This window comes from Triticum dicoccoides, chromosome 7B, assembly GCF_002162155.2.
Source record: "Triticum dicoccoides isolate Atlit2015 ecotype Zavitan chromosome 7B, WEW_v2.0, whole genome shotgun sequence".
NCBI classification, from domain to species: Eukaryota; Viridiplantae; Streptophyta; class Magnoliopsida; order Poales; family Poaceae; genus Triticum; species Triticum dicoccoides.
The window spans coordinates 322677034-322821212 of NC_041393.1; positions in this window are offsets into that span (position 1 = coordinate 322677034).

A 144179-nucleotide genomic window follows, 5' to 3' on the forward strand; every position below is an offset into this window, starting at 1 on the left:
ACGCAATACCGCACTACGCCTACCTTAAACTCAAGATGCCTGGTCCACGTGGCGTCATCACTGTCAACGGAAATACAGAGCATTCCTTATGCACGGAAGAGTATGAGACGGCTCCAACAGCCGGATTCTAAGCGGCCTCTAATACCAGAAAGCATGATTGGTCGTTAAGACCGCGAACACGGTTAGACGAGTCCGTTAGCCCAGATAAACCGAATTTGGGCGCCACACATGTAACCCCATAGAGGACACCAGGGGCTATTGATATTTAATAAAGCCCAATTGTTGGCTTGGCCTTATTAACAGGCCGATGTCTTACACCTTTACTATCCATTGGTGATAGCCAATTCTTCACACGCTTACGTCATACTCTTCTACACGAGTTTTCCTTTTTTTGTAGGCACCATTCGTGCGACACCCTCCTAGGACATGACACAACAAAGACAAAGGCGCAAACGTGCAGCAGGGCCCCGCTCAAAGGTTTCTCTTTAGATTAAGCCCCTGTGTAAACCTTCTTTATTGTCTCTTGTTGCTTACACATCCCATGGGTACTACACCCACAGAGGATACTGCCTTTATTGGCATTTCGCCATGACAGACTAATGCACGTACCTGGAAATACAGGGTTCATAATAAAGGGCGTTACTCAGCCCACTATATGTTATAAAGTCCGAATACCATCAGGAGTGTTCGGCGTCGCGAGTTTGGCCTTATATGCATCAGCTCCGAATCATGTCTTTGGTCAAATGTTGGGTTTGCCCGACTCCTGGGTTTGCTGCCTTATGTTCCATGCTTATCGTCTAGGGCGGCCAAAGGAGAACTACTGCGATTGTGCCCTGGTTATTCCGGATGAGCACCTCAGTAGAGAAAGCCGAAAACTGACTGTCATGATATAGCGAGAGACTGTTCAACCACTCGAAGACTCAGCGGAATCTTTAGGATTCCTCCGCATTAACGAAGGACCATTCCCCGGTCATGTACATATGCACCCATATTCGGATGCACGCAAAAGTACCAGGGGCTACATAGTAGCCCCACCGTCAAACTCCTATGGCTAAGTGAAAGTGTTAAAGCTATATAGTCCGGTTGCCTAGTTCGACGTGCGATCACCTCCTTAATGGACCAAGACGTTGGATCAAGTGTGATTACGCCTATTTTCGCGAACACCCCCGCATTATATGCGTGGGGGCTGAAGCCAACGACTGCTAACTTTCAAAATTGCATATATACATAAAACGGTCGCACATGAGGCACAATAACACTTTCAGGCGAAAAGTATAAACATAGCCTCCATAATCCAAATAACATTGTTTTTACAATGAAATGATTTGTCACTCGAACATGACATTCTTCAAGCACTGAGCCTCTATTAAGCGAGCTCCTTCGACTACCTGCTCAAGGTAGTGCTCGGCCGGATCCTGGCCTCCCGCCGGATTCTGGGTCGCAATGATGGTGGCCTGCATATCGGTCCAATATGCTTTAATGCGGGCAAGAGCCATCCGTGCACCCTCTATGCACGCCGACCTCTTCATGGCATCGATCCGTGATACGGCACCAAGGAATTGTTGCACTAAACCAAAATAACTGTCCGGCTTAGGCCCCTTCGGCCACAGATGGTCTATTACAGACCTCATTGCAAGACCGGACAGCCTATGGAGCTCGGCCACAGCAGCCATCCTCTCACTCAACAGCAATGTGCGCGTTGGAGCACTGAATTGTGACCAAAACAACTTTTCCACTTCATTATCTTTTTGATCCCCGAAAAACATGGCCGCATCAGCCGTACTCTTCGCCAGATCCGCATAGGCGTCTGCAGGACTCCAGCATCGATCCAGAGGAGTGTACTTCGGATCTAAAAACTTCATCCGCAACAAATAAGGGTTTCCAGCCGCGATTTCTCCGGCCTATCGAAGCTCCTCCCGTGCATCCCTAATTCCAGAACGCGTCTCCTTGGCTACATCAAGAGCCTTTTCAGGTCAGCCGAATTAGCCTTATTATCTTTTTCAAGGAGCTCATACCGGTCGGCGGCATTTTTCAGCTCCACAGCCATCTCGGCTATTTTGTCTTTGCTTCGGCGACGAGCACCCTGTTCGGCTCTCAACTCTTCGGCTGCCTTTAGGGAAGCCGCATTGCTAGCCCGGGCTTGTTCCTTGGCCAGGGAAAGTTCCACCCTCAGGGCTTCCACGGCAGCAGCTCCGTCTACAGTCCAAGCATATAACATTACCATTATGCTCCTCTTGGTTTTTCCTCTAACAAATAAGGAAAGTAGAGCACATACCTTGTGACTTATTAAGCCGCTCATTCACAAGTGTGATATCGACATCAATAACTCCAATCTGTCGCCTCAGTTCGGCGACTTCAATGGACCGGTCGGCTGCCGGACCCTTAGCCACCTGTGCATAAACACAGTATGATCATTACTCAATGAGGTGATCCTCCGTTTGCCGCCTTGGGCTGGCAACCAGAGTCTCAGGGGCTACTATCCATATGGAGCACACCTAGCGCGTGTGCCATAATCAAGAATTATGTATTTCGTTACATACCTCAAAGCCTTTGAGCAGGCTCGTAAAAGCTTCATTCAACCTGCTTGTGGCGGATGAAATCTTGTCAAGCACCATACACATTAGTGAACGGTGATCCTCCGAGAGAGCAGCTCGCTCCAGAAGGCCCGACAGCGTATCCGGCCGGTTGCCAAACTTTGTCGGACCTTCCTTATCGCCCCCCATGGGAGCCGAACACTCTGGGCTCAGGGCGGCCAAAGTACTAGCTTATGCCCTCGGCAAATCTAGACTCCTCCGTGATGACACGTCGGGGTCGCCCGCCCCATGAGGCGTAGATGTTGGTGAGGTTTCACTCTCCATCATCTCCGGAAAGAGATCCCCCGAAGACGAACTCTGTCGAGAAGAGCTGCTAGCCGGACTGCAAAGAATGGATCCTGGTTACTATTATTGGAGGAGGAAGCACTAGCTTTGTATCTACGATTAACTTACAACTCGGTTGAGGGCTGGCCCGTTTGCGGGCCTGGCGCGGTGAAGATGCCCTTCGGGGTAGGTCCCCCTGGTGAAGTTTTCTTCCCTTGTCTGGGCACCTCCATCTCCAAGTCTTCGGAGGCGGCCCTCTTCTTCCCGCGAGGGGAGGAGACCTTAGATTCCCCTTCCTGACTACCTTCCTTTGGGGAGGTAGCAATTCCTCCGGTTTGGATGTGCAATGTGTGAAGTTCTGCTTCTCTGTTCTTCCCTTCGCCTTTCCCCGAGGGCACTTTACTTAGCACATGACCAAGCATCTTGGCTATGGCAGGACTAGGCGAGCCTTCGGGAAGTGGCGCCAGACACCTCATTCTCTCCGCCTTGCTGAGCCATTCCTGGCCACGGAGGATTTTCAGAATAATGTGATGATAAATATAAATGAAGTGTTCGGTTCCTGGGTTACTTACTTGGGTATCTGGGCGATTGTAGCTCAGGCCCGCATCCTCGGTGGTGTCCGGACAGTCTACTTGTGGTCCGAAGAATAACTTACACATCCCTTCGAGCGTCAGGCCGAAGAAGTGCAGAATAGTCCGTGGACCTTGAAGATTGAACTCCCACATCCGGAGAGGCCGGTGTTTGCACGGCAACATCCGTCGGACTAGAATTACCGGAATTATGCTGACAAGACTAGTGTCCCTCTCAAGAAGCTCTCGGATACGGCTCTGCAGTGTTGCTACATCATTAGTAGGCCCCCAATCCTGTTCTACATTGGTCCATGACGCCAGTTGAGGAGGAGGGCCCGAACGGAAGTCGGGGGCAGCTACCCACATTGTCCCTCTGGGAGCCGTGACGTAAAACCACCTCCGTTGCCATAGATCGGACACCTCTGGGAAGGAGCCCTCTGGCCATGGGGCGTCGGCGTTCCTGCGTATTACATCACCTCCGCACTCCGCGTGTCGCCCCTCAATCATCTTCGGTTTCACATTGAAGGTCTTGAGCCATAAGCCAAAGTGTGGGGTGACGTGGAGAAAAGCCTTGCACACAACGATGAACGACGAGATGTGGAGGATGGCGTCCGGAGCTAGATCATGAAAATCTAGCCCGTAATAGAACATGATCCCTCTCACAAAGGGATCAAGGGTGAAGCCTAAGCCGCGGAGGAAGTGAGAAACAAATATGATGCTCTCGTTGGGCTCGAGAGTAGGGATGACCTACCCTGGAGCAGGAAGCCTGTGCTTGATGTCAGCGCTCAGATATTTGACCTCCCTAAGCTTCGCGATTCCCTCCTCTGTGATCGAGGAGGCCATCCACCAGCCTTGAAGGTTGGATCCGGACATGATTGCATATCCGAAGTGCTTGAGCTTGGGCTTCGGGTGTTAGAATTCGAGAGGCGAAAAGGCACAAGAGTGGTAAAAAAGAGGGATAGGCCTCGACCCCTTTATAAAGGGGGTGAATATCAAGCGTCCTCAGCGTAACCACTTGGGACTTACCTAAAGACACGGAGTCATACCTACAGGCGTCATGGGGTTGCACACAACCGTATTAATGGAGGATCCCACAATAAGAGGAACACGATCTCTGCTTTGGCAAGGCGTGCCTATAAAACCGCCTCGCAACGTGTGTCGAGGCAGGCCAAGAAAATCGGTTCGTAAGGGAGAGGCCACGATGTAAGGGCTCCCCGCCAGAGAAACTATCAGCAGATCAAATTTGTGTGGGGGTTGTGCCCTCTACGATGGTGTGCGGAAGTTATCCCACAGAGCCGAATGCAATCCTTAAATATGCTTTGGAGTATTCGGAGATGGAACCCGCCTTGCAATGTCGAAGACGACCTACGCATCGGACTCATCGTCATTGAAGCCTGGTTCAGGGGCTACTGAGGGAGTCCTGGACTAGGGGGTATCCGGACAGCCGAACTATATACTTTGGCCGGACTGTTGGACTGTGAAGATACAAGACTCAAGACTTCTTCCCGTGTCTGGATGGGACTCTCCTTTGCGTGGAAGACAAGCTTGGCGATCCGGATATTAGATCTCCTTCTTTCTAACCGACTCTGTATAAACCCTAGCCCCCTCCGGTGTCTATATAAACCGGAGGGTTTTGTCCGCATAGGGACAATCACAACAATCATAATCATCATAGGCTAGCTTCTAGGGTTTAGACTCTACGATCTCGTGGTAGATCAACTCTTGTAATACTGATGAGGACATGACTACCTTGGATATGACCAAAAATTTTGCATATATGCATATTTGTCAGGTGATTTCTAGTGCAAACTATTCAATAATCTATTTATGTTATCCAGAACAAAAATACTTCACACACTTTTGTGTTTTGTCTAATTGCAGGTGTATGGGACATTTGTACAATCCACATATGAAGATAAGGAAGAAAGAGATGTTTATTTTCTGTCCAAAAAGTTCGCTCACGTCACTTTTGGCCCAAGAGAAGATAGAGTCCAAGTCTCTAACGTTCTGGATTCAGATTCGGACTGCACAGACATACCTGACTCAAAACGCACACAAGTTTTTCATACGGACTCCGAATTGGGTGATTCTTTTTTTCTTGGAAACTAGATTTCGTGCACTTTCCAACCCAATTGGAATAACCTTCAAATTCGTCCGGAACGTTGAGTTGTGGACGAAACAATCTGATGCTGCAGCAGAATCCGAGTCAAACTACAAGTCCAAAGGTGTTACATCACCTCCACTTGGGCCCATTGGCCTTGTACGACCTAGATTTAGTTTTAGGCTGCCTTGGGACGTTCTCCCACCTCCTTGGCTGCCACCCCTTGCTCCTATATAAGTAGATCCATCTAGTAGCTTTTTCCTTGGGTTTTGTTTAGATTAAAAGTTCGCCATAGCTGCAACTTCGCGTACTTCGTTTCTGTTCAACGACCAGACAAAGGCGTCACAGAACCCCACCTTGATCAATAAAGCTTTCATCTTATGATAGAGGCAAAGGTGTCCCGTCTTTCGATGAGATGATGGATATCGCTTTGGTGGAAGTCGACTTTGACGATCCGACTACGAACGTGCGAGGACGTCGCGCCTTAGCAATCGCTAAACCAACTCCGAGAGGTTATTGACCACGCCGGAGCACGATCAACCTGACCACGAGGGTCTGTTTCCTGCGAGCAAACGAAGAACAAGCAAGAAACTAAGATTGCAAACTGGATATTGCGAATATAAGATGAAAGCTTTATTGATCAAGGTGGGGTTCTGTGACGCCTTTGTCTGGTCGTTGAACACAAACAAAGTACGCGAAGTTGCAGCTATGGCGAACTTTTAATCTAAACAAAACCCGAAGCCTAAACGATGCCCTAAGGGCTGTATATATGGAGGAAGAGGGGGGAATTTCGTGGCCCTTGGTGGAGGGGTCCGAAATCAACCCTATCTCTTGTTTCCCCACACATACGGACTCTAAAAATAGCCTATACTTATGTATTTCAAAATTACATGGGCCTGGCCCAATAATAAGGTGTCGCAGCACCTAAAATAGCCTCGGGACGAAATTTATGAAGTGGCATCTTGTATATTTCGTCCAAGGCTTCATGCACCCATTATGGTGGCTTCAAAGTCCTGAAATCATCACTTGTAACTCCGTTCTTGTTTCCCTTGCGCATGCCATCATCTCCATGCTTGTTCTTGCTCCAATGTTCATCCTTCTCCAAGCTAGGCCCTTCATTTGTAAGCAAAACAAATGTATCCAATTTAGGCAGCATCATATTCTCATGAACATTAGAATCATTACCAAGAAACGAAAGTACCTGGTAATTTAGTTGGCGTGCACGAGCTCTAGTAATTGGTCCAGTATGTATAGCAGCAGGGCCTGTGGGTGTAACAATTGTATTGATGTCCTCATCATCCTCCCCTTCTTGAAATGAAGTCGTCCTCGACGGAAGTTCATCTTCCTCACCCAAATAAGGCTTCAAATCTGCAATGTTAAAAGTGGGACTAACCCCAAAATCTGCAGGTAGCTCAAGTTTATATGCATTATCATTTATTTTCTCTAACACCTTAAAGGGACCATCAGCACGTGGCATTAACTTTGATTTGCGCAAATCAGGAAATCTATCCTTACGCAAATGTAACCAAACAAGATCTCCCGGTGCAAACACAACATGTTTTCTACCCTTATCTCCAGCAAGTTTATATTTAGCATTCATGCGCTCAATGTTTTCCTTAGTTAACTCATGCATTTTTAAAATCAATTCAGCACGTTGTTTAGCATCAAAATTAACCTTGTCCGAAGATGGAAGAGGCAACAAATCAATAGGTGCACGAGGTAGGAAACCATACACAACTTCAAAAAGGCACATCTTAGTAGTAGAATGCAATGAACGATTATAAGCAAATTCAATATGAGGCAAGCATTCCTCCCACATTTTCTTATTATTCTTCAAAACAGCCCTAAGCATAGTAGACAACGTTCTATTGACTACTTCAGTTTGTCCATCAGTTTGGGGGTGACAAGTAGTACTAAAAAGCAGTTTAGTCCCCAACTTAGCCCATAAACATCTCCAAAAGTGGCTAAGAAATTTAGTATCACGATCTGAAACAATAGTATTTGGCACACCATGCAAGCGAATAATTTCACGAAAGAACAAATCAGCAACATTAACAGCATCATCGCTTTTATGACATGGTATAAAGTGTGCCATTTTCGAGAATCTATCCACGATAACAAATATGCTATCCCTCCCTTTCTTTGTTCGAGGTAAACCTAAAACAAAGTCCATAGATATATCCTCCCAAGGAACACTAGGTACAGGCAAAGGCATATATAAACCATGAGGATTGAGTCGTGACTTAGCTTTTTGACATGTAGTGCAGCGAGCAATAAAACGCTCAACATCCCGTCTCATTTTTGGCCAAAAGAAATGTGTAGCAAGTACGTCCTCCGTCTTCTTCACGCCAAAGTGTCCCATTAATCCTCCTCCATGCGCCTCCTGCAACAACAAAAGACGAATGGAGCTAGCTGGAATGCATAGCTTGTTAGCACGAAACACAAATCCATCGTTAACGACAAACTTGTTCCACATTCTTCCTTGTTTACAATTCTGCATTACATCTTTAAAATCAGCATCATGCACATATTGATCTTTGATGGTCTCCAAACCAAATATTTTGAAGTCAAGTTGTGAAAGCATAGTATAGCGACGAGACAATGCATCAGCAATAACATTTTCTTTTCCCTTCTTGTGTTTAATGACATAAGGGAAAGTCTCAATGAATTCAACCCATTTAGCATGTCTACGATTCAGTTTAGCTTGACTTTTAATATGTTTCAAAGATTCATGATCAGAATGTATAACAAATTCTTTGGGCCATAAATAATGTTGCCATGTTTCTAAAGTCCGAACAAGAGCATATAATTCTTTATCATAAGTAGAATAATTCAGACTAGGCCCACTCAATTTTTCAGAAAAGTATGCAACAGGTTTGCCATCTTGTAATAACACACCTCCTAATCCAATTCCACTAGCATCACATTCAATGATGAGGACATGACTACCTTGGATATGACCAAAAATATTGCATATATGCATATTTGTCAGGTGATTTCTAGTGCAAACTATTCAATAATCTATTTATGTTATCCAGAACAAAAATACTTCACACACTTTTGTGTTTTGTCTAATTGCAGGTGTATGGGACATTTGTACAATCCACATATGAAGATAAGGAAGAAAGAGATGTTTATTTGCTGTCCAAAAAGTTCTCTCACGTCACTTTTGGCCCAAGAGAAGATAGAGTCCAAGTCTCTCACGTTCTGGATTCAGATTCGGACTGCACAGACATACCTGACTCAAAACGCACACAAGTTTTTCATACGGACTCCGAATTGGGTGATTCTTTTTTTCTTGGAAACTAGATTTCGTGCACTTTCCAACCCAAGTGGAATCACCTTCAAATTCGTCCGGAGCGTTGAGTTGTGGACGAAACAATCTGATGCTGCAGCAGAATCCGAGTCAAACTACAAGTCCAAAGGTGTTACATCACCTCCACTTGGGCCCATTGGCCTTGTACGACCTAGATTTAGTTTTAGGCTGCCTTGGGACGTCCTCCCACCTCCTTGGCCGCCACCCCTTGCTCCTATATAAGTAGATCCATCTAGTAGCTTTTCCTTGGGATTTGTTTAGTTAAAAGTTAGCCATTGCAACTTCGTGTACTTCGTTTGTGTCCAACGACCAGACCAAGACCGCTTCCGGATCCCCACCATTATCAATACTTCATATATATTCGCAATATTCAGATTGCTTTATCATATTCTTGCTCGTTCTTCGATTGCTTGCAGGAATAGACCTTCGTGGTCAGGTTGATCGTGCTCCAGCCTGGTCAATAACCTCTCGGAGATGGTTTAGCGATTGCTAAGGCGCAACGTCGTGCACGTTTGTAGTCGGATCGTCAAAGTCGTCTCCACCAAATCGATAGTTATCATCTCATCGAAAGATCGGGACACCCCGCCTCTATTACGTCTCATCTTTGGCCAAAAGAAATGTGTAGCAAGTACGTCCTTCGTCTTTTTCACGCCAAAGTGTCCCATTAATCCTCCTCCATGCGCCTCCTGCAACAACAAAAAACGAACGGAGCTAGCTGGAATGCATAGCTTGTTAGCACGAAACACAAATCCATCGTTAACGACGAACTTGTTCCACATTCTTCCTTCTTTACAATTCTGCATTACATCTTTAAAATCAGCATCATGCACATATTGATCTTTGATGGTCTCCAAACCGAATATTTTGAAGTCAAGTTGTGAAAGCATAGTATAGCGACGAGACAAAGCATCAGCAATAACATTTTCTTTTCCCTTCTTGTGTTTAATGACATAAGGGAAAGTCTCAATGAATTCAACCCATTTAGCATGTCTACGATTCAGTTTAGCTTGACTTTTAATATGTTTCAATGATTCATGATCAGAATGTATAACAAATTCTTTGGGCCATAAATAATGTTGCCATGTTTCTAAAGTCCGAACAAGAGCATATAATTCTTTATCATAAGTAGAATAATTCAGACTAGGCCCACTCAATTTTTCAGAAAAGTATGCAACAGGTTTGCCATCTTGTAATAACACACCTCCTAATCCAATTCCACTAGCATCACACTCAAGCTCAAAAGTCTTATTAAAATCAGGAAGTTGGAGTAAAGGAGCATGTGTCAACTTATCTTTCAATACCGTGAAGGCTTCTTCCTGTGCGGTACCCCAAAGAAAAGGCACATCTTTCTTTGTAAGCTCATTGAGAGGTGCAGCAATGGTGCTGAAATCTCTCACAAAACGCCTATAGAATCCAGCGAGGCCAAGAAAACTCCTCACTTGTGTGACCGTTTTGGGCTGCGGCCAACTCTCAATAGCTTCAATCTTGACTTTATCAACTTCAATTCCCTGTGGAGTAACAACATAGCCAAGAAAAGATACTCGGTCGGTGCAAAAGGTGCACTTCCCAAGGTTACCAAACAAACGTGCATCACGTAGAGCAATAAAAACAGCACGTAAATGTTCCAAATGTTCTTCCAAAGATCTGCTATAAATCAATATGTCATCAAAGTAAACTACCACAAATCGTCCAATGAAAGCACGTAAAACTTCGTTCATTAATCTCATGAAAGTACTAGGTGCATTAGTTAACCCAAAAGGCATGACTAACCAGTCATATAATCCAAACTTAGTTTTAAATGTTGTTTTCCATTCATCTCCCAATTTCATACGAATTTGATGGTAGCCACTACGCAAATCAATTTTGGAGAATATTGTAGAGCCACTCAATTCATCAAGCATATCATCTAGCCTAGGAATAGGATGACGATAACAAATAGTAATATTATTAATGCCTCTACAATCAACACACATACGTGATGTACCATCCTTTTTCGGCACTAGAATAATAGGAACAGCACAAGGACTAAGGGATTCGCATATATAACCTTTGTCGAGAAGCTCTTGTACTTGACGCATAATCTCCTTCGTCTCCTCTGGATTGGTACGGTATGGTGCACGGTTTGGCAGTGAAGCACCGGGAATTAAGTCAATCTAATGCTCAATCCATCGAATAGGCGGTAATCCCGGTGGCACGTCTTGTGGAAAAACGTCAGCGAACTCCTGCAAAATGTTAGTGACAGCAGGAGGCAAAGAGGAAGGCACGTCCTCGAATGAAAATAATGCCTCTTTGCACACAAAAGCATAGCAAACAGATTTGCTGAAATCTAGCTCATCAATATCAGATTTGGTGGCAAATAAACATGCACTTTTCAATTTAATTTCAGAAGCAACACTAGATGGTTTATTATTAGGCTTCATTTGTTGCTCAAATTCTTTTGCCACAATCTGATTTTCACTCTTATTCTTCTCCTGTTGTGCTTTATTAGCTCTATTAATATCATCTTTCAAAATGGAATCAGGAGTCATAGGAAGCAAAGTAATATTTTTATCCTTATGAACAAGAGTATAGTGATTGTTTCTACCATGGTGTACAGAATTTTTATCAAATTGTCATGGTCTACCAAGTAATAAGGAACATGCTTGCATAGGTACCACATCACAATCAACATAATCAGCATATGTAGAGATACTAAAATGCACACGAACAGTACGTGTTACCTTAACCTTGCCGCTATTGTTGAACCATTGGATGTAGTAAGGATGTGGATGTGGTCTTGTGGTGAGAGAAAGCTTCTCCACCATCTCCATGCTAGCCAAGTTGTTGCAACTACCTCCGTCTATGATGACGCGCACAGAACGTTCCTTCACAACTCCCTTGGTATGGAACAAATTGATAGAGGCAAAGGTGTCCCGTCTTTCGATGAGATGATGGATATCGCTTTGGTGGCAGTCGACTTTGACGATCCGACTACGAACGTGCGAGGACGTCGCGCCTTAGCAATCGCTAAACCAACTCCGAGAGGTTATTGACCACGCCGGAGCATGATCAACCTGACCACGAGGGTCTGTTTCCTGCGAGCAAATGAAGAAAAAGCAAGAAACTGAGATTGCAATCTGGATATTGCTAATATAAGATGAAAGCTTTATTGATCAAGGTGGGGTTCTGTGACGCCTTTGTCTGGTCGTTGAACACAAACGAAGTACGCGAAGTTGCAGCTATGGCAAACTTTTAATCTAAACAAAACCCAAGGAAAAGCTACTAGATGGATCTACTTATATAGGAGCAAGGGGTGGCAGCCAAGGAGGTGGGAGGACGTCCCAAGGCATCCTAAAACTAAATCTAGGTCGTACAAGGCCAATGGGCCCAAGTGGAGGTGATGTAACACCTTTGGACTTGTAGTTTGACTCGGATTCTGCTGCAGCATCAGATTGTTTCGTCCACAACTCAACGCTCCGGACGAATTTGAAGGTGATTCCACTTGGGTTGGAAAGTGCACGAAATCTAGTTTCCAAGAAAAAAAGAATCACCCAATTCGGAGTCCGTATGAAAAACTTGTGTGCGTTTTGAGTCAGGTATGTCTGTGCAGTCCGAATCTGAATCCAGAACGTGAGAGACTTGGACTCTATCTTCTCTTGGGCCAAAAGTGACGTGAGAGAACTTTTTGGACAGCAAATAAACATCTCTTTCTTCCTTATCTTCATATGTGGATTGTACAAATGTCCCATACACCTGCAATTAGACAAAACACAAAAGTGTGTGAAGTATTTTTATTCTGGATAACACAAATAGATTATTGAATAGTTTGCACTAGAAATCACCTGACAAATATGCATATATGCAATATTTTTGGTCATATCCAAGGTAGTCATGTCCTCATCACAAATTGTGCCTCTGATTTTGCTCAGCTTGTGTGACCTGCACACTCAAAACACGTTGAGCAACTAAACATTCATACCTGTCAGCGTCTTCAGGAGCCATGTATTGCGTCTCATGATTAGAATCATCTCCACCATGTTCTTCACGTGTAATAAGAGCCAAAGTCTCCTCATCATAGTCACTAGCGGACTCATATCCACCATCCGCGGTAGCAATCATCACACGCGGAGATTTGCATTCTCTCGCATAATGACCTCCTCCCTTACAACGACGACAAATAATATCACTTGTGTGCCCTGTTGATGCCATGGAAGAAGAAGAACGCTGTGCAGGCCCCGCAGGTGCGCTCTTGGCAGATAATGGTGGTTGTGCCTGTTTTCTTGTATCACGGCTGGAGGTGGCACCAGATGGAGGTGCTGGTGCAGTTGAAGTAGAAGATGCACGTGGTGTCCATGATGAAGGTCGGCCTGCAGAAAGGTTAGTTCGCCCCAATGCTTGTCGATCCTGCACTTCACGTTCAGCTTTACAAGCAAGATGGAATAAACGAGTGATATTAGTATACTCCTTATAGTCTAGAATGGTCTGAATCTCTCTATTTAATCCACCCAGAAAACGTGCAAGCATAGCTTCATTCTCCTCAACAATACCACATCTAATCATGCCTGTTTGTAATTCCTGATAATATTCTTGTACGGAATTTTTCCCTTGTCTTAAACGCTGCAATTTTTGAAGCAATTCACGTTGATAATATGGTGGAACCCAACACGTACGCATAGCAGTTTTCAAAGCAGCCCAAGTAGTTGGAATAGGATACAATCTACAATGTCCAGACCACCATACACATGCAAAACTAGTGAAAGCACAAACAGCAGCAGCAACTCGTCTCTCCTCAGGATATTGTAAACATGTAAATCGTTGTTCAGTTTCTAACTCCCAAGTAAGATATATATCAGGAACATATCTACCCTCAAATGGTGGAATATTCAATTTCAGTTTAGGAATATGGACATCATCGCGTACCTGAGGTGGTGGTGCAGGCCTACCATTACGAATATATACCTGAGGTCGACCTGCTGGTGGTGGTGCTGGTGGCTGCTCGTAGATCTGATTTTGATCAACCTCATCCTCATAATCGCCCGCATACTCATCATCCTCCTGGGTACCAGCAAGAGCAGTAGCAGGAGCCAAAGAAGCACCAACAGCAGTAGCAGCGGCACCAGAATTTTGTCCTCGCTCAATAGGAACACGCTGTGCTCGTCCATACTGATTCGGAAGGGGGCGTAGTTGTTGTTGTTGCAGAGGTGCGACAGGTGCAGCCGGTGGTGGAAGACGCGCAAGTAGTTCAATAAATCTGTTATCGAGCTTTGTTTCGAACGTCTTCTCAAGGCCATTAATCTTCTCCATAGCCTCTTCAAAATTGTTCAGCACATCTTGCACCTGTTCAGTCATCATTTGCTGAAACTTATCATGAAGCTCCTTGTTCGATAAGTTCTCCCAGTAAATCTCGTCGGCTTGTGATCCTGGCATGGTTAGCAGCAATAGAAACACACAAGAATATGATCCTACAAACTACTAAGAAGTGGTGGTGGTGTATCACAAATTCGTCAAGCAAATCTCAAATTCTTACCAGTTCTTACCCAGCAGCAGGCGGTGATCGGCAACCGTTGTAGTCAAAAACTCTCAGAGCTTGGATAGAGCGATTACCAGGGAGAGTCAAACACACGACGTAGATGTATGTGGAGCTGGGAAGGCTTATAGTATGCTAGCAAAAAGGGTCAGCAATAATCAATTCAGAGATGCAAAGTTGAATAAACGCTCAACAACGGTACTGTGCTGGTCCTAGGCTAGACTGTGCTAGAGACGCGAGCCTAGAACACCAACAAAATCACGGCGCGACACGTAAACAAGGGAAAAGCACACTCTGAATTTTTTTCTTTTCGCTCTCTTTTTTTTGCGCTGCTTTTTTTTTGCGAAAAAGCACTATAATGGCGAGTGTCTCAAAACTCTTCCTAGGTCAAACTGACAGGATGGGCACGAAATTTTTTTTTTCGACTGCCTGGACCCAAAAACTGGAAACGGGTCAAAAAAACTTCCTATAATGGCACCTGTCTCAAAACACTCAGAAACACCTAAAAATAGGATAGCCAGAAATTTTTTCGAAAAATTCGTTTTCGAAAAATTTTGGGCCTAAACGGAGCGTGGCTACCCGACTCTTTTTTTTTCCGAAACCTACTCCGGCAAGGAAACACGAATCGGAATCTAGATGGATCCCGAAAACAAACCTAATAAGCAAAGAACTCGGATTGGTGGTGGATATATGGTGGTGGTATATGGCAGCGGTGGTGGTAGCGGTGGTAGTATATGGATATGGATCGGTGGTGGTATATGGACACGGATTGGTGGTGGTATATGGATACGGATTCGGTGCGGTGGTGGTAGATGGCAGGGGCGATGATGATGGTGCGGCGGCGGCGTGACAACTTATGACCAGAACTCGAAACTCTAAAAGACTAGACTCTAAGACCAGCAACTAGACACGATGATGCAACCGCAAATTCAACAAAGCAAAACCCTAAAAAGATTATGCAAAGGCTCAGATTGGTTCGGATATGATGAACTAACCCTAATTTTTTTTGGCTTTTTCGTGGACTGTAGGTATGAAGAACAGACTCGATCTAAACTACGAAAAACTGTAAAATCTCACCGAGCAACCTGGAAAGCTGATACCACTTGATAGAGGCAAAGGTGTCCCGTCTTTCGATGAGATGATGGATATCGCTTTGGTGGAAGTCGACTTTGACGATCCGACTACGAACGTGCGAGGACGTCGCGCCTTAGCAATCGCTAAACCAACTCCGAGAGGTTATTGACCACGCCGGAGCACGATCAACCTGACCACGAGGGTCTGTTTCCTGTGAGCAAACGAAGAACAAGCAAGAAACTAAGATTGCAATCTGGATATTGCGAATATAAGATGAAAGCTTTATTGATCAAGGTGGGGTTCTGTGATGCCTTTGTCTGGTCGTTGAACACAAACGAAGTACGCGAAGTTGCAGCTATGGCGAACTTTTAATCTAAACAAAACCCGAAGTCTAAACGATGCCCTAAGGGCTGTATATATGGAGGAAGAGGGGGGAATTTCGTGGCCCTTGGTGGAGGGGTCCGAAATCAACCCTATCTCTTGTTTCCCCACACATACGGACTCTAAAAATAGCCTATACTTATGTATTTCGAAATTACATGGGCCTGTCCCAATAATAAGGTGTCGCAGCACCTAAAATAGCCTCGGGACGAAATTTATGAAGTGGCATCTTGTATATTTCGTCCAAGGCTTCATGCACCCATTATGGTGGCTTCAAAGTCCTGAAATCATCACTTGTAACTCCGTTCTTGTTTCCCTTGCGCATGCCATCATCTCCATGCTTGTTCTTGCTCCAATGTTCATCCTTCTCCAAGCTAGGCCCTTCATTTGTAAGCAAAACAAATGTATCCAATTTAGGCAGCATCATATTCTCATGAACATTAGAATCATTACCAAGAAACGAAAGTACCTGGTAATTTAGTTGGCGTGCACGAGCTCTAGTAAATTGTCCAGTATGTATAGCAGCAGGGGCTGTGGGTGTAACAATTGTATTGATGTCCTCATCATCTTATATTCGCAATATCCAGATTGCAATCTTAGTTTCTTGCTTGTTCTTCGTTTGCTCACAGGAAACAGACCCTCGTGGTCAGGTTGATCGTGCTCCTGCGTGGTCAATAACCTCTCGGAGATGGTTTAGCGATTGCTAAGGCGCGACGTCCTCGCACGTTCGTAGTCGGATCGTCAAAGTCAACTTCCACCAAAGCGATATCCATCATCTCATCGAAAGACGGGACACCTTTGCCTCTATCAAGTGGTATCAGTTTTCAGGTTGCTCGGTGAGAATTTCCAGTTTTTCCTAGATTAGATTTATTTTCTTACCTATTGTCCAAGAAAAAGCCACAAAACAAAAGTTAGATCTATTCATCCTTTGTCCTAGCCAGACTGAGCCTTTGCAATTTTCTTTCATTGTTTGCATTATTGAATTATCGGTTGCATCGCCGTGTCGAGTTGCTGGTCTTAGTGTCTAGTTCCTTTAGAGTTTCGAGTTCTGTTCACATTAGTCACGCAGCCGCTGCATCATTATCCCATCCGCTGTCCACCATCCCATCCACCAATTTCCACCATGTGCTACGCACTGTTTATTGTCATAATCATAGTTGAGGTCACTCACATCTTCGCCTGATCGAATCTGCATCTTATCTAGTTTGTCTTGGAAAGAGGGAGAAAAAGAAGATAAAGAAAAAAAAGAGAGAAAAAAGGAAAGAAAAAAAAAGAAAAAGAGGGAGAAGAAAAAGAAAAAAAGGCGTGAGAAAAAAAGAGAGAAGAAAAAAATTGGATCTATCTAGAATCAATCTCGTACCTGAATTCGGATTGGAATCTGTTTTGCGCACTGTTCAGTAAAACAGGTGTATCTTCCTCATACGAAGCAGTTTTGGCTCCGTGAGTACTCAAATTGAAGATAGCGACGAGCCGCATCTAAATAGTTGCAGAAGCTATTTCAATATTTGACACCTCAAAATCGGCTTCTAAATAGGTCTTTTTGCCCTCTGAAGTTCGTGAACACAACTTGTTCCAATTTTTCAGGCCAGTTTTAGAATTCTTTGACTCCTCATATCAACTCGGAATTGAGTGATTCTTTTTGCATTGGAAAGCTTGAGTTAGTAGCATTCTTTGAAAGAATTTATCAGAAAATTGTCTCAAACTTTTCAAGAGGAAAGTTGGAGAGAGAGTTGTTGTATATCCTGCTTGGCAGTTGTTTTTCATCATTATCTTCACTGCCGTTGTGATCTTCACTTATATCTTGCTGTCAAGAGCTACTTAGTATCCTTCATTGATGCTAGTTGTGCTACGCCATGACCTCATTAGTGTTCTAGGCTCGCGTCTCTAGTCCGGTCTAGCCTAGGACCAGCACAGTACCGTCGTTGAGCGTTTATTCAACATTGCATCTTTGAATTGATTATTGCTAATCTTTTGCTACCATATATAGCCAACCCAGCTCCACATATTTCTACACCGTGTATACATACGCTCCCCTGGCAATCGCTTTACTCAATATTCGGAGTTACTTGACACCGCTGGTTGCCGATCACCGCCTGCTGCATGGTAAGAACTTGTAAGACATTGATATTTGCTTTACTGTGAGCGTTTTACCACCACATCCTAGTAGTTATAGGAACATTATTTTTGGGTTTTGTTTCTTGTTCTACTAATCATGACAGGATCCAGAGTCAATTCATGGGCTTTGTCGATCGCGGGAGACGTGCCACCACCTTTGCAAATACCACAACCGTCACGAGAGGTGCACAAACATCCAAATGCACATGATCAAGTTAATGTATCTATACCACCATTTAATGGCTGTTTTAAACCTGCTTTATATATTGAATGGGAGTTCGACATAAAAAATATATTTGCTTCCCATAATTTCAATGAACATAAAAAGGTTAAGGTTGCGGTTGGTTCTTTCACTGGTTATGCTTTGGTTTGGTGGAGTGAATATTGTCGGTTACACCCTGATTATATACCTACTACTTGGGATGATTTGAAACTTGCCATGCGACATACTTTCGTCCCTGCTTATTATACTCGTGACATGATTAAGAAGTTGCAACACTTAAAACAAGGTAGTGAAACTGTAACAAAATATTATGATGATTTACAAACTACCTTGTTGCATTCCTCTTTAGAAGAAAGTGAAGATGATTTTATGGATAGATTTTGGGGAGGATTAAACCGTGATATTCAAGAGATACTAATTCATGAAGAGTGTTATCCTATGGACCATTTGTTTCATCTTGCTTGCAAAGATGAACAGGAAATAAAACGACGTGTTGGCCACGAGGAGAACAAGCGCACGGTGCACATTCCAAGAGTTGATATGATTGTTCCTTCAACTACTAGGCATACTATGACAACCACATCCGTTGTTGTCAGGACTACATCACCTCCACCATGTGACACATCGCCCCCGAGAGTGGCTACATCATCTGAGTTGATCATAAGAGGTAATGACAAAGGTACTGATCTTCCATCTCTACATGAGAATGATGAATGCCTTGTCAATTTGAATGCACCATCTGATGAGCTACCCACTACTTTGATCACACCACCTATTTTACAGGACTACGTTGATAATTTGACTTTGCCATGTGATCAAACAACTGAAATACCAACAATTTTGAGTGCACCCATTGAATTAACTATTGATGCAAAAGAACCAATGTTTAATCATTTTGATATGACCTCTAATCTTGGTGATGATTCTGTGTTGAATGACTTATTGCATGTTTGCTTATTTAAGCATGTTGTAGCATGTAAATTTGATGCAAGTAAGGTTTATTCACCAATGTTGGGATGGTTTAATGATGAACATTGTTAATCTTTTGAAATGAATAAGAGATTCACTTATATGTGCAAACTGAGTTGCAATATTTTCATGCCTTCTACTTCTTGTGCTAATTTTTTGGCTTTAGATTTTATGAACTATGCAAGTTACTCATCTATTCATGTGTCATATATGCAAAAATCAAGGGAAGTAAAAATGGATGACATATACATATACAACATGTACACCTTGTCTCTTTTGTTAGCCACATTTCAGATTAAGCAACGCCGAGGACGGCTTTATTTTCAAGAAGGGGAGGATGATGAGGACATGACTACCTTGGATATGACCAAAAATATTGCATATATGCATATTTGTCAGGTGATTTCTAGTGCAAACTATTCAATAATCTATTTATGTTATCCAGAACAAAAATACTTCACACACTTTTGTGTTTTGTCTAATTGCAGGTGTATGGGACATTTGTACATTCCACATATGAAGATAAGGAAGAAAGAGATGTTTATTTGCTGTCCAAAAAGTTCTCTCACGTCACTTTTGGCCCAAGAGAAGATAGAGTCCAAGTCTCTCACGTTCTGGATTCAGATTCAGACTGCACAGACATACCTGACTCAAAACGCACACAAGTTTTTCATACGGACTCCGAATTGGGTGATTCTTTTTTTCTTGGAAACTAGATTTCGTGCACTTTCCAACCCAATTGGAATCACCTTCAAATTTGATGAGGACATGACTACCTTGGATATGACCAAAAATATTGCATATATGCATATTTGTCAGGTGATTTCTAGTGCAAACTATTCAATAATCTATTTATGTTATCCAGAACAAAAATACTTCACACACTTTTGTGTTTTGTCTAATTGCAGGTGTATGGGACATTTGTACAATCCATATATGAAGATAAGGAAGAAAGAGATGTTTATTTGCTGTCCAAAAAGTTCTCTCACGTCACTTTTTGCCCAAGAGAAGATAGAGTCCAAGTCTCTCACGTTCTGGATTCAGATTCGGACTGCACAGACATACCTGACTCAAAACGCACACAAGTTTTTCATACGGACTCCGAATTGGGTGATTCTTCTTTTGTTGGAAACTAGATTTCGTGAACTTTCCAACCCAATTGGAATCACCTTCAAATTCGACCGGAGCGTTGAGTTGTGGACGAAACAATCTGATGCTGCAGCAGAATCCGAGTCAAACTACAAGTCCAAAGGTGTTACATCACCTCCACTTGGGCCCATTGGCCTTGTACGACCTAGATTTAGTTTTAGGCTGCCTTGGGACGTCCTCCCACCTCCTTGGCCTCCACCCCTTGCTCCTATATAAGTAGATGCATCTAGTAGCTTTTCCTTGGGATTTGTTTAGTTAAAAGTTAGCCATTGCAACTTCGTGTACTTCGTATGTGTCCAGCGACCAGACCAAGACCGCTTCCGGATCCCCACTATTATCAATACTTCATATATATTCGCAATATTCAGATTGCTTTATCATATTCTTGCTCGTTCTTCGATTGCTTGCAGGAATAGACCTTCGTGGTCAGGCTGACCGTGCTTCCGGCATCGTCAGTAACCTCAGGAGATTGGTTTAGCGATTGCTAAGGCGCAACGTCGTGCACGTTTGTAGTCGGATCGTCAAGGTCGTCTCCACCAAATCGATAGTTATCATCTCATCGAAAGATCGGGACACCCCCGCCTCTATCAAAATTCGTCCGGAGCGTTGAGTTGTGGACGAAACAATCTGATGCTGCAGCAGAATCCGAGTCAAACTACAAGTCCAAAGGTGTTACATCACCTCCACTTGGGCCCATTGGCCTTGTACGACCTAGATTTAGTTTTAGGCTGCCTTGGGACGTTCTCCCACCTCCTTGGCCGCCACCCCTTGCTCCTATATAAGTAGATCCATCTAGTAGCTTTTTCCTTGGGTTTTGTTTAGATTAAAAGTTCGCCATAGCTGCAACTTCGCGTACTTTGTTTGTGTTCAACGACTAGACAAAGGCGTCACAGAACCCCACCTTGATCAATAAAGCTTTCATCTTATATTCGCAATATCCAGATTGCAATCTTAGTTTCTTGCTTGTTCTTCGTTTGCTCGCAGGAAACAGACCCTCGTGGTCAGGTTGATCGTGCTCCAGCGTGGTCAATAACCTCTCGGAGTTGGTTTAGCGATTGCTAAGGCGCGACGTCCTCGCACGTTCGTAGTCGGATCGTCAAAGTCGACTTCCACCAAAGCGATATCCATCATCTCATAGAAAGATGGGACACCTTTGCCTCTATCAAATACTCTTATCATCAAGATCAATCAAGCAGGAAGTAGGGTTTTACCTCCATCGAGAGGGCCCGAACCTGGGTAAAACTTTGTGTCCCTTGCCTCCTGTTACCATTAGCCTTAGACGCACAGATCGGGACCCCCTACCCGAGATCCGCCGGTTTTGACACCGACACCCGACGTTTTTGAGGAATGGCTCTTCAGACCCTCAGCAGCACTGACACTACCAAGTACAGCACGGCCTCAGGAGGAGCTCCCTCGGCCGCCTGCATCACGAGCCCCGGCCTGCAGCCCGACCTCGGGAGCTCGCCTGCTCATGGCACTAGAGCCTCAGGAGGGGTGTTGGAACGCAGAATTGAAAGATTACCTCATGCAAGGGATTCTGCCAGAGAAGGACGAGGACGCAGAACGCGTGGCATGGCAGGCCACGGCCTACTGCATCCAAGATGGAGAACTCTACCGAAAGCGGCCAAATGTCGTTTCCCTGCATTGCATCTCCAGGGAGCAAGGGAAAGAGTTGCTGGCAGACATTCATGGAGGGGACTGTGGGCACCACTCGTCTTCGTGGACCCTCATCGGCAAGGCGTTTCGGAGCGGGTTCTATTGACCACAGCACTCAATGACGCGGTCAAACTGGTAAAAGCTTGTGAAGCCTGTCAATTCCACGCTAAGCAGATTCATCAGCCGGCTCAGGGCCCATAAACCATCCCCCTTTCATGGCCATTCGCTGTTTGGGGACTGTACATCCTTGGCCCATTTCCCCAGGCGCCAGGGGGCTACCGCTACCTCTACGTCGCCATTGACAAGTTCACGAAGTGGGCAGAGGTGGAAGCTGTCCGCACCATCCCGGCTGGCTCAGCGGTCAAGTTCATCAAGGGCCTCGTGAGCCGGTTTGGGGTGCCTAATTGCATCATCACCGACAACGGTTCACACTTCACCAGCAATATCTTCAAAACATATTGTGCTAACCTTGGAACGCAGATATGCTACGCTTCGGTGGCACACCCTCGGAGCAACGGCCAGGCCGAGTGCGCCAACACGGAGGTCCTGAAGGGCCTCAAAACCCGGACCTTCAAGAAGAAGCTGGAGGCCTGCAGCAGGGGCTGGCATGACGAGCTTCAGTCCGTGTTGTGGTCCATCTGCACAACCGCTACCAAGTCGACCGGTGAGACCCTGTTCTTCCTTGTCTACGGGGCTGAGGTTGTCCTTCCTCACGAGGTCAGGCACCGCTCCGCGCGGGTCCTGGCTTTCGATGAAGCGCAGTAGGACGCCATGCGGGGGTGGACCTCGTGCTAGGGGAGGAACGCCGTGAGGAGGCTGCGCTACGGACAGCAAGACACTACTAGGGAAAACCCTAGCAGTAGCGCTGGTTTTGTGCTTACTAGTAGCGCGGGTAGGCGCTCTACTAATAAGGCGCTACAACTATTGCTTAGCAGTAACGCGTGCCGGCCCGCGCTACTGCTAGGACAAATAGCTGTAGCGTTTGTCCATCCCCACGCTACTGCTAATGAAACTAGTGCCAGCGCGTTTTCTGTCCATCGCTACTAGTATTCATTTTTTATTTTTTATTTTTAGTGTATTTATGCGGTTTTCGCTCCATCGTACAAATATTGGTACAATACCAAAATAGTGTTATGTCAAGTGTGTCAAATGAAGGTGGATTAGGTTCAAGTGGAGGCAATATGTGGTGCATGTCAAAAGTATACTACTAATCCAAACTTGATCTAGTTTGGACTAGTAGTACTTTCGATGTGCACCACATGTTGCCTCCACTTGAATCTAATCCGCCAGCACAAGCTATTTAATCATCATCATAGTAATTACCACCAACATTATTTATTTAATCACCACTAACACTAGCTAATAATAATCATCATAGTCATTACCACCAACACTAGCTATTTTATCATCATAGTAAATGTGTAGCACATCATCATCCTCAAACTCATTTCTAGGTAGCTAATCACTCTTGCTGCTCTCTCTTAGGTAAAATAACATAAAACATGTGTAGCTCTCCTTCTTGATCAAGTTGGAGCATGCAGATGAACCTGTCTCCTAATCGTGGGATGCGCTTCTGTTTGTTGCCCCCTAGTACTTCTCTGCACTCCCCCATCACATATTTGGTCCAGTCTTGCACTATTAAGCATCCGTCGCTAATCTTGAATGCACTACAGTAATCTGTAGGATATCTTGGCCGTAAGCTAATAATACTCATGGTACCTTTAGTCTCGATCCCATAAGGCACAACATTCATCGGGACTCCCTGTTGAAGAACATCGTATGGTAACATACTTAACAATGAAGTTTAGCTTCAAAAATAATGTATGGAAAAGATGCACTGAGGACAAATATTAAAAATCTTACCATCCTCCCTAAATAGATGTGACCGTAGTTCAGTAGGAACACTACTGGTCGCACGTTTTCAGTACTAACATTTCTAAATCCAGGAAGAAAATTTGTCTTGACAGTATCAAGATCCGCAAGCCATGAACACTACTGGTCGCACGTTTTCAGTACTAACATTTCTAAATCCAGGAAGAAAATTTGTCTTGAGCAACACAAGATATACAATTCAAGATATACAACACAAGATATACCAGGTATTGGAGAACCTGTGCTCCAACACAAACAAGTAGCAACGGACGTGCGCGTCCTCCTCACTGACATGGTGACGCACCACCTCTGTGGGGTCCTCGAGCCTCTGGACCGTCACTGGCCCACGCGACCGCCACCAAAGAAGGTTCGGGTCAACGACAGGCTGGCTCCTCACCAACCTGCGCCCCCCGGTAGGTAGCGCCTCCCAGTACCACCCCGGTGGAGCCCATTCCCGGACATGGCCCATCTGGTCAAGCAAGTGTCGTCCTCCACCGACTCGACGACGAGGATGCGGGATCGGCATCGTCCACGTCGATGCGGGAAAAATTGCTTTAACTAAAAAAATAGCAACAAGTTCTTACTAACATGTTCTATTAATTCAATTAGTTCTTACTGAAATAAACTTACTATAAATAAAAATAAACTAGTACCTAGCTAATTAGTACCTAGTTCTTAGTAACTAATTAGTACCTAGGAACTACTGCTAAGGGTTCATACTAACTAACTAACTAACACTAAATTAACTAACTAACACTAAAAATAGCCTAGGGTTCATACTAACTAGCATTAAATATCTAGGGTTATACTAAGCAAATTAACAAGAGGGATCGAAAGGGGAGAGTGCTTACAGAGGGCGGGGAGAGAGATGGGGTCGGGCAGATGGCGGTGAGGCGGGGTCGGGGGAGACTGCGGCGAGGCGGGGTCGGGGGATACGGCGGCGAGGCGGGGTCGGGGGAGACGGCGGCGAGGCGGATCTAGGGAGACGGCGGTGAGGCGGGGTCAGGGGAGACGCCCGCGAGGCGGGGTCGGGGGAGACGGCGGCGAGACGGCAGCGAGGCAGAGGCGACGAGGGGCAGAAGAGAGAGTGGTGAATTGGGGGAGGAAGAGGAGGGAATCAGGCCGCGCGGGGGGTTAGGTGAGAATAGATATAACAACAGCGCGCGAGGGGAAAACGCGCTGCTGCTAAAATTGGTAGTAGTAGCATCGTTTCTAGAAGGGCGCTACTACTATACCTAGCACGTCGGGAACGGTGTGGCAATTATAGTAGTAGCGCATTCAATTGCTGCCGCGCTACTGCTAAGGGGTTAACAGTAGCGCGGTTTTGGTAGACGCGCTACTGCTAAGTAGCAGTAGCGCCTCATTGTAACAAGTGCTACCGGTAAGATTCTGTGTATAAGGTTTTCCCTAGTAGTGAGATACCAACAGACGTTGCGGCGGTACCACTGCCGCAGCATCCGCCCTAGGACCCTCGAGGTAGGTGACGTCGTGCTCAGGCGGGTGCTCTCCAGGGAAGGGTTGCACAAGCTCTCTCCCATGTGGGAGGGCTCGTTCAAGGTTGTTCATGATGAGGACATCAATACAATTGTTACACCCACAGGCCCTGCTGCTATACATACTGGACCAATTACTAGAGCTCGCGCACGCCAACTAAATTACCAGGTACTTTCGTTTCTTGGTAATGATTCTAATGTTCATGAGAATATGATGCTGCCTAAATTGGATACATTTGTTTTGCTTACAAATAAAGGGCCTAGCTTGGAGAAGGATGAACATTGGAGCAAGAACAAGCATGGAGATGATGGCATGCGCAAGGGGAACAAGAACGGAGTTACAAGTGATGATTTCAGGACTTTGAAGCCACCATAATGGGCGCATGAAGCCTTGGACGAAATATACAAGATGCCACTCATAAATTTCGTCCCGAGGTTATTATAGGTGCTGCGTCACCTTATTATTGGGCCAGGCCCATGTAATTTCGAAATACATAAGTATAGGCTATTTTTAGAGTCCGTATGTGTGGGGAAACAAGAGATAGGGTTGATTTCGGACCCATCCACCAAGGGCCACGAAATTCCCCCCTCCTCCTCCATATATACAGCCCTTAGGGCATCGTTTAGACTTTGGGTTTTATTTAGATTAAAAGTTCGCCATAGCTGCAACTTCGCGTACTTCGTTTGTGTTCAACGACCAGACAAAGGCGTCACAGAACCCCACCTTGATCAATAAAGCTTTCATCTTATATTCGCAATATCCAGATTGCAATCTCAGTTTCTTGCTTGTTCTTCGTTTGCTCGCAAGAAACAAACCCTCGTGGTCAGGTTGATCGTGCTCCGGCGGGGTCAATAACCTCTCGGAGTTGGTTTAGCGATTGCTAAGGCGCGACGTCCTCGCACGTTCGTAGTCGGATCGTCAAAGTCGACTGCCACCAAAGCGATATCCATCATCTCATCGAAAGACGGGACACCTTTGCCTTTATCAGTTCATGTCTCCAGGCCTGGCGCCGCACGCTTGGAGACTCAGGAGGGAGTGCCCATCCCGAACGCGTGGAACATCCAGCACCTTTGGAAGTTCTACCCTTGAAGGAAGGCCCAGCGCCTATAAAGAAAGCCCGTCGCATGTGAAGCTAGTCGTACCAAGAAAGGCTCGGTGCCTGTGAAGAAGGCAAATGCGTATGAAGCTCACCGCCCCGAGAAAGGCCCGGAGCCTGTGAAGAAGGCCAATGCCTGTGAAGGTCGCCGCCCGTGATACTCTCACGTAATAATGAGTTGGGGTTGTACACGCCCCGAAGTCTCCGAAGATCCGCCCGCGGGCCTCGGTGGCTCCCGCCCATGCCCAGTGGCAGCACTTAGCTCCGGCGCTGGTGAGAAGACGTCGAAGACCAGATTAGGTGCCGGACGCGGCTTTTCATTTGCTTTCTGCAGTTGGCTTGTTCATCCTTATTTGAAATTTTATTGGAGTTGCTTTTAGCGTTATCGCCATTCCCGTCCAGTGTTTCTCTGTCTTTGTCGCCCTCCTGACCCATTTTCTCTTTCGCAAGTCTCGCGAGGGGGCTGCGCGGGTGCACTCGCGAGTTTCTTCTGACCCAGTCTTGTGAGGCTCTCCTATCCAAGTCCTTCGCGGGAGCACTCCTCCCGGTCCGTGCCCCACGGGCAGCATGACGCGACACAGGACCTGAGTCGGTCGCCCTCACGACCAAGGCCGGAAGTTACCACTCATGACTAACTCTTGCAGGCCGCAAGGCGCACAATGAGGCCTCAGCCTCGAGAAGCAAATACTGCGGCAAGTCCCCCCGAGCTAAGTGGTTCCTACACATGAGCACACAGCACCAAAACATAGCACGAGAATGACGAAAATAGCATAATAGTTAACGGTAACAGTCCAACACGCCCCTACGAGGCCCCACACTACTCTCTTTTTATGCAGGAAAGGGAGTGATGAGGACATGGCTACCACAGTTACACCCATATCCAATGCTCAACCTTCTTATCCGTGCTAGGCCCTTCAATTGCAAGCAACACAAATGTATCTAAGTTAGGCAGCATCATATTCTCATGAACACTAGAAACATTACCAAGAAACAAGAGTACCTGATAATCTAATTGGCATATCTGAGCTCTAGCAACTGTTCTATCTTGATAGAGGCGAGGGTCCCGATCTTTCGATGAGATGATAACTATCAATTTGGTGGAGACGACTTTGACGATCCGACTACAAACATGCACGACGTTGCGCCTTAGCAATCGCTAAACCAATCTCCTGAGGTTATTGACCACGCCGGAGCACGATCAACCTGACCACGAAGGTTTATTCCTGCAAGCAATCGAAGAACAAGCAAGAATAAGATAAAGCAATCTAAATATTGCGAATATGAATGAAGTATTGAGAAAAGTGGGGTTTCATAAGCGGTCTTGGTCTGGTCATTGGACACAAACGAAACACGAAGTTGCAGTGATGGCTAACTTTTAACTAAATAAAACCCAAGTCTAAACAATGCCTTAAGGTCTATATTTATAGGGAAAAGAGAGGGGATTTTGTCCACGCTTGGCAAGGTGGGACTAAAACACCTCCTAAGTCGTTTCCCCTACAATATGGACTCTAAAAATAGATTACATGGGCCTGGCCCAAAATAAGGTGGCGCAACACCAATAATAAGCTATGGACGAAATTTATGAAAGGCCATCTTGTATATTTCGTCCATCTTCTTGTATGTCATCATGGTGGCTTCAAAGTCCGAAAATCTCCACTTGAACCTCCGTTCTTGTTCTCTTTGCACGCACCTTCATCTCCGTGCTTGACCATGCTCCAATGCTCAACCTTCTTATCCGTGCTAGGCCCTTCAATTGCAAGCAACACAAATGTATCTAAGTTAGGCAGCATCATATTCTCATGAACACTAGAAACATTACCAAGAAACAAGAGTACCTGATAATCTAGTTGGCGTATCTGAGCTCTAGCAACTGTTCCAAGAGGTAAAACATCAGGGGATATGGGTGTAACTGTGGTAGCCATGTCCTCATCATCCTCCCCTTCTTGAAAACAAAGCCGTCCTCGGCGTTGCTTAATCTGAAATCTGGCTAACAAAAGAGACAAGGTGTACATGTTGTATATGTATATGTCATCCATTTTCATTGATCTCAGTTGGGGCACATGTGACACAGTTATACAAGAGCACCCTTCAAAAGTCGTGAAATATAAAGCCAATATATTATCGCAAGAAGTCAAAGGCATGAAAAAATTGCAACTCGGTTTGCACATAGAAGTGAAGCTCTTATTCATATCAAAAGATTCACAATGCTTATCATTAAACCATCCCAACATTGATGAACCATCGCCAAGATTAGAGGTCATATCAAAATGATTAAACATTGGCAAAATTATTTTCGAACGTATTTGATCCAAATCTGATTTATTCCCTGATTTAGTTGATTCTTTTGCATCGATAGTTAATTCAATGGGCTCACTCAAAATTGTTTGATCACATGGCAAAGTCAAATCATCAACATAGTCGTCTAAAATAGCTGGTGTGATCAAAGTAGTGGGTAGCTCACCGCATGGTGCATTTAAATTGACAAGACATTCATCATACTCATGTGGAGGTGGAAGATTAGTACCTTTGTCATTACCTCTTATGATCAACTCAGATGAGGTAGGCACTATCGGTGATGATGTGTCGCATGGTGGAGGTGATGTAGTCCTGACAACAACGGATGTGGTTGTCATAGTATGCCTAGTAGTTGAAGGGACAACCGTATCAACTCTTGGAATGTGCATCTCGCGCTTGTTCTCCTTGTGGGCAACACGTCGTTTTATTTCCTGTTCAGCTTTGCAAGCAAGATGAAACAAATGGTCCATAGGATAACACTCTTCATGAATTAGTATCTCCTGAATGTCACGATTTAATCCTCCCCAAAATCTGCCCATAAAATCTTCTTCACTTTCTACTAAAGAGGAATGCAACAAGGTAGTTTGTAAAGTATCACAATATATCGTTACGGTGTCACTACCTTGTTTTAAATGTTGCAACTTTTTAATCATGTCACAAGTATAATAAGCGGGAACGAATGTATGTCGCATGGCAAGTTTCAAATCATCCCAAGTAGTAGGTATATCATTAGGGTGTAACCGACAATATTCACTCCACCAAACTATAGCATAACCAGTGAAAGAAACAACCGCAACCTTAACATCTTTACTTTCATCAAAATTATTGGAAGCAAAAATATTATTTATGTCAAACTCCCATTCAATATATAAAGCAGGTCTAAAACGGCCATTAAATGGTGGTATAGAAACATTAACCTGATCATGTGCATTTGGATGTTTGTGCACCTCTCGTGACGGTTGTGGTATTTGCATAGGTGATGGCACATCTCCCACGATCGACAAACCTCATGAATTGACTCTAGATCCTGTCATGATCAGTAGAAACAAGAAATAAAATCCAAAAATAATGTTCCTATGAACTACTGGGAAATGATGATAAAACGCTCATAGTATAGCAAATCAAAGTCTTACAAGTTCTTACCATGCAGCAGGTGGTGACCGGCAACCAGCGGTGTCAAATAACTCCAAGAGTTGGGTAAAGCGATTGCCAGGTGAATGTATAGATACACGGTGTAGAAATATGTGGAGCTGGGTTGGCTTTATATATGTGAAAAAAAATGCTACAACCACGTTTATTAATGTAAGCTGAAAATTCGTTCAAAGTGGTCGAGTGCTGGTCCTAGGCTAGACCGTGCTAGAGACGCGAGCCTAAGACACAGACGAATTCACAACATGTTGCCAACACCACACTTTGGTACAAGCCTCCTTTCACTTTTTTTCCACTCCAAAGTACTGTAGTGCGTACTGGTTTATAGCACAACAAAGCACCGCTAATTTTTTTTTCTTTCTCCAAAGTCTAAACGAACTACAAGTCCAAAAGGAAATAGATCCGAACACAACTTTTCTTACTCTTTTTTTTCTTATTACCTGCTTCCTTTTTGATCGGTCCTTCTTCTCGTTCCTTCCATACAAAAAAAATGCAGCCAACACACACGTTGGTGCAATGCTCCTCGTACTATTTCCTTTAAAAAAATTACAAGGATCTCTTTCCTCACATGATCAATGGATGGGTCCTGCAACAATAAATCCCAACCGAAATTATTCTATGGCAAAAACGAACCCAAGATTTAGGCAACCAACATGGACTTTCCATGAGAGAAAACAAGGCAAAAAAAACTGATTCAAACCTGCCTTCTCCTATCAGGGTACGTACAACCAGTAAACGCTTGGCAAGATTCACGTTTTTTTTTATTCGGGCCAGCCCCAAGTGCAACCAATCTGCTCTCTCTCTGTTTCTATTTTTTTTTACTTCTTTCCTTGTGATGCTTTCCAACAACCCGTCCAGAATTTGGAAACCGCCAACCGAATCTGGTTTCTATTTTTTTTCTTAGCGGAACAACGAATCTGGACTCCTCTCTTTTCTCTGCTAGAGCACGACCTGGCGCTTTTTTTTTCAATCGAGACAGCACACACACTATCAGAAATCCTGAGCCTTTTTCTTCTCTCTCCCCTACCGATCCAAACTCCAACGCAAGTGCTTTGTCCTTTCTGTTTTTTTATCCAGAGTTACCAAACCAGGAGGATTCAGTCTGAATCTCCCTTTTTTTCTCTCTTGCCAAGTCAAACTCCTAGCACGTATGGGATCTCTTCCCAACAACTGAAATCTCTTTCCTTATTATTTTTTCTTTCTTGATCCACACAACAAACGGATAAGGCCAAGGCACGAGGCTCAATGAATCTGATTGCTACCTCCCTCACGATTTTTTTAATCAAGGAAGTTTCCAACAAACGTGGCTGCCCTTTTCCAATTCGTACACAAGTATGTCTCATCTTTTTTTTCTATAAACCAACAAGATTAGATCGGTCCACAAAATCTGCCACCAACCCAAACCTACGACCGAAAGATCTCTCCTTTTTTTGTATACGAGGAACGACATGATGGCAAAACTAATTGATATAATGGCCACTTACAAAAACCAGCGGACACGGTGGTGGGAAGTTATATGTGGCAGTAGAAGATGACAACAAAGTGGATGATGGTGTGAGCGGACGCAATATGAACAAAACGTGACTAGAACTCGAAACTCTAAAAGACTAACACTAAAACCAGCAACTCAACACACGATCAACCGAAAATTCAACAATGCAAAAACTAAGTGATAATAGCGAAAGGCTCACACTGTCTGGGACACGGATGAACTACTCTACAAATTTTTTTGGTGGCTTTTTTTTGGACTCTAGGTATGAAAACAGATGCAATCTAGACTACGAAAAACTGGAAATCTCATCGAGCAACCTGAAAACTGATACCACTTGATAGAGGCGAGGGTCTCGATCTTTCGATGAGATGATAACTATCGATTTGGTGGAGACGACTTTGACGATCCGACTACAAACGTGCACGACGTTGCGCCTTAGCAATCGCTAAACCAATCTCCTGAGGTTATTGACCACGCCGGAGCACGATCAACCTGACCACGAAGGTCTATTCCTGCAAGCAATCGAAGAACAAGTACGAATATGATAAAGCAATCTGAATATTGCGAATATGAATGAAGTATTGAGAAAAGTGGGGTTTCATAAGCGGTCTTTGTCTGGTCGTTGGACACAAACGAAACACGAAGTTGCAGCGGTGGCTAACTTTTAACTAAATAAAACCCAAGTCTAAACAATTCCTTAAGGGCTATAATTATAGGGAAAAGAGAGGGGATTTTGTCCACCCTTGGCAAGGTGGGACTAAAACACCTCCTAAGTCGTTTTCCCTACAATATGGACTCTAAAAATAGATTACATGGTGATGAGGACATCAATACAATTGTTACACCCACAGCCCCTGCTGCTATACATACTGGACCAATTACTAGAGCTCGTGCACGCCAACTAAATTACCAGGTACTTTCGTTTCTTGGTAATGATTCTAATGTTCATGAGAATATGATGCTGCCTAAATTGGATACATTTGTTTTGCTTACAAATGAAGGGCCTAGCTTGGAGAAGGATGAACATTGGAGCAAGAACAAGCATGGAGATGATGGCATGCGCAAGGGGAACAAGAACGAAGTTACAAGTGATGATTTCAGGACTTTGAAGCCACCATAATGGGTGCATGAAGCCTTGGATGAAATATACAAGATGCCACTTCATAAATTTCGTCCCGAGGCTATTTTAGGTGCTGCGTCACCTTATTATTGGGCCAGGCCCATGTAATTTCGAAATACATAAGTATAGGCTATTTTTAGAGTCCGTATGTGTGGGGAAACAAGAGATAGGGTTGATTTCAGACCCCTCCACCAAGGGCCACGAAATTCCCCCCTCTTCCTCCATATATACAGCCCTTAGGGCATCGTTTAGACTTTGGGATTTGTTTAGTTAAAAGTTAGCCATTGCAACTTCGTGTGCTTCGTTTGTGTCCAACGACCAGACCAAGACCACTTTTCGGATCCCCACCATTATCAATACTTCATACATATTCGCGATATTCAGATTGCTTTTATCATATTCTTGCTTGTTCTTCGATTGCTTGCAGGAATAGACCTTCGTGGTCAGGTTGATCGTGCTCCGGCGTGGTCAATAACCTCTCGGAGTTGGTTTAGCGATTGCTAAGGCACAACGTCGTTGCATGATTGTAGTCGGATCGTCAAAGTCGTCTCCACCAAATCGATAGTTATCATCTCATCGAAAGATCGGGACACCCCGCCTCTATCAAGTGGTATCAGATTTCCAGGTTGCTCGGTGAGATTTTACAGTTTTGCATAGTTTAGATCGAGTCTGTTCTTCATACCTACAGTCCACGAAAAAGCCACAAAAAAAATTAGGGTTAGTTCATCATATCCGAACCAATCTGAGCCTTTGCATAATCTTTTTAGGGTTTTGCTTTGTTGAATTTGCGGTTGCATCGTCGTGTCTAGTTGCTGGTCTTAGAGTCTAGTCTTTTAGAGTTTTGAGTTCTGGTCATAAGTTGTCACGCCGCCGCCGCACCATCATCATCGCCCCTGCCATCTACCACCACCGCACCGAATCCGTATCCATATACCACCACCAATCCGTGTCCATATACCACCACCGATCCATATCCATATACTACCACCGCTACCACCACCGCTGCCATATACCACCACCATATATCCACCACCAATCCGAGTTCTTTGCTTATTAGGTTTGTTTTCGGGATCCATCTAGATTCCGATTCGTGTTTCCTTGCCGGAGTAGGTTTCGGAAAAAAAAGAGCCGGGTAGCCACGCTCCGTTTAGGCCCAAAATTTTTCGAAAACGCATTTTTCGAAAAAATTTCTGACTATCCAATTTTTAGGTGTTTCTGAGTGTTTTGAGACAGGTGCCATTATAGGAAGTTTTTTTGACCCATTTCCAGTTTTTGGGTCCGGGCAGTCGAAAAAAAAAATTTGGTCGAAAAAAAAATTTCGTGCCCATCCTGTCAGTTTGACCTAGGAAGAGTTTTGAGACACTCGCCATTATAGTGATTTTTCGCAAAAAAAAACAGCGCAAAAAAAAGAGCGAAATTTTTTTTTCAGAGTGTGCTTTTCCCTTGTTTACGTGCCGCGCCGTGATTTTGTTGGTGTTCTAGGCTCGCGTCTATAGCACAGTCTAGCCTAGGACCAGCACAGTACCGTCGTTGAGCGTTTATTCAACTTTGCATCTCTAAATTGATTATTGCTGACCCTTTTTGCTACCATACTATAAGCCTTCCCAGCTCCACATACATCTACGTCGTGTGTTTGACTCTCCCTGGTAATCGCTCTATCCAAGCTTTGAGAGTTTTTTGACTACAACGGTTGCCGATCACCGCCTGCTGCTGGGTAAGAACTGGTAAGAATTTGAGATTTGCTTGACGGATTTGTGATACACCACCACCACTTCTTAGTAGTCTGTAGGATCATATTCTTGTGTGTTTCTATTGCTGCTAACCATGCCAGGATCACAAGCCGACGAGATTGACTGGGAGAACTTATCGAACAAGGAGCTTCATGATAAGTTTCAGCAAATGATGACTGAACAGGTACAAGATGTGCTGAACAATTTTGAAGAGGCCATGGAGAAGATCACTGGCCTTGAGAAGACGTTCAAAACAAAGCTCGATAACAGATTTAATGAACTGCTTGCGCGTCTTCCACCACCGGCTGCACCTGTCGCACCTCTGCAACAACAACAACTACGCCCCCTTCCGAATCAGTATGGACGAGCACAGCGTGTTCCTATTGAGCCAGGACAAAATTCTGGTGCCGCTGCTACTGCTGTTGGTGTTTCTTTGGCTCCTGCTACTGCTGCTGCTGGTACCCAGGAGGATGATGAGTATGCGGGCGATTATGAGGATGAGGTTGATCAAAACCAGATCTACGAGCAGCCACCAGCACCACCACCAGCAGGTCGACCTCAGGTATATATTCGTAATGGTAGGCCTGCACCACCACCTCAGGTACGAGATGAAGTCCATATTCCTAAACTGAAACTGAATATTCCACCATTTGAGGGTAGATATGTTCCTGATATATATCTTACTTGGGAGTTAGAAACTGAACAACGATTTACATGTTTACAATATCCTGAGGAGAGACGAGTTGCTGCTGCTGTTTGTGCTTTCACTAGTTTTGCATGTGTATGGTGGTCTGAACATTGTAGATTATATCCTATTCCAACTACTTGGGCTGCTTTGAAAACTGCTATGCGTACGCGTTGGGTTCCACCATATTATCAACGTGAATTGCTTCAAAAATTGCAGCGTTTAAGACAAGGGAAAAATTCTGTAGAAGAATATTATCAGGAATTACAAACTGGCATGATTAGATGTGGTATTGTTGAGGAGAATGAAGCTATGCTTGCACGTTTTCTGGGTGGATTAAATAGAGAGATTCAGACCATTCTAGACTATAAGGAGTATACTAATATCACTCGTTTATTCCACCTTGCTTGTAAAGCTGAACGTGAAGTGCAGGATCGACAAGCATTGGGGCGAACTAACTTTTCTGCAGGCCGACCTTCATCATGGACACCACGTGCATCTTCTACTTCAACTGCACCAGCACCTCCATCCGGTGCCACCTCCAGCCGTGATACAAGAAAACAGGCACAACCACCATTATCTGCCAAGAGCGCACCTGCGGGGCCTGCACAGCGTTCTTCTTCTTCCATGGCATCAACAGGGCACACAAGTGATATTATTTGTCGTCGTTGTAAGGGAGGAGGTCATTATGCGAGAGAATGCAAATCTCCGCGTGTGATGATTGCTACCGCGGATGGTGGATATGAGTCCGCTAGTGACTATGATGAGGAGACTTTGGCTCTTATTACACGTGAAGAACATGGTGGAGATGATTCTGATCATGAGACGCAATACATGGCTCCTGAAGACCATCAAAGTTGATTTGCGTAGTGGCTACCATCAAATTCGTATGAAATTGGGAGATGAATGGAAAACAGCATTTAAAACTAAGTTTGGATTATATGAGTGGTTAGTCATGCCTTTTGGGTTAACTAATGCACCTAGTACTTTCATGAGATTAATGAACGAAGTTTTACGTGCTTTCATTGGACGATTTGTGGTAGTTTACTTTGATGACATACTGATTTATAGCAGATCTTTGGAAGAACATTTGGAACATTTACGTGCTGTTTTTATTGCTCTACGTGATGCACGTTTGTTTGGTAACCTTGGGAAGTGCACCTTTTGCACCGACCGAGTATCTTTTCTTGGCTATGTTGTTACTCCACAGGGAATTGAAGTTGACAAAGCCAAGATTGAAGCTATTGAGAGTTGGCCGCAGCCCAAAACGGTCACACAAGTGAGGAGTTTTCTTGGCCTCGCTGGATTCTATAGGTGTTTTGTGAGAGATTTCAGCACCATTGTTGCACCTCTCAACGAGCTTACAAAGAAGGATGTGCCTTTTGTTTGGGGTACCGCACAGGAAGAAGCCTTCACGGTATTGAAAGATAAGTTGACACATGCTCCTTTACTCCAACTTCCTGATTTTAATAAGACTTTTGAGCTTGAATGTGATGCTAGTGGAATTGGATTAGGAGGTGTGTTATTACAAGATGGCAAACCTGTTGCGTACTTTTCTGAAAAATTGAGTGGGCCTAGTCTGAATTATTCTACTTATGATAAAGAATTATATGCTCTTGTTCGGACTTTAGAAACATGGCAACATTATTTATGGCCCAAAGAGTTTGTTATACATTCTGATCATGAATCTTTGAAACATATTAAAAGTCAAGCTAAACTGAATCGTAGACATGCTAAATGGGTTGAATTCATTGAGACTTTCCCTTATGTCATTAAACACAAGAAGGGAAAAGAAAATGTTATTGCTGATGCATTGTCTCGTCGCTATACTATGCTTTCACAACTTGACTTCAAAATATTTGGTTTGGAGACCATCAAAGATCAATATGTGCATGATGCTGATTTTAAAGATGTAATGCAGAATTGTAAAGAAGGAAGAATGTGGAACAAGTTTGTCGTTAACGATGGATTTGTGTTTTGTGCTAACAAGCTATGCATTCCAGCTAGCTCCGTTCGTCTTTTGTTGTTGCAGGAAGCGCATGGAGGAGGATTAATGGGACATTTTGGCGTGAAGAAGACGGAGGACGTACTTGCTACACATTTCTTTTGGCCAAAGATGAGACGGGATGTTGAGCGTTTTATTGCTCGATGCACTACATGTCAAAAAGCTAAGTCACGACTCAATCTGATGAGGACATCAATACAATTGTTACACCCACAACCCCTGCTGCTATACATACTGGACCAATTACTAGAGCTCGTGCACGCCAACTAAATTACCAGGTACTTTCGTTTCTTGGTAATGATTCTAATGTTCATGAGAATATGATGCTGCCTAAATTGGATACATTTGTTTTGCTTACAAATGAAGGGCCTAGCTTGGAGAAGGATGAACATTGGAGCAAGAACAAGCATGGAGATGATGGCATGCGCAAGGGAAACAAGAACGGAGTTACAAGTGATGATTTCAGGACTTTGAAGCCACCATAATGGGTGCATGAAGCCTTGGACGAAATATACAAGATGCCACTTCATAAATTTCGTCCCGAGGCTATTTTAGGTGCTGTGTCACCTTATTATTGGGCCAGGCCCATGTAATTTCGAAATACATAAGTATAGGCTATTTTTAGAGTCCGTATGTGTGGGGAAACAAGAGATAGGGTTGATTTCGGACCCCTCCACCAAGGGCCACGAAATTCCCCCCTCTTCCTCCATATATACAGCCCTTAGGGCATCATTTAGACTTTGGGTTTTGTTTAGATTAAAAGTTCGCCATAGCTGCAACTTCGCGTACTTCGTTTGTGTTCAACGACCAGACAAAGGCGTCACAGAACCCCACCTTGATCAATAAAGCTTTCATCTTATATTCGCAATATCCAGATTGCAATCTTAGTTTCTTGCTTGTTCTTCGTTTGCTCGCAGGAAACAGACCCTCGTGGTCAGGTTGATCGTGCTCCGGCGTGGTCAATAACCTCTCGGAGTTGGTTTAGCGATTGCTAAGGCGCGACGTCCTCACACGTTCGTAGTCGGATCGTCAAAGTCGACTTCCACCAAAGCGAAATCCACCATCTCATCGAAAGACGGGACACCTTTGCCTCTATCAGGCAAGGTTAAGGTAACACGTACTGTTCGTGTGCATTTTAGTATCTCTACATATGCTGATTATGTTGATTGTGATGTGGTACCTATGCAAGCATGTTCCTTATTATTTGGTAGACCATGGCAATTTGATAAAAATTTTGTACACCATGGTAGAAACAATCACTATACTCTTGTTCATAAGGATAAAAATATTACTTTGCTTCCTATGACTCCTGATTCCATTTTGAAAGATGATATTAATAGAGCTAATAAAGCAAAACAGGAGAAGAATAAGAGTGAAAATCAGATTGTGGCAAAAGAATTTGAGCAACAAATGAAGCCTAATAATAAACCATCTAGTGTTGCTTCTGAAATTAAATTGAAAAGTGCATGTTTATTTGCCACCAAATCTGATATTGATGAGCTAGATTTCAGCAAATCTGTTTGCTATGCTTTTGTGTGCAAAGAGGCATTATTTTCATTCGAGGACGTGCCTTCCTCTTTGCCTCCTGCTGTCACTAACATTTTGCAGGAGTTCGCTGACGTTTTTCCACAAGACGTGCCACCGGGATTACCGCCTATTCGAGGGATTGAGCATCAGATTGACTTAATTCCCGGTGCTTCACTGCCAAACCGTGCACCATACCGTACCAATCCAGAGGAGAGGAAGGAGATTATGCGTCAAGTACAAGAGCTTCTCGACAAAGGTTATATACGCGAATCCCTTAGTCCTTGTGCTGTTCCTATTATTCTAGTGCCGAAAAAGGATGGTACATCACGTATGTGTGTTGATTGTAGAGGCATTAATAATATTACTATTCATTATCGTCATCCTATTCCTAGGCTAGACGATATGCTTGATGAATTGAGTGGCTCTACAATATTCTCCAAAGTTGATTTGCGTAGTGGCTACCATCAAATTCGTACGAAATTGGGAGAGGAATGGAAAACAGCATTTAAAACTAAGTTTGGATTATATGAGTGGTTAGTCATGCCTTTTGGGTTAACTAATGCACCCAGTACTTTCATGAGATTAATGAACGAAGTTTTACGTGCTTTCATTGGACGATTTGTGGTAGTTTACTTTGATGACATACTGATTTATAGCAGATCTTTGGAAGAACATTTGGAACATTTACGTGCTGTTTTTATTGCTCTACGTGATGCACGTTTGTTTGGTAACCTTGGGAAGTGCACCTTTTGCACCGACCGAGTATCTTTTCTTGGCTATGTTGTTACTCCACAGGGAATTGAAGTTGACAAAGCCAAGATTGAAGCTATTGAGAGTTGGCCGCAGCCCAAAACGGTCACACAAGTGAGGAGTTTTCTTGGCCTCGCTGGATTCTATAGGTGTTTTGTGAGAGATTTCAGCACCATTGTTGCACCTCTCAACGAGCTTACAAAGAAGGATGTGCCTTTTGTTTGGGGTACCGCACAGGAAGAAGCCTTCACGGTATTGAAAGATAAGTTGACACATGCTCCTTTACTCCAACTTCCTGATTTTAATAAGACTTTTGAGCTTGAATGTGATGCTAGTGGAATTGGATTAGGAGGTGATAGAGGCGAGGGTCCCGATCTTTCGATGAGATGATGGATATCGCTTTGGTGGAAGTCGACTTTGACGATCCGACTACGAACGTGCGAGGACGTCGCGCCTTAGCAATCGCTAAACCAACTCCGAGAGGTTATTGACCACGCCGGAGCAAGATCAACCTGACCACGAGGGTCTGTTTCCTGCGAGCAAACGAAGAACAAGCAAGAAACTAAGATTGCAATCTGGATATTGCGAATATAAGATGAAAGCTTTATTGATCAGGGTGGGGTTCTGTGACGCCTTTGTCTGGTCGTTGAACACAAACGAAGTACGCGAAGTTGCAGCTATGGCGAACTTTTAATCTAAACAAAACCCAAAGTCTAAACGATGCCCTAAGGGCTGTATATATGGAGGAAGAGGGGGGAATTTCGTGGCCCTTGGTGGAGGGGTCCGAAATCAACCCTATCTCTTGTTTCCCCACACATACGGACTCTAAAAATAGCCTATACTTATGTATTTCGAAATTACATGGGCCTGGCCCAATAATAAGGTGACGTAGCACCTAAAATAGCCTCGGGACGAAATTTATGAAGTGGCATCTTGTATATTTCGTCCAAGGCTTCATGCACCCATTATGGTGGCTTCAAAGTCCAGAAATCATCACTTGTAACTTCGTTCTTGTTCCCCTTGCGCATGCCATCATCTCCATGCTTGTTCTTGCTCCAACGTTCATCCTTCTCCAAGCTAGGCCCTTCATTTGTAAGCAAAACAAATGTATCCAATTTAGGCAGCATCATATTCTCATGAACATTAAAATCATTACCAAGAAACGAAAGTACCTGGTAATTTAGTTGGCGTGCACGAGCTCTAGTAATTGGTCCAGTATGTATAGCAGCAGGGGCTGTGGGTGTAACAATTCTATTGATGTCCTCATCATCCTCCCCTTCTTGAAATGAAGTCGTCCTCGACGGAAGTTCATCTTCCTCACCCAAATAAGGCTTCAAATCTGCAATGTTAAAAGTGGGACTAACCCCAAAATCTGCAGGCAGCTCAAGTTTATATGCATTATCATTTATTTTCTCTAACACCTTAAAGGGACCATCAGCACGTGGCATTAACTTTGATTTGCGCAAATCAGGAAATCTATCCTTACGCAAATGTAACCAAACAAGATCTCCAGGTGCAAACACAACATGTTTTCTATCCTTATCTCCAGCAAGTTTATATTTAGCATTCATGCGCTCAATGTTTTCCTTAGTTAACTCATGCATTTTTAAAATCAATTCAGCACGTTGTTTAGCATCAAAATTAACCTTCTCCGAAGATGGAAGAGGCAACAAATCAATAGGTGCACGAGGTAGGAAACCATACACAACTTCAAAAGGGCACATCTTAGTAGTAGAATGCAATGAACGATTATAAGCAAATTCAATATGAGGCAAGCATTCCTCCCACATTTTCTTATTATTCTTCAAAACAGCCCTAAGCATAGTAGACAACGTTCTATTGACTACTTCAGTTTGTCCATCAGTTTGGGGGTGACAAGTAGTACTAAAAAGCAGTTTAGTCCCCAACTTAGCACATAAACATCTCCAAAAGTGGCTAAGAAATTTAGTATCACGATCTGAAACAATAGTATTTGGTATACCATGCAAGCGAATAATTTCACGAAAGAACAAATCAGCAACATTAACAGCATCATCGCTTTTATGACATGGTATAAAGTGTGCCATTTTCGAGAATCTATCCACGACAACAAATATGCTATCCCTCCCCTTCTTTGTTCGAGGTAAACCTAAAACAAAGTCCATGGATATATCCTCCCAAGGAACACTAGGTACAGGCAAAGGCATATATAAACCATGAGGATTGAGTCGTGACTTAGCTTTTTGACATGTAGTGCAGCGAGCAATAAAACGCTCAACATCCCGTCTCATCTTTGGCCAAAAGAAATGTGTAGCAAGTACGTCCTCCGTCTTCTTCACGCCAAAGTGTCCCATTAATCCTCCTCCATGCGCCTCCTGCAACAACAAAAGACGAATGGAGCTAGCTGGAATGCATAGCTTGTTAGCACGAAACACAAATCCATCGTTAACAACAAACTTGTTCCACATTCTTCCTTCTTTACAATTCTGCATTACATCTTTAAAATCAGCATCATGCACATATTGATCTTTGATGGTCTCCAAACCAAATATTTTAAAGTCAAGTTGTGAAAGCATAGTATAGCGACGAGACAATGCATCAGCAATAACATTTTCTTTTCCCTTCTTGTGTTTAATGACATAAGGGAAAGTCTCAATGAATTCCACCCATTTGGCATGTCTACGATTCAGTTTAGCTTGACTTTTAATATGTTTCAAAGATTCATGATCAGAATGTATAACAAATTCTTTGGGCCATAAAAAATGTTGCCATGTTTCTAAAGTCCGAACAAGAGCATATAATTCTTTATCATAAGTAGAATAATTCAGACTAGGCCCACTCAATTTTTCAGAAAAGTAAGCAACAGGTTTGCCATCTTGTAATAACACACCTCCTAATCCAATTCCACTAGCATCACATTCAAGCTCAAAAGTCTTATTAAAATCAGGAAGTTGGAGTAAAGGAGCATGTGTCAACTTATCTTTCAATACCGTGAAGGCTTCTTCCTGTGCGGTACCCCAAAGAAAAGGCACATCTTTCTTTGTAAGCTCATTGAGAGGTGCAGCAATGGTGCTGAAATCTCTCACAAAACGCCTATAGAATCCAGCGAGGCCAAGAAAACTCCTCACTTGTGTGACCGTTTTGGGCTGCGGCCAACTCTCAATAGCTTCAATCTTGGCTTTATCAACTTCAATTCCCTGTGGAGTAACAACATAGCCAAGAAAAGATACTCGGTCGGTGCAAAAGGTGCACTTCCCAAGGTTACCAAACAAACGTGCATCACGTAGAGCAATAAAAACAGCACGTAAATGTTCCAAATGTTCCTCCAAAGATCTGCTATAAATCAATATGTCATCAAAGTAAACTACCACAAATCGTCCAATGAAAGCACGTAAGACTTCGTTCATTAATCTCATGAAAGTACTAGGTGCATTAGTTAACCCAAAAGGCATGACTAACCACTCATATAATCCAAACTTAGTTTTAAATGCTGTTTTCCATTCATCTCCCAATTTCATACGAATTTGATGGTAGCCACTACGCAAATCAACTTTGGAGAATATTGTAGAGCCACTCAATTCATCAAGCATATCATCTAGCCTAGGAATAGGATGACGATAACGAATAGTAATATTATTAATGCCTCTACAATCAACACACATACGTGATGTACCATCCTTTTTCGGCACTAGAATAATAGGAACAGCACAAGGACTAAGGGATTCGCGTATATAACCTTTGTCGAGAAGCTCTTGTACTTGACGCATGATCTCCTTCGTCTCGTCTGGATTGGTACGGTATGGTGCACGGTTTGGCAGTGAAGCACCGGGAATTAAGTCAATCTGATGCTCAATCCCTCGAATAGGCGGTAATCCCGGTGGCACGTCTTGTGGAAAAACGTCAGCGAACTCCTGCAAAATGTTAGTGACAGCAGGAGGCAAAGAGGAAGGCACGTCCTCGAATGAAAATAATGCCTCTTTGCACACAAAAGCATAGCAAACAGATTTGCTGAAATCTAGCTCATCAATATCAGATTTGGTGGCAAATAAACATGCACTTTTCAATTTAATTTCAGAAGCAACACTAGATGGTTTATTATTAGGCTTCATTTGTTGCTCAAATTCTTTTGCCACAATCTGATTTTCACTCTTATTCTTCTCCTGTTGTGCTTTATTAGCTCTATTAATATCATCTTTCAAAATGGAATCAGGAGTCATAGGAAGCAAAGTAATATTTTTATCCTTATGAACAAGAGTATAGTGATTGTTTCTACCATGGTGTACAGAATTTTTATCAAATTGCCATGGTCTGCCAAGTAATAAGGAACATGCTTGCATAGGTACCACATCACAATCAACATAATCAGCATATGTAGAGATACTAAAATGCACACGAACAGTACGTGTTACCTTAACCTTGCCGCTATTGTTGAACCATTGGATGTAGTAAGGATGTGGATGTGGTCTTGTGGTGAGAGAAAGCTTCTCCACCATCTCCATGCTAGCCAAGTTGTTGCAGCTCCCTCCGTCTATGATGACGCGCACAGAACGTTCCTTCACAACTCCCTTGGTATGGAACAAATTGTGCCTCTGATTTTGCTCAGCTTGTGTGACCTGCACACTCAAAACACGTTGAGCAACTAAACATTCATACCTGTCAGCGTCTTCAGGAGCCATGTATTGCGTCTCATGATCAGAATCATCTCCACCATGTTCTTCACGTGTAATAAGAGCCAAAGTCTCGTCATCATAGTCACTTGCAGACTCATATCCACCATCCGCGGTAGCAATCATCACACGCGGAGATTTGCATTCTCTCGCATAATGACCTCCTCCCTTACAACGACGACAAATAATATCACTTGTGTGCCCTGTTGATGCCATGGAAGAAGAAGAACGCTGTGCAGGCCCCGCAGGTGCGCTCTTGGCAGATAATGGTGGTTGTGCCTGTTTTCTTGTATCACGGCTGGAGGTGGCACCGGATGGAGGTGCTGGTGCAGTTGAAGTAGAAGATGCACGTGGTGTCCATGATGAAGGTCGGCCTGCAGAAAAGTTAGTTCGCCCCAATGCTTGTCGATCCTGCACTTCACGTTCAGCTTTACAAGCAAGATGGAATAAACGAGTGATATTAGTATACTCCTTATAGTCTAGAATGGTCTGAATCTCTCTATTTAATCCACCCAGAAAACGTGCAAGCATAGCTTCATTCTCCTCAACAATACCACATCTAATCATGCCAGTTTGTAATTCCTGATAATATTCTTCTACAGAATTTTTTCCTTGTCTTAAACGCTGCAATTTTTGAAGCAATTTACGTTGATAATATGGTGGAACCCAACGCGTACGCATAGCAGTTTTCAAAGCAGCCCAAGTAGTTGGAATAGGATATAATCTACAATGTTTAGACCACCATACACATGCAAAACTAGTGAAAGCACAAACGGCAGCAGCAACTCGTCTCTCCTCAGGATATTGTAAACATGTAAATCGTTGTTCAGTTTCTAACTCCCAAGTAAGATATATATCAGGAACATATCTACCCTCAAATGGTGGAATATTCAATTTCAGTTTAGGAATATGGACATCATCTCGTACCTGAGGTGGTGGTGCAGGCCTACCATTACGAATATATACCTGAGGTCGACCTGCTGGTGGTGGTACAGATGGCTGCATGTAGTGTTGATTTTGATCAACCTCATCCTCATAATCTCCCACATAATCATCCTCCTCCGCATCAGCAGCAGGAGCCATAGAAGTATCAACAGCAGCACCAACAGTTTGGCCAAACGCAAGAGGAACACGGCTTGCTCGGCGGAGGTCTGCTTCGCGACGTGGAGGTAGTCGTTGTTGTTGTTGTTGGAGAGGTGCGTTAGGTGCAGCGGGTGGTGGTGGTGGAAGACGCGCGAGCAATTCATTAAACTTGTTATCGAGCTTTGTTTCGAACGTCTTCTCAAGGCCAGTGATTTTGTCCATGGCCTCTTCAAAATTGTTCAGCACATCTTGCACCTGTTCAGTCATCATTTGCTGAAACTTATCATGAAGCTCCTTGTTCGATAAATTCTCCCAGTCAATCTCGTCGGCTTGTGATCCTGGCATGGTTAGCAGCAATAGAAACACACAAGAATATGATCCTACAGACTACTAAGAAGTGGTGGTGGTGTATCACAAATCCGTCAAGCAAATCTCAAATTCTTACCAGTTCTTACCTAGCAGCAGGAGGTGATCGGCAACCGTTGTAGTCAAAAACTCTCAAAGCTTGGATAGAGCGATTACCAGGGAGAGTCAAACACACGACGTAGATGTATGTGGAGCTGGGAAGGCTTATAGTATGGTAGCAAAAAGGGTCAGCAATAATCAATTCAGAGATGCAAAGTTGAATAAACGCTCAACGACGGTACTGTGCTGGTCCTAGGCTCGACTGTGCTAGAGACGCGAGCCTAGAACACCAACAAAATCACGGCGCGGCACGTAAACAAGGGAAAAGCACACTCTGAATTTTTTTTCGCTCTTTTTTTTTTTTTGCGCTGCCTTTTTTTTTGCGCTGCTTTTTTTTTGCGCTGCTTTTTTTTTGCGCTGCTTTTTTTTTGCGAAAAATCACTATAATGGCGAGTGTCTCAAAACTCTTCCTAGGTCAAACTGACAGGATGGGCACGAAATTTTTTTTTGTTCGAATTTTTCTTTTTTTCGACTGCCCGGACCCAAAAACTGGAAACGGGTCAAAAAAAACTTCCTATAATGGCACCTGTCTCAAAACACTCAGAAACACCTAAAAATAGGATAGCCAGAATTTTTTTCGAAAAATGCGTTTTCGAAAAATTTTGGGCCTAAACGGAGCGTGGCTACCCGACTCTTTTTTTTTCGAAACCTACTCCGGCAAGGAAACATGAATCGGAATCTAGATGGATCTCGAAAACAACCCTAATAAGCAAGGAACTCGGATTGGTGGTGGATATATGGTGGTGGTATATGGCAGCGGTGGTGGTAGCGGTGGTAGTATATGGATATGGATCGGTGGTGGTATATGGGCACGGATTGGTGGTGGTATATGGATACGAATTCGGAGCGGTGGTGGTAGATGGCAGGGGCGATGATGATGGTGCGGCGGCGGCGTGACAACTTATGACCAGAACTCGAAACTCTAAAAGACTAGACTCTAAGACCAGCAACTAGACCGACGATGCAACCGCAAATTCAACAAAGCAAAACCCTAAAAAGATTATGCAAAGGCTCAGATTGGTTCGGATATGATGAACTAACCCTAATTTTTTTTTGTGTGGCTTTTTCGTGGACTGTAGGTATGAAGAACAGACTCGATCTAAACTACGAAATACAGTAAAATCTCACCGAGCAACCTGGAAATCTGATACCACTTGATAGAGGCGAGGGTCCCGATCTTTCGATGAGATGATGGATATCGCTTTGGTGGAAGTCGACTTTGACGATCCGACTACGAACGTGCGAGGACGTCGCGCCTTAGCAATCGCTAAACCAACTCCGAGAGGTTATTGACCACGCCGGAGCACGATCAACCTGACCACGAGGGTCTGTTTCCTGCGAGCAAACGAAGAACAAGCAAGAAACTAAGATTGCAATCTGGATATTGCGAATATAAGATGAAAGCTTTATTGATCAGGGTGGGGTTCTGTGACGCCTTTGTCTGGTCGTTGAACACAAACGAAGTACGCGAAGTTGCAGCTATGGCGAACTTTTAATCTAAACAAAACCCAAAGTCTAAACGATGCCCTAAGGGCTGTATATATGGAGGAAGAGGGGGGAATTTCGTGGCCCTTGGTGGAGGGGTCCGAAATCAACCCTATCTCTTGTTTCCCCACACATACGGACTCTAAAAATAGCCTATACTTATGTATTTCTAAATTACATGGGCCTGGCCCAATAATAAGGTGACGCGGCACCTAAAATAGCCTCGGGACGAAATTTATGAAGTGGCATCTTGTATATTTCGTCCAAGGCTTCATGCACCCATTATGGTGGCTTCAAAGTCCTGAAATCATCACTTGTAACTCCGTTCTTGTTCCCCTTGCGCATGCCATCATCTCCATGCTTGTTCTTGCTCCAATGTTCATCCTTCTCCAAGCTAGACCCTTCATTTGTAAGCAAAACAAATGTATCCAATTTAGGCAGCATCATATTCTCATGAACATTAGAATCATTACCAAGAAACGAAAGTACCTGGTAATTTAGTTGGCGTGCACGAGCTCTAGTAATTGGTCCAGTATATATAGCAGCAGGGGCTGTGGGTGTAACAATTGTATTGATATCCTCATCAGGAGGTGTGTTATTACAAGATGGCAAACCTGTTGCATACTTTTCTGAAAAATTGAGTGGGCCTAGTCTGAATTATTCTACTTATGATAAAGAATTATATGCTCTTGTTCGGACTTTAGAAACATGGCAACATTATTTATGGCCCAAAGAATTTGTTATACATTCTGATCATGAATCTTTGAAACATATTAAAAGTCAAGCTAAACTGAATCGTAGACATGCTAAATGGGTTGAATTCATTGAGACTTTTCCTTATGTCATTAAACACAAGAAGGGAAAAGAAAATGTTATTGCTGATGCATTGTCTCGTCGCTATACTATGCTTTCACAACTTGACTTCAAAATATTTGGTTTGGAGACCATCAAAGATCAATATGTGCATGATGCTGATTTTAAAGATGTAATGCAGAATTGTAAAGAAGGAAGAATGTGGAACAAGTTTGTCGTTAACGATGGATTTGTGTTTCGTGCTAACAAGCTATGCATTCCAGCTAGCTCCGTTCGTCTTTTGTTGTTGCAGGAGGCGCATGGAGGAGGATTAATGGGACACTTTGGCGTGAAGAAGACGGAGGACGTACTTGCTACACATTTTTTTTGGCCAAAGATGAGACGGGATGTTGAGCGTTTTATTGCTCGATGCACTACATGTCAAAAAGCTAAGTCACGACTCAATCCTCATGGTTTATATATTCCTTTGCCTGTACCTAGTGTTCCTTGGGAGGATATATCTATGGACTTTGTTTTAGGTTTACCTCGAACAAAGAAGGGGAGGGATAGCATATTTGTTGTCGTGGATAGATTCTCGAAAATGGCACACTTTATACCATGTCATAAAAGCGATGATGCTGTTAATGTTGCTGATTTGTTCTTTCGTGAAATTATTCGCTTGCATGGTGTGCCAAATACTATTGTTTCAGATCGTGATACTAAATTTCTTAGCCACTTTTGGAGATGTTTATGGGCTAAGTTGGGGACTAAACTGCTTTTAGTACTACTTGTCACCCCCAAACTGATGGACAAACTGAAGTAGTCAATAGAACGTTGTCTACTATGCTTAGGGCTGTTTTGAAGAATAATAAGAAAATGTGGGAGGAATGCTTGCCTCATATTGAATTTGCTTATAATCGTTCATTGCATTCTACTACTAAGATGTGCCCTTTTGAAGTTGTGTATGGTTTCCTACCTCGTGCACCTATTGATTTGTTGCCTCTTCCATCTTCGGAGAAGGTTAATTTTGATGCTAAACAACGTGCTGAATTGATTTTAAAAATGCATGACTTAACTAAGGAAAACATTGAGCGTATGAATGCTAAATATAAACTTGCTGGAGATAAGGGTAGAAAACATGTTGTGTTTGCACCTGGAGATCTTGTTTGGTTACATTTGCGTAAGGATAGATTTCCTGATTTGCGCAAATCAAAGCTAATGCCACGTGCTGATGGTCCCTTTAAGGTGCTAGAGAAAATAAATGATAATGCATATAAACTTGAGCTGCCTGCAGATTTTGGGGTTAGTCCCACTTTTAACATTGCAGATTTGAAGCCTTTATTTGGGTGAGGAAGATGAACTTCCGTCGAGGACGACTTCATTTCAAGAAAGGGAGGATGATGAGGACATCAATACAATTGTTACACCCACAGCCCCTGCTGCTATACATACTGGACCAATTACTAGAGCTCGTGCACGCCAACTAAATTACCAGGTACTTTCGTTTCTTGGTAATGATTCTAATGTTCATGAGAATATGATGCTGCCTAAATTGGATACATTTGTTTTGCTTACAAATGAAGGGCCTAGCTTGGAGAAGGATGAACATTGGAGCAAGAACAAGCATGGAGATGATGGCATGCGCAAGGGGAACAAGAACGGAGTTACAAGTGATGATTTCAGGACTTTGAAGCCACCATAATGGGTGCATGAAGCCTTGGACGAAATATACAAGATGCCACTTCATAAATTTCGTCCCGAGGCTATTTTAGGTGCTGCGTCACCTTATTATTGGGCCAGGCCCATGTAATTTCGAAATACATAAGTATAGGCTATTTTTAGAGTCCGTATGTGTGGGGAAACAAGAGATAGGGTTGATTTTGGACCCCTCCACCAAGGGCCACGAAATTCCCCCCTCTTCCTCCATATATACAGCCCTTAGGGCATCGTTTAGACTTTGGGATTTGTTTAGTTAAAAGTTAGCCATTGCAACTTCATGTGCTTCGTTTGTGTCCAACGACCAGACCAAGACCACTTTTCGGATCCCCACCATTATCAATACTTCATACATATTCGCGATATTCAGATTGCTTTTATCATATTCTTGCTTGTTCTTCGATTGCTTGCAGGAATAGACCTTCGTGGCCAGGTTGATCGTGCTCCGGCGTGGTCAATAACCTCTCGGAGTTGGTTTAGCGATTGCTAAGGCACAACGTCGTTGCACGTTAGTCGGATCGTCAAAGTCGTATGCACCAAATCGATAGTGATGAGGACATGACTACCTTGGATATGACCAAAAATATTGCATGTATGCATATTTGTCAGGTGATTTCTAGTGTAAACTATTCAATAATCTATTTATGTTATCCAGAACAAAAATACTTCACACACTTTTGTGTTTTGTCTAATTGCAGGTGTATGGGACATTTGTAGAATCCACATATGAAGATAAGGAAGAAAGAGATGTTTATTTGCTATCCAAAAAGTTCTCTCACGTCACTTTTGGCCCAAGAGAAGATAGAGTCCAAGTCTCTCACGTTCTGGATTCAGATTCGGACTGCACAGACACACCTGACTCAAAACGCACACAAGTTTTTCATACGGACTCCGAATTGGGTGCTTCTTTTTTTGTTGGAAACTAGATTTCGTGCACTTTCCAACCCAATTGGAATCACCTTCAAATTCGTCCGGAGCGTTGAGTTTTGGACGAAACAATCTGATGCTGCAGCAGAATCCGAGTCAAACTACAAGTCCAAAGGTGTTACATCACCTTCACTTGGGCCCATTGGCCTTGTACGACCTAGATTTAGTTTTAGGATGCCTTGGGACGTCCTCCCACCTCCTTGGCCGCCACCCCTTGCTCTTATATAAGTAGATCCATCTAGTAGCTTTTCCTTGGGATTTGTTTAGTTAAAAGTTAGCCATTGCAACTTCGTGTACTTCGTTTGTGTCCAACGACCAGACCAAGACCGCTTACGGATCCCCACCATTATCAATACCTCATATATATTTGCAATATTCAGATTGCTTTATCATATTCTTGCTCGTTCTTCGATTGCTTGCAGGAATAGACCTTCGTGGTCAGGCTGACCGTGCTTCCGGCATCGTCAGTAACCTCAGGAGATTGGTTTAGCGATTGCTAAGGCGCAATGTCGTGCACGTTTGTAGTCGGATCGTCAAAGTCGTCTCCACCAAATCGATAGTTATCATCTCATCGAAAGATCGGGATACCCTCGCCTCTATCAAGTGGTATCAGTTTTCAGGTTGCTCGGTGAGATTTTACAGTTTTTCATAGTTTAGATCGCATCTGTCATTCATACCTACAGTCCATGAAAAAGCCACAAAAAAAGTTAGATCTATTCATCCTTTATCCAAGCCAGTCTGAGCCTTTGCAATTTTCTATTCATTGCTTGCATAGTTGAATTATCGGTTGCATCGTCGTGTCAGTTGCTGGTCTTTGTGTCTAGTTCCTTTAGAGTTTCGAGTTCTGTTCACATTAGTCACGCCGCCGCTACATCATTATCCCTTCCGCTGTCCACCATCCCATATATTAATTTCCACCACGTGCTACGTACTGTTCATTGTCATAATCATAGTTGAGGTCATTCACATCTTTGCCTGATCCAATCTGCATCTTATCTAGTTTGTCTTGGAAAGAGGGAGAAAAAAAAAGAGAAAAAAAAGAGAAAAAAAGGAAAGAAAAAAAGAAAAAGAGAGAGAAGAAAAAAACGTGAGAAAAAAAAGAGAGAAGAAAAAAAATTTGGATCTATCTAGAATCAATCTCGTACCTAAATTCGGATTGAAATCTGTTTTGCGCACTGTTCAGTAAAACAGGTGTATCTTCCTCATACGAAGTCTGTTTTGGCTCCGTGAGTACTCAAATTGAAGCTAGCGACGAGCCGCATCTAAATAGTTGCAGAAACTAGTTCAATATTTGACACCTCAAAATCGGCTTCTAAATAGGTTTTTTTGCCCTCCGAAGTTCGTGAACACAGCTTGTTCCAATTTTTCAGGCCAGTTTTAGAATTCTTTGACTCCTCATATCAACTCGGAATTGAGTGATTCTTTTTGCATTGGAAAGCTTGAGTTAGTAGCATTCTTTGATAGAATTTATCAGAAAATTGTCTCAAACTTTTCAAGAGGAAAGTTGGAGAGAGAGTTGTTGTATATCCTGCTTGGCAGTTGTTTTTCATCATTATCTTCACTGCCGTTGTGATCTTCACTTATATCTTGCTGTCAAGAGCTACTTAGTATCCTTCATTGATGCTAGTTGTGCTACGCCGTGACCTCATTAGTGTTCTAGGCTCGCGTCTCTAGTCCGGTCTAGCCTAGGACCAGCACAGTACCGTCGTTGAGCGTTTATTCAACATTGCATCTTTGAATTGATTATTGCTAATCTTTTGCTACCATATATAACCAACCCAGCTCCACATATTTCTACACCGTGTATACGTACGCTCCCCTGGCAATCGCTTTACTCAATATTCGGAGTTACTTGACACCGCTGGTTGCCGATCACCGCCTGCTGCATGGTAAGAACTTGTAAGACATTGATATTTGCTTTACTGTGAGCGTTTTACCACCACATCCTAGTAGTTATAGGAACATTATTTTTGGGTTTTGTTTCTTGTTCTACTAATCATGACAGGATCCAGAGTCAATTCATGGGCTTTGTCGATCGCGGGAGACGTGCCACCACCTTTGCAAATACCACAACCGTCACGAGAGGTGCACAAACATCCAAATGCACATGATCAGGTTAATGTATCTATACCACCATTTAATGGCCATTTTAAACCTGCTTTATATATTGAATGGGAGTTTGACATAAAAAATATATTTGCTTCCCATAATTTCGATGAACATAAAAAGGTTAAGGTTGCGGTTGGTTCTTTCACTGGTTATGCTTTGGTTTGGTGGAGTGAATATTGTCGGTTACACCCTGATTATATACCTACTACTTGGGATGATTTGAAACTTGCCATGCGACATACTTTCGTCCCTGCTTATTATACTCGTGACATGATTAAGAAGTTGCAACACTTAAAACAAGGTAGTGAAACTGTAACAAAATATTATGATGATTTACAAACTACCTTGTTGCATTCCTCTTTAGAAGAAAGTGAAGATGATTTTATGGATAGATTTTGGGGAGGATTAAACCGTGATATTCAAGAGATACTAATTCATGAATTGTGTTATCCTATGGACCATTTGTTTCGTCTTGCTTGCAAAGCTAAACAGGAAATAAAACGACGTGTTGGCCACGAGGAGAACAAGCGCACGGTGCACATTCCAAGAGTTGATATGATTGTTCCTTCAACTACTAGGCATACTATGACAACCACATCCATTGTTGTCAGGACTACATCACCTCCACCATGTGACACATCGCCCCCGAGAGTGGCTACATCATCTGAGTTGATCATAAGAGGTAATGGCAAAGGTACTGATCTTCCATCTCTACATGAGAATGATGAATGCCTTGTCAATTTGAATGCACCATCTGATGAGCTACCCACTACTTTGATCACACCACCTATTTTAGAGGACTACGTTGATAATTTGACTTTGCCATGTGATCAAACAACTGAAATACCAACAATTTTGAGTGCACCCATTGAATTAACTATTGATGTAAAAGAACCAATGCTTAATCATTTTGATATGACCTCTAATCTTGGTGATGATTCTGTGTTGAATGACTTATTGCATGTTTGCTTATTTAAGCATGTTGTAGCATCTAAATTTGATGCAAGTAAGGTTTATTCACCAATATTGGGATGGTTTAATGATGAACATTGTCAATCTTTTGAAATAAATAAGAGCTTCACTTATATGTGCAAACTGAGTTGCAATATTTTCATGCCTTCAACTTCTTGTGCTAATTTTTTGGCTTTAGATTTTATGAACTATGCAAGTTACTCATCTATTCATGTGTCATATATGCAAAAATCAAGGGAAGTAAAAATGGATGACATATACATATACAACATGTACACCTTGTCTCTTTTGTTAGCCACATTTCAGATTAAGCAACGCCGAGGACGGCTTTATTTTCAAGAAGGGGAGGATGATGAGGACATGACTACCTTGGATATGACCAAAAATATTGCATATATGCATATTTGTCAGGTGATTTCTAGTGTAAACTATTCAATAATCTATTTATGTTATCCAGAACAAAAATACTTCACACACTTTTGTGTTTTGTCTAATTGCAGGTGTATGGGACATTTGTAGAATCCACATATGAAGATAAGGAAGAAAGAGATGTTTATTTGCTGTCCAAAAAGTTCTCTCACGTCACTTTTGGCCCAAGAGAAGATAGAGTCCAAGTCTCTCACGTTCTGGATTCAGATTCGGACTGCACAAACACACCTGACTCAAAACGCACACAAGTTTTTCATACGGACTCCGAATTGGGTGATTCTTTTTTTGTTGGAAACTAGATTTCGTGCACTTTCCAACCCAATTGGAATCACCTTCAAATTCGTCCGGAGCGTTGAGTTGTGGACGAAACAATCTGATGCTGCAGCAGAATCCGAGTCAAACTACAAGTCCAAAGGTGTTACATCACCTCCACTTGGGCCCATTGGCCTTGTACGACCTAGATTTAGTTTTAGGATGCCTTGGGACGTCCTCCCACCTCCTTGGCCGCCACCCCTTGCTCTTATATAAGTAGATCCATCTAGTAGCTTTTCCTTGGGATTTGTTTAGTTAAAAGTTAGCCATTGCAACTTCGTGTACTTCGTTTGTGTCCAACGACCAGACCAAGACCGCTTACGGATCCCCACCATTATCAATACCTCATATATATTTGCAATATTCAGATTGCTTTATCATATTCTTGCTCGTTCTTCGATTGCTTGCAGGAATAGACCTTCGTGGTCAGGCTGACCGTGCTTCCAGCATCGTCAGTAACCTCAGGAGATTGGTTTAGCGATTGCTAAGGCGCAACGTCGTGCACGTTTGTAGTCGGATCGTCAAAGTCGTCTCCACCAAATCGATAGTTATCATCTCATCGAAAGGTCGGGACACCCTCGCCTCTATCAGATAGTTATCATCTCATCGAAAGATCGGGACACCCCGCCTCTATCACATGGGCCTGGCCCAAAATAAGGTGGCGCAACACCAATAATAAGCTATGGACGAAATTTATGAAAGGCCATCTTGTATATTTCGTCCATCTTCTTGTATGTCATCATGGTGGCTTCAAAGTCCGAAAATCTCCACTTGAACCTCCGTTCTTGTTCTCTTCGCACTCACCTTCATCTCCGTGCTTGACCATGCTCCAATGCTCAACCTTCTTATCCATGCTAGGCCCTTCAATTGCAAGCAACACAAATGTATCTAAGTTAGGCAGCATCATATTCTCATGAACACTAGAAACATTACCAAGAAACAAGAGTACCTAATAATCTAGTTGGCGTATCTGAGCTCTAGCAACTGTTCCAAGAGGTAAAACAGCAGGGGATATGGGTGTAACTATGGTAGCCATGTCCTCATCAGGGAGGAAAAACAAAATAGACTCGGCGCGCCCGGCACCGGCTCACGGCGAGGGCCCGTACTGCCTCCGGAGCTCAGTCGGACACCTCCTCATGCTTCACCGAGGCGCGATGACGGGTTGACCTGCTACCTCCCTCGAGGCGAGCGCGACAGCGCGGTGGTTGGTCACGGCCACCGCTGGAGGAGTTACCGTCTGAAGGAGAGCCGCCGAGGCTTGTTGATAGAGGCAAAGGTGTCCCGTCTTTCGATGAGATGATGGATATCGCTTTGGTGGCAGTCGACTTTGACGATCCGACTACGAACGTGCGAGGACGTCGCGCCTTAGCAATCGCTAAACCAACTCCGAGAGGTTATTGACCACGCCGGAGCACGATCAACCTGACCATGAGGGTCTGTTTCCTGCGAGCAAACGAAGAACAAGCAAGAAACTGAGATTGCAATCTGGATATTGCGAATATAAGATGAAAGCTTTATTGATCAAGGTGGGGTTCTGTGACGCCTTTGTCTGGTCGTTGAACACAAACGAAGTACGCGAAGTTGCAGCTATGGCGAACTTTTAATCTAAACAAAACCCAAAGTCTAAACGATGCCCTAAGGGCTGTATATATGGAGGAAGAGGGGGGAATTTCGTGACCCTTGGTGGAGGGGTCCGAAATCAACCCTATCTCTTGTTTCCCCACATATACGGACTCTAAAAATAGCCTACACTTATGTATTTCGAAATTACATGGGCCTGACCCAATAATAAGGTGACGCAGCACCTATAATACCCTCGGGACGAAATTTATGAAGTGGCATCTTGTATATTTCGTCCAAGGCTTCATGCACCCATTATGGTGGCTTCAAAGTCCTGAAATCATCACTTGTAACTCCGTTCTTGTTCCCCTTGCGCATGCCATCATCTCCATGCTTGTTCTTAATCCAATGTTCATCCTTCTCCAAGCTAGGCCCTTCATTTGTAAGCAAAACAAATGTATCCAATTTAGGCAGCATCATATTCTCATGAACATTAGAATCATTACCAAGAAACGAAAGTACCTGGTAATTTAGTTGGCGTGCGCGAGCTCTAGTAATTGGTCCAGTATTTATAGCAGCAGGGGCTGTGGGTGTAACAATTGTATTGATGTCCTCATCATCCTCCCCTTCTTGAAATAAAGTCGTCCTCGACGGAAGTTCATCTTCCTCACCCAAATAAGGCTTCAAATCTGCAATGTTAAAAGTGGGACTAACCCCAAAATCTGTAGGCAGCTCAAGTTTATATGCATTATCATTTATTTTCTCTAACACCTTAAAGGGACCATCAGCACGTGGCATTAACTTTGATTTGCGCAAATCCGGAAATCTATCCTTACGCAAATGTAACCAAACAAGATCTCCAGGTGCAAACACAACATGTTTTCTACCCTTATCTCCAGCAAGTTTATATTTAGCATTCATACGCTCAATGTTTTCCTTAGTTAACTCATGCATTTTTAAAATCAATTCAGCATGTTGTTTAGCATCAAAATTAACCTTCTCCGAAGATGGAAGAGGCAACAAATCAATAGGTGCACGAGGTAGGAAACCATACACAACTTCAAAAGGGCACATCTTAGTAGTAGAATGCAATGAACGATTATAAGCAAATTCAATATGAGGCAAGCATTCCTCCCACATTTTCTTATTATTCTTCAAAACAACCCTAAGCATAGTAGACAACGTTTTATTGACTACTTCAGTTTGTCCATCAGTTTGGGGGTGACAAGTAGTACTAAAAAGCAGTTTAGTCCCCAACTTAGCCCATAAACATCTCCAAAAGTGGCTAAGAAATTTAGTATCACGATCTGAAACAATAGTATTTGGCACACCATGCAAGCGAATAATTTCACGAAAGAACAAATCAGCAACATTAACAGCATCATCGCTTTTATGACATGGTATAAAGTGTGCCATTTTCGAGAATCTATCCACGACAACAAATATGCTATCCCTCCCCTTCTTTGTTCGAGGTAAACCTAAAACAAAGTCCATAGATATATCCTCCCAAGGAACACTAGGTACAAGCAAAGGCATATATAAACCATGAGGATTGAGTCGTGACTTAGCTTTTTGACATGTAGTGCGGCGAGCAATAAAACGCTCAACATCCCGTCTCATCTTTGGCCAAAAGAAATGTGTAGCAAGTACGTCCTCCGTCTTCTTCACGCCAAAGTGTCCCATTAATCCTCCTCCATGCGCCTCCTGCAACAACAAAAGACGAACGGAGCTAGCTGGATTGCATAGCTTCTTAGCACGAAACACAAATCCATCGTTAACGACGAACTTGTTCCACATTCTTCCTTCTTTACAATTCTGCATTACATCTTTAAAATCAACATCATGCACATATTGATCTTTGATGGTCTCCAAACCAAATATTTTGAAGTCAAGTTGTGAAAGCATAGTATAGTGGCGAGACAATGCATCAGCAATAACATTTTCTTTTCCCTTCTTGTGTTTAATGACATAAGGAAAAGTCTCGATGAATTCAACCCATTTAGCATGTGTACGATTCAGTTTAGCTTGACTTTTAATATGTTTCAAAGATTCATGATCAGAATGTATAACAAATTCTTTGGGCCATAAATAATGTTGCCATGTTTCTAAAGTCTGAACAAGAGCATATAATTATTTATCATAAGTAGAATAATTCAGACTAGGCCCACTCAATTTTTCAGAAAAGTATGCAACAGGTTTGCCATCTTGTAATAACACACCGCCTAATCCAATTCCACTAGCATCACATTCAAGCTCAAAAGTCTTATTAAAATCAGGAAGTTGGAGTAAAGGAGCATGTGTCAACTTATCTTTCAATACCGAGAAGGCTTCTTCCTGTGCGGTACCCCAAAGAAAAGGCACATCTTTCTTTGTAAGCTCATTGAGAGGTGCAGCAATGGTGCTGAAATCTCTCACAAAACGCCTATAGAATCCAGCGAGGCCAAGAAAACTCCTCACTTGTGTGACTGTTTTGGGTTGCGGCCAACTCTCAATAGCTTCAATCTTGGCTTTATCAACTTCAATTCCCTGTGGAGTAACAACATAGCCAAGAAAAGATACTCGGTCGGTGCAAAAGGTGCACTTCCCAAGGTTACCAAACAAACGTGCATCACGTAGAGCAATAAAAACAGCACGTAAATGTTCCAAATGTTCTTCCAAAGATCTGCTATAAATCAATATGTCATCAAAGTAAACTACCACAAATCGTCCAATGAAAGCACGTAAAACTTCGTTCATTAATCTCATGAAAGTACTAGGTGCCTTAGTTAACCCAAAAGGCATGACTAACCACTCATATGATCCAAACTTAGTTTTGAATGCTGTTTTCCATTCATCTCCCAATTTCATACGAATTTGATGGTATCCACTACGCAAATCAACTTTGGAGAATATTGTAGAGCCACTCAATTCATCAAGCATATCATCTAGCCTAGGAATAGGATGACGATAACGAATAGTAATATTATTAATGCCTCTACAATCAACACACATACGTGATGTACCATCCTTTTTCGGCACTAGAATAATAGAAACAACACAAGGACTAAGGGATTCGCGTATATAACCTTTGTCGAGAAGCTCTTGTACTTGACGCATAATCTCCTTCGTCTCCTCTGGATTGGTACGGTATGGTGCACGGTTTGGCAGTGAAGCACCGGGAATTAAGTCAATCTGATGCTCAATCCCTCGAATAGGCGGTAATCCCGGTGGCACGTCTTGTGGAAAGACGTCAGCGAACTCCTGCAAAATGTTAGTGACAGCAGGAGGCAAAGAGGAAGGCACGTCCTCGAATGAAAATAATGCCTCTTTGCACACAAAAGCATAGCAAACAGATTTGCTGAAATCTAGCTCATCAATATCAGATTTGGTGGCAAATAAACATGCACTTTTCAATTTAATTTCAGAAGCAACACTAGATGGTTTATTATTAGGCTTCATTTGTTGCTCAAATTCTTTTGCCACAATCTGATTTTCACTCTTATTCGTCTCCTGTTTTGCTTTATTAGCTCTATTAATATCATCTTTCAAAATGGAATCAGGAGTCATAGGAAGCAAAGTAATATTTTTATCCTTATGAACAAGAGTATAGTGATTGTTTCTACCATGGTGTACAGAATTTTTATCAAATTGCCATGGTCTATGATGAGGACATCAATACAATTGTTACACCCACAGCCCCTGCTGCTATACATACTGGACCAATTACTAGAGCTCGTGCACGCCAACTAAATTACCAGGTACTTTCGTTTCTTGGTAATGATTCTAATGTTCATGAGAATATGATGCTGCCTAAATTGGATACATTTGTTTTGCTTACAAATGAAGGGCCTAGCTTGGAGAAGGATGAACATTGGAGCAAGAACAAGCATGGAGATGATGGCATGCGCAAGGGAAACAAGAACGGAGTTACAAGTGATGATTTCAGGACTTTGAAGCCACCATAATGGGTGCATGAAGCCTTGGACGAAATATACAAGACGCCACTTCATAAATTTCGTCCCGAGGCTATTTTAGGTGCTGCGTCACCTTATTATTGGGCCAGGCCCATGTAATTTCGAAATACATCAGTATAGGCTATTTTTAGAGTCCGTATGTGTGGGGAAACAAGAGATAGGGTTGATTTCGGACCCCTCCACCAAGGGCCACGAAATTCCCCCCTCTTCCTCCATATATACAGCCCTTAGGGCATCGTTTAGACTTTGGGTTTTGATAGAGGCGAGGGTGTCCCGATCTTTCGATGAGATGATAACTATCGATTTGGTGGAGACGACTTTGACGATCCGACTACAAACGTGCACGACGTTGCGCCTTAGCAATCGCTAAACCAATCTCCTGAGGTTACTGACGATGCCGGAAGCACGGTCAGCCTGACCACGAAGGTCTATTCCTGCAAGCAATCGAAGAACGAGCAAGAATATGATAAAACAATCTGAATATTGCAAATATATATGAGGTATTGATAATGGTGGGGATCCGTAAGCGGTCTTGGTCTGGTCGTTGGACACAAACGAAGTACACGAAGTTGCGTTGGCTAACTTTTAACTAAACAAATCCCAAGGAAAAGCTACTAGATGGATCTACTTATATAGGAGCAAGGGGTGGCGGCCAAGGAGGTGGGAGGACGTCCCAAGGCAGCCTAAAACTAAATCTAGGTCGTACAAGGCCAATGGGCCCAAGTGGAGGTGATGTAACACCTTTGGACTTGTAGTTTGACTCGGATTCTGCTGCAGCATCAGATTGTTTCGTCCACAACTCAACGCTCCGGACGAATTTGAAGGTGATTCCAATTGGGTTGGAAAGTGAACGAAATCTAGTTTCCAACAAAAAAAGAATCACCCAATTCGGAGTCCGTATGAAAAACTTGTGTGCGTTTTGAGTCAGGTGTGTCTGTGCAGTCCGAATCTGAATCCAGAACGTGAGAGACTTGGACTCTATCTTCTCTTGGGCCAAAAGTGACGTGAGAGAACTTTTTGGACAGCAAATAAACATCTCTTTCTTCCTTATCTTCATATGTGGATTGTACAAATGTCCCATACACCTGCAATTAGACAAAACACAAAAGTGTGTGAAGTATTTTTGTTCTGGATAACATAAATAGATTATTGAATAGTTTGCACTACAAATCACCTGACAAATATGCATATATGCAATATTTTTGGTCATATCCAAGGTAGTCATGTCCTCATCATCTTTCTTTGTAAGCTCATTGAGAGGTGCAGCAATGGTGCTGAAATCTCTCACAAAACGCCTATAGAATCCAGCGAGGCCAAGAAAACTCCTCACGTGTGTGACCGTTTTGGGCTGCGGCCAACTCTCAATAGCTTCAATCTTGGCTTTATCAACTTCAATTCCCTGTGGAGTAACAACATAGCCAAGAAAAGATACTCGGTCGGTGCAAAAGGTGCACTTCCCAAGGTTACCAAACAAACGTGCATCACGTAGAGCAATAAAAACAGCACGTAAATGTTCCAAATGTTCTTCCAAAGATCTGCTATAAATCAATATGTCATCAAAGTAAACTACCACAAATCGTCCAATGAAAGCACGTAAAACTTCGTTCATTAATCTCATGAAAGTACTAGGTGCATTAGTTAACCCAAAAGGCATGACTAACCACTCATATAATCCAAACTTAGTTTTGAATGCTGTTTTCCATTCATCTCACAATTTCATACGAATTTGATGGTATCCACTACGCAAATCAACTTTGGAGAATATTGTAGAGCCACTCAATTCATCAAGCATATCATCTAGCCTAGGAATAGGATGACGATAACGAATAGTAATATTATTAATGCCTCTACAATCAACACACATACGTGATGTACCATCCTTTTTCGGCACTAGAATAATAGGAATAGCACAAGGACTAAGGGATTCGCGTATATAACCTTTGTCGAGAAGCTCTTGTACTTGACGCATAATCTCCTTCGTCTCCTCTGGATTGGTACGGTATGGTGCACGGTTTGGCAGTGAAGCACCGGGAATTAAGTCAATCTGATGCTCAATCCCTCGAATAGGCGGTAATCCCGGTGGCACGTCTTGTGGAAAGACGTTAGCGAACTCCTTCCAAATGTTAGTGACAGCAAGAGGCAAAGAGGAAGGCACGTCCTCGAATGAAAATAATGCCTCTTTGCACACAAAAGCATAGCAAACAAATTTGCTGACATCTAGCTCAACAATATCAGATTTGGTGGCAAATAAACATGCACTTTTCAATTTAATTTTAGAAGAAACACTAGATGGTTTATTATTAGGCTTCATTTGTTGTTCAAATTCTTTTGCCACAATCTGATTTTCACTCTTATTCGTCTCCTGTTTTGCTTTATTAGCTCTATTAATATCATCTTTCAAAATGGAATCAGGAGTCATAGGAAGCAAAGTAATATTATCCTTATGAACAAGAGTATAGTGATTGTTTCTACCATGGTGTACAGAATTTTTATCAAATTGCCATGGTCTACTAAGTAATAAGGAACATGCTTGCATAGGTACCACATCACAATCAACATAATCAGCATATGTAGAGATACTAAAATGCACACGAACAGTACGTGTTACCTTAACCTTGCCGCTGTTGTTGAACCATTGGATGTAGTAAGGATGTGGATGTGGTCTTGTGGTGAGAGAAAGCTTCTCCACCATCTTCATGCTAACCAAGTTGTTGCAGCTCCCTCCATCTATGATGACGCGCACAGAACGTTTTTCACAACTCCCTTGGTATGGAACAAATTGTGCCTCTGATTTTGCTCAGCTTGTGTGACCTGCACACTCAAAAAACATTGAGCAACTAAACATTCATACCTGTCAGCGTCTTCAGGAGCCATGTATTGCGTCTCATGATCAGAATCATCTCCACCATGTTCTTCACGTGTAATAAGAGCCAAAGTCTCCTCATCATAGTCACTAGCGGACTCATATCCACCATCCGCGGTAGCAATCATCACACGCGGAGATTTGCATTCTCTCGCATAATGACCTCCTCCCTTACAACAACGACAAATAATATCACTTGTGTGCCCTGTTGATGCCATGGAAGAAGCAGAACTCTGTGCAGGCCCAGCAGGTGCGCTCTTGGCAGATAATGGTGGTTGTGCCTGTTTTCTTGTATCACGACTGGAGGAGACACCTTATTGAGGTGCTGGTGCAGTTGAAGTAGAAGATGCACGCGGTGTCCATGATGAAGGTCGGCCTGCAGAAAAGTTAGTTCGCGCCAATGCTTGTCGATCCTGCACTTCATGTTCAGCTTTACAAGCAAGATGGAATAAACGAGTGATATTAGTATACTCCTTATAGTCTAGAATGGTCTGAATCTCTCTATTTAATCCACCCAGAAAACGTGCAAGCATAGCTTCATTCTCCTCAACAATACCACATCTAATCATGCCAGTTTGTAATTCCTGATAATATTCTTCTACAGAATTTTTTCCTTGTCTTAAGCGCTGTAATTTCTGAAGCAATTCACGTTGATAATATGGTGGAACCCAACGAGTACGCATAGCAGTTTTCAAAGCAGCCCAAGTAGTTGGAATAGGATATAATCTACAATGTTCAGACCACCATACACATGCAAAACTAGTGAAAGCACAAACAGCAGCGGCAACCCGTCTCTCCTCGGGATATTGTAAACAGGTAAATTGTTGTTCAGTTTCTAACTCCCAAGTAAGATATATATCAGGAACATATCTACCCTCGAAAGGTGGAATATTCAATTTCAGTTTAGGAAGATGGTCATGATCTCGTACCTGAGGGAAAGCCCTACCATTGTGATTATTTGCATGTGGACGACCTGGTGGTTGTGGTGCAGGTGGTTGCACGTAGTTCTGATTTTGAGCAACCTCATCCTCGTAATCTCCCACATAATCATCCTCCTCCGCATCAGCAGCAGGAGACACAGAAGTATCAACAGCAGCACCAACAGTTTGGCCAAACGCAAGAGGAACACGGCTCGCTCGGCAGAGATCTATTTCGCGACGTGGAGGTAGTCGTTGTTGTTGTTGTTGGAGAGGTGCGTTAGGTGCAGCGGGTGGTGGTGGTGGAAGACGCGCGAGCAATTCATTAAACTTGTTATCGAGCTTTGTTTCGAATGTCTTCTCCATGCCATCTATCTTCTCCATGGCCTCTTCAAATCTGTTTAGCACATCTTGCACCTGTCCACTCATCATTTGCTGAAATTTATCATGCAAATCCTTATTCGTCGTGTTCTCCCAGTCAGTCTCGTCGGCTTGTGATCCTGGCATGGTTAGCAGCAATAGAAACACACAAGAATATGATCCTACAGACTACTAACAAGAGGTGGTGGTGGGTGTCACAAATCCGTCAAGCAAATCTCAAATTCTTACCAGTTCTTACCCAGCAGCAGGCGGTGATCGGCAACCGTTGTAGTCAAAAACTCTCAAAGCTTGGATAGAGCGATTACCAGGGAGAGTCAAACGCACGACGTAGATGTATGTGGAGCTGGGAAGGCTTATAATATGGTAGCAAAAAAGGGTCAGCAATAATCAATTCAGAGATGCAAAGTTGAATAAACGCTCAACGACGGTACTGTGCTGGTCCTAGGCTAGACTGTGCTAGAGACGCGAGCCTAGAACACCAACAAAATCATGGCGCGGCACGTAAACAAGGGAAAAAGCACACTCTTGATTTTTTTTCTCTTTTTTTTGCGCTGCTTTGTTTTTGCGAAAAATCACTATAATGGCGAGTGTCTCAAAACTCTTCCTAGGTCAAACTGACAGGATGGGCACGAAATTTTTTCGACTGCCCGGACCCAAAAACTAGAAACGGGTCAAAAAAAACTTCCTATAATGGCACCTGTCTCAAAACACTCAGAAACACCTAAAAATAGGATAGCCAGAATTTTTTTTGAAAAATGCGTTTTCGAAAAATTTTGGGCCTAAACGGAGGGTGGTTTCCGAAACCTACTCCGGCAAGGAAACACGAATCGGAATCTAGATGGATCTCGAAAACAAACCTAATATGACCAGAAATCGGATTGGTGGTGGATATATGGTAGTAGATGGCAGCGGTGGTGGTATATGACAGCGGTGGTGGTATATGGATACGATTCGAAGCGGTGGCGGATAAGCGACGGTGGTAGATGGCAGGGGCAATGATGATGGTGCGGCGGCGGCGTGACAACTTATGACCAGAACTCGAAACTCTAAAAGACTAGACTCTAAGACCAGCAACTAAACACGACGATGCAACCACAAATTCAACAAAGCAAAACCCTAAAAAGATTATGCAAAGGCTCAGATTGGTTCGGATATGATGAACTAACCCTAATTTTTTTGTGGCTTTTTCGTGGACTGTAGGTATGAAGAACAGACTCGATCTAAACTACGAAAAACTGTAAAATCTCACCGAGCAACCTGGAAATCTGATACCACTTGATAGAGGCAAAGGTGTCCCGTCTTTCGATGAGATGATGGATATCGCTTTGGTGGCAGTCGACTTTGACGATCCGACTACGAACGTGCGAGGACGTCGCGCCTTAGCAATCGCTAAACCAACTCCGAGAGGTTATTGACCACGCCAGAGCACGATCAACCTGACCACGAGGGTCTGTTTCCTGCGAGCAAACAAAGAACAAGCAAGAAACTGAGATTGCAATCTGGATATTGCGAATATAAGATGAAAGCTTTATTGATCAAGGTGGGGTTCGGTGACGCCTTTGTCTGGTCGTTGAACACAAACGAAGTACGCGAAGTTGCAGCTATGGCGAACTTTTAATCTAAACAAAACCCAAAGTCTAAACGATGCCCTAAGGGCTGTATATATGGAGGAAGAGGGGGGAATTTCGTGACCCTTGGTGGAGGGGTCCGAAATCAACCCTATCTCTTGTTTCCCCACACATACGGACTCTAAAAATAGCCTACACTTATGTATTTCGAAATTACATGGGCCTGGCCCAATAATAAGGTGACGCAGGACCTATAATAGCCTCGGGACGAAATTTATGAAGTGGCATCTTGTATATTTCGTCCAAGGCTTCATGCACCCATTATGGTGGCTTCAAAGTCCTGAAATCATCACTTGTAACTCCGTTCTTGTTCCCCTTGCGCATGCCATCATCTCCATGCTTGCTCTTAATCCAATGTTCATCCTTCTCCAAGCTAGGCCTTTCATTTGTAAGCAAAACAAATGTATCCAATTTAGGCATCATCATATTCTCATGAACATTAGAATCATTACCAAGAAACGAAAGTACCTGGTAATTTAGTTGGCGTGCGCGAGCTCTAGTAATTGGTCCAGTATTTATAGCAGCAGGGGTTGTGGGTGTAACAATTGTATTGATGTCCTCATCACTTGTCGAGCTGCGAACGCCGCCGGCCGCACGCCCACCTTCGTCCTCATCTCGACCATCGCCGAGGCTGGGCACTCGACCGTCGTCATCATCTTCGGGGCAGCACCCAACGCGGCGATCGTCTTCTCCGAACACCCTCACGTAGAGGGTGGCGTCGCCGTCGAACTTGAAATGCAGGGTGCACCGCCGGCTCAGGCCACGCGTGCGGGCAAACGTTTGCCAGCCGCGGGTCAGGGCCACATTCCCGGCGACGGAGATCTCCAATGAGGCCCAGGAGGCCCTGCTGCAGCAACCGTCCGCTTGAAGCCAGAGGTCGCCAGGAGCGCTAGCCGGGAGTTCACCTGCAAAGAAGCGGGGAAGCTGGAGCCAGCCGCCAGTCGGGTCCACTGACCACACGACGAACTCCGGCAGCACCTCCGCCGAATGGAAGCGCGGCCTGGGAGGCTGCGCAGCCACGACGCGCCTTCCCTCACCCACCAGGCGCCCATCGCCGCGTGGGAGATCGCAGCCGCGACCGCGAGGAGCGGCTGCGGGAGACGCAGGATGCTTCCGTTGACGACCCCGGCCGCGCTTGGGCAGAGGAGAGTCATGCCCTTCCCGACGAGCCTTTCCCTTCTCCACGGCCGAGAACCTCTTCGGTGGCGCCATAGAAGACGGCGAGCAGTTGGGATGGGGAGAAAGAAGGAAGCAAGGAGGAAGATGTATAGCGGCGGCTTACGCCCTCCCGCATTTATAACCGGAGGAGGCCAACCGCCGGCCTCCACGGTCATAGGTAATCATGACCCATTTCTGCATGTAGGAACTCGTCAAGTCGAGCAATTGCTGAGGCAGCATGAGGAAGCGATGGCGCCCATGTCCAATCAACCGCCACGCAGCGCCAAAGGCTGAAGGCTGATGGGGCCCGCGGCGCTCCGCACTTGCCCCTTCGCTTCTCCGCTAAGCCAAGTCCGAACGCGCCTTGGGCCCGGGGGCTACTATCGGCGTTCTGGGAACGGGGGTCCCCAGACTTGCCTGCCTGTGGCCTGCGGCGTGGCTCGAGTGGTGGCCTAGTACGGCCCATCTTCATCAGCGCAAGACTCAAGACCCTCGCGAGGGGCCAAGCCTTGCGGGGCGGACGACACAAGACTTCCTCAGGAACGGCCTCGCCAGGCAGGCTCGCAAGGAGGCGGAGAAATCAAGGCAGGTTACCTCGCGAGGTGCTCGTAGCTCAAGCCGTGACGATTGAGACCAGGCGGGCGTCGGCCTGCGCAATGTCCTTGTTTCCTCTTTTGTGCAAAGGGGGCAAGCACAGGCGTGGAGTACCGAGGCATCAGGCAAAGGTTGCCATTTCAGTGCAACGAGACCAAGACCAGCAGAGCGGCAGGATGGAGGTCACCGTGGAGCCCAAGACGGCGTCATCACCAGTGCCTTTGGCAGCCAAAGACCAACTTTAGTCAGGATAACTTGTACTAGATGTTCCCCTTCAAAATGGCCGTTGTTGGCGCCCTTCCCGCTCAATATTTGGGAAGAGGAACAGGGCCTCTCTATATATAGGGATAGCCACCACAATAGAGGGGAGAGGGGATCGAGTGCTCATTAGACCGAGAGGCGATCGAACTCAACCAAGTAGTTCATCGCACCAGCTCAAGAACACCTCTCACGACGCAGTTCTTTCCTGTACTGTTCGTCATCATCCTCTGGGGCAATCCACCACACCACACACTAGAGTAGGGTATTACACCACAACGATGGCCCGAACCAGTATAAATCTTGTGTCCCTCATGTTGTTCATCGTTTAGCTTAGATTCTCGTGGGGTGATTGGACGTGGAGTGGTAGGGGGAAGATCTTCACGCGCATCCCAGAGTTCGAACCTTAAGGGTTTGCCAGAACCCAACATCCGACAGTAGCGTAAGTATTTCCCTCAGTTTTGAGAACCGAGGTATCAATCTAGTAGGAGACGACACACAAGTCACCTAGTACCTGCACAAACAATCAAGAACCTTACAACCAAGGCGATAAAGGGGTTGTCAATCCCTTCATGATCACTCGCAAAAGTGAGATCTGATGGAGATAATAAAGTAAATATTTTGGTATTTTCGTTGTATAGATTGGAAAGTAAAGATTGCAAAATAGTAAACAAGATTTAAAGATATGCGATATAATGGAAAAGAGACATAATATAATGAAAAAGAGACCCGGGGGCCATAGGTTTCACTAGTGTCTTCTCTCGAGATAACATGTATTATGGTGGGTGAACAAATTACTGCAGAGCAATTGATAGAGAAGCGCATAATTATGAAGATATCTAAGGTAATGATCATGAACATAGGCATCAGGTCTTTGTCAAGTAGACCGAAATGATTCTGCATGTACTACTATTACTCCGCACATCGACGACTATCCAGCATGCATCTAGAGTATTAAGTTCATAAGAACGGAGTAACGCATTAAGCAAGATGACATGATGTACAGGGATATACTCAAGCAATCTGATATAAACCCCATATTTTTATCCTCGATGTCAATAATACAACATGTGCCTTGCTGCCCCTACTGTCACTGGGAAAGAACATTGCAAGATTGAACCCAAAGCTAATCACTTCTCCCATTGCAAGAAAGATCAATCTAGTAGGCAAAACTAAACCGATAATTCGAAGAGACTTGCAAAGATATCAAATCATGTATATAAGAATTAAGAGAAGAACCAAATAATATTCATAGATAATCTTGTTCATAAATCCACAATTCATCGGATCTCGGCAAACACACCGCAAAAGAGTATTACATCAAATAGATCTCCAAGAACATCGAGGAGAAATTTGTATTGACAATCAAAGAGAGAGAAGAAGCCATCTAGCTAATTACTATGGACCCGAAGGTCTGTGGTAAACTACTCACGCTTCATCAGAGAGGCAATGGTGTTGATGTAGAAGCCCTCCGTGATCGATACCCCCTCCGGCAAATTGCCGGAAAAGGCCCCAAGATGGGATCTCACGGGTACAGAAGGTTGTGGAGGTGGAAAAGTGGTTTCGTGGCCCCCCTGATGTTTTTAGGGTATAAGAGTATATATTGGCAAAATAAGTACGTTGGTGGAGCTACGACAGGCCCACGAGGGTGGGGGCAGGCCTACCCTCCCTATGCGCGCCCTCCTACCTCATGGATGCCTTGTGGCGTTTCTGTCTTGAACTCCAAGTCTTTTGGTTTGCTTTCGGTCCAAGAAAGATCATCGTCAAGGTTTCATTCCGTTTGGACTCCGTTCGGTATTACTTTTCTGCAAAACTCTAAAATAGGCAAAAAAAAATAGAAACTGGCACTGGGCTTCCAGTTAATAGGTTAGTTCCAAAAATAATATAAAAGAGCATATTAAAGCCCATTAAACATCCAAAACAGATACTATAATAGCATGGAACAATTAAAAATTATAGATATGTTGGAGACGTATGAGGCATCCCCAAGCTTAATTCCTGCTCGTCGTCGAGTAGGTAAATGATAAACAAAATTTTTGATGTGGAATGCTACCTAACATAATTATCAATGTAATTGTCTTTATTGTGGCATGAATGTTCAGATCCGAAAGATTCAAGACAAAAGTTTAATATTGACATAAAAATAATAATACTTCAACCATACTAACAAAACAATCATGTCTTCTCAAAATAACATGGCCAAAGAAAGTTCATCCCTACAAAATCATATATTTTGGCTATGCTCCATCTTCGTCACACAAAATATTCAAATCATGCACTACCCTGATTTCAGCCAGGCAATTGTTTCATACTTTAGTATTCTCAAACTTTTTCAACTTTCACGCAATACATGTGTCGGATTTAGGAATCCAGCAACCCTTGAGAGGTTCGAACTCTGGGTTGCATGCGGAGATCTCAACCTGCCTAGCCTGCCTACTCGCGATCCCCCCTAGCCTAGCGCGTCGAGCTCAAGAGACAAAGAGACATAGACATTTATACTAGTTCGGGCCACCGTTGTGGTGTAATACCCTAATCCAGTGTGGTGTGGTGGATTGCCTAGAGGGGCTATGGATGAACTAGTACAAAGGATGAACAAGCCTCAGGAGGTGAGGTGTTCTTGAGGTGAGGTGTTCTTGAGCTGGTGTGGTGCTCGGGTCCGAATGGATCTCTCCCCACTATTGTGGTGGCTAAGCCCTATATATAGTGGCCTTGGTCCTCTTCCCAAATATGAGCAGGAAGGGATTCCACAACGGCGGGATTTGAAAGGGGACAAGTTGTACAGTATAACCTGACAAAAGTTGTCTTCGCCTGCGGAAAGCCTCTGGTGGTGACGCTGTGGTGGGCTCGGTGATGACCTCCGTCCTGCCGTCCTGGTGGTCTTGGTCTTGTTGCACCAGAATTGATAGAGGCGAGGGTGTCCCGATCTTTCGATGAGATGATAACTATCGATTTGGTGGAGACGACTTTGACGATCCGACTACAAACGTGCACGACGTTGCGCCTTAGCAATCGCTAAACCAATCTCCTAAGGTTACTGACGATGCCAGAAGCACGGTCAGCCTGACCACGAAGGTCTATTCCTGTAAGCAATCGAAGAACGAGCAAGAATATGATAAAGCAATCTGAATATTGCAAATATATATGAGGTATTGATAATGGTGGGGATCCGTAAGCGGTCTTGGTCTGGTCGTTGGACACAAACGAAGTACACGAAGTTGCAATGGCTAACTTTTAACTAAACAAATCCCAAGGAAAAGCTACTAGATGGATCTACTTATATAGGAGCAAGGGGTGGCGGCGAAGGAGGTGGGAGGACGTCCCAAGGCAGCCTAAAACTAAATCTAGGTCGTACAAGGCCAATGGGCCCAAGTGGAGGTGATGTAACACCTTTGGACTTGTAGTTTGACTCGGATTCTACTGCAGCATCAGATTGTTTCGTCCACAGCTCAACGCTCCGGACGAATTTGAAGGTGATTCCAATTGGGTTGGAAAGTGCACGAAATCTAGTTTCCAACAAAAAAAGAATCACCCAATTCGGAGTCCGTATGAAAAACTTGTGTGCGTTTTGAGTTAGGTATGTCTGTGCAGTCCGAATCTGAATCCAGAACGTGAGAGACTTGGACTCTATCTTCTCTTGTGCCAAAAGTGACGTGAGAGAACTTTTTGGACTGCAAATAAACATCTCTTTCTTCCTTATCTTCATATGTGGATGGTACAAATGTCCCATACACCTGCAATTAGACAAAACACAAAAGTGTGTGAAGTATTTTTGTTCTGGATAACATAAATAGATTATTGAATAGTTTGCACTAGAAATCACCTGACAAATATGCATATATGCAATATTTTTGGTCATATCCAAGATAGTCATGTCCTCATCATCCTCCCCTTCTTGAAAATAAAGCCGTCCTCGGCGTTGCTTAATCTGAAATGTGGCTAACAAAAGAGACAAGGTGTACATGTTGTATATGTATATGTCATCCATTTTTACTTCCCTTGATTTTTGCATATATGACACATGAATAGATGAGTAACTTGCATAGTTCATAAAATCTAAAGCCAAAAAATTAGCACAAGAAGTAGAAGGCATGAAAATATTGCAACTCAATTTGCACATATAAGTGAAGCTCTTACTCATTTCAAAAGATTGACAATGTTCATCATTAAACCATCCCAACATTGGTGAATAAACCTTACTTGCATCAAATTTACATGCTATAACATGCTTAAATAAGCAAACATGCAATAAGTCATTCAACACAGAATCATCACCAAGATTAGAGGTCATATCAAAATGATTAAACATTGGTTCTTTTGCATCAATAGTTAATTCAATGGGTGCACTCAAAATTGTTGGTATTTCAGTTGTTTGATCACATGGCAAAGCCAAATTATCAACGTAGTCCTCTAAAATAGGTGGTGTGATCAAAGTAGTGGGTAGCTCATCAGATGGTGCATTCAAATTGACAAGGCATTCATCATTCTCATGTAGAGATGGAAGATCAGTACCTTTGTCATTACCTCTTATGATCAACTCAGATGATGTAGCCACTCTCGAGGCCGATGTGTCACATGGTGGAGGCGATGTAGTCCTGATAACAACGGATGTGGTTGTCATAGTATGCCTAGTAGTTGAAGGAACAATCATATCAACTCTTGGAATGTGCACCGTGCGCTTGTTCTCCTCATGGCCAACACGTTGTTTTATTTCCTGTTCAGCTTTGCAAGCAAGATGAAGCAAATGGTCCATAGGATAACACTCTTCATGAATTAGTATCTCTTGAATATCACGGTTTAATCCTCCCCAAAATCTATCCATAAAATCATCTTCACTTTCTTCTAAAGAGGAATGTAACAAGGTAGTTTGTAAATCATCATAATATTTTGTTACAGTTTCACTACCTTGTTTTAAGTGTTGCAACTTCTTAATCATGTCACGAGTATAATAAGCAGGGACGAAAGTATGTCGCATGGCAAGTTTCAAATCATCCCAAGTAGTAGGTATATAACCAGGGTGTAACCGACAATATTCACTCCACCAAACCAAAGCATAACCAGTGAAAGAACCAACCACAACCTTAACCTTTTTATGTTCATCGAAATTATGGGAAGCAAATATATTTTTTACGTCGAACTCCCATTTAATATATAAAGCAGGTTTAAAACGGCCATTAAATGGTGGTATAGATACATTAACCTGATCATGTGCATTTGGATGTTTGTGCACCTCTCGTGACGGTTGTGGTATTTACAAAGGTGGTGGCACATCTCCCGCGATCGACAAAGCCAATGAATTGACTCTGGATCCTGTGATGATTAGTAGAACAAGAAACAAAACCCAAAAATGATGTTCCTATAACTACTAGGATGTGGTGGTAAAACGCTCACAGTAAAGCAAATATCAATGTCTTACAAGTTCTTACCATGCAGCAGGCGGTGATCGGCAACCAGCGGTGTCAAGTAACTCCGAATATTGAGTAAAGCGATTGCCAGGGGAGCGTACGTATACACGGTGTAGAAATATGTGGAGCTGGGTTGGCTATATATGGTAGCAAAAGATTAGCAATAATCAATTCAAAGATGCAATGTTGAATAAACGCTCAACGACGGTACTGTGCTGGTCCTAGGCTAGACCGTACTAGAGACGCGAGCCTAGAACACTAATGAGGTCACGGCGTAGCACAACTAGCATCAATGAAGGATACTAAGTAGCTCTTGACAGCAAGATATAAGTGAAGATCACAACGGCAGTGAAGATAATGATGAAAAACAACTGCCAAGCAGGATATACAACAACTCTCTCTCCAACTTTCCTCTTGAAAAGTTTGAGACAATTTTCTGATAAATTCTTTCAAAGAATGCTACTAACTCAAGCTTTCCAATGCAAAAAGAATCACTCAATTCTGAGTTGATATGAGGAGTCAAAGAATTCTAAAACTGGCCTGAAAAATTGGAACAAGTTGTGTTCACGAACTTCGGAGGGCAAAAAGACCTATTTAGAAGCTGATTTTGAGGTGTCAAATATTGAAATAGCTTCTGCAACTATTTAGATGCGGCTCGTCGCTATCTTCAATTTGAGTACTCACGGAGCCAAAACGGACTTCGTATGAGGAAGATACACCTGTTTTACTGAATAGTGCGCAAAACAGATTCCAATCCGAATTCAGGTACGAGATTGATTCTAGATAGATCCAATTTTTTTCTTCTCTCTTTTTTTCCTCACACTTTTGTTTCTTTCTCTCCTTTTTTTTCTCTGACTTTTTTTTTCTCCTTTTTTTTCTCGTTTTTTTCTCTCTCTTTTTTTCTCCCTCTTTCCAAAACAAACTAGATAAGATGCAGATTGGATCAAGTGAAGATGTAAACAATCTCAACTATTATTATGACAATGAATGGTGGATAGCACGTGGTGGAAATTGATGGATGAGTGGTGGACAGCGGAAGAGATAATGATGCAGCGGTGGCGTGACTAATGTGAACAGAACTCGAAACTCTAAACGAACTAGACACTAAGACCAGCAACTCGACACGACGATGCAACCGATAATTCAACTATGCAAGCAATGAAAAGAAAATTGCAAAGGCTCAGACTGGCCTAGACAAAGGATGAATAGATCTAACTCTTTTTTGTGGCTTTTTCTTGGACAATAGGTAAGAAAATAAATCTAATCTAGGAAAACTGGAAATTCTCACTGAGCAACCTGAAAACTGATACCACTTGATAGAGGCGAGGGTGTCCCGATCTTTCGATGAGATGATAACTATCGATTTGGTGGAGACGACTTTGACGATCCGACTACAAACGTGCACGACGTTGCGCCTTAGCAATCGCTAAACCAATCTCCTGAGGTTACTGACGATGCCAGAAGCACGGTCAGCCTGACCACGAAGGTCTATTCCTGCAAGCAATCGAAGAACGAGCAAGAATATGATAAAGCAATCTGAATATTGCAAATATATATGAGGTATTGATAATGGTGGGGATCCGTAAGCGGTCTTGGTCTGGTCGTTGGACACAAACGAAGTACACGAAGTTGCAATGGCTAACTTTTAACTAAACAAATCCCAAGGAAAAGCTACTAGATGGATCTACTTATATAGGAGCAAGGGGTGGCGGCCAAGGAGGTGGGAGGACGTCCCAAGGCAGCCTAAAACTAAATCTAGGTCGTACAAGGCCAATGGGCCCAAGTGGAGGTGATGTAACACCTTTGGACTTGTAGTTTGACTCGGATTCTGCTGCAGCATCAGATTGTTTCGTCCACAACTCAACACTCCGGACGAATTTTAAGGTGATTCCAATTGGGTTGGAAAGTGCACGAAATCTAGTTTCCAAGAAAAAAAGAATCACCCAATTCGGAGTCCGTATGAAAAACTTGTGTGCGTTTTGAGTCAGGTATGTCTGTGCAGTCCGAATCTGAATCCAGAACGTGAGAGACTTGGACTCTATCTTCTCTTGGGCCAAAAGTGACGTGAGAGAATTTTTTGGACAGCAAATAAACATCTCTTTCTTCCTTATCTTCATATGTGGATTGTACAAATGTCCCATACACCTGCAATTAGACAAAACACAAAAGTGTGTGAAGTATTTTTGTTCTGGATAACATAAATAGATTATTGAATAGTTTGCACTAGAAATCACCTGACAAATATGCATATATGCAATATTTTTGGTCATATCCAAGGTAGTCATGTCCTCATCATCCTCCCCTTCTTGATAATAAAGCCGTCCTCGGCGTTGCTTAATCTGAAATGTGGCTAACAAAAGAGACAAGGTGTACATGTTGTATATGTATATGTCATCCATTTTTACTTCCCTTGATTTTTGCATATATGACACTTGAATAGATGAGTAACTTGCATAGTTCATAAAATCTAATGCCAAAAAATTAGCACAAGAAGTAGAAGGCATGAAAATATTGCAACTCAGTTTGCACATATAAGTGAAGCTCTTATTCATTTCAAAAGATTGACAATGTTCATCATTAAACCATCCCAACATTGGTGAATAAACCGTACTTGCATCAAATTTACATGCTACAACATGCTTAAATAAGCAAACATGCAATAAGTCATTCAACATAGAATCATCACCAAGATTAGAGGTCATATCAAAATGATTAAACATTGGTTCTTTTGCATCAATAGTTAATTCAATGGGTGCACTCAAAATTGTTGGTATTTCAGTTGTTTGATCACATGGCAAAGTCAAATTATCAACGTAGTCCTCTAAAATAGGTGGTGTGATCAAAGTAGTGGGTAGCTCATCAGATGGTGCATTCAAATTGACAAGGCATTCATCATTCTCATGTAGAGATGGAAGATCAGTACCTTTGTCACTACCTCTTATGATCAACTCAGATGATGTAGCCACTCTCGGAGGCGATGTGTCACATGGTGGAGGTGATGTAGTCCTGACAACAACGGATGTGGTTGTCATAGTATGCCTAGTAGTTGAAGGAACAATCATATAAACTCTTGGAATGTGCACCGTGCGCTTGTTCTCCTCGTGGCCAACACGTCGTTTTATTTCCTGTTCAGCTTTGCAAGCAAGATGAAACAAATGGTCCATAGGATAACACTCTTCATGAATTAGTATCTCTTGAATATCACGGTTTAATCCTCCCCAAAATCTATCCATAAAATCATCTTCACTTTCTTCTAAAGAGGAATGCAACAAGGTAGTTTGTAAATCATCATAATATTTTGTTACAGTTTCACTACCTTGTTTTAAGTGTTGCAACTTCTTAATCATGTCACGAGTATAATAAGCAGGGACGAAAGTATGTCGCATGGCAAGTTTCAAATCATCCCAAGTAGTAGGTATATAATCAGGGTGTAACCTACAATATTCACTCCACCAAACCAAAGCATAACCAGTGAAAGAACCAACCGTAACCTTAACCTTTTTATGTTCATTGAAATTATGGGAAGCAAATATATTTTTTATGTCGAACTCCCATTCAATATATAAAGCAGGTTTAAAACGGCCATTAAATGGTGGTATAGATACATTAACCTGATCATGTGCATTTGGATGTGATAGAGGCGGGGGTGTCCCGATCTTTCGATGAGATGATAACTATCGATTTGGTGGAGACGACTTTGACGATCCGACTACAAACGTGCACGACGTTGCGCCTTAGCAATCGCTAAACCAATCTCCTGAGGTTACTGACGATGCCGAAAGCACGGTCAGCCTGACCACGAAGGTCTATTCCTGCAAGCAATCGAAGAACGAGCAAAAATATGATAAAGCAATCTGAATATTGCAAATATATATGAGGTATTGATAATGGTGGGGATCCGGAAGTGGTCTTGGTCTGGTCGTTGGACACAAACGAAGTACACGAAGTTGCAATGGCTAACTTTTAACTAAACAAATCCCAAGGAAAAGCTACTAGATGGATCTACTTATATAGGAGCAAGGGGTGGCGGCCAAGGAGGTGGGAGGACGTCCCAAGGCAGCCTAAAACTAAATCTAGGTCGTACAAGGCCAATGGGCCCAAGTGGAGGTGATGTAACACCTTTGGACTTGTAGTTTGACTCGGATTCTGCTGCAGCATCAGATTGTTTCGTCCACAACTCAACGCTCCGGACGAATTTGAAGGTGATTCCAATTGGGTTGGAAAGTGCACGAAATCTAGTTTCCAAGAAAAAAAGAATCACCCAATTCGGAGTCCGTATGAAAAACTTGTGTGCGTTTTGAGTCAGGTATGTCTGTGCAGTCCGAATCTAAATCCAGAACGTGAGAGACTTGGACTCTATCTTCTCTTGGGCCAAAAGTGACGTGAGAGAACTTTTTGGACAGCAAATAAACATCTCTTTCTTCCTTATCTTCATATGTGGATGGTACAAATGTCCCATACACCTGCAATTAGACAAAACACAAAAGTGTGTGAAGTATTTTGTTCTGGATAACATAAATAGATTATTGAATAGTTTGCACTAGAAATCACCTGACAAATATGCATATATGCAATATTTTTGGTCATATCCAAGATAGTCATGTGCTCATCAAGAATGGAAACCTTTGGCTGATTCCTCGGGACTCTGCGCCTGCGGCTTGCCTCCCTTGCACCTAAGAGGAAACCTGCGCTCTGCACCCGCCTGGCGCCCGCCTGGCCTTGGTCTTCATGGCTCATGTCAGCTGAGCCTCATGAGGTAGTTGCATAGAACTCTCCGCCCCTCAGGAGGCCTCCTAAGGAGGCCACTTCCTTCGGGGGTCTGGGCTCGTCCGCTTCGCGAGGCTTGGCCCCTCGTGAGGGTCATGCAATGTTGGTGTTGAAGCTGGGCTGTACCAGGCCATCGATGGAGCCACGTGGTGGGCCGCAGGCAGACAGGACTGGATACCCCCAAATCTAGGACGCCGACAGTAGCCCCCGGGCCCGTTCGGACTTTGCTTCAAGGCGAAGCCAAAAGGCAAGGGCGGAGCGCTGCGGGCCCCATTGGCCTGCGGTCCTGAAGACACGTGGCGGTTGTTGGGACGTGTGCGTCTCCACTTCCCCACGCCGCCTTGATATCAGGTAGACCCAGTAGCCGCCAGTTGTCAGCGCGACTCGCCCTTCACAGAGTACTGTGCTCGGCTCTTGTTTCCTCCTCCCCAATCTTGCTGCCGCGTCCATAGATCTGGTGCCAGTGCCTCCCCCTCTATTGGTGCTCGCCATGGACCCCAAATCGAGGAAGAAGAAGGGGCAGCCGTGCGCACCGGTTGGTCCTCCGCCGGCCCTGGAGCCAGCTCTTGAGCAGTCGACGGTGATCAAGAAGGAGGGGCTGGACAAGGTTCGCCATGCGCTCGCCGCCGATTCCAATGAGGGGAAGGCAACGACTGCTCGCCCTGCGTCTTGGCAAACCAGAGAGATGAGTGCCACTGAGATCCCGATCCATCTCCATGCTCTTTTCGCTGGGTTGATTCCTCCCCTCTCCCCTTTATTCAATATCGTGATGTCGCATTACCAGATCCATCTGCTGCATCTGGACCCTCGCTCCATCATCCTCCTTGTTGTCTTTGCCTTTCTCTGTGAGGCCATGATGGGCATCACTCCCTCTGTGGCCTTGTTTCGCCATTTCTTCCTGCTCCGGTTGGTGGACGCCCGCCAATGCTCTAGGTGCACGACCTTCGAAGTCGTGGCCGTGACCGCTGGCTCGGGGATCGACTTCGAGCTGTCGCCTGTCGCAAAGGGATTCCGGAAGCAGTGGCTCCTGATGGACGCCCGCACATTCAGCCCCCTGCTCACCATTCCTGGGTCGCCGGCCTCGCCTAGCTCCGGCTGGTGTCATGAGAAGCTCACCGACCAGCATCTTGCTTTTGTCTGGAAGAGGTTGGCGAGGCTTCGGCAACTGGAGGTGACGGCGCCAATGGTGGTGAAGGAATTCGTGAAGCAGCGCATTGCTCCCCTCCAGTGCCATGCTCGCCCGATGTGGGACTTCACAGGCGTCGGGGATCCGATGAGGCTTCAGAAGCCGTCGCTTGCTGCTGATACCTTGAGCGTGGTGCTCAAGCTCCTGACTGGCGAGCCTGAGCCTGCTGACCTTCTGGGGGTGGTTGCCTTCTCTATCTGTGCTCAAACAAGGAGGCCTTCGCTGGGTAGATGCCTCTGTTCGATGAGTGTGGGTTGCTTCCCGAGGGCATTGAGGGGCCCCGCGAGAATCCCGTCTTCGTAGTTCCTCTCCGATCGACCCTACCGCGTGCGCCCCGAGTGTGGAGGCAGGGGGCGCGCACCTCCATCAGCTGTTGAGAGCTCCTCCGGAGGCCTGGCCCGCCAAGGGCTCAGGAGTCTGAGGCTTTTGGGGCCTAGGAAGGAGCCGCCATAGAACCGGAGCCACCCCAAGCTCCGGAGGCAGGGGCTACTAACGCCCGGGATGGTGGCTCCAGAGTGGCTGATGACGACGGGGAGCCCACCGACGACCTCGGAGCCGCGAGCCAGAAGGTATTGCCAGGTGCCCCTGGCCTTGGGATCCTTGCTTCTGATGCCTCGCCGAACGCTCCCCCTCCCGAGGATCGCCCGTCGGGGTCTAGTCGACACCGCCTATGCCTTGAGTCGCTCCTAAGAGGAAGAGATCCCTGTGTCGCGATGGCACCCGTCGGCCGCTAAAGCCAAGGAGATACGTGGTTGCCGATGAATAAGTACCCTTGCTCTTGACCCCCAAGCGCGTCGCGTTTTCTTATGGCTGGGGTTTTGTAGGATCTCCGCAAAGACGAAACCTCGGGAGGCAGGCACCCCCAAGGACTCTAGCTCAGCGCGCATGCGCAGCCCCAAGTGCCCCAAGCCTGCGCAGGGTGTGAGTCCAGCTCCATCCAGCATAACGCCACGAGGGTGCCCCGGAGCTGGGCCTCATGTGCTCTCCCCCTGCGACTCTGCCCACGAGACGAGGGGTGTGCCGGTGATCCTCCCTCTTGTCATTGCCGGTAGGGAGGTGTCCTCTAGGCAGCCTTCATCTTCAAGTTGTGGGGCTACGCCAGCCAGCCCCCGACCGGCGACCGGGGAGCGCCCAGCGCCTCCCGAGCGACTTTCGGAGCCGACGAAGATCTTGGTGATGAGCTCGCGTTCGCTCGCGGGCGTAGCACGGTGCACTTCGGGTTCTTTGGTGAAGCGATGCATGCGATGGTCCATCTTGGCAGGGAGGTTTCCAACATCGACTCCAGGCTTGAGGCAGAGAACCGCTGCTTGGAGGGTGAATGACAGTGACTGAAGGTGGCCATCAACCTTGGGAAGCTTCAGCGAGATGAAGCGGAAGCGCGCGCGGCATCCTCGCTTGCGGCTTCTCGCGAAGCTTGCGCCCACACCATGGAAGAGGCCGCGGCAGCTAACCACCGTCGCGAGGTGGCTGAGGAGCGGGAGCGAGATCTTTCTATCTTCAAATGCGACCCTGTTGCGCGAAGTCGATGAGCGTCATGCCCTGCTAGTCTCCTCACCAGGTGAGGTGTCCCTTGCCGAGGTTGAGCTCCTGAGGCACCATGAGGACTTGATGCTGGAGGCTGTGGAGCATAGCTTGACACTGGAGAGGCTGAAGGTGAGGGAACAACAGGCCGCCGTGGCTGAAGAGGACGCTGTCACTGCCCGAGAAGCTCAGGTCCAGGTGGAGGTGGAGAAGAGGGTGGCGAAGGCACGCGTTGAGTTGGATGGAAGGCATCGCCTGGACTTGGAGCTCCTTAAGGCTGAGCTTGAGGGCCGGACCTCCGTCCTGAAGACCGAGCTGTAGGCTGTGGAGCAGTGTGAGAGCGCTGCCCGGGGAGCCCTGGCTTCCTCTGAATCTGCCCTGAATTCTGCCCACGCCGAGATATCCTCCCTCCAGAAGCAAGCCGAAGACACTGCCTCCCTCCTGGAGAAGGCTTCGAGCGAAAAGTGCCGCCGCTTGACACTGGAGCGCGAGCACGGCTCCATGCTCCAAGGTCTGCGCATCAGAACCAACAACGCCTTGGGCGCCATTTACGACGGGAGCACTCCTCGCCCGCATGAGAACGACTATGCCAGCCATCTCCGCTTCTTTACTGACATCGTGACCCGCCTGGAAGATCAGGCCGCAAAAGCTTGCCAGCTTGTTGAGGAGAGGAGCCGGGGCCTCCTTGGGCGCGCGCTCTCGTGCATCTTCAACAACCTCCTAAACCTTGACTCCCATTTCAATTTGGGCATCATGCTAGCCCCCATGCCTGCGGTCACCCAAGACAAGCTTGCCAAGTGAGTGTGTGGTCATGTGGATGCTCTGGTGAAGGAGCTGACTCCTGAGGACGACACGACCGTGCTCGTGGCCAAAGGAGCTGGCGCTGGTGGTGATGACAAGGAAGATGACAACTTCAGCATAAGCAGCAAGGATGGGAGCGATGAAGAAGGCGCGCCCAGCTTGGCCCATGTTTCTTTTGCTTTAACCTGTTATAACGACAACTTAAACATATTCTTGTGAGAGCATTTTGGGAAGGGGGTGCCCCTTATGATGTGCGAGACCACTAAATGCTTTTGAAGTGACATCCGGAGCGGGGCCCCACAGGGCTGTGGGTCGCTGCGCAAGGTAGTTCTTTATAAATTATCTTGGGTTTTGGGGGTCTTGCATGGGGCCTGGCACCGCAGCTGGGCCCCTTCTCCTAAGGCGAGCCTCCCGCGGGCTCGCGAGGCCCTGTGCCTCCCTGGGGGCCTACTGGCCTGCCGTGGAGTGCCTCATGAGGAGCCAATTGCTAGACTGTGACGAGGTGGGCGCGCGGGGTGGCCACACCTTCGAGCCCCTAGGGGGAGCGATCGGTACCAGCGAGTACATCGTACCGAGCCCCCGCTCACGAGGGTCATGAGGGCAGGGTAGTGGTCACGAGCTTCCAAAAAGAACAGAAGAGCTGAAAGAAAGAAAGCGCATGAAATGAGAAAACTGCCCCCATTTTTATAAACGCACGAAAGACAAACTGCTGTGAAAAGTCGGCAAGCAAATACAAGAGGAGTCAAAAAGAAGACGGACGTGTCCGGCACCTAGCTAGTCTTCACTCTTCACTCTTCGGTCTTCTCACCAGCACGGAACTAAGTGCTTCCACTGGCTGGGCATAGTCATTGGGGACAGTGTCGACGGCCAGCGCGGAGCATGGTGCTTCCACTAGGACGTGGGTGGGAGCCCCCGTGAGGCCCCAGGGCGGCACTCAGGAGACTCCGGGGTGTGTACGGCCCCACTCATTATTACGTGAGAGTGTCACGAGCGGAGACCTTCACAGGCCGGGGCCTTGCTTCATGTCTAGGGATGGCAATGGGTCGGGTTTGGGGCGGGTGGAGTTGTTCCAAATCCAACCCATGACCCATCTTCCCGCCCTCTGCCCATCCACCAAAGTATCCATGGGCACAACTTGTGCCCATGCCCAAATCCACTTGATACCCAAATACCCATGGAGCTCCATGGGCATAGAAAAATCAGCATGAAGACTTCCCACAGAACAAATCAAAACAGAAGTTGCATAAATAAAGTACGTAGCATATTTAAATTCAAATGCACTACCAACATTATGTGCACTAGTAATTGGAGACCCATCCGACTGTCCACATGATCACACTTGGCTCCAAATTAGTCTTCAGTAATGATGGAGTCATTTTCATCCTGACATATGGTCCCATGTGTCATAAGGTTATCCATTGGATATCCATGGAGCAGAAATTGTAACCATGCCCAACCCGACCATTCGCGGGTATCCAGATCCATGGATCCATGGGCGGAAATGCGCTCCATACCCTTGCCCAACCGGGTCGGGTATCCACGGATATCCAGATCCATTGATAAAATTGCCATCCCTATCATGTCGCCCAATGAGGACCCCGCTGTGCGCCACCCTTGACCACTGTTGGGGAGACCAGAAACCAGGACAAGACCAAGGGGCCAAGGGGACGCTGGCGGCGTCCTCGACGACCGTAGGCCCCGCTATTGGGCTCCCCCCGCGCTGCTCCCAATGTCCTTCGCGCTCCTGAGCGGGGTCCACCGTCCTGAGAGCCCTGGTGGTCGCCGCGTCTTGGTTCACCAATGATCCATGGTCAGTGTAAGCGTGCCCCTGCGGCATTAACTATACCTAGAGGTTGCCGTTGTTGTGGACGTCGGCAGGGCTTGGTGGTGGTTCGAAGGAGAGCTCGGCCTCGTGTATGTCCAGCGCCCATCCTGGCGTGGGGGATCGGCTGGGGCCCTCTCCTAGCGCGTGCCTTGGATCCATCGCGGGGACGTAGGCTTCCGGGCTGTTCGCACCAGAGGTGCCGCCTAGCCGCCTAACGCTCCCACCTTCCTCTGCCATCCTCTGGTCCTGTTGGCTAGGGGCCGGTACTCCAGCGCGGCCCCTAGTGGTGTCGCCTGAAGCAGCTTCGCGCCAAGGGGCATGTCCCAGATGGCGCGGGCTGCTCCACGAGGCTGATCGGCATCGGGAGGCTCTCCGTGGCCCACCTGCATGCCGCATCCAGTAGCTCGGTGACCCGTTCTAGCAAGGCGTCACGGCCGCTCTCAAGCAGCACGCACCGCATGAGCTCTCGGGCCACGATGACCGCTGGCCGCATGTTTGCTTGTTCCCTACGCGAGTGCGGAGCGGTTGCTGCAGCGTGGTTCGCAGATCGCACGACTGCGCAGCTGCGGCGAGGTGCCAGCGGAGAAGGCTGCATCGCGCCCCCTGCGCCCGGTCGCCCTTGGAGGAACGCGGGCCGCAAGCAGGGCAGAGTGGAGGTCTTCTTCGCCAGTGGGTGCTGCCAAGGAGGTCTGGACGACCCAGTGCTCGACGTGGGCTCTCGGGGCGTCGGTGGAGCGGAGGCGGATCGAACGATGGAAGAGAGGATCCGATGCACCCCTACCTGGCGCGCGAAATGTCGGATTTAGGGATCCGGCAACCCTTGAGAGGTTTGAACTCTGGGGTGCGTGCAGAGATCTCAACCTGCCTAGCCTGCCTACTCGCGATCCTCCCTAGCCTAGCGCGCCGAGCTCAAGAGACAGAGAGACACAGAGATTTATACTAGTTCGGGCCACCGTTGTGGTGTAATACCCTAATCCAGTGTGGTGTGGTGGATTGCCTCGAGGGGCTATGGATGAACTAGTACAAAGGATGAACAAGCCTCGGGAGGTGAGATGTTCTTGAGCTGGTGTGGTGCTCGGGTCCGAATGGATCTCTCCCCACTATGGTGGTGGCTAAGCCCTATATATAGTGGCCTTGGTCCTCTTCCCAAATATGAGCCGGAAGGGATTCCACAACGACGGGATTTGAAAGGGGCTATCTAGTAGAGTTTATCCTGACAAAAGTAGTCTTTGCCTGCGGAAAGCCTCTGGTCGTGACGCTGTGGTGGGCTTGATGATGACGTCCGTCCTGCCGTCCTGGCGGTCTTCGTCTTGTTGCACCAGAATGGAAATATTTGGCTCATTACTCGGGACTCCGCGCTTTCGGCTTGCCTCCCTTGCACCAAAGAGAAAACCTGCGCTCTGCAACCGCCTGGCGCCCGCCTGGCCTTGGTTGTCATGGCTCACATTAGCTGAGCCTCATGAGGTAGCTGCATAGAACTCTCCGCCCCATAGGAGCCCTCCTGAGGAGGTCGCTTCCTTCGGGGGTCTGGGCGTCGTCCGCCTCACGAGGCTTGGCCCCTCGCGAGGGTCTTGCAGTGTTGGTGTTGAAGCTGGGCCATATCGGGCCGTCGATGGAGCCACGTGGTGGGCCGCAGGCAGGCAGGACTGGATACCCCCAAATCCAGGACGCTGACAACATGAGCGTGAGCCGTGGACATAACACTATGGGTGGAATAGAGTGGTGGTTGTGGAGAAGACAAAAAAAGGAAGATGGTCTCACATCAACTAGGCATATTAATGGGCTATGGAGATGCCCATCAATAGATATCAATGTGAGTGAGTAGGGATTGTCATGCAACAGATGCACTAGAGCTATAAATGTGTGAAAGCTCAAAAAGAAACTAAGTGGTTGTCCATCCAACTTGCTTGCTCACGAAGACCTAGAGAATTTTGAGGAAGCCCATCATTGGAATATACAAGCCAAGTTCTATAACGAAAATTCCCACTAGTATATGAAAGTGACAAAATAAGAGACACTCTACCATGAAGATCATGGTGCTACTTTGAAGCACAAGTGTGGAAAAAGGATGGTAGCATTGCCCGTTCTCTCTTTTTCTCTCATTCTTTTTGTTTGGCTTATTTGGCCTTTTTTCATTGGCTTCTTTGGCCTCTTTTTTTTATTTCCTCACACGGGCAATGCTCTAATAATGATGATCATCACACTTATATTTATTTACAACTCAAGGATTACAACTTGATACTTAGAACAAAATATGACTCTATATGAATGCGTCCGGCGGTGTACCGGGATGTGCAATGAATCAAGAGTGAAATGTATGAAAGAATTATGAATGGTGGCTTTGCTACAAATACGATGTCAACTACATGATCATGCAAAGCAATATGACAACAATGAAGTGTGTCATATTAAACGGAATGGTGGAAAGTTGCATGGCAATATATCTCGGAATGGCTATGGAAATGCCATAATAGGTAGTTATGTTGTCTATTTTGAGGAAAGTAAATGGTGGGTTTATTGTACCGGCGAAAGTTGCACGGTACTAGAGAGGCTAGCAATGGTGGAAGGATGAGAGTGCGTATAATCCATCGACTCAACATTAGTCATAAAAAACTCACATACTTATTACAAAATTCTACAAGTCATCAAAACCAAGCACTACGCGCATGCTCCTAGGGGAAAGTTTGGTAGGAGTTAACCATCGCGCGATCCCGACCTCCACACATAAGGAAGACAATCAAAGAAACACCTCATGCTTCAAATTTGTTACAAAACGGTTACCATGCGTGCATGCTACGGGACTCGCAAACCTCAACACAAGTATTTCTCAAATTCACAATTACTCTACTAGCATGACTCTAATATCACCATCCTCATATCTCAAAACAATCATCAAGAATCAAACTTCTCATAATATTGAACGCACTTTTTATGAAAGTTTTTATTATATCCATCTTGGATGTCTATCATATTAGGACTAGTTTTATAACCAAAGAAAATTACCATGCTGTTCTAAAAGACTCTCAAAATAATATAAGTGAAGCATGAGAGATCGATAATTTCTATAAAATAAAACCACCACCGTGCTCTAAAAAAAATAAGTGAAGCACTAGAGCAAAATTGTTTAGCTCAAAAGATATAAGTGAAGCACATAGAGTATTCTAATAAATTCCGATTCACGCGTGTCTCTCCCAAAAGGTGTGTACAGCAAGGATGATTTTGCTAAACTAAAAAGCAAAGACTCAAATCATACAAGACGCTCAAGCAAAACACATATCTTGTGGTGAATAAAAATATAGTCTCAAGCAAAGTTACCGATAGATGAAGACGAAAGAGGGGATGCCTTCCGGGGCATCCCCAAGCTTATGCTTTTGGTTGTCCTTGAATTTTACCTTGGGGTGCCTAGGCATCCCCAATCTTAGGCTCCTGCCACTCCTTATTCCAAAATCCATCAAATCTTTACCCAAAAACTTGAAAACTTCACAACACAAAACTTCAATAGAAAATATCATGAGCTCCGTTAGTATAAGAAAATAAACCACCAGTTTAAGGTACTATAATTAACTCATTCTTTATTTACATTGGTGTTAAACCTACTGTATTCCAACTTCTCTATGGTTCATACCTCCTGATATAGATTCGTCAAAATAAGCAAACAACACATGAAAAAAGAATCTGTCAAAAACAGAGCAGTCTGTAGTAATCTGTAACTTTCGAATACTTATGTAACTCTAAAAATTCTGAAATAAATTGGTGGACGTGAGGAATTTGTGTATTAATCATTTGTAAAAAGAATTAACTTAAAATCACTCCCCTGTAAAACATGACAGCTATTCTTGTGAGTGCAAAAGTTTCTTGTTTTTACAGCAAGATCACAAAGACTTCACCCAAGTCTTCCCAAAGGTTCTACTTGGCAAAAACACTAATTAAAATATAAAATCACATATAAAAATAAGCTATATTAATTATCTGTTACTAAACAGGAGCAAAAAGCGAAGAACAAAAATCAAATTGGGTTGCCTCCCAACAAGCGCTATCGTTTAACGCCCCTAGCTAGGCATTGAGATTTCAGTGATGCTCGCATGAAAGACACAAATTGAAGCACAAAAAGAGCATCATGATGAGGACATGACTACCTTGGATATGACCAAAAATATTGCATATATGCATATTTGTCAGGTGATTTCTAGTGCAAACTATTCAATAATCTATTTATGTTATCCAGAACAAAAATACTTCACACACTTTTGTGTTTTGTCTAATTGCAGGTGTATGGGACATTTGTACAATCCACATATGAAGATAAGGAAGAAAGAGATGTTTATTTGCTGTCCAGAAAGTTCTCTCACGTCACTTTTGGCCCAAGAGAAGATAGAGTCCAAGTCTCTCACGTTCTGGATTCAGATTCGGACTGCACAGACATACCTGACTCAAAACGCACACAAGTTTTTCATACGGACTCCGAATTGGGTGATTCTTTTTTTGTTGGAAACTAGATTTCGTGCACTTTCCAACCCAATTGGAATCACCTTCAAATTCGTCCGGAGCGTTGAGTTGTGGACGAAACAATCTGATGCTGCAGCAGAATCCGAGTCAAACTACAAGTCCAAAGGTGTTACGTCACCTCCACTTGGGCCCATGAGCGTTGTAAGACCTAGGGTTGGTTTTAGGCTGCCTTGGGACGTTCTCCCACCTCCTTGGCCACCACCCCTTGCTCCTATATAAGTAGATCCATCTAGTAGCTTTTTCCTTGGGATTTGTTTAGTTAAAAGTTAGCCATTGCAACTTCGTGTACTTTGTTTGTGTCCAACGACCAGACCAAGACCGTTTACGGATCCCCACCTTTATCAATACTTCATCTATATTCGCAATATTCAGATTGCTTTATCATATTCTTGCTTGTTCTTCGATTGCTTGCAGGAATAGACCTTCGTGGTCAGGTTGATTGTGCTCTGGCGTGGTCAATAACCTCTCGGAGTTGGTTTAGCGATTGCTAAGGCGCAACGTCATGCACGTTTGTAGTCGGATCGTCAAAGTCGTCTCCACCAAATCGATAGTTATCATCTCATCGAAAGATCGGGACCCTCGCCTCTATCAAGTGGTATCAGTTTTTAGGTTGCTCGGTGAGAATTTCCAGTTTTTCCTAGATTAGATTTATTTTCTTACCTATTGTCCAAGAAAAAGCCACAAAACAAAAGTTAGATCTATTCATCCTTTGTCCTAGCCAGACTGAGCCTTTGCAATTTTCTTTTCATTGTTTGCATTATTGAATTATCGGTTGCATCGCTGTGTCGAGTTGCTGGTCTTAGTGTCTAGTTCCTTTAGAGTTTCGAGTTCTGTTCACGTTAGTCACGCAGCCGCTGCATCATTATCCCATCCGCTGTCCACCATCCCATCCACCAATTTCCACCATGTGCTACGCACTATTTATTGTCATAATCATAGTTGAGGTCACTCACATCTTCGCCTGATCGAATCTGCATCTTATCTAGTTTGTCTTGGAAAGAGGGAGAAAAAGAAGATAAAGAAAAAAAAAGAGAAAAAAGGAAAGAAAAAAAAAAGAAAAAGAGGGAGAAGAAAAAGAAAAAAAAGGCGGGAGAAAAAAAAGAGAGAAGAAAAAAATCGGATCTATCTAGAATCAATCTCGTACCTGAATTCGGATTGGAATCTGTTTTGCGCACTGTTCAGTAAAACAGGTGTATCTTGCTCATACGAAGTCCGTTTTGGCTCCGTGATTACTCAAATTGAAGATAGCGACAAGCCGCATCTAAATAGTTGCAGAAGCTAGTTCAATATTTGACACCTCAAAATCGGCTTCTAAATAGGTCTTTTTGCCCTCCGAAGTTCGTGAACACAGCTTGTTCCAATTTTTCAGGCCAGTTTTAGAATTCTTTGACTCCTCATATCAACTCGGAATTGAGTGATTCTTTTTGCATTGGAAAGCTTGAGTTAGTAGCATTCTTTGAAAGAATTTATCAGAAAATTGTCTCAAACTTTTCAAGAGGAAATTTGGAGAGAGAGTTGTTGTATATCCTGCTTGGCAGTTGTTTTTCATCATTATCTTCACTGCCGTTGTGATCTTCACTTATATCTTGCTGTCAAGAGCTACTTAGTATCCTTCATTGATGCTAGTTGTGCTACGCCATGACCTTATTAGTGTTCTAGGCTCGCGTCTCTAGTCCGGTCTAGCCTAGGACCAGCACAGTACCGTCGTTGAGCGTTTATTCAACATTGCATCTTTGAATTGATTATTGCTAATCTTTTGCTACCATATATAGCCAACCCAGCTCCACATATTTCTACACCGTGTATACGTATGCTCCCGTGGCAATCGCTTTACTCAATATTCGGAGTTACTTGACACCGCTGGTTGCCGATCACCGCCTGCTGCATGGTAAGAACTTGTAAGACATTGATATTTGCTTTACTGTGAGCGTTTTACCACCACGTCCTAGTAGTTATAGGAACATTATTTTTGGGTTTTGTTTCTTGTTCTACTAATCATGACAGGATCCAGAGTCAATTCATGGGCTTTGTCGATCGCGGGAGACGTGCCACCACCTTTGCAAATACCACAACCGTCACGAGAGGTGCACAAACATCCAAATACACATGATCAGGTTAATGTATCTATACCACCATTTAATGGCCGTTTTAAACCTGCTTTATATATTGAATGGGAGTTCGACATAAAAAATATATTTGCTTCCCATAATTTCGATGAACATAAAAAGGTTAAGGTTGCGGTTGGTTCTTTCACTGGTTATGCTTTGGTTTGGTGGAGTGAATATTGTCGGTTACACCCTGATTATATACCTACTACTTGGGATGATTTGAAACTTGCCATGCGACATACTTTTGTCCCTGCTTATTATACTCGTGACATGATTAAGAAGTTGCAACACTTAAAACAAGGTAGTGAAACTGTAACAAAATATTATGATGATTTACAAACTACCTTGTTGCATTCCTCTTTAGAAGAAAGTGAAGATGATTTTATGGATAGATTTTGGGGAGGATTAAACCGTGATATTCAAGAGATACTAATTCATGAAGAGTGTTATCCTATGGACCATTTGTTTCATCTTGCTTGCAAAGCTGAACAGGAAATAAAACGACTTGTTAGCCACGAGGAGAACAAGCGCACGGTGCACATTCCAAGAGTTGATATGATTGTTCCTTCAACTACTAGGCATACTATGACAACCACATCCGTTGTTGTCAGGACTACATCACCTCCACCATGTGACACATCGCCCCCGAGAGTGGCTACATCATCTGAGTTGATCATAAGAGGTAATGACAAAGGTACTGATCTTCCATCTCTACATGAGAATGATGAATGCCTTGTCAATTTGAATGCACCATCTGATGAGCTACCCACTACTTTGATCACACCACCTATTTTAAAGGACTACGTTGATAATTTGACTTTGCCATGTGATCAAACAAATGAAATACCAACAATTTTGAGTGCACCCATTGAATTTACTATTGATGCAAAAGAACCAATGTTTAATCATTTTGATATGACCTCTAATCTTGGTGATGATTCTGTGTTGAATGACTTATTGCATGTTTGCTTATTTAAGCATGTTGTAGCATGTAAATTTGATGCAAGTAAGGTTTATTCACCAATGTTGGGATGGTTTAATGATGAACATTGTCAATCTTTTGAAATGAATAAGAGCTTCACTTATATGTGCAAACTGAGTTGCAATATTTTCATGCCTTCTACTTCTTGTGCTAATTTTTTGGCTTTAGATTTTATGAACTATGCAAGTTACTCATCTATTCATGTGTCATATATGCAAAAATCAAGGGAAATAAAATGGATGACATATACATATACAACATGTACACCTTGTCTCTTTTGTTAGCCACATTTCAGATTAAGCAACGCCGAGGACGGCATTATTTTCAAGAAGGGGAGGATGATGAGGACATGACTACCTTGGATATGACCAAAAATATTGCATATATGCATATTTGTCAGGTGATTTCTAGTGCAAACTATTCAATAATCTATTTATGTTATCCAGAACAAAAATACTTCACACACTTTTGTGTTTTGTCTAATTGCAGGTGTATGGGACATTTGTACAATCCACATATGAAGATAAGGAAGAAAGAGAAGTTTATTTGCTGTCCAGAAAGTTCTCTCACGTCACTTTTGGCCCAAGAGAAGATAGAGTCCAAGTCTCTCACGTTCTGGATTCAGATTCGGACTGCACAGACATACCTGAATCAAAACGCACACAAGTTTTTCATACGAACTCCGAATTTGGTGATTCTTTTTTTGTTGGAAACTAGATTTCGTGCACTTTCCAACCCAATTGGAATCACCTTCAAATTCGTCCGGAGCGTTGAGTTGTGGACGAAACAATCTGATGCTGCAGCAGAATCCGAGTCAAACTACAAGTCCAAAGGTGTTACGTCACCTCCACTTGGGCCCATGAGCGTTGTAAGACCTAGGGTTGGTTTTAGGCTGCCTTGGGACGTTCTCCCACCTCCTTGGCCACCACCCCTTGCTCCTATATAAGTAGATCCATCTAGTAGCTTTTTCCTTCGGATTTGTTTAGTTAAAAGTTAGCCATTGCAACTTCGTGTACTTTGTTTGTGTCCAACGACCAGACCAAGACCGTTTACGGATCCCCACCTTTATCAATACTTCATCTATATTCGCAATATTCAGATTGCTTTATCATATTCTTGCTTGTTCTTCGATTGCTTGCAGGAATAGACCTTCGTGGTCAGGTTGATTGTGCTCTGGCGTGGTCAATAACCTCTCGGAGTTGGTTTAGCGATTGCTAAGGCGCAACGTCGTGCACGTTTGTAGTCGGATCGTCAAAGTCGTCTCCACCAAATCGATAGTTATCATCTCATCGAAAGATCGGGACCCTCGCCTCTATCACATCATAAAACACGTGACAGACGCGTCTAAGTCTAACAAACTTCCTATGCATAGGCATTTTATAAGCAAACAAATTATCAAGACAAGAAAACCCTAGCATATGCAAGGAAGAAGAATGAGACGATAGCAATCTCAACATGAAGAGAGGTGATTTAGTAACATGAAAATTCCTACAACGATATTTTCCTCTCTCGTAATAATTACATGTAGGATTATAAGAAAATTCAACAATATAGCTATCACATAACATATTCTTAACATGATCCACATGCATGCAAAGTTGACACTCTTCCAAAATAGTGGGATTAACATTAACTAAAGTCCTGACCTCTCCAAACCCACTTTTATCAAAAATTTCATAAGATTGAATGTTCTCCAAATATGTGGGATCTAAAGTTGACAATCTTCCAAACCCACTTTCAATAATATTGCAAACACTATTATCAATCTCATATTCATCATGGGGCTTAAATAAATTTTCAAGATCAAACGAAGAATCACCCCAATCATAAACATTGCAACAAATAGTAGTCATAGCAAAACTAGCATCTCCAAGCTTGAGGTTTTGCATATCATTAACACAATTTCCATTAAGAGAATTTGTAATAACATCATTGCAATCATGCTTTTCATTGAAGGAATTATCAAGTATGGGTGCAAAAGCAACGATCTCATGTTTAACATACGGAACTATAGCAACTTGTCTTCATAAATATTGGCATTATGGTCACAAGAATAGCAAGCATCATGTTCATCAAGGGATATTTCAATCAAATCATCAGAATCATAATTATCTATAGATTCATGCATATCATTATTTTCTTCCAAAGAAGCGGTCACTCTTTCAGTAATTTTTTTGACGTTGACACTATGAGCATAGTTTTCATAGCAATATTTAAGTATGTCAAAATTTTCAAATTCATAGAGAGTAATACCATACTTTTCAATCAAAGAAGCAATTTCATAAGCACCCTTAAAAGAAACAAATTCTTCAATTTGTTCGATGTCATAGTAACTATAAACACCCTTTGCATAAGAAGATAATATTTCATTATCATTAAACTCACATAGGTAGGGAAGGTGTTTTTTAGGGTTCATAGAACAACAAGTAAAATCATAAATTTCACAAAGATTCCAAGCATAGCATAGCAAACAACTTATTTGATCCCATAAGAGTCTCCCTTTTTCACACAAACAGTGACGCACAAAATGAGCATGCTCATCTAAAGATTTCCCATCAACTAGGCTAGTTGGGGTTTCAACACGAGCGCATAAGAATCAAAGATGATCCAAGTAGAACACTTTAAGTGGATCCATATCAACAGATTTTTAGCAAGCAAATAGAAGGCACATGGAAACACAAATAAAAAGACATAAGGGAAGAAGGCGAAGAAAAGCCAAAGGTTTTCGAAAACCGTTTTATAAGTGTGGGAGAGGAAAACGAGAGGCGAATGTCAAATAATGTAATGCAAGGCAGAAGAGTTTATGACGGGTACTTGGTATGGCTTGACTTGGCGTAGATCTCCTCGGCAATGGTGCCAGAAATCCTTCTTGCTACCTCTTGAGATTGCGTTGGTTTTTCCCTTGAAGAGGAAAGGATGAATGGGTGATGCAGCAAACTAGCGTAAGTATTTCCCTCAGTTTTGAGAAACCAAGGTATCAATCCAGTAGGAGACAACACACAATTCACCTAATGATGAGGACATCAATACAATTGTTACACCCACAGCCCCTGCTGCTATACATACTGGACCAATTACTAGAGCTCGTGCACGCCAACTAAATTACCAGGTACTTTCGTTTCTTGGTAATGATTCTAATGTTCATGAGAATATGATGCTGCCTAAATTGGATACATTTGTTTTGCTTATAAATGAAGGGCCTAGCTTGGAGAAGGATGAACATTGGAGCAAGAACAAGCATGGAGATGATGGCATGCGCAAGGGAAACAAGAACGGAGTTACAAGTGATGATTTCAGGACTTTGAAGCCACCATAATGGGTGCATGAAGCCTTGGACGAAATATACAAGATGCCACTTCATAAATTTCGTCCCGAGGCTATTTTAGGTGCTGCGTCACCTTATTATTGGGCCAGGCCCATGTAATTTTGAAATACATAAGTATAGGCTATTTTTAGAGTCCGTATGTGTGGGGAAACAAGAGATAGGGTTGATTTCGGACCCCTCCACCAAGGGCCACGAAATTCCCCCCCTCTTCCTCCATATATACAGCCCTTAGGGCATCGTTTAGACTTTGGGTTTTGTTTAGATTAAAAGTTCGCCTTAGCTGCAACTTCGCGTACTTCGTTTGTGTTCAACGACCAGACAAAGGCGTCACAGAACCCCACCTTGATCAATAAAGCTTTCATCTTATATTCGCAATATCCAGATTGCAATCTTAGTTTCTTGCTTGTTCTTCGTTTGCTCGTAGGAAACAGACCCTCGTGGTCAGGTTGATCGTGCTCCGGCGTGGTCAATAACCTCTCGGAGTTGGTTTAGCGATTGCTAAGGCGCGACGTCCTCGCACGTTCGTAGTCGGATCGTCAAAGTCGACTTCCACCAAAGCGAAATCCACCATCTCATCGAAAGACGGGACACCTTAGCCTCTATCAAGTGGTATCAGATTTCCAGGTTGCTCGGTGAGATTTTACAGTTTTTCGTAGTTTAGATCGAGTGTGTTCTTCATACCTACAGTCCACGAAAAAGCCACAAAAAAAAATTAGGGTTAGTTCATCATATCCGAACCAATCTGAGCCTTTGCATAATCTTTTTAGGGTTTTGCTTTGTTGAATTTGCGGTTGCATCGTCGTGTCTAGTTGCTGGTCTTAGAGTCTAGTCTTTTAGAGTTTCGAGTTCTGGTCATAAGTTGTCACGCCGCCTCCGCACCATCATCATCACCCCTGCCATCTACCACCACCGCGTATCCGCCACCGCTTCGAATCCGTATCCATATACCACCACAGCTGTCATATACCACCACCGCTGCCATCTACCACCATATATCCACCACCAATCCGAGTTCTTGTCATATTAGGTTTGTTTTCGAGATCCATCTAGATTCCGATTCGTGTTTCCTTGCCGGTGTAGGTTTTGGAAAAAAAAGAGCAAAAAAAAAGAGTCGGGTAGCCGCGCTCCGTTTAGGCCCAAAATTTTTCGAAACGCATTTTTCGAAAAATTTTCTGGCTATCCTATTTTTAGGTGTTTCTGAGTGTTTTGAGACAGGTGCCATTATAGGAAGTTTTTTTTGACCCGTTTCCAGTTTTTGGGTCCGAGCAGTCAAAAAAAAATTGGTCAAAAAAATTTCGTGATGAGGACATGACTACCTTGGATATGATCAAAAATATTGCATATATGCATATTTGTCAGGTGATTTCTAGTGCAAACTATTCAATAATCTATTTGTGTTATCCAGAACAAAAATACTTCACACACTTTTGTGTTTTGTCTAATTGCAGGTGTATGGGACATTTGTACAATCCACATATGAAGATAAGGAAGAAAGAGATGTTTATTTGCTGTCCAAAAAGTTCTCTCACGTCACTTTTGGCCCAAGAGAAGATAGAGTCCAAGTCTCTCACGTTCGGGATTCAGATTCGGACTGCACAGACATACCTGAATCAAAACGCACACAAGTTTTTCATACGGACTCCGAATTGGGTGATTCTTTTTTTGTTGGAAACTAGATTTCGTGCACTTTCCAACCCAATTGGAATCACCTTCAAATTCGTCCGGAGCGTTGAGTTGTGGACGAAACAATCTGATGCTGCAGCAGAATCCGAGTCAAACTACAAGTCCAAAGGTGTTACATCACCTCCACTTGGGCCCATTGGCCTTGTACGACCTAGATTTAGTTTTAGGCTGCCTTGGGACGTCCTCCCACCTCCTTGGCCGCCACCCCTTGCTCCTATATAAGTAGATCCACCTAGTAGCTTTTCCTTGGGATTTGTTTATTTAAAAGTTAGCCATTGCAACTTCGTGTACTTCGTTTGTGTCCAACGACCAGACCAAGACCGCTTACGGATCCCCACCTTTATCAATACTTCATATATACTCGCAATATCCAGATTGCAATCTTAGTTTCTTGCTTGTTCTTCGTTTGCTCGCAGGAAACAGACCCTCGTGGTCAGGTTGATCGTGCTCCGGCGTGGTCAATAACCTCTCGGAGTTGGTTTAGCGATTGCTAAGGCGCGACGTCCTCGCACGTTCGTAGTCAGATCGTCAAAGTCGACTTCCACCAAAGCGATATCCATTATCTCATCGAAAGATCGGGACACCCCGCCTCTATCAAGTGGTATCAGTTTTCAGGTTGCTCGGTGAGAATTTACAGTTTTCCTAGATTAGATTTATTTTCTTACCTATTGTCCAAGAAAAAGCCATAAAAAAGAGTTAGATCTATTCATCCTTGGTCCAAGCCAGTCTGAGTCTTTGCAATTTTCTTTTTATTGCTTGTATAGTTGAATTATCGGTTGCATCGTCGTGTCGAGTTGCTGCTCTTAGTGTCTAGTTCGTTTAGAGTTTCGAGTTCTGTTCACATTAGTCACGCCACCGCTGCATCATTATCTCTTCCGCTGTCCACCACCCATCCATCAATTTCCACCACGTGCTACCCATCATTCATTGTCATAATAATAGTTGAGATCGTTCAGATCTTCACTTGATCCAATCTGCATCTTATCTAGTTTGTTTTGGAAAGAGGGAGAAAAAAAGAGAGAAAAAAAACAAGAGAAAAAAAGGAGAAAAAAAAAGTCAGAGAAAAAAAAAGGAGAGAAAGAAAAAAAAGTGTGAGTGATGAGGACATGACTACCTTGGATATGACCAAAAATATTGCATATATGCATATTTGTCAGGTGATTTCTAGTGCAAACTATTCAATAATCTATTTATGTTATCCAGAACAAAAATACTTCACACACTTTTGTGTTTTGTCTAATTGCAGGTGTATGGGACATTTGTACAATCCACATATGAAGATAAGGAAGAAAGAGATGTTTATTTGCTGTTCAAAAAGTTCTCTCACGTCACTTTTGGCCCAAGAGAAGATAGAGTCCAAGTCTCTCACGTTCTGGATTCAGATTCGGACTGCACAGACATACCTGACTCAAAACGCACACAAGTTTTTCATACGGACTCCGAATTGGGTGATTCTTTTTTTGTTGGAAACTAGATTTCGTGCACTTTACAACCCAATTGGAATCACCTTCAAATTCGTCCGGAGCGTTGAGTTGTGGACGAAACAATCTGATGCTGCAGCAGAATCCGAGTCAAACTACAAGTCCAAAGGTGTTACATCACCTCCACTTGGGCCCATTGGCCTTGTACGACCTAGATTTAGTTTTAGGCTGCCTTGGGACGTCCTCCAACCTCCTTGGCCTCCACCCCTTGCTCCTATATAAGTAGATCCATCTAGTAGCTTTTCCTGGGGATTTGTTTAGTTAAAAGTTAGCCATTGCAACTTCGTGTACTTCGTTTGTGTCCAACGACCAGACCAAGACCGCTTCCGGATCCCCACCATTATCAATACCTCATATATATTTGCAATATTCAGATTGCTTTATCATATTCTTGCTCGTTCTTCGATTGCTTGCAGGAATAGACCTTCGTGGTCAGGCTGACCGTGCTTCCGGCGTCGTCAGTAACCTCAGGAGATTGGTTTAGCGATTGCTAAGGCGCAACGTCGTGCACGTTTGTAGTCGGATTGTCAAAGTCGTCTCCACCAAATCGATAGTTATCATCTCATCGAAAGATCGGGACCCTCGCCTCTATCAAGTGGTATCAGTTTTCAGGTTGCTCGGTGAGAATTTCCAGTTTTCCTAGATTAGATTTATTTTCTTACCTATTGTCCAAGAAAAAGCCACAAAAAAGAGTTAGATCTATTCATCCTTGGTCCAAGCCAGTCTGAGCCTTTGCAATTTTCTTTTCATTGCTTGCATAGTTGAATTATCGGTTGCATCGTCGTGTCGAGTTGCTGGTCTTAGTGTCTAGTTCCTTTAGAGTTTCGAGTTCTATTCACATTAGTCACGCAGCCGCTGCATCATTATCCCATCCGCTGTCCACCATCCAATCCACTAATTTCCACCACGTGCTACGCACTGTTTGATAGAGGCAAAGGTGTCCCGTCTTTCGATGAGATGGTGGATTTCGCTTTGGTGGAAGTCGACTTTGACGATCCGACTACGAACGTGTGAGGACGTCGCGCCTTAGCAATCGCTAAACCAACTCCGAGAGGTTATTGACCACGCCGGAGCACGATCAACCTGACCACGAGGGTCTGTTTCCTGCGAGCAAACGAAGAACAAGCAAGAAACTAAGATTGCAATCTGGATATTGCGAATATAAGATGAAAGCTTTATTGATCAAGGTGGGGTTCTGTGACGCCTTTGTCTGGTCGTTGAACACAAACGAAGTACGCGAAGTTGCAGCTATGGCGAACTTTTAATCTAAACAAAACCCAAAGTCTAAACGATGCCCTAAGGGCTGTATATATGGAGGAAGAGGGGGGAATTTCGTGGCCCTTGGTGGAGGGGTCCGAAATCAACCCTATCTCTTGTTTCCCCACACATACGGTGATGAGGACATCAATACAATTGTTACACCCACAGCCCCTGCTGCTATACATACTGGACCAATTACTAGAGCTCGTGCACGCCAACTAAATTATCAGGTACTTTCGTTTCTTGGTAATGATTCTAATGTTCATGAGAATATGATGCTGCCTAAATTGGATACATTTGTTTTGCTTACAAATGAAGGGCCTAGCTTGGAGAAGGATGAACATTGGAGCAAGAACAAGCATGGAGATGATGGCATGCGCAAGGGGAACAAGAACGGAGTTACAAGTGATGATTTCAGGACTTTGAAGCCACCATAATGTGTGCATGAAGCCTTGGACGAAATATACAAGATGCCACTTCATAAATTTCGTCCCGAGGCTATTTTAGGTGCTGCGTCACCTTATTATTGGGCCAGGCCCATGTAATTTCGAAATACATAAGTATAGGCTATTTTTAGAGTCCGTATGTGTGGGGAAACCAGAGATAGGGTTGATTTCGGACCCCTCCACCAAGGGCCACGAAATCCACCCCCTCTTCCTCCATATATACAGCCCTTAGGGCATCGTTTAGACCTTGGGTTTTGTTTAGATTAAAAGTTCGCCATAGCTGCAACTTCGTGTACTTCGTTTGTGTTCAACGACCAGACAAAGGCGTCACAGAACCCCACCTTGATCAATAAAGCTTTCATCTTATATTCGCAATATCCAGATTGCAATCTCAGTTTCTTGCTTGTTCTTCGTTTGCTCGCAGGAAACAGACCCTCGTGGTCAGGTTGATCGTGCTCCGGCGTGGTCAATAACCTCTCGGAGTTGGTTTAGCGATTGCTAAGGCGCGACGTCCTCGCACGTTCGTAGTCGGATCGTCAAAGTCGACTTCCACCAAAGCGATATCCATCATCTCATCGAAAGATCGGGACCCTCGCCTCTATCAAGTGGTATCAGTTTTCAGGTTGCTCGGTGAGAATTTCCAGTTTTCCTAGATTAGATTTATTTTCTTACCTATTGTCCAAGAAAAAGCCACAAAAAAGAGTTAGATCTATTCATCCTTGGTCCAAGCCAGTCTGAGCCTTTGCAATTTTCTTTTCATTGCTTGCATAGTTGAATTATCGGTTGCATCGTCGTGTCGAGTTGCTGGTCTTAGTGTCTAGTTCGTTTAGAGTTTCGAGTTCTGTTCACATTAGTCACGCCACCGCTGCATCATTATCTCTTCCGCTGTCCACCACCCATCCATCAATTTCCACCACGTGCTACCCACCATTCATTGTCATAATAATAGTTGAGATCGTTCACATCTTCACTTGATCCAATCTGCATCTTATCTAGTTTGTTTTGGAAAGAGGGAGAAAAAAAGAGAGAGAAAAACGAGAAAAAAAGGAGAAAAAAAGTCAGAGAGAAAAAAAGGAGAGAAAGAAAAAAAAGTGTGAGAAAAAAAAAGAGAAGAAAAAAAAACAAAAAAATCGGCACAAACTTTTTCAGAGGAAAGTTGGAGACAAAGTTGTTGATATATCCTGCTTGGCTGTTGTTTCACCTCATTATCTTTACTGCCGTTGTGATCTTCACTTATATCTTGTTGTCCAGGGCTACTTCATATCCTTTGTTGATGCTAGTTGTGCTACGACGTGACCTCATTAGTGTTCTAGGCTCGCGTCTCTAGTTTGGTCTAGCCTAGGACCAGCACAGTATCGTCGTTGAGCGTTTATTCAACATTGCATCTTTGAATTGATTATTGCTAATCTTTTGCTACCATATATAGCCAACCCAGCTCCACATATTTCTACACCGTGTATACGTACGCTCCCCTGGCAATCGCTTTACTCAATATTCGGAGTTACTTGACACCGCTGGTTGCCGATCACCGCCTGCTGCATGGTAAGAACTTGTAAGACATTGATATTTGCTTTACTGTGAGCGTTTTACCACCACATCCTAGTAGTTATAGAAACATTATTTTTGGGTTTTGTTTCTTGTTCTACTAATCATGACAGGATCCAGAGTCAATTCATGGGCTTTGTCGATCGCGGGAGACGTGCCACCACCTTTGCAAATACCACAACCGTCACGAGAGGTGCACAAACATCCAAATGCACATGATCAGGTTAATGTATCTATACCACCATTTAATGGCCATTTTAAACCTGCTTTATATATTGAATGGGAGTTCGACATAAAAAATATATTTGTTTCCCATAATTTCGATGAACATAAAAAGGTTAAGGTTGCGGTTGGTTCTTTCACTGGTTATGCTTTGGTTTGGTGGAGTGAATATTGTCGGTTACACCCTGATTATATACCTACTACTTGGGATGATTTGAAACTTGCCATGCGACATACTTTCGTCCCTGCTTATTATACTCGTGACATGATTAAGAAGTTGCAACACTTAAAACAAGGTAGTGAACCTGTAACAAAATATTATGATGATTTACAAACTACCTTGTTGCATTCCTCTTTAGAAGAAAGTGAAGATGATTTTATGGATAGATTTTGGGGAGGATTAAACGATGATATTCAAGAGATACTAATTCATGAAGAGTGTTATCCTATGGACCATTTGTTTCATCTTGCTTGCAAAGCTGAACAGGAAATAAAACGACGTGTTGGCCACGAAAAGAACAAGCGCACGGTGCACATTCCAAGAGTTGTTATGATTGTTCCTTCAACTACTAGGCATACTATGGCAACCAAATCCGTTGTTGTCAGGACTACATCACCTCCACCATGTGACACATCGCCCCCGAGAGTGGCTACATCATCTGAGTTGATCATAAGAGGTAATGACAAAGGTACTGATCTTCCATCTCTACATGAGAATCATGAATGCCTTGTCAATTTGAATGCACCATCTGATGAGCTACCCACTACTTTGATCACACCACCTATTTTAGAGGACTACATTGATAATTTGACTTTGCCATGTGATCAAACAACTGAAATACCAACAATTTTGAGTGCACCCATTGAATTAACTATTGATGCAAAAGAACCAATGTTTAATTATTTTGATATGACCTCTAATCTTGGTGATTATTCTGTGTTAAATGATTTATTGCATGTTTGCTTATTTAAGCATGTTGTAGCATGTAAATTTAATGCAAGTAAGGTTTATTCACCAATGTTGGGATGGTTTAATGATGAACATTGTCAATCTTTTGAAATGAATAAGAGCTTCACTTATATGTGCAAACTGAGTTGCAATATTTTCATGCCTTCTACTTCTTGTGCTAATTTTTTGGCTTTAGATTTTATGAACTATGCAAGTTACTCATCTATTCATGTGTTATATATGCAAAAATCAAGGGAAGTAAAAATGGATGACATATACATATACAACATGTACACCTTGTCTCTTTTGTTAGCTACATTTCAGATTAAGCAACGCCGAGGACGGCTTTATTTTCAAGAAGGGGAGGATGATGAGGACATGACTACCTTGGATATGACCAAAAATATTGCATATATGCATATTTGTCAGGTGATTTCTAGTGCAAACTATTCAATAATCTATTTATGTTATCCAGAACAAAAATACTTCACACACTTTTGTGTTTTGTCTAATTGCAGGTGTATGGGACATTTGTACAATCCACATATGAAGATAAGGAAGAAAGAGATGTTTATTTGCTGTTCAAAAAGTTCTCTCACGTCACTTTTGGCCCAAGAGAAGATAGAGTCCAAGTCTCTCACGTTCTGGATTCAGATTCGGACTGCACAGACATACCTGACTCAAAACGCACACAAGTTTTTCATACGGATTCCGAATTGGGTGATTCTTTTTTTGATGGAAACTAGATTTCGTGCACTTTCCAACCCAATTGGAATCACCTTCAAATTCGTCCGGAGCGTTGAGTTGTGGACGAAACAATCTGATGCTGCAGCAGAATCCGAGTCAAACTACAAGTCCAAAGGTGTTACATCACCTCCACTTGGGCCCATTGGCCTTGTACGACCTAGATTTAGTTTTAGGCTGCCTTGGGACGTCCTCCAACCTCCTTGGCCTCCACCCCTTGCTCCTATATAAGTAGATCCATCTAGTAGCTTTTCCTGGGGATTTGTTTAGTTAAAAGTTAGCCATTGCAACTTCGTGTACTTCGTTTGTGTCCAACGACCAGACCAAGACCGCTTCCGGATCCCCACCATTATCAATACCTCATATATATTTGCAATATTCAGATTGCTTTATCATATTCTTGCTCGTTCTTCGATTGCTTGCAGGAATAGACCTTCGTGGTCAGGCTGACCGTGCTTCCGGCGTCGTCAGTAACCTCAGGAGATTGGTTTAGCGATTGCTAAGGCGCAACGTCGTGCACGTTTGTAGTCGAATTGTCAAAGTCGTCTCCACCAAATCGATAGTTATCATCTCATCGAAAGATCGGGACCCTCGCCTCTATCAGTGAGGAAAAAAAAGAGAGAAGAAAAAAAACAAAAAAATCGGCACAAACTTTTTCAGAGGAAAGTTGGAGACAAAGTTGTTGATATATCCTGCTTGGCTGTTGTTTCACCTCATTATCTTTACTGCTGTTGTGATCTTCATTTATATCTTGCTGTCCAGAGCTACTTAGTGTCCTTCATTGATGCTAGTTGTGCTACGACGTGACCTCATTAGTGTTCTAGGCTCGCGTCTCTAGTTCGGTCTAGCCTAGGACCAGCACAGTACCGTCGTTGAGCGTTTATTCAACATTGCATCTTTGAATTGATTATTGCTAATCTTTTGCTACCATATATAGCCAACCCAGCTCCACATATTTCTACACCGTGTATCGTGTATACATACGCTCCCCTGGCAATCGCTTTACTCAATATTCGGAGTTACTTGACACCGCTGGTTACCGATCACCGCCTGCTGCATGGTAAGAACTTGTAAGACATTGATATTTGCTTTACTGTGAGCGTTTTACCACCACATCCTAGTAGTTATAGGAACATTATTTTTGGGTTTTGTTTCTTGTTCTACTAATCATGACAGGATCCAGAGTCAATTCATGGGCTTTGTCGATCGCGGGAGACGTGCCACCACCTTTGCAAATACCACAACCGACACGAGAGGTGCACAAACATCCAAATGCACATGATCAGGTTAATGTATCTATACCACCATTTAATGGCCGTTTTAAACCCGCTTTATATATTGAATGGGAGTTCGACATAAAAAATATATTTGCTTCCCATAATTTCGATGAACATAAAAAGGTTAAGGTTGCGGTTGGTTCTTTCACTGGTTATGCTTTGGTTTGGTGGAGTGAATATTGTCGGTTACACACTGATTATATACCTACTACTTGGGATGATTTGAAACTTGCCATGCGACATACTTTCGTCCCTACTTATTATACTCGTGACATGATTAAGAAGTTGCAACACTTAAAACAAGGTAGTGAAACTGTAACAAAATATTATGATGATTTACAAACTACCTTGTTGCATTCCTCTTTAGAAGAAAGTGAAGATGATTTTATGGATAGATTTTGGGGAGGATTAAACCGTGATATTCAAGAGATACTAATTCATGAAGAGTGTTATCCTATGGACCATTTGTTTCATCTTGCTTGCAAAGCTGAACAGGAAATAAAATGACGTGTTGGCCACGAGGAGAACAAGCGCACGGTGCACATTCCAAGAGTTGATATGATTGTTCCTTCAACTACTAGGCATACTATGACAACCACATCCGTTGTTGTCAGGACTACATCACCTCCACCATGTGACACATCCCCCACGAGAGTGGCTACATCATCTGAGTTGATCATAAGAGGTAATGACAAAGGTACTGATCTTCCATCTCTACATGAGAATGATGAATGCCTTGTCAATTTGAATGCACCATCTGATGAGCTACCCACTACTTTGATCACACCACCTATCTTAGAGGACTGCGTTGATAATTTGACTTTGCCATGTGATCAAACAACTGAAATACCAACAATTTTGAGTGCACCCATTGAATTAACTATTGATGGAAAAGAACCAATGTTTAATCATTTTGATATGACCTCTAATCTTGGTGATGATTCTGTGTTAAATGATTTATTGCATGTTTGCTTATTTAAGCATGTTGTAGCATGTAAATTTAATGCAAGTAAGGTTTATTCACCAATGTTGGGATGGTTTAATGATGAACATTGTCAATCTTTTGAAATGAATAAGAGCTTCACTTATATGTGCAAACTGAGTTGCAATATTTTCATGCCTTTTACTTCTTGTGCTAATTTTTTGGCTTTAGATTTTATGAACTTTGCAAGTTACTCATCTATTCATGTGTCATATATGCAAAAATCAAGGGAAGTAAAAATGGATGACATATACATATACAACATGTAGACCTTGTCTCTTTTGTTAGCCACATTTCAGATTAAGCAACGCCGAGGACGGCTTTATTTTCAAGAAGGGGAGGATGATGAGGACATGACTACCTTGGATATGATCAAAAATATTGCATATATGCATATTTTTCAGGTGATTTCTAGTGCAAACTATTCAATAATCTATTTGTGTTATCCAGAACAAAAATACTTCACACACTTTTGTGTTTTGTCTAATTGCAGGTGTATGGGACATTTGTACAATCCACATATGAAGATAAGGAAGAAAGAGATGTTTATTTGCTGTCCAAAAAGTTCTCTCACGTCACTTTTGGCCCAAGAGAAGATAGAGTCCAAGTCTCTCACGTTCGGGATTCAGATTCGGACTGCACAGACATACCTGACTCAAAACGCACACAAGTTTTTCATACGGACTCCGAATTGGGTGATTCTTTTTTTGTTGGAAACAAGATTTCGTGCACTTTCCAACCCAATTGGAATCACCTTCAAATTCGTCCGGAGCGTTGAGTTGTGGATGAAACAATCTGATGCTGCAGCAGAATCCGAGTCAAACTACAAGTCCAAAGGTGTTACATCACCTCCACTTGGGCCCATTGGCCTTGTACGACCTAGATTTAGTTTTAGGCTGCCTTGGGACGTCCTCCCACCTCCTTGGCCGCCACCCCTTGCTCCTATATAAGTAGATCCACCTAGTAGCTTTTCCTTGGGATTTGTTTAGTTAAAAGTTAGCCATTGCAACTTCGTGTACTTCGTTTGTGTCCAACGACCAGACCAAGACCGCTTACGGATCCCCACCTTTATCAATACTTCATATATACTCGCAATATCCAGATTGCAATCTTAGTTTCTTGCTTGTTCTTCGTTTGCTCGCAGGAAACAGACCCTCGTGGTCAGGTTGATCGTGCTCCGGCGTGGTCAATAACCTCTCGGAGTTGGTTTAGCGATTGCTAAGGCGCGACGTCCTCGCACGTTCGTAGTCGGATCGTCAAAGTCGACTTCCACCAAAGCGATATCCATCATCTCATCGAAAGATCGGGACACCCCCGCCTCTATCATTTCGTGCCCATCCTGTCAGTTTGAGCTAAGAAGAGTTTTGAGACACTCGCCATTATAGTGATTTTTCGCAAAAAAAAAAGCAGCGCAAAAAAAAAGAGTGCAAAAAAAAAGAGCGAAAAAAACTCCAGAGTGTGCTTTTCCCTTGTTTACGTGCCGCGCCGTGATTTTGTTAGTGCTCTAGGCTCACGTCTCTAGCACAGTCTAGCCTAGGACCAGCACAGTACCGTCGTTGAGCGTTTATTCAACTTTGCATCTCTGAATTGATTATTGCTGACCCTTTTTGCTACCATATTATAAGCCTTCCCAGCTCCACATACATCTACGTCGTGCGTTTGACTCTCCTGGTAATCGCTCTATCCAAGCTTTGAGAGTTTTTGACTAACAACGGTTGCCGATCACCGCCTGCTGCTGGGTAAGAACTGGTAAGAATTTGAGATTTGCTTGACGGATTTGTGACACCCACCACCACCACTTGTTCGTAGTCTGTAGGATCATATTCTTGTGTGTTTCTATTGCTGCTAACCATGCCAGGATCACAAGCCGACGAGATTGACTGGGAGAATTTATCGAACAAGGAGCTTCATGATAAGTTTCAGCAAATGATGACTGAACAGGTGCAAGATGTGCTGAACAATTTTGAAGAGGCCATGGAGAAGATCACTGGCTTTGAGAAGACGTTCGAAACAAAGCTCGATAACAAGTTTAATGAATTGCTTGTGCGTCTTCCACCACCACCACCCGCTGCAGCTAACGCACCTCTCCAACAACAACAACAACGACTACCTCCACGTCGCGAAGCAGACCTCCGCCGAGCAAGCCGTGTTCCTCTTGCGTTTGGTCAAACTGTTGGTGCTGCTGTTGATACTTCTGTGGCTCCTGCTGCTGATGCGGAGGAGGATGATTATGTGGGAGATTATGAGGATGAGGTTGATCAAAATCAACACTACGTGCAGCCACCTGTACCACCACCAGCAGGTCGACCTCAGGTATATATTCGTAATGGTAGGCCTGCACCACCACCTCAGGTACGAGATGATGTCCATATTCCTAAACTGAAATTGAATATTCCACCATTTGAGGGTAGATATGTTCCTGATATATATCTTACTTGGGAGTTAGAAACTGAACAACGATTTACATGTTTACAATATCCTGAGGAGAGACGAGTTGCTGCTGCCGTTTGTGCTTTCACTAGTTTCGCATGTGTATGGTGGTCTGAACATTGTAGATTATATCCTATTCCAACTACTTGGGCTGCTTTGAAAACTGCTATGCGTACGCGTTGGGTTCCACCATATTATCAACGTGAATTGCTTCAAAAATTGCAGCGTTTAAGACAAGGGAAAAATTCTGTAGAAGAATATTATCAGGAATTACAAACTGGCATGATTAGATGTGGTATTGTTGAGGAGAATGAAGCTATGCTTGCACGTTTTCTGGGTGGATTAAATAGAGAGATTCAGACCATTCTAGACTATAAGGAGTATACTAATATCACTCGTTTATTCCATCTTGCTTGTAAAGCTGAACGTGAAGTGCAGGATCGACAAGCATTGGGGCGAGCTAACTTTTCTGCAGGCCGACCTTCATCATGGACACCACGTGCATCTTCTACTTCAACTGCACCAGTACCTCCATCCGGTGCCACCTCCAGCCGTGATACAAGAAAACAGGCACAACCACCATTATCTGCCAAGAGCGCACCTGTGGGGCCTGCACAGCGTTCTTCTTCTTCCATGGCATCAACAGGGCACACAAGTGATATTATTTGTCATCGTTGTAAGGGAGGAGGTCATTATGCGAGAGAATGCAAATCTCCGCGTGTGATGATTGCTACCGCGGACGGTGGATATGAGTCCGCTAGTGACTATGATGAGGAGACTTTGGCTCTTATTACATGTGAAGAACATGGTGGAGATGATTCTGATCATGAGACGCAATACATGGCTCCTGAAGACGCTGACAGGTATGAATGTTTAGTTGCTCAACGTGTTTTGAGTGTGCAGGTCACACAAGCTGAGCAAAATCAGAGGCACAATTTGTTCCATACCAAGGAAGTTGTGTGATAGAGGCAAAGGTGTCCCGTCTTTCGATGAGATGATGGATATCGCTTTGGTGGAAGTCGACTTTGACGATCCGACTACGAACGTGCGAGGACGTCGCGCCTTAGCAATCGCTAAACCAACTCCGAGAGGTTATTGACCACGCCGGAGCACGATCAACCTGACCACGAGGGTCTGTTTCCTGCGAGCAAACGAAGAACAAGCAAGAAACTAAGATTGCAATCTGGATATTGCGAATATAAGATGGAAGCTTTATTGATCAAGGTGGGGTTCTGTGACGCCTTTGTCTGGTCGTTGAACACAAACGAAGTACGCGAAGTTGCAGCTATGGCGAACTTTTAATCTAAACAAAACCCAAAGTCTAAACGATGCCCTAAGGGCTGTATATATGGAGGAAGAGGGGGGAATTTTGTGGCCCTTGGTGGAGGGGTCCGAAATCAACCCTATCTCTTGTTTCCCCACACATACGGACTCTAAAAATAGCCTATACTTATGTATTTCGAAATTACATGGGCCTGGCCCAATAATAAGGTGACGCAGCACCTAAAATAGCCTCGGGACGAAATTTAGGAAGTGGCATCTTGTATATTTCGTCCAAGGCTTCATGCACCCATTATGGTGGCTTCAAAGTCCTGAAATCATCACTTGTAACTCCGTTCTTGTTCCCCTTGCGCATGCCATCATCTCCATGCTTGTTCTTGCTCCAATGTTCATCCTTCTCCAAGCTAGGCCCTTCATTTGTAAGCAAAACAAATGTATCCAATTTAGGCAGCATCATATTCTCATGAACATTAGAATCATTACCAAGAAACGAAAGTACCTGGTAATTTAGTTGGCGTGCACGAGCTCTAGTAATTGGTCCAGTATGTATAGCAGCAGGGGCTGTGGGTGTAACAATTGTATTGATGTCCTCATCAACGAGGGTCTGTTTCCTGCGAGCAAACGAAGAACAAGCAAGAAACTAAGATTGCAATCTGGATATTGCGAATATAAGATGAAAGCTTTATTGATCAAGGTGGGGTTCTGTGACGCCTTTGTCTGGTCGTTGAACACAAACGAAGTACGCGAAGTTGCAGCTATGGCGAACTTTTAATCTAAACAAAACCCAAAGTCTAAACGATGCCCTAAGGGCTATATATATGGAGGAAGAGGGGGGGGAATTTCGTGGCCCTTGGTGGAGGGGTCCGAAATCAACCCTATCTCTTGTTTCCCCACACATACGGACTCTAAAAATAGCCTATACTTATGTATTTCGAAATTACATGGGCCTGGCCCAATAATAAGGTGACGCAGCACCTAAAATAGCCTCGGGACGAAATTTATGAAGTGGCATCTTGTATATTTCGTCCAAGGCTTCATGCACCCATTATGGTGGCTTCAAAGTCCTGAAATCATCACTTGTAACTCCGTTCTTGTTCCCCTTGCGCATGCCATCATCTCCATGCTTGTTCTTGCTCCAATGTTCATCCTTCTCCAAGCTAGGCCCTTCATTTGTAAGCAAAACAAATGTATCCAATTTAGGCAGCATCATATTCTCATGAACATTAGAATCATTACCAAGAAACGAAAGTACCTGGTAATTTAGTTGGCGTGCACGAGCTCTAGTAATTGGTCCAGTATGTATAGCAGCAGGGGCTGTGGGTGTAACAATTGTATTGATGTCTTCATCACTGCTGCATGGTAAGAACTTGTAAGACATTGATATTTGCTTTACTGTGAGCGTTTTACCACCACATCCTAGTAGTTATAGGAACATTATTTTTGGGTTTTGTTTCTTGTTCTACTAATCATGACAGGATCCAGAGTCAATTCATGGGCTTTGTCGATCGCGGGAGACGTGCCACCACCTTTGCAAATACCACAACCGTCACGAGAGGTGCACAAACATCCAAATGCACATGATCAAATAATGTATCGATACCACCATTTAATGGCCGTTTTAAACCTGCTTTATATATTGAATGGGAGTTCGACATAAAAAATATATTTGCTTCCCATAATTTCAATGAACATAAAAAGGTTAAGGTTGCGGTTGGTTCTTTCACTGGTTATGCTTTGGTTTGGTGGAGTGAATATTGTCGGTTACACCCTGATTATATACCTACTACTTGGGATGATTTGAAACTTGCCATGCGACATACTTTCGTCCCTGCTTATTATACTCGTGACATGATTAAGAAGTTGCAACAGTTAAAACAAGGTAGTGAAACTGTAACAAAATATTATGATGATTTACAAACTACCTTGTTGCATTCCTCTTTAGAAGAAAGTGAAGATGATTTTATGGATAGATTTTGGGGAGGATTAAACCGTGATATTCAAGAGATACTAATTCATGAAGAGTGTTATCCTATGGACCATTTGTTTCATCTTGCTTGCAAAGCTGAACAGGAAATAAAACGACATGTTGGCCACGAGGAGAACAAGCGCACGGTGCACATTCCAAGAGTTGATATGATTGTTCCTTCAACTACTAGGCATACTATGACAACCACATCCGTTGTTGTCAGGACTACATCACCTCCACCATGTGACACATCGCCCCCGAGAGTGGCTACATCATCTGAGTTGATCATAAGAGGTAATGACAAAGGTACTGATCTTCCATCTCTACATGAGAATGATGAATGCCTTGTCAATTTGAATGCACCATCTGATGAGCTACCCACTACTTTAATCACACCACCTATTTTAGAGGACTACGTTGATAATTTGAATTTGCCATGTGATCAAACAACTGAAATACCAACAATTTTGAGTGCACCCATTGGATTAACTATAGATGCAAAAGAACCAATGTTTAATCATTTTGATATGACCTCTAATCTTGGTGATGATTCTGTGTTGAATGACTTATTGCATGTTTGGTTATTTAAGCATGTTGTAGCATGTAAATTTGATGCAAGTAAGGTTTATTCACCAATGTTGGGATTTTTTAATGATGAACATTGTCAATCTTTTGAAATGAATAAGAGCTTCACTTATATGTGCAAACTGAGTTGCAATATTTTCATGCCTTCTACTTCTTGTGCTAATTTATTGGCTTTAGATTTTATGAACTATGCAAGTTACTCATCTATTCATGTGTCATATATGCAAAAATCAAGGGAAGTAAAAATGGATGACATATACATATACAACATGTACACCTTGTCTCTTTTGTTAGCCACATTTCAGATTAAGCAACGCCGAGGACGGCTTTATTTTAAAGAAGGGGAGGATGATGAGGACATGACTACCTTGGATATGACCAAAAATATTGCATATATGCATATTTGTCAGGTGATTTCTAGTGCAAACTATTCAATAATCTATTTATGTTATCCAGAACAAAAATACTTCACACACTTTTGTGTTTTGTCTAATTGCAGGTGTATGGGACATTTGTACAATCCACATATGAAGATAAGGAAGAAAGAGATGTTTATTTGCTGTCCAAAAAGTTCTCTCACGTCACTTTTGGCCCAAGAGAAGATAGAGTCCAAGTCTCTCACGTTCTGGATTCAGATTCGGACTGCACAGACACACCTGACTCAAAACGCACACAAGTTTTTCATACGGACTCCGAATTGGGTGATTCTTTTTTTGTTGGAAACTAGATTTCGTGCACTTTCCAACCCAATTGGAATCACCTTCAAATTCGTCCGGAGCTTTGAGTTGTGGACGAAACAATCTGATGCTGCAGCAGAATCCGAATCAAACTACAAGTCCAAAGGTGTTACATCACCTCCACTTGGGCCCATTGGCCTTGTACGACCTAGATTTAGTTTTAGGCTGCCTTGGGACGTCCTCCCACCTCCTTGGCCGCCACCCCTTGCTCCTATATAAGTAGATCCATCTAGTAGCTTTTCCTTGGGATTTGTTTAGTTAAAAGTTAGCCATTGCAACTTCGTGTACTTCGTTTGTGTCCAACGACCAGACCAAGACCGCTTACGGATCCCCACCATTATCAATACCTCATATATATTTGCAATATTCAGATTGCTTTATCATATTCTTGCTCGTTCTTCGATTGCTTGCAGGAATAGACCTTCGTGGTCAGGCTGACCGTGCTTCCGGCATCGTCAGTAACCTCAGGAGATTGGTTTAGCGATTGCTAAGGCGCAACGTCGTGCACGTTTGTAGTCGGATCGTCAAAGTCGTCTCCACCAAATCGATAGTTATCATCTCATCGAAAGATCGGGACACCCTCGCCTCTATCACAGGGAATTGAAGTTGATAAAGCCAAGATTGAATCTATTGAGAGTTGGCCGCAGCCCAAAACGGTCACACAAGTGAGGAGTTTTCTTGGCCTCGCTGGATTCTATAGGCGTTTTGTGAGAGATTTCAGCACCATTGCTGCACCTCTCAATGAGCTTACAAAGAAAGATGTGCCTTTTCTTTGGGGTACTGCACAGGAAGAAGCCTTCACGGTATTGAAAGATAAGTTGACACATGCTCCTTTACTCCAACTTCCTGATTTTAATAAGACTTTTGAGCTTGAATGTGATGCTAGTGGAATTGGATTAGGAGGTGTGTTATTACAAGATGGCAAACCTGTTGCATACTTTTCTGAAAAATTGAGTGGGCCTAGTCTGAATTATTCTACTTATGATAAAGAATTATATGCTCTTGTTCCGACTTTAGAAACATGGCAACATTATTTATGGCCCAAAGAATTTGTTATACATTCTGATCATGAATCTTTGAAACATATTAAAAGTCAAGCTAAACTGAATCGTAGACATGCTAAATGGGTTGAATTCATTGAGACTTTCCCTTATGTCATTAAACACAAGAAGGGAAAAGAAAATGTTATTGCTGATGCATTGTCTCGTCGCTATACTATGCTTTCACAACTTGACTTCAAAATATTTGGTTTGGAGACCATCAAAGATCAATATGTGCATGATGCTGATTTTAAAGATGTAATGCAGAATTGTAAAGAAGGAAGAATGTGGAACAAGTTTGTCGTTAACGATGGATTTGTGTTTCGTGCTAACAAGCTATGCATTCCAGCTAGCTCCGTTCGTCTTTTGTTGTTGCAGGAAGCGCATGGAGGAGGATTAATGGGACATTTTGGCGTGAAGAAGACGGAGTGATAGAGGCGGGGGTGTCCCGATCTTTCGATGAGATGATAACTATCGATTTGGTGGAGACGACTTTGACGATCCGACTACAAACGTGCACGACGTTGCGCCTTAGCAATCGCTAAACCAATCTCCTGAGGTTACTGACGATGCCGGAAGCACGGTCACTCTTCATGAATTAGTATCTCTTGAATATCACGGTTTAATCCTCCCCAAAATCTATCCATAAAATCATCTTCACTTTCTTCTAAAGAGGAATGCAACAAGGTAGTTTGTAAATCATCTTAATATTTTGTTACAGTTTCACTACCTTGTTTTAAGTGTTGCAACTTCTTAATCATGTCACGAGTATAATAAGCAGGGACGAAAGTATGTCGCATGGCAAGTTTCAAATCATCCCAAGTAGTAGGTATATAATCAGGGTGTAACCGACAATATTCACTCCACCAAACCAAAGCATAACCAGTGAAAGAACCAACCGCAACCTTAACCTTTTTATGTTCATCGAAATTATGGGAAGCAAATATGTTTTTTATGTCGAACTCCCATTCAATATATAAAGCAGGTTTAAAACGGCCATTAAATGGTGGTATAGATACATTAACCTGATCATGTGCATTTGGATGTTTGTGCACCTCTCGTGACGGTTGTGGTATTTGCAAAGGTGGTGGCACGTCTCCCGCGATCGACAAAGCCCATGAATTGACTCTGGATCCTGTCATGATTAGTAGAACAAGAAACAAAACCCAAAAATAATGTTCCTATAACTACTAGGATGTGGTGGTAAAACGCTCACAGTAAAGCAAATATCAATGTCTTACAAGTTCTTACCATGCAGCAGGCGGTGATCGGCAACCAGCGGTGTCAAGTAACTCCGAATATTGAGTAAAGCGATTGCCAGGGGAGCGTACGTATACACGGTGTAGAAATATGTGGAGTTGGGTTGGCTATATATGGTAGCAAAAGATTAGCAATAATCAATCCAAAGATGCAATGTTGAATAAATGCTCAACGACGGTACTGTGCTGATCCTAGGCTAGACCGGACTAGAGACGCGAGCCTAGAACACTAATGAGGTCACGGCGTAGCACAACTAGCATCAATGAAGGATACTAAGTAGCTCTTGACAGCAAGATATAAGTGAAGATCACAACAGCAGTGAAGATAATGAGGTGAAACAACAGCCAAGCAGGATATATCAACAACTTTGTCTCCAACTTTCCTCTGAAAAAGTTTGTGCCGATTTTTTTGTTTTTTTTTCTTCTCTCTTTTTTTTCTCTCTTTTTTTCTCCCTCTTTCCAAAACAAACTAGATAAGATGCAGATTGGATCAAGTGAAGATGTGAACGATATCAACTATTATTATGACAATGAATGGTGGGTAGCACGTGGTGGAAATTGATGGATGGGTGGTGGACAGCGGAAGAGATAATGATGCAGCGGTGGCGTGACTAATGTGAACAGAACTCAAAACTCTAAGCGAACTAGACACTAAGACCAGCAACTCGACACGACGATGCAATCGATAATTCAACTATGCAATCAATGAAAAGAAAATTGCAAAGGCTCAGACTGGCTTGGACCAAGGATGAATAGATCTAACTCTTTTTTGTGGCTTTTTCTTGGACAATAGGTAAGAAAGTAAATCTAATCTAGGAAAACTGGAAATTCTCACCGAGCAACCTGAAAACTGATACCACTTGATAGAGGCGGGGGTGTCCCAATCTTTCGATGAGATGATAACTATCGATTTGGTGAAGATGACTTTGACGATCCGACTACAAACGAGCACGACGTTGCGCCTTAGCAATCGCTAAACCAACTCCGAGAGGTTATTGACCACGCTGGAGCACAATCAACCTGACCACGAAGGTCTATTCCTGCAAGCAATCGAAGAACAAGCAAGAATATGATAAAAGCAATCTGAATATTGCGAGTATATATGAAGTATTGATAAAGGTGGAGATCCGTAAGCGGTCTTGGTCTGGTCGTTGGACACAAATGAAGTACACGAAGTTGCAATGGCTAACTTTTAACTAAACAAATCCCAAGGAAAAGCTACTAGATGGATCTACTTATATAGGAGCAAGGGGTGGCGGCCAAGGAGGTGGGAGGACGTCTCAAGGCAGCCTAAAACTAAATCTAGGTCGTATAAGGCCAATGGGCCCAAGTGGAGGCGATGTAACACCTTTGGACTTGTAGTTTGACTCGGATTCTGCTGCAGCATCAGATTGTTTCATCCACAACTCAAAGCTCCGGACGAATTTGAAGGTGATTCCAATTGGGTTGGAAAGTGCACGAAATCTACTTTCCAAAAAAAAAAGAATCACCCAATTCGGAGTCTGTATGAAAAACTTGTGTGCGTTTTGAGTCAGGTTTGTCTGTGCAGTCCGAATCTGAATCTAGAACGTGAGAGACTTGGACTCTATCTTCTCTTGGGCCAAAAGTGACGTGAGAGAACTTTTTGGTCAGCAAATAAACATCTCTTTCTTCCTTATCTTCATATGTGGATTGTACAAATGTCCCATACACCTGCAATTAGACAAAACACAAAAGTGTGTGAAGTATTTTTGTTCTGGATAACATAAATAGATTATTGAATAGTTTGCACTAGAAATCACCTGACAAATATGCATATATGCAATATTTTTGGTCATATCCAAGGTAGTCATGTCCTCATCACGGAGGACGTACTTGCTACACATTTCTTTTGGGCAAAGATGAGATGGGATGTTGAGCGTTTTATTGCTCGATGTACTACATGTCAAAAAGCTAAGTCACGACTCAATCCTCATGGTATATATATGCCTTTGCCTGTACCTAGTGTTCCTTGGGAGGATATATCTATGGACTTTGTTTTAGGTTTACCTCGAACAAAGAAGGGGAGGGATAGCATATTTGTTGTCGTGGATAGATTCTCGAAAATGGCACACTTTATACCATGTCATAAAAGCGATGATGCTGTTAATGTTGCTGATTTGTTCTTTCGTGAAATTATTCGCTTGCATGGTGTGCCAAATACTATTGTTTCAGATCGTGATACTAAATTTCTTAGCCACTTTTGGAGATGTTTATGGGCTAAGTTGGGGACTAAACTGCTTTTTAGTACTACTTGTCACCCCCAAACTGATGGACAAACTGAAGTAGTCAATAGAACATTGTCTACTATGCTTAGGGCTGTTTTGAAGAATAATAAGAAAATGTGGGAGGAATGCTTGCCTCATATTGAATTTGCTTATAATCGTTCATTGCATTCTACTACTAAGATGTGCCCTTTTGAAGTTGTGTATGGTTTCCTACCTCGTGCACCTATTGATTTGTTGCCTCTTCCATCTTCGGAGAAGGTTAATTTTGATGCTAGACAACGTGCTGAATTGATTTTAAAAATGCATGAGTTAACTAAGGAAAACATTGAGCGCATGAATGCTAAATATAAACTTGCTGGAGATAAGGGTAGAAAACATGTTGTGTTTGCACCTGGAGATCTTGTTTGGTTACATTTGCGTAAGGATAGATTTCCTGATTTGCGCAAATCAAAGTTAATGCCACGTGCTGATGGTCCCTTTAAGGTGTTAGAGAAAATAAATGATAATGCATATAAACTTGAGCTGCCTGCAGATTTTGGGGTTAGTCCCACTTTTAACATTGCAGATTTGAAGCCTTATTTGGGTGAGGAAGATGAACTTCCGTCGAGAATGACTTCATTTCAAGAAGGGGAGGATGATGAGGACATCAATACAATTGTTACACCCACAGCCCCTGCTGCTATACATACTGGACCAATTACTAGAGCTTGTGCACGCCAACTAAATTACCAGGTACTTTCTTTTCTTGGTAATGATTCTAATGTTCATGAGAATATGATGCTGCCTAAATTGGATACATTTGTTTTGCTTACAAATGAAGGGCCTAGCTTGGAGAAGGATGAACATTGGAGCAAGAACAAGCATGGAGATGATGGCATGCGCAAGGGGAACAAGAACGGAGTTACAAGTGATGATTTCAGGACTTTGAAGCCACCATAATGGGTGCATGAAGCCTTGGACGAAATATACAAGATGCCACTTCATAAATTTCGTCCCGAGGCTATTTTAGGTGCTGCGTCACCTTATTATTGGGCCAGGCCCATGTAATTTCGAAATACATAAGTATAGGCTATTTTTAGAGTCCGTATGTGTGGGGAAACAAGAGATAGGGTTGATTTCGGACCCCTCCACCAAGGGCCACGAAATTCCCCCCTCTTCCTCCATATATACAGCCCTTAGGGCATCGTTTAGACTTTGGAATTTGTTTAGTTAAAAGTTAGCCATTGCAACTTCGTGTACTTTGTTTGTGTCCAACGACCAGACCAAGACCGCTTCCGGATCCCCACCATTATCAATACTTCATATATATTTGCGATATTCAGATTGCTTTATCATATTCTTGCTCGTTCTTCGATTGCTTGCAGGAATAGACCTTCGTGGTCAGGCTGACCGTGCTTCCGGCATCGTCAGTAACCTCAGGAGATTGGTTTAGCGATTGCTAAGGCGCAACGTCGTGCACGTTTGTAGTCGGACCGTCAAAGTCGTCTCCACCAAATCGATAGTTATCATCTCATCGAAAGATCGGGACACCCTCGCCTCTATCAATATATATCTTACTTGGGAGTTAGAAACTGAACAACGATTTACATGTTTACAATATCCTGAGGAGAGACGAGTTGCTGCTGCTGTTTATGCTTTCACTAGTTTTGCATGTGTATGGTGGTCTGAACATTGTAGATTATATCCTATTCCAACTACTTGGGCTGCTTTGAAAACTGCTATGCGTACGCGTTGGGTTCCACCATATTATCAACGTGAATTGCTTAAAAAATTGCAGCGTTTAAGACAAGGGAAAAATTCTGTAGAAGAATATTATCAGGAATTACAAACTGGCATGATTAGATGTGGCATTGTTGAGGAGAATGAAGCTATGCTTGCACGTTTTCTGGGTGGATTAAATAGAGAGATTCAGACCATTCTAGACTATAAGGAGTATACTAATATCACTCGTTTATTCCATCTTGCTTGTAAAGCTGAACGTGAAGTGCAGGATCGACAAGCATTGGGGCGAACTAACTTTTCTGCAGGCCGACCTTCATCATGGACACCACGTGCATCTTCTACTTCAACTGCACCAGCACCTCCATCCGGTGCCACCTCCAGCCGTGATACAAGAAAACAGGCACAACCACCATTATCTGCCAAGAGCGCACCTGCGGGGCCTGCACAGCGTTCTTCTTCTTCCATGGCATCAACAGGGCACACAAGTGATATTATTTGTCGTCGTTGTAAGGGAGGAGGTCATTATGCGAGAGAATGCAAATCTCCGCGTGTGATGATTGCTACCGCGGATGGTGGATATATGCTGTTACCTGTACCTAGTGTTCCTTGGGAGGATATATCTATGGACTTTGTTTTAGGTTTACCTCGAACAAAGAAGGGGAGGGATAGCATATTTGTTGTCGTGGATAGATTCTCGAAAATGGCACACTTTATACCATGTCATAAAAGCGATGATGCTGTTAATGTTGCTGATTTGTTCTTTCGTGAAATTATTCGCTTACATGGTGTGCCAAATACTATTGTTTCAGATCGTGATACTAAATTTCTTAGCCACTTTTGGAGATGTTTATGGGCTAAGTTGGGGACTAAACTGCTTTTTAGTACTACTTGTCACCCCCAAACTGATGGACAAACTGAAGTAGTCAATAGAACGTTGTCTACTATGCTTAGGGCTGTTTTGAAGAATAATAAGAAAATGTGGGAGGAATGCTTGCCTCATATTGAATTTGCTTATAATCGTTCATTGCATTCTACTACTAAGATGTGCCCTTTAGAAGTTGTGTATGGTTTCCTACCTCGTGCACCTATTGATTTGTTGCCTCTTCCATCTTCGGAGAAGGTTAATTTTGATGCTAAACAACGTGCTGAATTGATTTTAAAAATGCATGAGTTAACTAAGGAAAACATTGAGCGTATGAATGCTAAATATAAACTTGCTGGAGATAAGGGTAGAAAACATGTTGTGTTTGCACCTGGAGATCTTGTTTGGTTACATTTGCGTAAGGATAGATTTCCTGATTTGCGCAAATCAAAGCTAATGCCACGTGCTGATGGTCCCTTTAAGGTGTTAGAGAAAATAAATGATAATGCATATAAACTTGAGCTGCCTGCAGATTTTGGGGTTAGTCCCACTTTTAACATTGCAGATTTCAAGCCTTATTTGGGTGAGGAAGATGGATTTCCGTCGAGGACGACTTCATTTCAAGAAGGGGAGGATGATGAGGACATCAATACAATTGTTACACCCACAGCCCCTGCTGCTATACATACTGGACCAATTACTAGAGCTCGTGCACGCCAACTAAATTACCAGGTACTTTCGTTTCTTGGTAATGATTCTAATGTTCATGAGAATATGATGCTGCCTAAATTGGATACATTTGTTTTGCTTACAAATGAAGGGCCTAGCTTGGAGAAGGATGAACATTGGAGCAAGAACAAGCATGGAGATGATGGCATGCGCAAGGGGAACAAGAACGGAGTTACAAGTGATGATTTCAGGACTTTGAAGCCACCATAATGGGTGCATGAAGCCTTGGACGAAATATACAAGATGCCACTTCATAAATTTCGTCCCGAGGCTATTTTAGGTGCCGCGTCACCTTATCAATGGGCCAGGCCCATGTAATTTCGAAATACATAAGTATAGGCTATTTTTAGAGTCCGTATGTGTGGGGAAACAAGAGATAGGGTTGATTTCGGACCCCTCCACCAAGGGCCACGAAATTCCCCCCTCTTCCTCCATATATACAGCCCTTAGGGCATCGTTTAGACTTTGGGTTTTGTTTAGATTAAAAGTTCGCCATAGCTGCAACTTCGTGTACTTCGTTTGTGTTCAACGACCAGACAAAGGCGTCACAGAACCCCACCTTGATCAATAAAGCTTTCATCTTATATTCGCAATATCCAGATTGCAATCTTAGTTTCTTGCTTGTTCTTCGTTTGCTCGCGGGAAACAGACCCTCGTGGTCAGGTTGATCGTGCTCCGGCGTGGTCAATAACCTCTCGGAGTTGGTTTAGCGATTGCTAAGGCGCGACGTCCTCGCACATTCGTAGTCGGATCGTCAAAGTCGACTTCCACCAAAGCGATATCCATCATCTCATCAAAAGACAGGACACCTTTGCCTCTATCAACTTCAAAAGGGCACATCTTAGTAGTAGAATGCAATGAACGATTATAAGCAAATTCAATATGAGGCAAGCATTCCTCCCACATTTTCTTATTATTCTTCAAAACAGCCCTAAGCATAGTAGACAACGTTCTATTGACTACTTCAGTTTGTCCATCAGTTTGGGGGTGACAAGTAGTACTAAAAAGCAGTTTAGTCCCCAACTTAGACCATAAACATCTCCAAAAGTGGCTAAGAAATTTAGTATCACGATCTGAAACAATAGTATTTGGCACACCATGCAAGCGAATAATTTCACGAAAGAACAAATCAGCAACATTAACAGCATGATCGCTTTTATGACATGGTATAAAGTGTGCCATTTTCGAGAATCTATCCACGACAACAAATATGCTATCCCTCCCCTTCTTTGTTCGAGGTAAACCTAAAACAAAGTCCATAGATATATCCTCCCAAGGAACACTAGGTACAGGCAAAGGCATATATAAACCATGAGGATTGAGTCGTGACTTAGCTTTTTGACATGTAGTGCAGCGAGCAATAAAACGCTCAACATCCCGTCTCATCTTTGGCCAAAAGAAATGTGTAGCAAGTACGTCCTCCGTCTTCTTCACGCCAAAGTGTCCCATTAATCCTCCTCCATGCGCCTCCTGCAACAACAAAAGACGAACGGAGCTAGCTGGAATGCATAGCTTGTTAGCACGAAACACAAATCCATCGTTGACAACAAACTTGTTCCACATTCTTCCTTCTTTACAATTCTGCATTACATCTTTAAAATCAGCATCATGCACATATTGATCTTTGATGGTCTCCAAACCAAATATTTTGAAGTCAAGTTGTGAAAGCATAGTATAGCGACGAGACAATGCATCAGCAATAACATTTTCTTTTCCCTTCTTGTGTTTAATGACATAAGGGAAAGTCTCAATGAATTCAACCCATTTAGCATGTCTACGATTCAGTTTAGCTTGACTTTTAATATGTTTCAAAGATTCATGATCAGAATGTATAACAAATTCTTTGGGCCATAAATAATGTTGCCATGTTTCTAAAGTCCGAACAAGAGCATATAATTCTTTATCATAAGTAGAATAATTCAGACTAGGCCCACTCAATTTTTCAGAAAAGTATGCAACAGGTTTGCCATCTTGTAATAACAAACCTCCTAATCCAATTCCACTAGCATCACATTCAAGCTCAAAAGTCTTATTAAAATCAGGAAGTTGGAGTAAAGGAGCATGTGTCAACTTATCTTTCAATACCGTGAAGGCCTCTTCCTGTGCAGTACCCCAAAGAAAAGGCACATCTTTCTTTGTAAGCTCATTGAGAGGTGCAGCAATGGTGCTGAAATCTCTCACAAAATGCCTATAGAATCCAGCGAGGCCAAGAAAACTCCTCACTTGTGTGACCGTTTTGGGCTGCGGCCAACTCTCAATAGCTTCAATCTTGGCTTTATCAACTTCAATTCCCTGTGGAGTAACAACATAGCCAAGAAAAGATACTCGGTCGGTGCAAAAGGTGCACTTCCCTAGGTTACCAAACAAACGTGCATCACGTAGAGCAATAAAAACAACACGTAAATGTTCCAAATGTTCTTCCAAAGATCTGCTATAAATCAATATGTCATCAAAGTAAACTACCACAAATCGTCCAATGAAAGCACGTAAAACTTCGTTCATTAATCTCATGAAAGTACTAGGTGCATTAGTTAACCCAAAAGGCATGACTAACCACTCATATAATCCAAACTTAGTTTTAAATGCTGTTTTCCATTCATCTCCCAATTTCATACGAATTTGATGGTAGCCACTACGCAAATCAACTTTGGAGAATATTGTAGAGCCACTCAATTCATCAAGCATATCATCTAGCCTAGGAATAGGATGACGATAACGAATAGTAATATTATTAATGCCTCTACAATCAACACACATACGTGATGTACCATCCTTTTTCGGCACTAGAATAATAGGAACAGCACAAGGACTAAGGGATTCGCGTATATAACATTTGTCGAGAAGCTCTTGTACTTGACGCATAATCTCCTTTGTCTCCTCTGGATTGGTACGGTATGGTGCACGGTTTGGCAGTGAAGCACCGGGAATTAATCAATCTGATGCTCAATCCCTCGAATAGGCGGTAATCCCGGTGGCACGTCTTGTGGAAAAACGTCAGCGAACTCCTGCAAAATGTTAGTGACAGCAGGAGGCAAAGAGGAAGGCACGTCCTCGAATGAAAATAATGCCTCTTTGCACACAAAAGCATAGCAAACAGATTTGCTGAAATCTAGCTCATCAATATCAGATTTGGTGGCAAATAAACATGCACTTTTCAATTTAATTTCAGAAGCAACACTAGATGGTTTATTATTAGGCTTCATTTGTTGCTCAAATTCTTTTGCCACAATCTGATTTTCACTCTTATTCTTCTCCTGTTGTGCTTTATTATCTCTATTAATATCATCTTTCAAAATGGAATCAGGAGTCATAGGAAGCAAAGTAATATTTTTATCCTTATGAACAAGAGTATAGTGATTGTTTCTACCATGGTGTACAGAATTTTTATCAAATTGCCATGGTCTACCAAGTAATAAGGAACATGCTTGCATAGGTACCACATCACAATCAACATAATCAACATATGTAGAGATACTAAAATGCACACGAACAGTACGCGTTACCTTAACCTTGCCGCTGTTGTTGAACCATTGGATGTAGTAAGGATGTGGATGTGGTCTTGTGGTGAGAGAAAGCTTCTCCACCATCTCCATGCTAGCCAAGTTGTTGCAGCTCCCTCCGTCTATTATGACGCGCACAGAACGTTCCTTCACAACTCCCTTGGTATGGAACAAATTGTGCCTCTGATTTTGCTCAGCTTGTGTGACCTGCACACTCAAAACACGTTGAGCAACTAAACATTCATACCTGTCAGCGTCTTCAGGAGCCATGTATTGCGTCTCATGATCAGAATCATCTCCACCATGTTCTTCACGTGTAATAAGAGCCAATGTCTCCTCATCATAGTCACTAGCGGACTCATATCCACCATCTGCGGTAGCAATCATCACACGCGGAGCTTTGCATTCCCTCGCATAATGACCTCCTCCCTTACAACGACGACAAATAATATCACTTGTGTGCCCTGTTGATGCCATGGAAGAAGAAGAACGCTGTGCAGGCCCCGCAGGTGCGCTCTTGGCAGATAATGGTGGTTGTGCCTGTTTTCTTGTATCACGGCTGGAGGTGGCACCGGATGGAGGTGCTGGTGCAGTTGAAGTAGAAGATGCACGTGGTGTCCATGATGAAGGTCGGCCTGCAGAAAAGTTAGTTCGCCCCAATGCTTGTCGATCCTGCACTTCACGTTCAGCTTTACAAGCAAGATGGAATAAACGAGTGATATTAGTATACTCCTTATAGTCTAGAATGGTCTGAATCTCTCTATTTAATCCACCCAGAAAACGTGCAAGCATAGCTTCATTCTCCTCAACAATGCCACATCTAATCATGCCAGTTTGTAATTCCTGATAATATTCTTCTACAGAATTTTTCCCTTGTCTTAAACGCTGCAATTTTTTAAGCAATTCACGTTGATAATATGGTGGAACCCAACGCGTACGCATAGCAGTTTTCAAAGCAGCCCAAGTAGTTGGAATAGGATATAATCTACAATGTTCAGACCACCATACACATGCAAAACTAGTGAAAGCATAAACAGCAGCAGCAACTCGTCTCTCCTCAGGATATTGTAAACATGTAAATCGTTGTTCAGTTTCTAACTCCCAAGTAAGATATATATTGATAGAGGCGAGGGTGTCCCGATCTTTCGATGAGATGATAACTATCGATTTGGTGGAGACGACTTTGACGGTCCGACTACAAACGTGCACGACGTTGCGCCTTAGCAATCGCTAAACCAATCTCCTGAGGTTACTGACGATGCCGGAAGCACGGTCAGCCTGACCACGAAGGTCTATTCCTGCAAGCAATCGAAGAACGAGCAAGAATATGATAAAGCAATCTGAATATCGCAAATATATATGAAGTATTGATAATGGTGGGGATCCGGAAGCGGTCTTGGTCTGGTCGTTGGACACAAACAAAGTACACGAAGTTGCAATGGCTAACTTTTAACTAAACAAATTCCAAAGTCTAAACGATGCCCTAAGGGCTGTATATATGGAGGAAGAGGGGGGAATTTCGTGGCCCTTGGTGGAGGGGTCCGAAATCAACCCTATCTCTTGTTTCCCCACACATACGGACTCTAAAAATAGCCTATACTTATGTATTTCGAAATTACATGGGCCTGGCCCAATAATAAGGTGACGCAGCACCTAAAATAGCCTCGGGACGAAATTTATGAAGTGGCATCTTGTATATTTCGTCCAAGGCTTCATGCACCCATTATGGTGGCTTCAAAGTCCTGAAATCATCACTTGTAACTCCGTTCTTGTTCCCCTTGCGCATGCCATCATCTCCATGCTTGTTCTTGCTCCAATGTTCATCCTTCTCCAAGCTAGGCCCTTCATTTGTAAGCAAAACAAATGTATCCAATTTAGGCAGCATCATATTCTCATGAACATTAGAATCATTACCAAGAAACGAAAGTACCTGGTAATTTAGTTGGCGTGCACGAGCTCTAGTAATTGGTCCAGTATGTATAGCAGCAGGGGCTGTGGGTGTAACAATTGTATTGATGTCCTCATCATATATCAGGAACATATCTACCCTCAAATGGTGGAATATTCAATTTCAGTTTAGGAATATGGACATCATCTCGTACCTGAGGTGGTGGTGCAGGCCTACCATTATGAATATATACCTGAGGTCGACCTGCTGGTGGTGGTGCTGGTGGCTGCTCGTAGATCTGATTTTGATCAACCTCATCCTCATAATCGCCCGCATACTCATCATCCTCCTGGGTACCAGCAGGAGCAGTAGCAGGAGCCAAAGAAGCACCAACAGCAGTAACAGCGGCACCAGAATTTTGTCCTGGCACAATAGGAACACGCTGTGCTCGTCCATACTGATTCGGAAGGGGGCGTAGTTGTTGTTGTTGCAGAGGTGCGACAGGTGCAGCCGGTGGTGGAAGACGCGCAAGCAGTTCATTAAATCTGTTATCGAGCTTTGTTTCGAACGTCTTCTCAAGGCCAGTGATCTTCTCCATGGCCTCTTCAAAATTGTTCAGCACATCTTGTACCTGTTCAGTCATCATTTGCTGAAACTTATCATGAAGCTCCTTGTTCGATAAGTTCTCCCAGTCAATCTCGTCGGCTTGTGATCCTGGCATGGTTAGCAGCAATAGAAACACACAAGAATATGATCCTACAGACTACTAAGAAGTGGTGGTGGTGTATCACAAATCCGTCAACCAAATCTCAAATTCTTACCAGTTCTTACCCAGCAGCAGGCGGTGATCGGCAACCGTTGTAGTCAAAAACTCTCAAAGCTTGGATAGAGCGATTACCAGGGAGAGTCAAACACACGACGTAGATGTATGTGGAGCTAGGAAGGCTTATAGTATGGTAGCAAAAAGGGTCAGCAATAATCAATTCAGAGATGCAAAGTTGAATAAACGCTCAACGACGTACTGTGCTGGTCCTAGGCTAGACTGTGCTAGAGACGCGAGCCTAGAACACCAACAAAATCACGGCGCGGCACGTAAACAAGGGAAAAGCACACTCTGAATTATTTTTTTCGCTCTTTTTTTTGCGCTCTTTTTTTTCCGCTGCTTTTTTTTTGCGAAAAATCACTATAATGGCGAGTGTCTCAAAACTCTTCCTAGGTCAAACTGACAGGATGGGCACGAAATTTTTTTTTTCGACCAAATTTTTTTTTTTCGACTGCCCGGACCCAAAAACTGGAAACAGGTCAAAAAAAACTTCCTATAATGGCACCTGTCTCAAAACACTCAGAAACACCTAAAAATAGGATAGCCAGAATTTTTTTCGAAAAATGCGTTTTCGAAAATTTTGGGCCTAAACGGAGCGTGGCTACCCGACTCTTTTTTTTTCCGAAACCTACTCCGGCAAGGAAACACGAATCGGAATCTAGATGGATCTCGAAAACAAACCTAATATGCAAGGAACTCGGATTGGTGGTGGATATATGGTGGTGGTATATGGCAGCGGTGGTGGTAGCGGTGGTAGTATATGGATATGGATCGGTGGTGGTATATGGATACGGATTCGGAGCGGTGGCGGATGAGCGGTGGTGGTAGATGGCAGGGGCGATGATGATGGTGCGGCGGCGGCGTGACAACTTATGACCAGAACTCGAAACTCTAAAAGACTAGACTCTAAGACCAGCAACTAGACACGACGATGCAACCGCAAATTCAACAAAGCAAAACCCTAAAAAGATTATGCAAAGGCTCAGATTGGTTCGGATATGATGAACTAACCCTAATTTTTTTTGTGGCTTTTTCGTGGACTGTAGGTATGAAGAACAGACTCGATCTAAACTACGAAAAACTGTAAAATCTCACCGAGCAACCTGGAAATCTGATACCACTTGATAGAGGCGGAGGTGTCCCGTCTTTCGATTAGATGATGGATATCGCTTTGGTGGAAGTCGACTTTGACGATCCGACTACAAACGTGCGAGGACGTCGCGCCTTAGCAATCGCTAAACCAACTCCGAGAGGTTATTGACCACGCCGGAGCACGATCAACCTGACCACGAGGGTCTGTTTCCTGCGAGCAAACGAAGAACAAGCAAGAAACTAAGAGTGCAATCTGGATATTGCGAATATAAGATGAAAGCTTTATTGATGAAGGTGGGGTTCTGTGACGCCTTTGTCTGGTCGTTGAACACAAACGAAGTACGCGAAGTTGCAGCTATGGCGAACTTTTAATCTAAACAAAACCCAAAGTCTAAACGATGCCCTAAGGGCTATATATATGGAGGAAGAGGGGGGAATTTCGTGGCCCTTGGTGGAGGGGTCCGAAATCAACCCTATCTCTTGTTTCCCCACACATACGGACTCTAAAAATAGCCTATACTTACGTATTTCGAAATTACATGGGCCTGGCCCAATAATAAGGTGACGCAGCACCTAAAATAGCCTCGGGACGAAATTTATGAAGTGGCATCTTGTATATTTCGTCCAAGGCTTCATGCACCCATTATGGTGGCTTCAAAGTCCTGAAATCATCACTTGTAACTCCGTTCTTGTTCCCCTTGCGCATGCCATCATCTCCATGCTTGTTCTTGCTCCAATGTTCATTCTTCTCCAAGCTAGGCCCTTCATTTGTAAGCAAAACAAATGTATCCAATTTAGGCAGCATCATATTCTCATGAACATTAGAATCATTACCAAGAAACGAAAGTACCTGGTAATTTAGTTGGCGTGCACGAGCTCTAGTAATTGGTCCAGTATGTATAGCAGCAGGGGCTGTGGGTGTAACAATTGTATTGATGTCCTCATCATATTACTCCACACATCGACTGCTATCCAACATGCATCTAGAGTATTAAGTTCATAAGAGTGGAGTAACGCGTTAAGCAAGATGACATGATGTAGAGGGATAAACTCAAGCAATATGATATAAACCCCATCTTTTTATCCTCGATGGCAACAATACAATACGTGCCTTGCTGCCCCTAGTGTCACTGGGAAAGGAGACCGCAAGATTGAACCCAAAGCTAAGCACTTCTCCCATTGCAAGAAGATCAATCTAGTAGGCCAAACTAAACCCATAATTCGAAGAGACTTGCAAAGATATAAAATCATGCATATAAGAATTCAGAGAAGAACCAAATAATATTCATAGATAATCTTGTTCATAAATCCACAATTCATCGAATCTCGGCAAACACATCGTAAAAGAGTCAAAGAGAGAGAAGAAGCCATCTAGCTAATTACTATTTACCCGAAGGTCCGTGGTAAACTACTCATGCTTCATCGGAGAGGCAATGGTGTTGATGTAGAAGCCCTCCATGATCAATTCCATCTCCGGCAGATCACCGGAAAAGGCCCCAAGATGGGATCTCACAGGTATAGAAGGTTGCGGTGGTGGAAAAGAGGTTTTGTGGCTCCCCCTGATGTTTTTAGGGTATAAGAGTATATATAGGCGAAAGAAGTGCGTCGATGGAGCTATGAGGGCCCCACGAGGGTGTAGGGCGCGCCTACACCCTGGGCGCGCCCTCTTGCCTCGTGGATGCTTCATGGCATTTCTGACTTCAACTCCAAGTCTTTTGGTTTTGTTTCGGTCCAAGAAAGATCATCGTGAATGTTTCATTCCGTTTGGACTCCGTTTGGTATTCCTTTTCTGCAAAACTCTAAAATAGGCAAAAAAATATAGAAACTGGCACTAGGCCTCCGGTTAATAGGTTAGTCCCAAAAATAATATAAAAGAGCATATTAAAGCCCATTAAACATCCAAAATGGATAATATAATAGCATGGAACAATCAAAAATTATAGATACGTTGGAGACGTATCAACGGCAAACAAGCAATCAAATCCGGCATGACCAGCAAATTGACATGACATGCCAGGTCAGTACATTGAATGTACTTGCAAGCTCACAACAACCAAGAGCAATCAAGACAAACAATAGCATGTCAATTACAGATTAACAAGGATTAACATGGTACCATCAGAACAACAAGGCATGAACAACATGCTACAGCTAGCACAATATGAGCATGGCATGGACATATAAACATGATGATACTAACATGCAACATGATGACACTATCATGCACCAACTTACTCTGCTCAGGGTTACCTCGTAACCAGCACATGCATCACTTACCAACATCGGACATCACACGATCACCTTAGGATCCAATCAAGCTTGGTATAAACAATACCATAGTAATCAGTCATGACCACAAGGAGCTTGATCTTAACCCATGATTCTCGCACAACATCACAAGTATTCAACAACTCTGTATCCTCTCACAATCACGTAAAGATCAACCAACTTCTTTCATCATCTAACAGGGGTTCTTATTAAGCACATCATTATTATTACTGTTGACCTATAGTGTGACCAACTACGGACTGGGCCCTTACTCGCGGGCGCGGCTATCGATAGATTTAACACACACTATGCAGAGGTAGCACACCTTACCCACACCACGGAACCCATGGCCTCGCACTCCCATTCGGGTGGACCAACAACATTCTGACAAAACCATTCTACTGCCATGACACTCTCCCGGCCACTCCGACCAACTCCCCTTTGGGCTATGTCATGGGTGGCCCTGTGCCTGCCAAAGGCATCAACAACTACCGTCATGGCAAAACAAACGGTCCCAAACGGGGACATGTGCACATAACCAAACTTGGGCTCACAAGGCTTATGCCGTCCAACCCGGCCAAGGTAGCACCCGCGCATAACCTTCCCTAGTTGGAGGCACCGGAGAGAGGCATGACAATAAACCGCATTAGGGCCTTACCCATCAAAGGCAAATGTGGTTGCACTGGTCAGCTCGATATGGTGGCACCTTGACTCAGCCAACAGTTGTTCAAGTTCAATTAAGTCCAGTTAAACTTGAATGCAATAAGCTGAGTCATATGAAATAACATGATGCAACAATAATGCAGGATACCAACATAAACATGGATGCAACATAAACATTAAGCATAACAACAATGAATCATTTATCCAGATGAGCATGGCATACGAACGAGCATGAATATCCCAAGCATAACACTACCCATAGCATAACCGCTAGTGTCGAATTACGGGTTCCGCCAACACTTGAAAGGTTCAAACTCTGGGGTGCGTACGAAGATCTCAACCTACCCAGTCTGCCTACTCGCAATCCTCCTAAGCCTAGCGCATCGGCATCAAAGAGACAAAGAGACATAACAGTTTATCTTGGTTCGGGCCACCTTGCGGTGTAATACCCTACTCCAGTGTTTTAGTTAGGGATGAAAATGGAGTGGAAACTTTCCGTTTTTCCGGAGGAAAAATGGAAACGGAGAGAAAATATGAAAATGGAAACGGAAATTTGCAAAACGGAAGTGGAAATGGAAATTTTTATGTGGAAACACAAACAAAAACGGAACGGTGTTTTTCGATGGAACATGCATGGAAATGGAACTTTCCGTTTCCGTGAATATGGAATTTCTGTTTTTACTATAGACCTATAGCTGCTTTGTAGACCAACCACCAAAGAGAACACAATGACACAATTAGTAGAATGGATCTAAGGCCCAACTTCTACTACCACACATCTACTCAGCTTGACCCTATACACAATTGTCCGGTACTACTACAATACTTTTACTACGCTAAGTTGCTAACATAATGATATTATTTTGTAGCCATGTTAACAACTCATTAAATTAGGTTGTTTTTGTGTGTATTTCTCTATAATTCAAGGGGTTTTTAAGTTCTGATCAATGCCTATTTCTGTTTCCGTATCCTCTTTGTATTCGTTCCGTGTCCGTTTCCGGTTGTATCTATTTCCGTATTCATTTCCAAGGTTTCTGTATTTGTTTCCGCTTCTGCAAAAAATGTGAAAACAAATATGATAGCACTCAGTTCCGTCCGTTTCCGCTCCGTTGTCATCCCTAGTTTTAGTGGATTGCCTCAAAGGGCTGAGGATGAACAAGTACAATGGATGAACTAGCCTCAGGAGGTGAGGTGTTCTTGAGCTCAAGAGAGCTGGTGAGGTGGTCAGGTGAGAATGGATCTGATCCCCCCCTATGGTGGTGGCTAAGTCCTATTTATAGTGGCCTTGGTCCTCTTCCCAAATGTTGGCGGGAAGGGATCCCACAACGGCCAGATTTGAAAGGGGACAAGTAGTACATCCTATCCTGACTAAAGTGGTCTTCACCTGCCAAAAGTCTCTAGTCGTGACGCTGCGGTGGGCTCGGTGATGACATGCATCCTGCCGTCCTGGTGGTCTTGGTCTTGTTGCACCAGAATGGAAACCTTTGGCCGATTCCTCGGGACTCCGTGCTTGCGGCTTGCCTCCTTTGCACCAAAGGGGAAAATGGCGCTCTGCGCCCGCTGGCGCCCGCCTGGCCTTGGTCATCATGGCTCACGTCAGCTGAGCCTCATGAGGTGCACCTTGCATAGAACTCTCCCCCCCGGGAGTGTGCCTGAGGGGGCCGATCCCCTCGGGGGTCTTGGTGTCGTCTGCCTCGCGAGGCTTGGCCCCTCGCGAGGGTCTTGAGTCGTTGATGCTGAAGCTAGGCCGTACCAGGCCGTCGATGGAGCCACGCGGTGGGCCGCAGGCAGCCAAGTCTAGATACCCCCATATCCAGAACACCGACAGTAGCCCCCGGGCCCAAGGCGCGCTCGGACTTGGCTTCCAAGCGAAGCCAAAGGGCAAGTGCGCAGCATCACGGGCCCTAACCACCAGCGGCCTTGATGACGCGTGGCGATTGATGGGACATGGGCGTCTCCATTTCCCCATGCTGCCTCGGCAGCTGTTCGACTTGACAAGATGATGCAGCATGCAGAAGATCATCATGGCGCGAGGTCGTGGAGGATGACGGTTAGCCTTCCTTGGCTATAAATGTGGGGGAAGGGCAGAGCCCCCTCGCTCATCTCTCCTTCGTCTTCTCACCACCCATCTCTTCTCCTTCTCTGTCTTGCTCCCATGGCGCCGATCAGGAGGTTCTCGGTGGCCAAAAAGGGTAAGGCCCCTGGGGAGGGGCCTGATCCTCTCCCTTCAAAGAAACGGCTCCGCCTTCCTCAAGACGCCAGCGTGGGACGAGAGGTGACCAGGCCTTGGCAATCAAGGCCTCTGCCCGACTTTCCCCTTCCCCTGTACGCCCGTGCTTGGGGTGAGGATGCGCGCCACCGAGCGATCCCCAGCGATGAAGGACGGGCCGCCATTGCCTTGCCGACCGTGTCGTGGTCTCACGCTGAGGGCAGCTCGCGCAAGTTTGTGGTGTGGACAGCGATGCCACACAACTCATGGTTCCGGCTCCCGAGGTTTTTTGCCAACGAGCTGCATCCAAGGGGGCCACTTGAGTTGTGGTTGTGGCACGCCGAGTGCTGCAGCTTGGCCACCGGAGCTGAGGTAGGTGGTGCCCGCCGGAGACATCTTCATGACCCGCGGATGGGGTGAGGTCGCCCGGGCCTGCCACGCTGAGGAGCCCTTGCGATTCACTTCGAATATGATGGCGCATCCACCTTGTTCTCCAAGGTCTTTGATAAAGAGGGCCGACAGATGGAGTGCTGCCCCGGAGGAAGGAGCCTACGCAGCCGTGGGCGCTGGACCTGCTTCCGTCCCCTTCGACGCCTCCTCCAGCAGCAGCGACGACTCCTGGGAATCCAGCGACTCTCCTAAGCCCAGCGAGTCTCCGGGGTCCAACGATGATAGCCATGTGCCGCCAAGCTCCCGCCATGGTCGGAGCGCGGCGGCTGCTGCCGCTCGGCGTCGCCGGTGATGCTCGATGGCCCGATGGTAGCCTTCCTTCTTTTGCTTCCCTACGCGGAATTAGAACCAGCCCCATGGGGTATGTAAGGACTGAAGTGTGTTTAATACCAGCGTTGCTTTCTTTATTTTCTGATGAAGTCGCGTATCCCAGTTTTTCAGATTCCCCTTTTTCTTTTCCTTAGGCAGCGTTGTCGGTGTTCCGAGAATGGGGGTCCTGAGACTTGCCTGCCTGCGGCCTGCAGCGTGGCTCAACCAGTGGCCCAGTACGTCCCGTCTTCATCAACAAACACTCAAGACCCTTGCGAGGGGCCAGGCCTCGCGGGGCGGACGACGCAAGGTCTCCTCACCAGGAAGGCTCGCGAGGAGGCAGAGAGATCAAGGCAAGGGGTGCCTCGCGAGGTGCTCATGACGCAAGCCATGACGATCAAGACCAGGAGGGCGCCAGCCTGCGTAGTGTCCTCGTTTCCTCTTCGGTGCAATGGGGGCAAGCGCAGGCAGGCATCAGGCAAATGTTTCTATATCGGTGCAACGAGACCAAGACCAGTAGATGGCAGGACTGAGGTCACCGTAGAGCCCAAAATGGCGTCATCACCGGCACCTTTGGCAGTCGAGAACCACCTTTAGTCAGGATAGCTTGTACTAGCTGTCCCCTTTCAAAATGGCCGTTGTTGGCTCCGTTCCCGCTCGATATTTGGGAAGAGGACCAGGGCCTCTATAAATAGGGCTAGCCACCACAGTAGAGGGAGGATCTCATCTAGAGGAAAGGGAATCTGATCCAAACCTAGCTCATCCACACCACCACAAGAACACGTCTCCTCGCGAGGCTATTCTTCCTCTGTACTATTCATCATCAGCCCAAGAGGCAATCCACCACACCACACACTGGATTAGGGTATTACACCACAACGGTGGGCCGAACCAGTATAAACCTCGTGTGTCTTGCGTTGTTCATCGTTCTAGTTTAGAATCACGGCGAGGTTGTGGGTGTGTTTCGGTAGGGAGAAGATCTTCCTGCGCACCCCAGAGTTCAAACCATAAGGGTTGCCGGAACCCGATATCCGACATTTGGCGCGCTAAGTAGGGGTGTGCCGAAATCTTTTCTCCGCTGCTCTGCGTCCCATCGCTTCACCCCATCCATGGCAGACACTCGCCGAGTCCGCACCGAGCGCCAGGCTGCTCTCGCCGCCCGCGTCACCCAGACGGCTCCCGTCGGTGGGCCTCCTCGTCGTTCTCCATCGCCTGCCGCTAACGCCGCCACCGGGCTGGCGGGGAACGAGCAGCAAGCATCTTCGCTGCACCCCTCGGTGCAGTGGGAAGGCCGCACTGTCACTCCATCGCTGACCCAAGATGGTTCGTCGTCTCATGCTCATCGCGCCCCCACGGATGCGCAGGCCGCGTTGCTCCTGGCACATGAGCTCCTGCACTACCGCCCCGTTGACGACCTCTACGAAGAATGGCTCGCTCGCATCACCGAGCTCGTCAGTGCCACAGGGGGCTCTCCCACGCTGTTCCTCTCGCTGCCTCGCCCTCCGTCATGCCTGGGCGACGTGGATCAGGGAGCGCCTCCGCCACCTCCTCCCCAAGAAGGCTCCCTGGCTCCAAGGCACGCGGCCCCTGGACATGACCCACCACGTCCGATGCCCGCGCGGCAAGAAAGAAGCTTCCAAGAAATCCCTCGGCCTTAAGAAGGCGCTCACGTGCTCCCTGCACTAGCACGGCAAGACCGCATCCCTGCACCAGCACGCCAAGACCCCGCGCTGCCCCTGGCGGAGGTGCATGGGAACCATTAAGAGCAAGCCCCGCGTCTGCAAAGGGCTCCGGTGGACACAGCAGGCTGCCATGCCTTTACCACCGAGCTGCGTTGCTTCGCCTGGCCCAGCAAGTTCAAGCCGGACCTGCCTCCTTGCTATGACGGTACTGCCGACCCCGCGGAGTTCCTGCAGCTCTACGAGCTGGGCATCAAGGCGGCCAACGGAGATGGAAAGGTCATGGCGAACTGGTTTCCCATGGCGCTCAAGGATGGTGCCCGCACCTGGCTCCTGAACCTGCCTCCCGGCTCGATCTCCCCTTGGGACAAGATGCGTAGCTGCTTCATCGCCAACTTCCAGGGCACTCGTGACGGCTCCCCGGCCGCGGATGACCTGCGCCGCATCAAGCAGCAGCCTAGAGAGACCCTACAGAAATACATCCAGCACTTCAACAGCGCCCACCTCAAGTTCCCAAAGGTGACGGACGAGGCCATCATCTCAGCATTTTCTGATGGCATCCGTGACGTCAAGATGAAGGAGGAGCTGGCCATCCACGAGGATCTGTGCACATCCCTGGAGTTGTTCAACCTAGCGACCAAGTGCGCAAGAGCTGAGGAAGGACGCCTCTCCCTCCTCGAGCTCCCAGCTGCTGACCCAGAAGAGAAGGAGGCCAAGGCCAAGGACGTGAAGCGCAAAGGAGCAGCCGTGCTCGCAGCAGAACCAGACAAGAAGCATGGCAGGGACCAGCCGTAGTCGTCCAAGGGCAGCCGATTCTACGCCTACCACAACCTCCACAACCACAACACCAATGAATGCCAGGAGCTCAGGGCCGTTTGAGAAGGACGCTTCGGTCGACGCCCCGAGCGCAATGACCGAGGCTACGACCGGGGAGGAGGCCGAGGCGGAGGACGATGGGACGACCAAGGCCCTCGCCAGGAGTGGCGTGACCGACCATGTGAGGATCACTGGCAGGACCGGCCTCCCGAAGGAGCCTGGAGGGATCAGCCTCGTGAGGATCGCCCGCAGGGCAATGCAAGCCTTCCTCCTCTGCCGCCACCACCAAGGACGAACGACGACCACCACTAGGACGAGGGGGCTGGGGGCTTCCAGGAGCCACGTGCTATCGCTTGCATCTTGGGTGGTGCCTAGGCCCCAGCCTCTCAGCGCATCTTTAAGCAGTTTGCTCGCGAGGTGAATGCAGTCCTCCCCAAGCTCGAGGCCACGTGCCCGCTCAGTTGGTCCAAGTCCGCCATCACCTTCAGCTCGGCAGATCAACTCCATTGTGCGGCTATAGCTGCCGTCCTCCCAGTGCTTTGTTCCCCAGTCATCAGCAACGTGCAAGTTACTAGGACCCTCATCGATTGCGATGCATGACTCAACGTTCTGTCCGTCGAGATGTTCAACAACCTTCAAGTGCCATATGATCAACTTCATCCTACCAAGCCTTTCTCAGGAGTTACTGACGGCTGCACTACCCCGATAGGGCAGGTCCGCGTCCCTGTCACTTTTGGACAGCACAACAACTACCACACTGAGCTCATCGACTTTGACGTTGCCCACATCTGCCTGCCATACAATGGCATCCTCGGGTATCCGGCCCTGGGCAAGTTCATGGGGGTGACCCACTATGGCTACAACGTCCTCAAGATGCCAGGAAGCAGCGAAATCATCATAGTCCCCTGCGAAGAGAAAGATGCGGTGTGCTACCTCGAGCGCGCCTTCCAAGCTGCATCAATCGAGGACCCGGACAGCAAGGGCGAGAACCCTCCTGAGGCAGTCCCCAAGAAGAAGAAGACATCGCCCAGATCAAGGCCTCAGGAGGTTGGCATATTAGGAGGTGTCGCATCAGGATCCGCGCCCGTGCAAGCGTCACCTCCCTCCATCGCATAGGAAGGCACGCCCGGCGCCCTCCTTGGGCAGGGCTCGGGGTCTCTCTTTTGGAGGGTCTCAGACTTTGCCAAGATCACGAGGGAGGCGCTCGGGAACCAGTTGGAGGCGTGCTTCGCAGCATGTTTCCCTCAGGAAGGCATGGGGCAAGGAAAACCAGACCCTCAGGAAGCAAGAGCCATACACAGCGATCGCTGTTTGCCTGGCGTAGCTCCCCATCTAGGAGAGGATGGTGGGCTGCGCATCTGCATCGATGTCCCAGGGCTCAACCGAGCCACATCTCAGGAGCGCTTCTGGCCTTCGCGCGTGGGGAGTTGCGAGGGTCCTCCGCACATCTATGTTCGCATGTCTTTCGGCCTGCCGAACGCGGCTGTCACCCACCAGCGCCATCTGCGGAGCATTCTGGCGGCTCAGGAGGCCAGGCACCACGTGGTCCTGGCGGAGATGGAGATGGTCCTTGAGGAACCACCTGGACCCCTAGAGCCTCCCGAGGCTCAAGGCTCCGGTGGCTCATGAGGATCGGTCTCTTCACCGCGCATCTTCAGCTACTCCGACACCCCTTCTACAATGGTACCAGTGACATCTTCCGAGTTCATTTCACCTGGGAGCACCCTCAGGGTTGTATCATTCCCAGGTCGCATGGGTCCATCCCTGCGGCATGTATCCCTTTTGCTCATGTCTTTAGTTTACCTTGCTGGGGGCGCCCCTCGGGCTGCATCATCCCCAAGCCACTCGGGCCTGACCTAGTGGCATGTATCCCTTCTGCATTTATCTAAGCTGATTTGCCTTTCATGCTTAACCTGCCTATGATTATCATCTGCCGCCTACCGCGGGCCTTCTCTCCCTCATGCAAATCGCTTGCACGTTAAAAGGGGGGCTCTTTAGCATCGCGACTCAGGAGCTCCTACTGGCTCTCCAGCCCTCACCCCCTGGCCTTGTCCACGACATCGCGACCTGGCATACCAGCGGCGGCTGAGCTCGCTCGAGGGCCGGGACCTGAGGACGTAGAGCATTTGTATCTAACCATCCCGCAGGAACACATAGCCGTCGAAGGCTCAAGACCAGGCGCAACCCACCTTGAGGTAGGGCCTCGTGAGTCCCGCGCTGGCTCACAAGTGCCCAGATACACCTCGTCTAGCCCTGCCGTGCAAGCCACGTGTCAGGGGGGTTGTACATGCCCCGGGGGCTCCTCCCGAAGGGGGCCCCCCCTCCCACGTACCAGTGGAAGCACCATGCTCGTGCTGGATGATGACACTGCCGAGGAGCGGCTATGCCCGTGCATATACGGAAGCGCTATGCTTCGCGCTGGTGATAAACAACTGAGGGCGGCCCACGACCATATCGAACCTCAGGGAGCCTAGAGCTCAGTGTATGGCCTCATCGCAACACCTCCCCTCGGGAGCGTCACGCAAGGGGCCTGGACACGAGGGCTGCTCCTGGGCCACGCCCGAACGCACGCCACCCAGCCAGGTCCCATGGACCTGGTCGTCGCGCGCCTCTTCCCGAGCGGAGCCAAGGTAGGAAAATCGTTTGCGCGTCAAGGGGGACTCCTGAGCATCGCGACTCAGGAGCCTAACTGGTCAGGTAGCCCCGCACTCCTTAGTCCCGCGAGGCTAATGGCGGTTGAGGTATACGTGGGACCGGGCCCTGCCGACGTAGAATGCCTGATCCCACCCCTACACTCCCTCCCTATTTGTTGTTTGCGCGTCAATTGGGACTCCGGAGCATCGCGACTCAGGAGCCTAACTTGTCACGTAGCCCCTCACTCCTTGGTCCCGTCCTGGTGATCCGGTCGGGGCTAACGCGGTTAAGGTATGCGCAGGGCCGGGCCCTGCCGACATAGAACACAAAGTAAATAGGAAGGAAACCGCAAAATCTTGAAGCAAATCCACAAGCAAATATTACAAACCATAACTGTCTTCGCAATACCAAACGAAAGTTTAAACGCCTCCACGAGGCATGGTGCATATTGCAGGAGTTAAAACATGAAGGAAGCTGCGAGAAGATCACCCTTGGACAACACCGTCATTCGCCAGGGGCTCCACCTCCATGATGGTGTCAACTCCGCCAGCTCCACCTCCCAAGGCCACGGGATCAGCACCACTTGCCGAGGGCACAGTGGCAAAGGCGCGGAACTTCGTCAACAAGGCTTCCACTTGGCCCTTCACGGCTTCAGCAGCAGCGGCGAAGCGCTCGTCGTCCACGGGCTCAAGCAGCTCATCGAGGTTGTCGCTAGGGTCGCGAAGGTAGACGTGGCTGAAGACGTGCGTCAGTGCCGCAGAAGAAAGGACGCGAGGTTTAACCTCAGCCATGGGGCCGACGCCGCTCAAAACTTCCTCGAGCGCCTCGACCAAGAAAGGAAGCAGCTGGGCGGTGCCGTCCTTGGCACCAGCCAACAACTTCTCCAGGACGCCCTTGTAGAGCGTCTTCAGCACCTTGCGAGATCTCTCCTCAAGGCGCGCGAAGGCCACGCAGTCCTCGGCTACGACCTTCGCCTTGGCATCCAGCTCGGCCCTCACCATCTTCAGCCTCTACTCCGGTGTCCCTAGCCGGCCGCGTTCAGCAGTCAGCTCGGTGTCACGGTCCCTGATGGCGTCCTCCCGAGCCTTCATCTCCTCCTCTTTCGCCCGGCAGTTGCGAGCCTCTTTAGCGAGCACATCGCACAAACCCTGCAGCTCGGCCTCCAGCGCCTTGCAACCATCCTGGGTGACCGTGGCATCCTTCAGCGCCGCATCGCGGGCGGCTGCGGCCTGGGTGGCGGCTTGCTTCTCCTCCTCAGAAGCAGCCGCGGACCGACTCAGCGCCGCTCGGACAGAGGTATCAGAGTGAACCCAGCCGGAGATCAGTTCTAGGCGCCCCGCTACCAAGTGTGAGTTGGCACCCTGGAGGTCTTCTCGCAGCTGACCCAACTTGGTAAGGGCACGGTACAAGATGGAGGAGGAGGTAGAAGAATCTAGAACCATTAGTGCAGGAGGAGAAGGCGGCAGCGTAACCACGGCTCGGGAGACTGGGGGCTCCTGAGTCTTGGCTATCCCAGCAGCATCAGGCGCCGGCACCTCCGGAGCTAGCAGGGCCATGGGGGCTGGCACCCCGCCAGAGCGCTCCTCCGGGCCTCACGAGGACGATCGGGCAGGGGAGGTGCAAACTTCGCGGCCTCCCCTTCCCACAGATGAAGGCGCGGCCACGGCAGATGAGTCTGCCCCAGGTGGAGCCACCGTGTCCCCCTTCTTCTTCTTCACTGCAAGCGGCGACCTAACTAAGTGATGGAGAATGTCAGGCCCGGAGGCAAAAACAAGAACAAGACAGAGTTTGAGCACTTATTGGTCAATCGCGGCATAGGTCACTGACCTCTTGCCGAGCTTAAAGCCCGAAAGCCTCTTGGTCCGGGGTGCGGCCTCAAGAGGTCCAGGAGCGGTAGAGGGCGCACCAGAAGGGCTGGAGGCAGCTTCGGGCGGTGCCTGGGCAGGAGTAGCCCCTTGGGAGATCAGCGCCGACCTGTCCTTCTTCGAGATCACGGGCAGGTCCTCTTCCTCTCACATGGCATCGGCCTCGTCGTCGTCCGGCATGGTGCGGAGGATGCTGGCCCTATGCCGGGGGAGGTCTCTCGGTCCCCTTAGTGGTCGCCTCCGAGTTGCGCTCCTCTTCTTCTTCGTCTTCCTCTCCTCCCCCGCAGGAGTCAACTGAAGACACTTCCACCGACACCGTCACCCCCTGGGCCGCAGGAGGCTCCACCAGCACCAGGCCACGCCCATCAAAGGTGGGAACAGGGGAGCAAGGGCACCCCCAGGCCCTCCTGATCGTCCCCAACCAAGAGGCAGAGAGCTGCGGCCAGATCCTCGTCGGCCAAGGCCGCTGAGTTTAGGCGAAGCTCGTCGCCTACGCCCCCAAGCGTCCACAACGGGCACGAATGCGCCTGAAGCGGAGCCACCCGCTGTGTCAGGAACTCCCTCAGGAGCGTGGCCCCTGTCAGCTTTGCCGCCTTCGCGTTACCCGGCCTCAGGTCAGCGTTCATCTTCTCCAACACCAACTTCGCCCTGTCATCGGTAAGCTTCGCGCGGGACCACCCTTCGTCAGACTGGGGTGGCTCCATTGGCAACGCCAATCAGGAGTGGATGCATCTGGCATCCATCATAACTCACTTGCTCGGAAGTTATCGACCCTCTTCTCGGTTGTTAGATATAGGGTTCCGGCAACACCCTTAAGGTTCAAACTCTGGGATGCGCGTGAAGATCTTCCCCCTACCGATCCACGTCCTAACGCCTTGCTGTGAATCTAAGCTAGACAATGAACAGCACAAGGGACTCAAGGTTTATACTAGTTTGGGCCACCGTTGTGGTGTAATACCCTACTCCAGTGTGTGGTGTGGTGGATTGCCTTAGGGGCTGATGATGGATTGTACAAGGCAAGAACAACCTCACGATAGGTGTTCTTGCACTGGTGCGGTGTTCCGCGTGGCTGGATCTCTCTAGGCTCTCAATGATGTGATCCCGATCCGTCCCCCTCATTGGTGGTGGCTATCTCTATATATAGAGGCCCTGGTCCTCTTCCAAATATTGAGCGGGAAGGGAGCCAACAATGGCCATTTTGAAGGGGAACATCTAGTATAAGTTATCCTGACTAAAGTTGGTCTTCGGCTGCCAAAGGCACTGGTGATGACGCCGTCTTGGGCTCCATGGTGACCTTCGTCCTGCCGCTCTGTTGGTATTGGTCTCGTTGCACCGAAATGGTAACATTTGCTTGATGCCTCGGTACTCCGCGCCTGCGCTTGCCCCCTTTGCCCAAAGAGGAAACAAGGACACTGTGCAGGCCGGCGCCCGCCTGGAACCTTCCTGGTCTCGATCGTCATGGCTTGCGTCATGGGAACGTCGTGAGGTACCCCTGCCTTGATCTCTCCGCCTCCTCGCAAGCCTGCCTAGTGAGGCCGTCCCTGAGGAAGCCTTGCGTCGTCCGCCCCGCGAGGCTTGGCCCCTCGCGAGGGTCTTGAGCTCGAGTTGATGAAGATGGGCCGTACTGGGCCACCACTTGAGCCATGCCGCTGGCCGCAGGCAGGCAAGTCTGGGGACCGACAGTAGCCCCCAGCCCAAGGCGCGCTCGGACTTGGCTTAGCGACAAAGCGAAAGGGCAAGTGCGGAGCGCCGCGGGCCCCAAACGCCTGCGGCCTTGGTCACTGCGTGGCGGTTGATTGGACGTGGGCATCTCTGCTTCCCCATGCTACCTCGGCAACTACCCGATTTGACGAGTCCCTGCATGCAAAAACGAGTCGTGATTACTTGCGATCGTGGAGGCCGACGGTTGGCCTCCCTTGGGCTATAAGTGTCGGATTTTGGGTTCCGGCAGACCCTTAAGGTTCGAACTCTAGGGTGCACACAGAGATCACTCCCCCTACCATCTCACGTCTCGTCGCCTCGCAAAGGATCAAGGCTACACGAAGAACAACACAAGGGACGCAAGGTTTATACTGGTTCAGGCCACCATGGTGGTGTAATACCCTACTCTAGTGTGTGTGGTGTGTGGATTGCTTCAGGGGCTGATGAACAATACAAGGGAAGAACAACCTCGCGAGGGATGTTCTTGTGGTGGTGTTGTCCCTTCGGCAGGGTGATTCCACTTGTCGATCTGCTATGGTGGCTAGCCCTATTTATAGAGCAAGGCCCTGGGCCTCTTCCCAAATATTGAGCGGGAAGGGCGCCGACAATTGGCCATTTTGAAGGGGAACATCTAGTACACTTATCCTGACTAAAGCTGGTCCTCGCCTGCCAAAGGCTCTGACGATGATGCCTTCCTGGGCTGCACGATGACCTCCATCCTGCCGTTCTGCTGGTCTTGGTCTTGTTGCACCGAAATGTTAACCTTTGCCTGATGCCTTGGCCTGTGCTTGCCCCCTTTGCACCGAAGGGGAAACAAGAACTCTGTCTAGGCCGGCGCCCGCCTTGCACCCGCCTGGCTTTGGTCGTCATGGCTTGCGTCACGGGCACCTCGTGAGGTTCCCCGCCTTGATCTCTCCGCCTCCTCGCGAGCCAGCCTGACGAGGCTGCGCCTGAGGAAGCTTCCTGTTGTCCACCCTGCGAGGCTTGGCCCCTCGCGAGGGTCTTGAGCTCGTGTTGATGAAGATGGGCCATGCTGGGCCACTCCTTGAGCCACGCTACAGGCCACAAGTAGGCAAGTCTAGGTACCCCCGTTCCCAGAACGCCGACAGTAGCCCCCGGGCCCAAGGCGCCTCCGGACTTGGCTTAGCAGAGAAGCGAAGGGGCAAGTGCGAAGCGCCGCGGGCCCCAACAGCCTGCGGCCTTGGGCGATGCGTGGCGCTTGACTGGACATGGGTGTCCCTGCTTCCCCACACCCCTCATTACGCGCAGGACTGGCCTCACGGGGCCCCGCGAGAATCCCGTCGTTGTGATTGCCCTTCCGGTCGCCCCAAGCGGCTCCGCCTCAAGTGATGAAGCAGGGAGACGGGAACCGCCGGGAGCCTGATGAGGACATCAATACAATTGTTACACCCACAGCCCCTGCTGCTATACATACTGGACCAATTACTAGAGCTCGTGCACGCCAACTAAATTACCAGGTACTTTCGTTTCTTGGTAATGATTCTAATGTTCATGAGAATATGATGCTGCCTAAATTAGATACATTTGTTTTGCTTACAAATGAAGGGTCTAGCTTGGAGAAGGATGAACATTGGATCAAGAACAAGCATGGAGATGATGGCATGCGCAAGGGGAACAAGAACGGAGTTACAAGTGATGATTTCAGGACTTTGAAGCCACCATAATGGGTGCATGAAGCCTTGGACGAAATATACAAGATGCCACTTCATAAATTTCGTCCCGAGGCTATTTTAGGTGCTGCGTCACCTTATTATTGGGCCAGGCCCATGTAATTTCAAAATACATAAGTATAGGCTATTTTTAGAGTCCGTATGTGTGGGGAAACAAGAGATAGGGTTGATTTCGGACCCCTCCACCAAGGGCCACGAAATTCCCCCCTCTTCCTCCATATATACAGCCCTTAGGGCATCGTTTAGACTTTGGGTTTTGTTTAGATTAAAAGTTCGCCATAGCTGCAACTTCGCGTACTTCGTTTGTGTTCAACGACCAGACAAAGGCGTCTCAGAACCCCACCTTGATCAATAAAGCTTTCATCTTATATTCGCAATATCCAGATTGCAATCTTAGTTTCTTGCTTGTTCTTCGTTTGCTCGCAGGAAACAGACCCTCGTGGTCAGGTTGATCGTGCTCCGGCGTGGTCAATAACCTCTCGGAGTTGGTTTAGCGATTGCTAAGGCGCGACGTCCTCGCACGTTCGTAGTCGGATCGTCAAAGTCGACTTCCACCAAAGCGAAATCCACCATCTCATCGAAAGACGGGACACCTTTGCCTCTATCATACGGACTCTAAAAATAGCCTATACTTATGTATTTCGAAATTACATGGGCCTGGCCCAATAATAAGGTGACGCAGCACCTAAAATAGCCTCGGGACGAAATTTATGAAGTGGCATCTTGTATATTTCGTCCAAGGCTTCATGCATCCATTATGGTGGCTTCAAAGTCCTGAAATCATCACTTGTAACTCCGTTCTTGTTCCCCTTGCGCATGCCATCATCTCCATGCTTGTTCTTGCTCCAATGTTCATCCTTCTCCAAGCTAGGCCCTTCATTTGTAAGCAAAACAAATGTATCCAATTTAGGCAGCATCATATTCTCATGAACATTAGAATCATTACCAAGAAACGAAAGTACCTGGTAATTTAGTTGGCGTGCACGAGCTCTAGTAATTGGTCCAGTATGTATAGCAGCACGGGCTGTGGGTGTAACAATTGTATTGATGTCCTCATCATCCTCCCCTTCTTGAAATGAAGTCGTCCTCGACGGAAGTCCATCTTCCTCACCCAAATAAGGCTTCAAATCTGCAATGTTAAAAGTGGGACTAACCCCAAAATCTGCAGGCAGCTCAAGTTTATATGCATTATCATTTATTTTCTCTAACACCTTAAAGGGACCATCAGCATGTGGCATTAGCTTTGATTTGCGCAAATCAGGAAATCTATCCTTACGCAAATGTAACCAAACAAGATCTCCAGGTGCAAACACAACATGTTTTCTACCCTTATCTCCAGCAA